Source organism: Rhamphochromis sp. 'chilingali', assembly GCF_963969265.1.
Source record: "Rhamphochromis sp. 'chilingali' genome assembly, chromosome: 19".
Lineage (NCBI taxonomy): Eukaryota > Metazoa > Chordata > Actinopteri > Cichliformes > Cichlidae > Rhamphochromis > Rhamphochromis sp. 'chilingali'.
Genome location: NC_137946.1, coordinates 23,464,653 through 23,608,831, shown reverse-complemented (window position 1 = coordinate 23,608,831; position 144,179 = coordinate 23,464,653). Strand labels below are relative to the sequence as shown.

Genomic DNA, 144,179 nt, shown 5'->3' with positions numbered 1-144,179 from the left:
AGGATGGAAGACAATCTGAAAAATATTTCCTAATTAATGCCAGAATCTGTGCTGTACCACTCACTCACACACCGAGGCTCAGAAAGCTTGTGGTGTATTTGAGTAAAATGAGACCAGGAAATAAATGATCTTATTCTGCTTAAAAGACTTTTATGATGGTCAAGATGGTTTGACCACAAGTCGAGTGCAAACATTGTAGGTTATGCAGGTTATTGACATTTTCCTAGTACTTTTCCCTGTGGGTGTGGGTGAACTCAGTAATATCCTCCCAACCAAATTCATAACTTGGAGGCACATATACGTTTTTTCACCACCGCTCATAACATAAAGCTGCAAACTGGAGCAGATAAATGAAGCCAATGTAGACTTAGTCAAAATCACAGCTGCTCAGATGGTCATTTGAAGCTCGCTCTAAAAATAACCCACCCTTATGTTAAAACTTAATAGGAGCAGAATAGAACTTTTAATAAATATTTACACCGGCCATAGAGACTAAAACATTTTTTTATGTTTAATCACTATAGCCCTACAGGTGGTGAATGCTTATATAAATTACATAAATTGTAGTGGTGTTTTAAATTATGGATACAGAGCAAATATAAAACCTGCAGATTTTTGATGTGGCCCTTGAGGCCTGGCGTTCCCCATCCCTGGCGTAACTACTGGGGGTGCACTAGACTCCTTGTTTAAGTATCATGCCAGATACCATGAATCAAAGCGTGAATTATTGATGCTTGTAATGTTGGTGCCTTTAAGAGCATTTCTACTTCTTATTTTTTAAAAATAAATGGCTTGAGGTGAGATTTTTTTGTGCTGAATGAACTACCATTCTTTAAAGACATGCTAAAACGTATTTGTTCCATTCAACAGTTTGGGTGAACATCCGTTAGGTGATGACTGTCTACACAGCTGATGGTAAATACATTATAATGATAAGGAACCCCCATAATGTCACTAACTGAATTATATTTTCTGGATTACATTTGCATGACCTCACAGAAAAATTACTAAAAGAAATTTAAAACTCATTCTTATCAACAGATCAACCAGTGCTGCTGAATGTGCCACTGAACCAACTGTTGTGGCTGCTTAGACAGCTAAAAGTCTACACTGTTACAGAGAGAAATAACATTATAGAAGCATGTTCACCAGCTTTGTCCATGGCCACTCTCAGAGCTGTGATTACATCAAACCATACAGATGCACCTAACAGCTCTGACTGTTTTGATTGTGGGTGTGACCCAGCAGCTAAACAGTGTAACACTGACTGCATGTAGCAGTTGTGTGGGTGCACTGCTGGCTGAGTGTAATACAATATGTTGTTTACACTGATAAAACGGCATGTGAAATTTATTGCAAAGGATGCAGAAATAATCCAGAATAAACCTCCAAACTATGGCCTTTTGTGGGCTCTGTAGAATTATACTACACAAAAACAGCATTAGCATTACTAATACTACAGTTTAAGCCATCTTGTGTTGGTTTCCTTTGATTGCACAATACAGCCTTTTCCATAATTCTCGTATTCTGGTTCCAAATTTATCAAAAGATAAATAAAATAATTCCTAATAAAAAAAAACAAACAAAGAGCAAATCATAAGTAAATAGGGCTTGACTGTATCAACAGGAGGTAAAGTGCTGCAGTGTTTGCAGCTTTTTATACTCCACCTATTAAGTCACTCTTTGCCCTGTGTTTGTTACTTTCTAACAGGAAACTGCGTCATTCAACAGTCAGTCAGCTTTCTTCCCTCACCGTCTAGGTTGAATGTCTTAGTTTTCATTTTTTGTTTTTTTTTTCCAATTCTCATTACACCGTGCCTCTGAAAATCTGCTGTTGGAGCTATTCAGACATGTAATGATGAGCTCCATGCATATTTTGCTTAATTAACTGCCCCAGTTCTGTTATCTTTTCTTTCAAATCATCAGCCGTGATTCATATGAAAGACATAGTGATTTGACTCACAGACATAATACGGAGTTTCTGTAAAGGACGAATGTTTTGAACATTCTTTGCGTCAAACAACCCACACCGTACACAAAAGAATTTGCAGAGTTGCCTCAGGGAAAAGTCATGTGTTTTTTCTCATAATCTGGATCAAGTTGTTACGTAAAAAATTGTCAAGTTTTGAATTCACATAATCACGCCGCAATAGAGCTTCTTTTCATTGTGAGAATTAGGTTACTGTAGCCGTTGAGGAAGTCCAACATTAGCATCTGCGGTTGCTGCACAGTTGTTATTTGATCCCCCTCTCAGCAGTGTAGATTCTCACCAGAAAACATAATGTTTGGTCTCATAAACACTACTGTAACTGCTGTAAAATCACCAGCATGCTTTGCATGCCTTTGCAGAAAATAGAGGTTGCATGTTGCAGATAGATGAATTCTACTTCTGTATTGCTTTGATTTAAAATGACAGTGATTTTGTACAAATAGCTACATACATGTACACTCAATAGTGATTAGCCTACTAATGAAATCATTCACTTGCGTTTTACTCCACCCTGTACTGTGCATGTTCTGCATTATAAAAAAAGGCGCCAGATTAGAATGAGTTATAAGTTTATTTATTTAAACCAGGAAGTGAAACTCCTGAGAGCAAGAATCTATCTTGCACGTGTTCCACTATGGGAAGAACAGGCAAAAAGCACGAAAGTTTTAAAATCATGACCCTTTTGCTGTTATGCAACAGTGTTGATCATGACCCACCTTACTGCCAGTGTGCACAGAATTTGCCCTTGTTAATCACATTTTTAGAAATATTAGAAATAATAAATGAACTTTTAACTAAACAGGGGTGTGGTACTCCTGGATTAATTAAATCTTTAGTACCTGAAGCCTGAAGACAAAAGGAGAAAAGCCAAACATCTGTAACACGGAACGAACCAGAGCGGGTGGATTTTCAGGTTTGACGATGTCAGCTTGTGCGGTTTAAAGTCAGGATTAAGCTCTCTGGTGGAACGAATGCGTAACATGCATACCAGCCCGAAGAGAAAACACAAATGGATGATGGTAGAACCGTCATAAAAGCTGAAATGATTGACATGGCATTTGCAATTAAAGGTGTTCTTGCATGAGTTCAGTTACTTTGGCAGAAATTGAATTCCCCAACAACGACAAAGTGTTTCTTGGGAACAAACTGCTCTTATTAATGTGCAAATGTAAAAATGTAGGTCACTGATGCTTTAAACTAGAACACACTCGTTACACAAGTGGCTTTGTTTCTTTAACAAAAAAGATGCAAATTAAAAGAAATAGTCATCGCTGATCAGACATCTTGAGCTACAGGCTGGACTGTGTGCCAGTGTAGTGTCTGATTTTTAAAAGGCCGTCACCTCTCGCTCCCAGTCGGTGTCTTTTCAATTTGGGTTTCAACTCTTAGTAAGACTTTGAAGCCAACAAAAGAAACAAGTTTTCAGCAGTTAAGCATTAGTTTCACAGTGAGTCAAACTGGAAGGCTCTGCTGTCTCATTACATGATACTGAAAAGTCACACACATTCCAAAACAATCACCACTCATACTTGGAGTATCCTCTGGAAACATTTGCTCCACCTAATTTTTGTATGAAACCAGTGAAACAAGATGCAGGACTAAAATAATTTTAAGGTGCTCGATTTCAGCTCTATGTAGGCTTTGGAGTGTTTGTTACATTAACCCAAACAAACCATATTCTCTGCAGCAGAACTGCTTACAATACATAATCTAGAAGACAATTTGGAGGAACTATATTGACATAACTTCTGTATCCCAGCACTCGTTTGGCAGAAGTTGTTACTTTCATTCTGAGCAGCTGAAAACAATAGCAGGAAGCAGAAGGAGTAGATGGCCAACTGGTGGGCTTATCGTTGTGATCCATGCTCCATGTTTTAACATCCGCTCCTAGAAAATAGCTTGGTAGAATAGATTTTGTTTTCATCATGCACTGGATTAAGATTATTTTTTAGATGATTTAATGTTCTGGTGTTGGATTAGAGAAATCAGAGCTAAAAGGTATTTCCTGACACTTTCGGGACACAGAGCTAATAAAAACTGAGCGTGTGTAGTTATGGAAGTATAATCCCCATTTGGCGTCACTGGGTTAAGAATGGACTTGAGTTGATCCTAACCGTTTATGTATATAGACTACTTTGGCTGCTCATTACCATAAACATCTAATCAGCTAATCACATAGCAACAGCTGTTTGCCCATTGCAATGCGCATGTAGACATTGTAAAGATTGGGATCTAGTGGGTTTTTCTCACACAACCGTCTCTCCAGTTGAATGGTCCAAAAAAGAGAACATACTCAGTGAATGTCAGAGGTCAAAGGTGAGAGGATAATGACCAGACTGCTTCACATTGAAAGGAAGGCAACAGTCACTCAATTAAACACTCATCACAACCAACCTATGCATTGGAGCACAGGTGTCCTGCAGGTTTTAGATGCGTCCTTAATCCAACACAGCTGATGAACTCCTCAACATGTCTTGAAGTTCTTCAGATGCCTGGCAGTGAACTAATCATATGATTCAGGTGTGTCGACCCAGGGTGAGATCTAAAACCTGGAGTTCGACACCCCTGCAATAGAGCAACACCAAACCTTTATACAGATTTGTTACAGCAGCAGAAGACCACACTGTGTGGATCTCCTGTCAGTTAAGAGCAGAAATCTGAGGCTACAATTCATGCAGGGTCGCCAAAATTTCAAAACAATTCATGAAAATGTGTCTGATGAATCCAGATTTGTTCTGCAACATTGGGCTGGTAGGGTCAGAACTTAAACTACGAAAGCATGGATTGTCCTGTCTTGTATCAGTGGTTTGCGCTGCTTTGTGATGGCACAAAGCTCATAATCATCTCAAACAGTTTTTTTGAACATGATGTTCCCTGGCATTCAAATAGCCTCATCAGATCTCAGTCCAATAAAACACCTTTGGGAGTGGTGGACCAGGAAATTTGCATGTGCTGCTGACAGATTTGCAGCAACTGTGTGATCTTGTAACCAGTACCAGTATCTGTTGAATCTATGTGATGACGATTTAAGGCACCTTTGAAGACAACATGGGGTCCAACCTGGTACAGGCAAGGTCCCAAATACACATTGGATAAAGAGGCTCATATATGTCAAACTACATTTAGTAATATGAGCTAAATGTAATTAGCTCATATTACTAATTATCTGATTCCAAGACAATTTTGAAGTAATTTAATTTGCCAACCAAATTGTAGGCTCAAAGAGAAATAAAAAAATAAAATTAAAACACAGCCGCTTCATCTACTGTTGTCTAACATAACTAGAGACCATATGTTGTGAATAACATTTGGCAACAACAAGCAACAAAGGAAAAAGTAACTGCTGGTGATGTAAAGCGGACACATTGAAGTTAATTATAAATATTTAGTGGGCTACTTAGACGTCTGGACTGCAGAATTTGTCCCGGTAGCGATGCCTGTTTAAAGATTACCAAAGTGCCTGACCTGACCTACTTGAACAGTTGTGAACTCTAGTATCTTGCGTTTCACACCTTTTAACAGCACAGATGGTGACTGATGTATTTGTCTTAAAAGGTTCATTCAAGCCTGTATGCTGAAGTACAGACTACTGTGTAACTTTGGCCTCAAAGCAGACTCAAAGTACCTAATGCTGGTTGCTCTTTAGACTGTTTAGATTGTAGCAACTACCCCAGATTCTTACTGTCTGTGAGCTACAGAGACAAGTGGTGCTGCATTTTGCTCAGATAAATATTTGGTTTTTGTTATTAACTGTTTTCCCTTTGATGCAATTTCTTTCCTTCCACCATTTTCAGTTAACATGTTTTCATCCTGTCACATGAATCCTCAGTTTTTAATGATTTAATATGTTGTAAACTTGTCTCATTGACTTGACGGATAGTTTTATTCTCTGTTCTTCTATGTATGCATGTATGTGCATATGTGGGTGACCTCCAATGTTTTGAAATGCACCTAAAATAAACAATATTTCTAATTATTACTATTGTTACTATTATTACTATGCAAAATAGAGTTTTGTTAACCAACTGCAAAAATGCACAATTAACATAGTAAACTTTTTAAAAGTTTCTCAAAGTACACTTGCTAAGATCATGAAGCACGTTTTGGGATCAGATCATGATAATGTGATGCCAAAACATGTAGGTTTCTCCCTAACCTAATTCAAAACCTCCAAAGCGGTTCAATACATCAATATGTACATGAAGATAAACTGATGAATGAACGTTCACCTATAAAATGTTTATTATTACTTTGTTTATTGTCTCCTTTGTCTTTTTTTATTGCCTTTCTTCTCTCTCTCCATTTCCTTTACCTTAACTGCTAGTTGACTTTCCCGAGCTTGGCTCTGCTGCAGGTTTCATCCTATTAAAACATAATGTTTTAATGCCTCGATACATGCAGTCATTTGATTTCAATCTTTATTATTCTAAGATGTTTACCGTAAAATAAAGATAATAATAACAAAGTGCCCCGAGATAACTGCTGCAAATTGGTGACGTATGAAAAAAAACTGAACTTTGGTAGTTGGTCACATATGCAGAGGAAGAAAGACTGCTCTGAGACTGATTTATGCACGCTGTGGGTATGCCGGTGTCTGTGAGTGAGTGGATGTGGGTGTGTGTCTGATAGAGATAAGGAGAGGGAATGAAAGAGCGACTGTGTGTTACAGAGAGTGAAATATTGGTCGGCTGATTTACTGGAAACACCAGAACTGCCTGTGGTTTCATTCAAACAAAAGATGATTGCAGTAAACCTTCAGGATACAACACCCTATAAAACGAAATACGAGCCATATCATCTCCCAGAGTTTAATCTAAATCAGACAAGGCTTTACATTTTTATAATATCCAGTTTAACCTTTAACCAATCAAGTGGGTCAAGTGGGATCACAACAGACTGGAAAAAGAAGTGCATGTATACTTCACTTATATCAGCTACGGCTAGTAAAAAGTTGCTAAAAACTGCTGCTTTAAATAAGGATATTATTAAACGATTACAGCTACTGAGCAGAAAAACTTATCGCTAACTTCTGCAATTCTGTTTTAAAAACATATATATTATTAGTGTATATTTTTTGAGGTAAATCAAAGACTAGGTGGTGCACAGCCATGGTGGTGAGCAGGTGGCCTCTGTCATGTCACAGGAAGAAGGCTGTGGGTTTACACTTGCTAGCCGGTTGGTCCCATTTTGTGTGATGGTTGTAGGTGTAATGTAAGCAATGTAAGGTGCAAAGCTGTACTCTACCTCTTGCCAAGTGTTAAATGGGATAAAGCTCGGTGTGACAGAGTTTACAGACAAATATGAGTGCTCTACACATTTATGAGGTGCCAAATAGCAAAAAAACAAACAAAAACCCCTTAAACTCTGAATCTGTCTTCTGTGCATCCTTGGCCTCAACACCATGCACGGATAAAAAAAGGTGCAGGTGTTTAAAAGAAATTTGCATTTACCTGGACGTTGAACCAAATGATCCACACACAGATACGATTGCATACATAAAGACTACTGGTGCATCTCAGAAAAATTAGAATATCATGAAAAATGTTTGATCAAGAAAGGGAACCTTCCTTGTATTTAGTAAGTATTATATCTAAAGTGAAAGATTTCAGGTAGGGTTTTTTTTGGCTTCTGTTTTAATTTTAATGATTAAGTTGTATAACTAATAAAAGTCACAAAGTCATAAAAGTCACAAATATGGTACCCATGAATATTAGAATATTGTGTGTACAAGTAAATTACTGTTCAAACAGTATAAATACTGTGTATCACTCAGTCTAGTCCAGTTGAGGCAACCACAATCACGGGGAAAACTGCTGACTTGACAGTTCTCCAGAAGATGATCATCTACACCATCCATAAAGATTATAAGTTCCAGAAGTAAGTCTATTTATATAGCACTTATAAAAAACAAGTGTTACACAGTATAAACTATAACAATTAAAACCATATAATTGGATAAAACAATGTAAAAAACAATCCTGCACAGGTAGGTCCTCTTTTTTAAAGCTATCAACAGTGTCCACATATCTTAATTCCAATGGAGGCGAGTTCCACAATTTGGGAGCCACATCCTCAAAAACACAGCCCCTACCTGGGCCGAGTTACCGGCAACAAGCGCTGATCAGCTGTCCTAGCACTTAAGAATGGATGTAGTAGATGTGGGGAGGCATCTGACCATGAAGAGCGCTGAAAGTAATCACTGAAATGCTAAACTTACCCTAATTTAAAGGGGAGCCAGTGTAAAGAAGACAGAATTGGAGTTACATGGGACCTTTTGGAGGACCTCGTGAGCAGCTTTCAGTAGCATTCTGGACTTTTTGCAGTCGATCTCGGGACGATCTTGGCACGGATAACAGCCGACAACAAACGGCAATAATGAAGGAGTCATAATACAAACCAGTGTACAATCACTTCCATTTCACACTGAGGCACAATACATTTATGCCTGCCATGTTTCTCAAATGACAAACAAGTTTGTACAAGACGGTCAATGTATTTAGCAAAAAAAAAAAACACCAAGTTGTCAGAGGCACAGATAAGAACTTCATTTCTTTCAGGCATGTAAAGACAAGACACTTATCTCCCATCCAGTTCTTTATAACATTAACGTACTCCTAGGGGGCAGGTAGTTTGGCACTATTCTGGGTTTTGAATGACACATACAACTGAATATCATTTGCGTAACAAAAGCAGCAACAAAAGGGTCGTTGCTGAAAAAAGTCTGCTAAGGTGCATCGTTGATTTGCAAAATAGAAATGTGTTCATTTAACATGAAAATCTGTTGGTTGAATTCAATTTAATCAATTTCATCATGGCAATGTGTGGCGTGATTAAATAGTGACTAAGGTTGATGTCAGCGCATGAAGAGCCACCATCATTTCTAATAAAAAGGAAATCCTGAGCCAGAGACAATGCCAAAAGCATCTAACCTAAACAGAAGAGGAACTGGACTGTTGGTCAGCGGTTCTAAGTCCTCTTTTCAGGTGAGAGTATGTTTTGTATGTAATTTGAAAATCAAGTTCCTAGAGTGAGGAGAAAGGGCGGAGAAGCATGTCGCAAGTCAGGTGTGAAGCTTCCCCACTCTGTGATAATTTGGGGTGCTATATCATCTGCTGGTGTTGGTGGTGGTTCGTCCACTGTTTTATCAATCCACAAGTCAAAGCATCCATCTACCAGGAGACTCTAGAGCACTTTATTCTTCCATCTGATTCCCTATCCAGCAGTACTTAGCACCTCCCTACAGAGTCAAAACCATGACCAAGGGTAGCTGTTCAAGTTATTACTGCACTTGACTGGCTAGCCAACTCACCTGACTAACCCACAGAGAATCTGTGAAGTGTTGTCAAGAGTAAGCCGGAAACACCCAGCTCAAAAACATGCAAAAGCTAAAGGCTGGTATGAAAACAACCCGGACTTCAAAAACATCTTAACCTAGCCTCCATGCCACATCACATTGAAGCTGATGCCATTTCTAAGGTTGAATGAAGGTTCAATTGGATGGCATTCAAAATTAAATAAAAAAGCTTCCATCATGGTCTTCATTCATGTCAATGCTTGTTTACATATTTAATAATATTTCTCAGTGCCGCAGTCTTTCGAACAAAGCGGTAAAAAAGGAAAGTCTTTCTTCATCTCTATTTCCATCTTTGCATTAAAATTCAAACACGTTCATGCGTTAATATGAAATATTCCTGTTTTTAATTCTTGATGACCAACTTTAACTTTTTTGTTTTTTGCAGATTTACACTCCTTATGCTTACTAGTCATAGCTATAGTTATTTAACACAATTAATTACACATAATTGCACTTATAATAACCCAACAATATGATACATAACACGATAATAAAGGTGAGTTAGTTGCATTTCAATAATTTTAGCATGGTTAATTTCAGTATTAAAGGTACTAATACTCTCCAAATTCTCACAGGTTACATTTTCAAAGATGCAAAGTTTGCACTGGAGTACTTTTTATATGCCAATATTTCTAATTTCTAATAATTCATATTGTTTCTTAGTTTTTTTCTTTTCTTTCTTCACTTTTATCTAATCCCAAACAGTCAGGGTAGAAGGACTGTCTTCACGAGTCTGGTTTGAATAAACGTTTCTTTCCCTTACTGTTGCCGGGGACTTGCACAAAATGGATTTTTGGATTATTTGAGTCTTTCTCCACGCAGCTAGGTCTTACTTACAAAGTGCCTTAAATAAAATAAAATAAAATTAAATTTAATTATACATAACACAGAGAGAGAAGTCACGCAAGCATTCATATTCAGTAGAATCACATCCTGTTTGACTGTCATACCTTTGTAAACAGGAGTTACCTGTATGCCAAAAAAGTTGACGATGTGCAAAAGCAATCAAGTGTGCATGTGGGTGTAAAGGAGTGGGTGCATTGTAGGCATGGGTGACAGAGATAAAGAGATTTGGATGGAGTGAGGAAGGGTAAGACAGTGTGATAAGCCAAGGCTGTTTTTGGCTGTCTTCTGGCCACATATTGGTTCGATGCTTTATAAGCTTCTGTGTGTGTATGTGTGTATGTGTGTGTATGCACATGCATGTTGTTTTTTGGTTGGGAGGGTAGCTAAATGAGTGAAAGAAATGAGACAAAGGAGAAGGCAATTTACTAGAGTTAGCTCATTTACTGGAAAGACCAAAATCCTTTCTGTTGCTTTTCTCTGTCTCTTGCTCTCTCACACAGACACACAAAGGAAGTGGATGTCATTTAGTGGCAGGATGATATAGCGCCCATATTTTACCACATTATGTTGCAAAATAAATGCTGCTCTGCCCAGTCAACAGGTGGATGTTAATCAATAGTCACATGTGGTTACCATAAGTGAAAAACATCCTGATGACTTCTTTTCTTAGGAGTGCAACTCACAATCAACAGTGCACTAAAAATAGTCATGTTAAATCACAACTCAAACAAGTCATCTATCATGAATGACTTATCTCTTTGAGACTACCATCATCTAAAGGCTTACTATGCCATGTGGGTCTTCTCAATGAAGTTATATATATGCCTTCTACAAGAAAATGCATGTTTTTCTGCAATCGTTTCTGATAAAGTCACACAGATAAACAGAAACAGTGCTGTGCTAAACAAAACAAGAGCAAAATGTGGTTTATTTTGTTAGTTAACTTAAAATGTTAAAGGCCTAGGAGCAGTGACAGCTGGTGATCTCCAGAGGAGCAATACCTTCTTCCTGTAATTTGTCTGTTTAAATTAATGATACCAGCCCAACCTGCATCATCACAGATTTTGTGTGTGTAATGCCAACAACTCTCCATTAAGGTGGCATGCAAACAGAGAAAAAAATATCTTTTGTTTTATGAGCCAGGGAATGCTGTTATTATCCAGCCTGCCGAGCTGCTTTAACAAACACGTATGTGCATTATAGTGATTGGCACGGTAAAGCTGAAAAACAATCTATGCGGATGTAACAGGGTGTAAACCGTCTTGGACAATTTTGGCATTCCTGAGCATCAGGACACGACAGCTCCCAAGGAATGTGTTGCTTAAGAAGTTCCTCTATATTCCTCGAGAACATAATATCTTCCGCACACTTCAGGATCCATTAGACACATTTACCACCGCCCCAGTGACTGAATGAACTTTTTCCCTATTTTTGCAATCCACTTTCCAATGTCTCCAGAACCTTTTCGTGATATCAAATCTACTGCTGATAAAACATAATAGTAGTAAAAAAATTTTTTTAAAAATGTGTCAGCATGAGAATGAGATCAAGAATACTTTGATGTGATGTGCCAACTTTGAGGTCTTGGTGTAAGCAATATACACTCTTTATTTGTGTTCGAGCCTGTGTGTACAATAAATATCCCATTTACCCGAAATCACCCATCATTCTAAATGTCTTTGTGCTGCCGTGCCATCTGCTGTGGGTGTGGCCACAGGTGAACAAAGTTGTTGCTATGAAGCCAAAACAGCAACAACAAAGACAGCAAACAGGGTTAAAGATAAACATGAAGGTTTAAAAAACAAACCTCATAGTTTTGTTTGTTTGGACATAGCAGACATATGTGTTATTCTTTGTCCTGGATGCTGTTAATGTTAGCCTCAGGCTGGATGCCTGAGGCTAACATTAACAACTGTGAGTTAATCCCTCCAAATATATTTTTTAAAATATGTATTTCCTTAATGTCAGCCAACAGTAGCGTGACATTAAAGAAATACACTCTGAAAGCATAGCAAATTAATGGCAAGTACAACTTTTTATTTCTGGGTGTGCTGCAAGAGAACCTCTACACATGCAGTTACACATATGTGATTAAACAAACCCCAATAACTGAACCCAAAACTGCCATCTGTGACAGATGTCAAGTAATTCCAGAGCTAAAAGTTGAAAATATGCACTGGATAATTCATATAAATGGTCAGATAAGCGAAATAAAAGTGGACGAACACCCAATGCAATAAAAAAAAAAAAGCACCTGCTGAGTCAAGCCCTTTTCATGGTCTGTGTCAGCCTCAATGTGACCTGCTCTAAACTGGAGGCTCGATTTCTCTTAAATCACGTGACTTGAGAGAAGCAGATGCTTTGCATTTTTGTCCTCTGGCCAGTAGATGGTGCTGCTCAGAGAGAAGGCGAGGCATTTCTAATAAATCCGCCTGGAGTTGGGAAGTCAGGCTTCACCTTTCATGCTTTCATTTGAACTGTGGTTTAGCCGCAGTGGAATGTTTTTTGTTTTTTGTTTGCTTTTTTTTTGCTTTTTTTGCACCAGGCTTTAAAGTTTCAGCTTTGTAAGAAGAAGCCACAGAAACCACAGCATCAAAACAAAAACTCATCTCAAAGCATTTTTTGCAGGAGAGTTGCTTTTTGGGGGGAACTGAATGCTATTTTTCCTCTTTCTTTCTTTCTTTCTTTCTTTCTTTCTTTCTTTCTTTCTTTCTTTCTTTCTTTCTTTCTTTCTTTCTTTCTTTCTTTCTTTCTTTCTTTCTTTCTTCTTCTTCTTTTAAATAAACCACTTCTTTTATGAATTATCATCTTTAGTGATGATGAGAGGAGCTCACGGACTCAAGTTTACTCTCTGCTCATCAGATATGGGTAACATTATACTTGCAAACGACCCTCTGCATTTGAGTGCCCGACATCCTTGCATCACTACACACTAGCTTAGTGGTCTATAAGATATCACAGAAAAATGACACAAAACAGAAGGAGGGTATGATTTTTCTATCATTCCATTACAGCAAACTAAAAAAAGCAATTAAAAAACCCACATAAGAAACAGTGCAAAACAAACTCTACCCGAGTGAGTTACTGGCCTATTTGAGATTGCGGTCCTTATCTCATAGGAGGAGATGTATCACCAAATGTTGAGACCTGAGAGTTGGTACACATGTATTTTTTACTGTAAGAATCATAGTATTTATGACTCTTTGCACACGCAATGCCAGTTAGCAAGATCATAAATGATTAGATAACATGTTGTTTGTGGTTTAGTACTTCTAGGTGAATGCCACCCACTCACTGCCAGCTGTTTGTAAGTCGTGCAGTCATGGTTTTACTAAACGAGTAATGATCAGTGTAAACCCTTGAATTTGTGACCATACTGGGATTTAAAATCATGGCATGCAACACACTCACTCATTTGTGGTGTGTCTCTGAGTTAAGGTGTCATACCACTTAGCAGTGCACATGAACATCAAAGAGAACTTAAAACTTCTAGGGTTCAAAAAGTCACTCAATACTGGCATTTTCTTGGGTTAAGCATGCTGCACGTTCACAGTTAAATAATGGCTAAACTTTTGGATTGTTACCACAATGACTTATTCAGTCCTCCTAGGTGTCACAAACTTAAAATGGAACCCCCCCCCCCCCCCCCCCCCCCCCCCCGATGGCTGCATGTTATCTACATGAATTATCTGATGACAAGTGTTGAAGGAAGCATTCCACTTCAAATCAGATTATATGGAAACCAGACAAAAGCATACCTAAAGCTTAAGTATTCTTATGCCGTGACGCTGATACACATAGTCTGCTTAAGTTAAAGTGTTGTATTTTGCCGCGTTAAATATATTTTGCCTACTTTGAATGCTTTTGGAAGGCTTTCAGAGCAGAGGGTTTGCCTGGTGATAGCATGGAGAAGTTTTTTTCATCTTATGTTTTTGCTACAAGAGTTCCTGTAACTCTGTTATGTAAAGGTCGCTGCTGGCAGGCTGGGTTCAAAGTAGCACATCTATCGCTGCTGTAGTTCAGTCGATTCATTTCCTGTTTTTAATGTAGGACACTCATCATGCTGCTCTGCAGACTGATTGTAATAAAACAAAGAAAACTGTATGCTCTAAGACTGCTTTTATGTGGCGAATTGTTGCCTTGTACATATGTTAGCAGACATGCAAAATATAAACGTCAGATGATTAGCAAACAAGGGCAAGTACTCAGCTCATCATTAACACTCAAACCACAAAACTTCCTTTTCTCATGCCATAAGCAGAACACAGTCACCAAAGCCATTTTAACTAGGTCTCCAGTGCCACCTACTGGTTATTAGTGATGTTGTGGTTCTTTAAGTCTTGACCAATGGTGACATCTGGTGTTCATTTATTAAACTGCATGTTTGGCCTGTGAGGTTGATGAGTGGCACAAACAAACAAACATTTTGAGACTTTTTAGTCAAATTGATAAAATTTATTCTAAATGTACTAAGAATTTAAAATAAATGTATCAGCATGTTTTGGTATGCTTTAGTGCTAATAAGTGTTGGAATACAAATATAAATGGAATGTTATGTTTATAGAAAACATAACCTATCAAAATAATTAAAGGAAAATAATTGGAATTCCGATGTTTTGTGCATTTATGTGTCAGCAGTTACTTTGTGGCAAACCTCATGGGGGGGGGGGGGGGGGGGGGGGGGGGGGGGGAGAGATATACACTTTTTTTGGCTTGTAGCTTTTCTTCCAAGAAATTATTAAAAGTATAAAAAAAATGTTTTCTGTTTTAATTCTTTTCATTTGTCTGCATCACAGTCATTAAAGGTCCAAGTTATAAAATCGATGTAATGGATTAAAAAGTAGAGTGGTACAGTGCGACAGTTATTTGCACTTTTATGCCACAGCAAGGTGTTCAAATCTACTGGCCTTGGTCAACCCAAGCATGTTAAGTTGACTGGTGATTCTAAACTGGGTGCTGGTGTTAATGGTGCTCTGTCTCTCTCTGTGTTAGCGAGTTATACAGCCAACCTGTCAAGGCTATACCCCATTTCTTCCCTTTTTACTGCTGGCATAAACTTCAGCTGCACCCGGACGCTGAACTGGATAAGTGGGAAAAAATGGATGGACGGTGTAGAAAGTGCCAAAAGTGTCAAATACTCAAGTGAAAATACTTCAGAGTAAAATACTTCTATACCTGGAAGTAAGACGGTAGTACTATTTTGAAGCTTTCAAAACTTTTGTAAGTGATAGAATTAATCTAAGTAAGTAAATACAATGTCATGAAAGTTCCTGTGTAAGTCCAGAAGGGAAAAGCACTCAAATGGTATGCCACCTAACTAAAAAAAAAAAATCATCCATCAACTCTGGGGCTGAAGCCTATCCCAGCTGTCTCAGCACGAGAGACAGGGTACACTGTGGACAGGTTGGCAGTCTGTCGCAGGGCTAAACAATCCAGGAAAAAAAAATCAGCCAATAACAATCTATTTTCCACTTTTAGACTGCAAGAGCTCTTCAGCTAGCAATCTATGAATTTTAAACCAAAAAACAAACAAAAGATTATATCTCTATTTTCCACATTTCCTGGCCAAGCTACATAGCCCTGTAGTGGAGCGAGCAGCCAAAATATTCAACTCACTCTGTTATGTACAAGTTACAAAAAGACTCAGTTATAACTGTGTTATAATTCAGTGCAGCATCCTAGTTTGTTTTGACAGCAGTCTGTAAGTGTCTGGGAACTGTAGAGACCAGCTGCTGGACTTCTGCGAGAGGAATTCTTGCCTGTTTTGGGACTCTAGTTGCTCAACTGTCCAGGGTCTTTGTAATACTTTTCATTTCATAATGGTCCAAATGTTTTCAGTTGGTGAAAGGCCAGGGCTGCAGGCAGGTCAGTTCAGTAAACAGATTTTTCCACAAAGTCATACTATTGTGATAAAAAAATACTTCATCTGGAAGGGAGTATATGTTGCTCTAAAAGCTCTAAAATATACCTTTCAGCACAGCTGGGGCCTTACAAGGCATACAAGCTGCCAATTTCATGTATCCACATACCATCAGTTATGCATTCAATGTTACATTTTGTATTAAACGTGGGACATTGTCTAGCTTTAGACATATGATATATTTTCTGTGTTCTATTGTGGATAAAATATAGGTTAATGAGATTTGCAAATCATTACAATCTGTTTTTATGTTTTACAGCATCCTATTTTGTTGATTTTCTGTATATGTATATGTGAGTTTTTCACATGGTGCCAAAAACGGTGTACTTTAGTAAACAATATATGCAAAAGCTTTGTTTCATAGCCTTAAATCCTCGACCACTTCGTCTACGCAAAATATTTTATCTAATATAAGATGAAATACACAGTTGTGTATATCAAGGGTGTAGATTTGGTTTTGGCATTGGTGGGGACGGATGATTCAACCACCGAACACTGCCCCGTTTCTTTTCTTCTTTTTCCTTATCGTCTTTGCGTCTTGATAAAAAAAGGAGAAATATACTTGCCTACATATGCTATTTTACATGCTTTTAAACCATTTAAAATTTCAATTCATAGTTTTATATGTGAATTAGTTCAGTTCATTTTTATTTTAAACATGTACATTCACAATCATTACAAAATATCATTCCATTTTTTTGTTTGAAAAGGAGTAGACAGAAGTATACACTTATTTGTCCCGACCCCTCTCATTAATTTAATTTAATTTTAGTCTTAAATTAAACAAAAATATGAATATGAATTATATAATGTAAAATTACTATTAAACAAACGACTAAGTATTTTAGACTTTAGTTTACTTCAGCCATATTCCATATAAATCAGGTATCATACAAAAATAAAATTAGCTTCAAATACAGTAATGACCCACCAAGTCATCATCCAATTTCACCTGTGATCTTGTGTCACCATTGCTCTCTGAGCTTTGTGTTGGTTCTTCTGTCACCTGACAAATAGGACATACATGACAATAAGAATAAAATGTGTAGCTGCTTCAGTGTTTCTGTCAATTTGTGCAAAAATACTTTCTTATATCTATGTTGTTCCTTTTCCTGCCATCCTCCTCTCCTCCTTGCAGGTCCTTGCAGCGCAGGCTTGCCGCTGCTAAAACTAAACAGAGCTCCCTGAAAGGCACAGCCAATCACATTGGCCATATTTGTCACATGAGGTAGGACTCCAGGAGAGAACGTAATTTAACTCTTTCTGCACCGCTAGGTGACTGAGACGTTGACAGATCGTTTTTTTTTTCTTTCTGCCGGTTTTGTTTTTCTTTACTTGAAGCGATTAAATTATTGGTGGGGACAATTCAATAATCGCTGGATACTGGTGATGACATGTCCCTTCCGTCCATGCCAAATCTACGCCCTTGGTATAAATTATTGTTATATTGTTATTGTATATATTGTTCTTAATTATTTGTAACTTTTTTTTATTACAAAACAGTAGAAATTCGCATAAATCTAAACACTATGCTTAAATTAATAAGCGTAAGTTAAACACATTGAATATTTTTGACATATTACAAAACGAATAAAAAAATGAAATAGTTGACTATGGCGACAACTAGCGGTTAAATATATATAGTACAGCTGTACAAAAAGTATTATCTAAATAGGGGATTGCCTGAGAGCAGCCATTTAAACAGTCCCAGCTATAGAAGATTTACAATACAAACCCAGAGGCTTTTTCCTTGGAAACTGAAAGAAACCTATGAGATATTCTTAATATATTGCTAAAAAAAACCCTTTAAGATTAGCAGTGTAATGAAGGAATAGTTTGATTCAGCGGTTTTGCTACTTAAGGGCCTAGGAAGCAATTTTCCGTCTTTCCGAGAATCTAAAGAGTCATACTGAAAACAGATGTATGTGTCAGTCAAGATGTACATAAAAGGCACAAATGTTTTCGTTTAGGCCTTTGTGGATTAAAATATTAAAGTGGAATTAAATACTGAGCACAGTCAATAGTAACGAATAAATACTCTTTAAGATTCATCACCGAGGGGAAAAGATGGGGCTGGAAAAAATAGTTCACCTTCTGTCTGTGAAGCATGACGATCCCTACCTTTTGGTGTTCCTTTATTCATGTTTTGTTTTCTGTGCATATCGTGCATATCGCGTTTCTTTATAATTTTCTAATGAATAGCACGCCAAGAATTGACAGAGAAAGTTGCATTGATTTCCGATTTCATATCTGTTAAGTGATGTAAGCTCCAGCTATTCCAGTTACATCAAGGCTGTAATGAAAAAACAGAACTGCCGCCATCTGGGGCGAAATGATGCGAGTATGCAGATTAAAAGAAAAAACTCACCTCAACATGTGCCTCCATCAATATATTCCGCATAAAAGATGAAAAAAAAATCCATCCATATATGAATTAAAGCTCGAGTGGATTTGAGCAAAGAATGAAGCAGTTAGCTTGTGTGTTCGGTTTCACTTTTACTTTGCTCGGCCCTTCAGGCACAATTCCTACGCAAGACTTACCAGTAACTCCGATTTGCGTTCATCGCTGTGGTCAGTTTTGTTCTTGCAGCTTCCCGAATCCAGCTTCTTATATACAAACAGTCCAGTCGATATTAATTATTTTTACGTTTTGTAATAAAATGTAAAACAATTACACTGGTTTACATTTAAATCGTGCCGTCGCATCTGAATTGAAAGCGAAATGCTGGCGGACTTTCCCCGGAAACTGATGACGCTTCATTTAAAAAAAACCCAAAACGGTTATTTAAAAAACGCATAAAACTCTAGCCAACACCGCGGCCTTTTAAAAGACGCGCACAAAATAATTAATTAGCAGTTAACTAATGTCAACGATGAAATGTGTCAACAAAAATATGTACAAGCATCTTACATCACACACTGTGTCCTCACACAGCCCCACGTAGCCTAGGCGTCTCATTGTCGCAGTAATAATAGCCTACTGCTGCGACACCAAGGTTTCCTGGATCTTTTGTTTTTGTTCGTTGCCTCCAAGCGCTGGTGAAAGCGCGCACATTTTTTATGTCTTATTCAGAGATACCTATGTATTATCTGATTATAGTGAGGGTGAATTAAAATGATACTTTATTAAATATCCATGTCCCTGTTCACACTGCTCTTACCCGTGGAACCTAAATTATTAAAAATAGTAAAATAGACTCATCTTAGTCTAGGTGGCTTTGTCTTTAAGTAGCAAAAAAAAAAAAAAAAAAAAAAAAAAAATCAATCAGTTATCCCACCCATTTACCACAATTAAATAGTTCGTACAGGGTCCAGAGAGACAGAATATTAGCACTATTTTTCTGTCATCACAAAAACGGAATTGAAAGAAAGGTCATGGGGAAACTATTTATTACATCACAGAAAGCTCAGCTTTTTTGTGCAGATGTAAAACGCAGTGAATAATAATAATAATAATAATAATAATAATAATAATAATAATTATTAATATTATTATTATTATTTTTAAAAAAGGATACACCAGTGATGCTTTGTGTTCATTTCATCTCCTCCTGCATTACCAGGTCTACCCAGCAGAAGTCCTCCAAGTCACCTCTCCTCTCTGCCTAGCTCAGGTTCAGCTGTCTAAATACAGCTTTTGGCACCACAACAGCACCTTAAGTAATGTTTTACCCACCAGAGCAGTCAGTTGTACAGTAGGAGGATTTAAGCCATGGCAAAAGACATTTTAGAGTGATTAAAATCAGGCAACTCAAAGGATAGAAGCAGCTGGAAGAATTTCAGTAGGTGAATAGTGTTACCTGTCAGCAATACTACATTGCATTTAAGCATTGCTTTAAATAAGGTTTGTGCACATTCATTTATGCAGAGCTGTCCCTGAGATCCAGAAACACCATTTTAATCAGGTCGAGGTCTGGACATTGACCCGGTAATTGCAACACCTTCATTCTTTTGATGTGTTACTAAATAGAAGAAGCTTTCTCCTGGGCCTCCACATGAGGGAGTAATGCAGTGATGATTCTAAGGGCTTTATATATGTATACTAAATCATTTTTTCTGTATCAGTTGACTTGTTTCCAGGACAAATAAAGAGATTGAACCTTTGGCTCAGGCTTGGCTGTCCCCATACTGACACTCCTAACACGCAACCCCACTGATATCTGAAGAAGGTGGGGAGTTCTTTTATGTCAAAAATGTGTGTAACTGTAGAAACCACACCGCCAGGAAATGTATTTTAATTCTAAACTATTTATTTTGTAATAACACGTTACCATTATTTGCCACATAGACAGAGGATTTTGGAGAAGTGTGCATTGTGCTGCATATTCTGCACGCTGCCTGTTGCAGGTGGTGAGAGATGTATTTGAAGTCCATTGGGACTCAGGATGGAGACATATCTGAATGCTCCACACCAGCAAATTTCCTAAATTTCTAGAGGTGGCTACATCTGCTGATGACAAGAAACATCACAATAACACAAGTAAGCTAAACAAACAAATACAGTACCGTTACAAAATAGTTCAAAATAAAAGACATAAAACACAAAAATACTGAAAAGAAGGTTTAAAATGTATAACATGCTGTTTAACTGCAGAACGTCATGCTGCTTCATGATGTTCTGCAGCAACTGAATATCTGAAAAACAAAAAACAACAAACAAACCAAAAAATAAAAACATAGAGAAGCCAAACTATAATTTAGATTCTTTGAGCTGGCAAACAGATGGAGTCGCTTCATTTTCAGCCTCCTTTTCCTTTTCTCCTTTTCTCCTGCTAGAACAACAAGGTGTCATTTAGCAACAGTGGGACATAAAATTTTTAACTGTGACAAAATAGGTATTAAACATAAAGATTGTAGATATATTAATGCCTAAACGTACCTGCATATCTGTGGCATTTGTGATATAGTCTCTGGCAAGATTTTTCCATTTGTTTCAGGCAACAACAAACATAAGACAGCACCACATATTGCTAGAACTCCCATTAGTATGTAGGGGAGTGCCTTGAATTCTTGTCCTGCAAATAGAAAATGCAAAATAAAATGATAAGGACATCAAAACAAAAACAGACTATCTGTTGCTAGTAAAATAAAAAGAAGAAGAAATAAGCAAAAGTTAATTTTTTTCTTGTTAAAGAACATAAACCTTGACCTTTTAATACAACTTCAAGTCTGAAAAACAAAAACATCAATAAATACATAAATAAATAGAATGTAAACAAAATTATGAACTGAAAAATGTGCTTAATTTTCCAGAGTTCCAGCTGAACTGGTAGCATTGTTAAGCAGACAAATTGGAGAGAATAAGGGCAAAACTTTGGGATTTTGTACTATAAGTTGTTAAGACTTTTTCTCTGTATTATTGTGGAGTCTTTGCCTTACAATTGAGACAACTGTTGTTGTGAAATGAATTGAATGGAATTGGAAAGACAGAATAGTATTGACAGTAGCATTACTATGTAATAAAAGGTACTAAGCCATAATAATAATAAGCCAGCTAACTTTAAATACTTTGTTAAAAATAATCCTGGTAAAAGCCAAATGCCTGAAGAAGTAAAACAAACAAAAAATCCTACCTAAGTAAATAATAAATGGGGAGATGATGGTCCCAATCCGTGCAGCCATGGAGCAAATCCCCATTGCTGTGTTTCTGATAACTGTGGGGAACAGCTCTGATGTGACAGCATACACCACACAGAATGCTGATGTGATGCCAAACTTTCCCAACATCTCAAGAAAAACAGCCACACCTGGTAAACCTATGGAAGTAAAAAACATTTAACATTACAGCACAACCTAAAAAGTCAAAAGAGATGCACATAACTAAGTGTTGTTTCTAACTTCCTCATGTAGCTAAATACACCTTACTTAATCATTCGAGCTGTGCTAGTGCTAAATATTCATGAGCAGTCGATTAATATGCACTTTTAAACAATGCAGCCATGCTAAAGAGACTGCACTTAAGGCCTTTACACACAATGCATTAGATCGGTCCAAATATTTTGCACGTTAAAATATCTGTTCTAATTCTCACCGACTGCAGAACTTCACTTGATGATTTGCCAGGATTTAGTTTAATGAACAAAAAACTTTTTGTCAGTTCCAAATAAATAGCTCTGACCAGTCAGGCCACTGCATCTGGCAACAGGTGCAATTGTAACTTAAAACGGACACTGTTACCGAGTATACAAATACTAAAAAATACCATTTTACATCAGACGAACAGCTACAGTAGACACTGCTCCGGGTCAATGGCCCTCTGAAATTATTTCTCTGCCTCCTCAGATGTGGTTCCAACTCTGTCAACAAGTGCTAAAACTGCTCAACTGCCCTATTTTGTCTCAGTGCATTTTCTGGTGAAAATGCATTTGGAAAATTTAGAACTTTGTGTTTCTTTTTGCACGCGCTCAGTCTGTAATGCCCTTTAGACCCATGTCCGATTTGGTCACAGCGGAAGCTAAAAGTATTCAACTTGGTCAAATAACACGTCACATGCATTCTGAATACATTTTTATTTTATCAAGGTAAGTAAATGGGGTTTTGTTCCTGTTACATTTTCTGAGGACGAAGTGCAAACATTTGTTCATCCACAGTGTGAACTCATTAACAAGTGACTTGCTTGTAACACTTTAATCATTACCTATTGGAATGAGGTGGACACAGAGGATCATGACACCCCCGAGAAAGAGCGTGGAAGACTGGCAGAAGCGCCTGGAGCAGTACTTAAGCAGTACCAAGGCAATTATGTAAGCTGGAACTTCTACGACAGCAGACAAGAAGCTGTTTATGTAAGGGTCACCGTTCAGGTTGGAAGTGTTGAGGACTAAAGCATAGTAGCTGATGGTGATGATGATCCTGCACAGAAATTCAAAGCAAAACTTAATTTGACATAACAAGCAATTATTTTGGTTTAAATCTTTTAATCTCCTAAATCATATGAGCAAATTCTAGATGTACCACAGAAGTGAACATATCAGTGTAATAGAGAATATATTGCAGCTTTTCACAATGACCAAAATGTTTTGCTTCTCCTCCTTCATTGTGAGCGCATCTTCAATCTGTGGCAAAAAACAGACAAAGTGGTTAAACTTTGGATCCTGGACCTGCAGACTTCTGCATATGTGCTATAAAGCCATATAATTAATTTTTATAAAGAAAAATAGGCTAACTTGAAATGCAAACCTAAGCCAAGAGACAAGCATAATCATGGTGCAAATGTCAAAGGTTTTAGTTTTATTCTAACCTAATGCACATTTCTCAAAACACACTCTGATTTAAAATCACCAACTTGCTGATGCACTTACCTCAGCTTGTGTAAAAATTGCCTGTGGCGGCTCTACTTTGTTCAGCTTTGCAGCGTGCTTCAGGATTGCTTCAGCCTCGTTTACTCTTCCTTGAGAGATCAGCCAGCGAGGAGACTCTGGGACTATCCTGAGCAGACAAACACAGTGGCAACATAATATTTTCAGAGAAACACAAACTTGATCATTAATCTGATAGTAAAGCAAGACATTGACGACATCCCTGCCAAAACATCTTGTTGAGTTAGCTGTTTGTTGGTTGAGGTTGAATAGTCGTTTTTGTTTAGGAACGATCCTAAAGTAGTGAAATGACCCAGTATCTGAATGGCAGCCATGACAAGAGCTGATTGATCTGTATAAATGTTCAGGAAAAGTGCTTCAGTGATTTCACTATTTGCCCATCTAGTGTAGAATATGCTGGACTATCCTTCACAAAAAGAAAGGAGATGATCATGTCCCACAGTTCAAGGCAGCACACCATTCATAAAAAACAAAACAAGTGATCAACATGACTGACAAGGAATTCAGATCACGTTGCAAATTTTGGGTCTGTTTACCATATAAGGCTGTAAATTTCTAATATGCTGACATATTTTGGAGTCAGAGTTTAACAAACTAACCGGAGAAACATCCAGCTGGCCTGGGCTACAGCTTGGAGGATGTTTTCAGTTGAGTTGATATTTTACTTATTGGCCTTTCAAGATGAAAATTAGCTATTAGCTAAATCTGGTAAAATGAACCTTTTCTCTTAGGGGATTAATGTTTTTGACAAGTTAAGTGGAAAAATGAAACAAAGAGTATGCAACATTTTTTCTATAAATTAGACAGTTTTAATACTGGCAATGAAAATATACACTGTTCCAAACATATGGTTTATAACAGTGAAAATGACAGTGTTACCCCCTACTGTATTTAACCTTAAACAAACAAACTATGAAGTAAAAGCTGGTGTTTTGCTATCTTGAACTATAAATTAATGTATTACCCTTCAATAAGAAATTATATCTTTTTCTTGAGTTGAAAACAACTTTCAGGACACAAGCCATAATGCAACAAATGAAAAAGTCTCACCACCACAGAGGGACGTAGATCAATCCACAGGCAGCCATTGGAATCAGCAGCAACTGCCATTCCCGGAGGAAGTAGGCTGCTCCAGGCATTGCCATGTACCCCAGTGCTGAGCCCATAAAAACTCCAAGAGAACAAAACGCCACTCTGGTTTTTGGGCTTAGAATTTCTGAACCTGTAAATGTCAAAAACAACATTTTGGAAAATTTGTAATATTGTTACAAGGAAAGTTCTGAAACTGAGCATTAGTGCAGTCTGTCTTACTGTCTTACTTATCAAATCAGATAAACCATTACGGTCTGGCATGAAGCACAATTCATATGTAGTTTTTGAGGTTGTAACAAGAGTTGTGCATAAGTGATACATAGTATGTCTATATAACAGTTGGGAATTATGTTTGCTTATTTCTTGATTTCTTTATTCTTTCATTTAGGGCTTCCTAAATTTTATTGTACATCCAAGCAATTGACTTGTACTTCATGCACAGACAAAATTACTTAATGTCTGTGCAGCATAAAAAATCTCATTCCTTATTAGGAAAACATACCTAGCACAAATGCAGTGATGTAGTTGGAGAATCCCCCAGCACCCACCAAAAAGAAAATGAAGGTGAAAATCTCCCAGCTCGGGGAGAATATCTGTGCTGTGATTGATACAGTTTGAAGCAGCATCATGATAAAGAGTATTGGTCTCCTTCCGTATCTGTAAGGAAACACAGTCTAGTAGACTAGATCAACACAAATACTGTTCAAACATTGTTGTGTGGAGTACAGACCTGTCGGACACCAGACCTGAGATCAACCCTCCCAGTAGCACACCAACATAATAAATGGAGCTGGTGAGTGGAAGTTTGTATGCATTCTCACAAACCAAGTCCCACTGCAAAATCAGTACATCGTTTTCACTCACTTACAATTTGTGGTATACATCTGCAAATCTGTCAACCAATAAAGAAATGACAGGTGACTCAGATCACAATTTAAATTAGTGGTAGGTTATAAATCTAAGGTAATATGGTGATAAGTTCTGAAATCCCACTGTAGGCAACGGGGTCCTGCATGGGCTACATCTTGGAGGATGTTTTCATGATATGCTGATATTTTACTGACTGGAATTCTCAGTAACTAGTTGAAGACAAGAATAGAATAAGAACTCACAGTATCTATGACTTCTGAATATGTAAAGTAAGAGTAACTCTCCCACAGGTAGAACAACTTTTATTTTTTAATAGTTCCAGGTAATTGTTTGTGCAACAACACCAATAACTTCATTAATTTTTCATAATAACTATCAGTTAGTCTCCCCAGTACGGGGAGAATTTAATCACACGTACAATTTGTAAAACACCTACTTTTAACTCATATACACATATACTGATAGAAAGTGAGAAAAAATCAGTTTATGTTAGGATAGTTATTGTTTTAGTCTTTTTATTTGCATGATGTAGAGGAAACATTGTGGTTTGATGTTGTTTTGATGCTTGAATGCTTTGCAATCACTGGGGAAAACAAGGAACTGTCAAACTTTATAAAAAATGTAAGTCAAAATCCTCACCTGTGGCATGAGAGAGATGTTTGAATAAGATGAAAAGGACTAATAAACTAAAGAGCATTAATCTTAAATCCATTGTAACTGTAATGCAACTTTAATTGACAGTAACATTAAAAACATGATGCAGGATGCTGCTGGTTGCTGAGTAAATTCAAGTGTTTGTGTGACTTCTTTCAGTCTGCATAATTCTTGAAACAGTCATCTTTAAGCAAGATTATATCTTAACAAGCATTTGTGTTTGTTTTTTTACGGCACTAATGTACAAATAATTACTTGCTCGACTTCTAGTTGCTGCTTAATTTCCCATTAATAATAATATCACACACCATGAACCCTGTGTATAAGAGTAGAAAATTAAAGTTTGGCATTTTGACCTGTTGTTGTTGTACCTGGTGGGCTGCCATAGTTCAGCAGTTTACATGAATTAGTTTTACTTTGCATAATAGCTTAATCATGTCATGGAAAAGTCTATGTAAAACTATCTTGTCTGAAATTCTTCACATCCAGCTCCATGCCAGGCACTTCACTTAAAAGCACATCTGGTAACACTGATAAGACTTTCTAGTTACCAGATTGGCAGATCAATGCTATACCTTGTGCATGCATGTTCTAGATAAATCTATGATGCTAAATAAAATCATGACAAATTTCTCACCTCGGTAACAATAGTTGACTGGTAGATGCTTTTGCTGTGTAACCACCCATCTATACAACTCTCCCAAGGTATTTCACTAACGTTCACATCGACATTTGGGATAATATTGTTCTGAGAGTAGTTCCTGACCACATCCAAGTTAAGCCTTGAACAGGAACTCCGCTTTGCATTGCCACTAACAGTTTCCAATGGGATTGTCACGTTTTTCCACATCTCGCTGATGTTGTAGTTTTCAGGAATATAGCATTCGTGAGATGGAATAGCACCTATGAATACTATATAGCCGCCAATAAATCCATTTGGGAGAATGCTTATGGCCAGTGCTAAAAAAATCCTGAGCTGAAAGGGTCCCCAAGATCCAAGAAAAGCTGTGATGGTGTCATAGTCTCTGATTTTTACCGTATTCGTTACTTCACCAAAATCCTTCATACTTAAAAGAGTCAGTGCTGAATAGCCAGAAGATCGGATGAGCACTATTGGTCTAAGAGATTTCAGAGGTTGTGAACTGTAAAGCTGAGCTCAGGTTTTATATGCCTCACCTGATATGGGAGGTTACACAGTTACATAAAGTTTTTTTTACAACACTATTTGAGCTTTAGCACATGTTTTGTTGTGCTAAACAAGTGAATATCCTGTAGCTGAGGAGACTAGCGCATTATGACCACAGTTACACAAGATTTTGAAAAGTATTTTATTTAGATTTTAATATTTTCAATGACTTTGATGTTTTCTTCACAGTAGGTTAGGTAAATTAGACATACCAAATACTGTGCACAGAATAAAATTTCAAAACAAAAACAAGTAAAATAGAACTTTTGAAATAGAACAGATACCATGACTTAATAAATTGGATTATTTCAGAATATTTCAGAATTATTTATTTTCATTACAAAGAGAATATTGCAAAGGATTGAGGTGGGACCTTATCTTTGAATGCCCAAAAACCTGTGAACCATGTAACCAGGTTTATTGTCCACTACCTGGGCGGGTACATGCTGATGGGCCAGCATGCAAAAAGGGCTGGAAGAAAAGGTTTCATTTGGGAAACATAAAAAGTAGGCTGGATCTTAAAAGATGTTGGAAGCTTGAGATAGACAGCTGATGTGTTAATGATGCTGGGGATGTTGTAAAGAGAGCACCACAGTCTCCCCCTCCTGGACTGGAAGCAAAGACGGTTGACATCCCAATGAAGCTTCAAATGGTGAGGCGGTTAGTGAGCATACTTAACCTAAGGACCATGGGGCCTTCAGAAGGAGGGATTGAGGTAGTGATACAGCACAGGGCCGCTTTAAGCTCCCGATTAGCCCTTTCTTTTTGATTGTTGAACTAGAATCCTGAGAACAAGCTAACTTTTGTGCCTAGTACTTCACGCAAAAACAATATATAAATTGGGAATGTCTGTCTGTCTGAGAAAATGTGTGAGGGAATGCAGTTGGAATACAGAGGTGGCTGACAGGAGTGGTTGCAAAAGAGCTGAAGGCAGGAACGAGCCTTGCTTTTGAAGCAAATTGAACAGGTTGCACATACTCTCTCTGTAGAGTGGGCTACCAAAGGTTAGCTAAGAGATGGTGCCACTTTAACCGGGGCACCAAGCAAATCTGATAATGTGCACCCAAGGCATCACTTGCATGCGAACGAAGGAAGGCGTAGATACATGGGTCGGGAACAGTAAGTAAAATCACAATGCAAGCCAAGAGTGAGTATGCTGTTTATTAAGTTAAGAAAATAGGGTCTTTGGAACACGATGATCTAGCAATGCATTTTTCTGAAGCATTACCTCTTGGGATGGCGTGGACACAGAGGATCAGGATGGAGGAGGAGAGCTGAAGACTCGGAGAAGGTTCTGGAGCATTACTGAAGCAGTACCAAGACACTTCTGTAAGCTGGAACCTCCCTCAGCAGATGAGAAGCAGCTTAAGTAATGGTTGACATGCTGGTTTGATGTGTTAGGGGTTGAAGTGTAGTAGTTAATGATGATGACAGCGATCCTGCTAAGACAGATACTCATAACGAATGAGTTACCCTAATTTAGTTATTTCAATTACAAAGCTTAGTTTTTTTTTTTTGAGGCAATGAGTTTTACATTATTTTTTGAAGTTCTTGGAAATAATTAGATTTTACAGTGTAGAGACTTCAGAGTAAAATTGTAAGACTGGAAATGCAAAATACACAACCAAATATCAAACGAATTAGGTGCAGTTTCGAGACTTAAATAACCAAACGTTTGTACTGTATCTAGCTCATGCATATGACTAAAGTTTACATTTTCATCTCTTGGTTTTAATACTTTTCACATTAAATGTGGAAACTGTACACATACCACAGGAATGTAATGTTTTTTTCTTCATAGACAACAAATCTTCAAGGTGTGGGGAGGAAAACAACAAGATGAAACTGTAGTTAAACTTTGGATCCTAGATCTGTAAATGAAACACGACTTCTGCACACATGGTACAAAGTGATATAATGAGTGACCTAACACAAACAGGCTAACCTGAAATGCAAACCTGAGCCAACAGACAACAGGAACTCGAGTCTCTTGGTGTAAGCAAGTCTTAACCAAATACTTTTCATATTCACCGGGAACAAAAATATTTATATTTAATATTTGTTTATAGAAATATTTGTTTAACCAAAAAAAAAAAAAAAAAAAAAAAAAAAAAAAGTCACAAAGCCCTCCTACAGCCTTTTCTAGCCTCTTCTGCTATATTACTTCCAGATGATAAAAAGGCCAAGCCAATGAAACTACATCATAATTAAATTATCTTTCATCTAGTTTTTAGAACCTTTGACCTTTTTAGCACCTTTGCAGATTGTGAAGATCACATATTCAAACAAACAACATATTTCCAAGACTCTTATTTCAGCTTGGGTCGAAATAGCCTCTGAGGGGCCTCTTACTTTATTCTTCTTAACAGCTTCTTCCAGAATGGCCTTTACGCTTCCCTGAGAGAGCAGCCAATGGGAAGACAACAATACTAACAATATAACTACAATATCTGACAATATCAATGTAACCAAACGATGACCTGGACACATCAAAGAAAAACTTAAATTGGATGTTAAAGTTTACTTTAAAATCACTTTAAAACAGTCACAAATTAAGCCATCACCATCGCTTATTAATTTCATATGATGGTGTTACCTTTATTTAGTAAATGGAAAAGGGACTGGATCTTATACAGTATTTCTGTTCTACTGGAGCATCAACGTGTTTTATACAACATGTCTCATTCATGCGTTGACACCCATTCAAACAAGCACTTTTTATTTTTTACAACCAAATGCTTTCTATTGAACATTAACATTTCAGATGCCAACTTGGGGTTCATTAACTTTCCCAAAGATGCTTTGACATCAAAACTTTGTGCTCAAACTACCAGCCTTCCAGTTACCGGATGACCAGTTCAACCTCCTGAGTTACAGCCACGACCATACACGTTGATTTTTAAATATTATTCAACCATCTTGTTGCTGATTGACTTCAGTGTAACTGATTTGTTGCATCATCTAACCTTCTTAAGCATCAAGTCACAACCAGTTTCCCTGGAAAATATCTTGATGCTGCCTTGACAATTATAGTTTCTCTAAAGATAAGATAAGATAAGATAAGATAAGATAAGATAAGATAAGATAAGATAAGATAAGATAACCTTTATTAGTCCCACACGTGGGAAATTTGTTTTGTCACAGCAGGAAGTGGACAGTGCAAAAGTTATATAGCAAAATTAGAATACAATAAGAATAAAATACTGTACACAACTGTACAGAATAGAATAAAATACTATATACAGTAGAATAAATAGAATAAAATATACAATAGGATAAAATAGAATACAAATGCTGTATACAACTGAGTAAAGGAGTGGGCCCTCTACTCCAAACGACCTGAGTCTCCGCAGCAGGTACAGCCTGCTCTGCCCTTTCCTGGGCGTCTGAGTTATGAGTCCAGTCCAGTTTGTTGTTCGGATGAACACCAAGGTACCTGTAGCTGTCCACAGCCTCAATGTCCATACCTTGGATGTTCAGTGGTTGCAGTGGAGGATGTTTGTGCCTGCGGAGGTCTACCACCAGCTTCTTGGTTTTACTGGCGTTGATCTGGAGGTAGTTCAGCTGGCACCAGTCCACAAAGTCTTGGGTCAGTCCTCTGTACTCCTTGTCGTCCCCATCAGTGATGAGGCCGACTATTGCAGAGTCATCAGAGAACTTCTGCAGGAAGCACTGGGTGGAGTTGTGGGAGAAGTCTGCAGTGTAGATGGTGAAGCGGAACAGAGCCAGAACCGTTCCCTGTGGGGCCCCCGTACTGCAGACGACCCTGTCCGACACACAGCCCTGAGTTCTCCCATACTGTGGTCTGTCGGTGAGGTAGTCCAGAATTCAGGTAGTGAGGTGATGGTCCACTCCTGAGTTCTCCAGCTTGTCCTTCAGGACCGAGGGAAGAATAGTGTTGAAGGCACTGGAGAAATCAAAGAACCTGATTCTCACAGTGCTTCCAGCGGTCTCCAGGTGAGCGAGGGAACGATGTAAAATGGTAAATGGCCTGTATTTGTACAGCGCTTTACTAGTCCCTAAGGACCCCAAAGCGCTTTACACATCCAGTCATCCACCCATTCACACACACATTCACACACTGGTGATGGCAAGCTACACTGTAGCCACAGCCACCCTGGGGCGCATTGACAGAGGCGAGGCTGCCGGACACTGGAGCCACCGGGCCCTCTGTAGGAGGTGAATGACGGCATCATCCGCTCCAATGCCAGGCTGGTAGGCAAACTGAAGTGGGTCCAGTGATGAGCTCACCAGGTGCTGAAGCTGAGCCAGGACCAGCCGCTCCACGGTCTTCATCAGGTGGGATGTCAGAGCCACCGGCCCATAGCTGTTGAGGTCCTTGACGCGTGAAGTCTTTGGCACTGGTACAACACAGGAGGTTTTCCTATCACATGTCCGGCATGACCTGCCCGAAACCGGAAGTGACGTTATTTTGCGGAAATGTAGTATATTACCATCGTGGCCTTATGAGCCTATACTTGTGTTTTTAAAAGTTATGTTTGACTTTATGACTTTCTGTGTCGTTTCTGGGATGCTTAGGACTCATATTGCACTGCTGGAAATATTTTATTTTGATGCATATGCTGTTATTTTGCAAATTTTCACTATAATATATTTTTTTGTTTTTCCTGCAGTATATGAAAATTGGTGTATCTCAAAAATAAAACTATGAAGACACTTAAAATAAATTTCCTTTGGTGGGAAACTAGTTTGTGCAACTTTTTTGTATTTACAGTTTTGAGGGATAAGCCTCTTACATTTCTCTAACTAGAAATATATGTTAAAAAATCAAAAACGATTTAAAACTTTTTTTTGCAAAACTTTTTTTGCAATTTACGTAATTACTATGCACTTAATGCAGACATATTATTAAAATGTGGGCTATAATGGTTGTATTGATGTATAGCAACTTGAAGTGCTCCAAAAAATGGCTCCACAGCATGTAAAAATATACTATAAGCTCTGGCGGACTTGGTTCTATGGTAGGTCTTAAAGGGTTAAGTTAGAATTTCTAGTTATTAGATCAGTAATGTACTTTGTGCAATCATTCAATTACATAAAATAAAAGGTGCCAAAAAAATCTGTTCAGGAGGATACTGATGGCCAGTTGCGAAGGTGTCATGATTTTTATGCTGTCCATTTTGTGACTAAATTTCTTAACATTTAAAGCAAAACGTTTTCTTAGTACTTAGAGCTCAGAATTTATATATAGCTCATTTAATCTAGGAGGTCAGATAGTTATGTAAAGTGTCATTTTTTAGGTCTCTTCTATTTGTGTTTCATACAGGTTTTTAATACATTTTACATAATGACAGCTGAGACATTTCCAAAGCTAAAGCTAAAGCTAGAGCTTCAAAAGCTTAATGTGGGACAGCAACTCAAGAGGAATTTATCTTGATACAGTTATGACAGAATTCACTAAATAGGCTTGGAGCATATGACAGCTTAGAGAGACACCATTGTTAACAGCACTGCTTGGTTCCATCTCCCGTTAACCTCTGATTTCTTCGCTGCATTTTATAGCAATTCATAATCACAGTATTGTAGAACAAGTGGTATGTATCAATATGTGGTTTATATTTCTCATTTCAAAACAGCTTGAAGTGGCCCAACAAATTAATAGAGAGCATATATTTAAAAAAGACATAAAAATAAACAAACAACATTTAACAACAAATATTCAATGACAATTTATTTGAAAAAACAGTAAAACAAACATGTAATCTATTAACATCTTGTGCATTGATTCAGTCAAAGATTTGTAACACTTAAATGGTTTCAAGTCTCCCCATTTCAATATTGGGGGTTGGGATATCCCAGAACTCCTTGCTTTGTCTTCTCTTAAACAAACAAGATATTACAAGTTAATTAGTAAGCTTCAGATATGCTGGCAGGTGAAGTTTGCTACCTTTGGACATAATCAAGCAAACTGCTAGCCATTTCCAGATTTTATGTTAACTAAGCTTAAGACCTGCTGACTGTACCCTTTTCTTTATTAGTATGGTAGCATGATGCTTTTTATTACAATAAATCAAACTTTTCACTGGCAGTAAAAACAATAAAATAGACAATGATGTTAAATGTGGTATTAGCTGTTAAAACACAAAACCAGAACTGTGCGCTAATAGGGTTCAAATGTTAATTTTTTACTTGAATTTTGTGACCATTCAATTCCGTAAAAAATGAATAATGTTTTTATTTTCAATATGTCTAAATACTTATAGGAATTCTTGAATTCACAATCTTAGCATGCTTGTGGGATTTTATTTTGGGATTTCAGATGGTCACTTTCACGCAAAAGACGCTTAACATCAAATAAACTAAAGAGAAAGAGCTTGCCCATCAGAATGGGCCTCACATGGTATGGGTGGGTTAACTATTGCTGCATTTGTTATGCATTTCTTCTTCTTTTGGTCCACTGCAAAGCCTGAAATTACAAAAAAAGTGAAAAAAAGAGAAAAATGTTATTTTCTATTTCTTCACATTTGAAGGTATGTAGCATAAAAAAATATATTGCCCTTTTACAACATGCACATCACCTTATCAGGAAGTCAATCAATCTAAGTGTTCTCAGAAATTATGCATTGACAAATACTAAAATCAAGTTCTGATGTGTTCTACAGCCCACATGTGAGACATTTAGCACTTTGATCATATCTACATGTGATGCGTGAACTGCCCTCACCCCTGACATTTTTGCATCTGCTCCACGGTTTCCGGAAGATCTTTATGAAGGGTCTCCGGAAGGAAGAGGTTAACCACAGAGGAAGCAATTGTGAGACTTCCCATTAAAATATAAGGCAGAACTTTATTATACGTACCTAGAAATAATAAAGGAACAAAAGTCAACTTTAGAAAATGGCATACTTTTAGATACCTAAATGTATAACCTCATGAAATGTTAAGCATCTACAAATCTATGTTTACTTCAAGTTTACATGAGATGCTGCAAGACATACTTTTACCTGACTATTTAATATTTTTACATACCACTGCTGTTTTTCTGTGCTGGTTTTTTAGGTACCTACGCTATATCATTGTATGACTAAGCCAATGCAGTGTCTGTGTGAGATATCTAACATCTGTGTACCTAAAAAAATGACATAAGGTGCTGTGATACTGCCAACACGTGCAGCTGAGGAGCACATCCCCATGCCAATATTCCTGAGTACTGTGGGGTAAATCTCAGCAGTGTAGATGTACACGATGCTGAAGGCCATAGTGAAGCCAAACTTTCCAGTCATTTCTAATGCCAGAGCAACATTGTGAAGGGCTGAGGAGAGAAGAAATAGAGAGAGACTTAATTGTTTTTTGGTTTCATGATATTAGAGCTTTACTTTGTAAGAAGGGAAACCTTACTGTCAGGGATGAACTGGATGAGCAGAAGAACTCCTCCTCCAATGATAAGGAACAATGAAAGGAGCACTCTTCTGGGACATGTTTTTAGCAGCCACGTAGAGACTATGTAAGCGGGGACTTCGGTTGTAGCAGACAAAAAACAGTTCACAAATGGGTTGCCACTGAGGTTGGAGGTGTTCAGCGATAAACCAAAATACCCAATGTTTATTGCCATCCTGAAAATACAAAAAGAAAAGTACAGTGTCATTATTTACCAATATTTGTGTTATTATATAAAGGTCAAGTCAGCCATCTGTTCACACTGACTATTTTTGCTGAATTACAAAAACCTAAAATGTCAGAAAAAGGTGAAAGCAACCATAAAACGTACCATAAAAGGAGACACATCAGTGTGATACATCTCAGATTCTTGGATTTCAGAATATCAAGCATGGTATATGTCTTGAAAAGAGGCAATTCCTGGGTGTTAAATGGAGACAGAATATAATTTATGTGATTTGAACTTCTACTTTTGTACATAGACTATTGTCAGTATATCATAAGCAGATTATATGTGGGCTTTGTCCAAGGAAAAAGCATTATGTGGATATGAATGGGTGAGATTGTACTGTATTTTAATCTTATAGTAATCTGAGGAATGATTCTTAATTCCAAACACTAGCACTAGATTTCTATTCAAGAAAGCAACTTATAATAAAACATTATGGGGCAAAAAAATGTAAATGACTAAAATATTCAATGTGGCCTCTAGAGTCACATTTTTACATTTAGTCTGTGAATATTAAAACTACCAGCGTACACCTGTCAGCCACAACATTGAAACCACCTATGTAGCATTGTGCAGGTGCCCCTCATGCCAATAAAACAGCTCTGACCCTTGAAGGCCTGAATGTGATGTCTGGCACTGGGACATTAGCGGTGGATCCTTTGGGTTCCAGGGTTGGACATCTGTAGATCTGGCTTGTTCCGCTGCATCCCACATATCTGATCGGACTCAGATCTGGGTCAACACTTTGGGCTCTTTGTGGTACCCCCCTAAGCAGGTTTGGCAGTGTGGCATGGTGCACTGTCCTGCAGAGGGAGGCCGGTGCCGTCAGAGAGTGTTGCTACGATGTGGGGAGTGGGTCTGCAACAGCATTTAGGTGGGTGATACATGTTAAAGTAACATGCACAAGAATGCCAAGACCCAAGGTTTTTCCGGCAAAATAATGCATTGGAATGAGAAGACAAATGCTATTTGTTTCATCTGTCAGTGGTTTTAATGTTGTGGCTCATTCTGTGTGTCAAATTTCCAGAAATGTAACCCTAAATTTGTTTTTCCATTTTTAGAAAATACTAGATATGGACCTGAATGTTAGACAAATGCATATATTAATACTAATATTAATAACAATGAATGAACCTCACCTCAGATTCTTTAAAGATTACAGGTGGTGCCTGAACTTTATTTTTACTTGCAGCTTCTCTGACAATGGCCTCGGCCTCTTTGACTCTCCCCTGAGTCATCAGCCATCGAGGAGACTCTGGGATAAACCTGCCCAACCAACATAGTTTTAGAGTCTATTTTCTTCACAGTTATTGACAGTGTAATTGACTTTGCATTTATGCATGAATATTGGAATAAAAATCACTGGATATCATAAAAAACATACCACCACAGAGGAAAGTTTATCAGAGAGGTTGTTGACAGAACTGCAACCAGAGTCCTCCATTCTCTGATGCCGTATGCAATCCAAGGAAGTGTCATGTACCCAATGCAGTAGAAAAGGAAGGCTCCGAGAGTTGTGAACAGCACACGCATAGTTTTACTCAAAACCTCAGTTCCTATCCAAGATGAAATCATAAATCGTTAGTGACAAGCTTGTTACTGAAGGCAGACAGAGGAATCATACCAAACACATGTTTAAATTATATTTCAAACCTAGAACAAATGCAGAAATGTAGAGGGATATCTGAGAGGCTCCAACCCAGAGGTACATGATGCAGAACATCCTCCACGAATGAGAAAAGGACTGAAGCAGGACGGAGAGACACTGGACCCCAAGAGACATAAAAACAACCTTCTTCCTTCCAAACCTGATTAGAAAGGAATCGTATATATCGCAGATATTTATTCACAGATACAGAGCATTTATAAATGCATGTGGTTTGTTTTCTTTTGGTGAGGAAATGCAATCAAATAGCTACAGTTAAGGTTTAAAAAAACAAACAAACATCACAGCTAAATGAACAAACCCTCTTTGGAAATGAACCGAAATTGGAAACATTAGAAACTGAATAAGGAAATAAAAATTTATGTTAAATACAAAACTATATTAGCCCGTGTGTTAGCACCATCCCTCTTATAACAGCAGATGGGGCTGCTGTCATTAATTCCACTATATAGTGTGGCTATAGGTTTTTTTTTAACTATTCCGAAATCAGTGTCATTTGCCAGCTATTTATTTTTCAGACACTACTGTAATCAGCACTGTATGAACAGACTTGATTTAGAGAAACTAACAGACTTGTAGTATATAGTAAATGACAGAAAATGTCTTATAATTAAGTCAATGTAGGTATAATTATACAGGGTGGATTCAGGGTAAGTAGAAAAAGGATAATTAGGAGTAAAGTACCTGTCTGAAAGCTGTCCTGAGACTAGGGACCCAATGAGATATCCCACAAATAGACTCGAGGATGCAAATGGAACTTTCCATTGGTTGTCACAAACAAGGTCCCACTGTAAAAGATGCGAATTACATAATAAAAAGACAGCTTAAAGCTTTCAAAACTGGAATTTCATGTTAGTAATCATAATAATATAATACTGACCTCAGTGACTATAGTGGATTGGTAGATTTCTTTGCTGTAATTCCATCCATCTAAACATCCCTCCTGCTCCAGGGTTGTCAGGTTAACTTCTCTTCCAGGAATATATCCTTGTGCAGAAAGATTTCTAACCACGTCTATCTTATATCTGCTGCACTGGCTCTGAACTTCCTCACCATCCACTATCGTAAAGGGAATGATGGCATCTCTCCACTCCTCGGTCAGGTTGACGTCTGGAATCAAACAGTGGTGTTTCGGAGCTGCTCCAACAAAGACAATGTAAAGCCCGTTGAATCCGGTTGACACAAAAACAACATTTAGGAGAAAGAATGTGGTCCAGAAGTAAGGACCGCTCTGTCCAAGAAATGCTGTATCGTCATCATAATCTGCCATTCTTTATATATAAGTATATTACAAAAAATACCTCCCTGCTCTGAAGGGAAAAAGGCAAAGTCTTGTAAAATTCTTCAGAGCTGGCTTTCTTCTTAAACTCTTCAGCTTAGTGTCAGAGTGTTAGAGCTGAGCTCTTTGTCAGGCAGAGTGAGCCGGTCTCTTGGTGGGACGGAGTTAAACTTTAAATTTAAGTGCTGAGTTTTAAACCTCCTTTCTAAAGGATAAATTTTCATCGCAATGTGAAACTTCTTGTTGATCCTCTATTCTTATAAGCAGTCAAGGCAGAAAATGAATCGAATATTAAAGAATGACAGACAGCTCATGCGGTAATTTGATTGGATTTGATTTACTGTAAGTAAGAATAACCAGAAGCTTCATAGTTACCCAGCCCCCTCACCCAGCCCCCTCACTACTGTGGAAATTTCCTCTAAACAACATTCCACTCTATTAAATACTCCCAAGAAGTCCACGTGCCTGTACTCTAAATGTTGCTAAGAAGAATTAGGTCTCTCACTGGACTATTTTAAGAAACTCTGTTAAGGCAGACATGACTTCATGTAGATTAAAGATTTTTTGTGTGCACCTATTGATCATGCTTTTGTAAATTTACTACAGATTTTTATATTTAGCCACTTTTACATCATGTACATGGTTTGGAGACTGATTGGGGTCCTGTATTGCAGCTTAAGTTCAATTGCATTTTTAATAAGACATAAAATATATAAATAAATAAATAAATAAATAAATAAATAAATAAATAAATAAATTCCTCTTTATAAATAAATAAAGAGGAATGATTAAAGTAAAAAAATTACAAAACCTACAGGCAAAATCTTTATACTCTAAGAACAAAAACCCAGATCGTGCAGAGAGTGCTTTTTCTTTTTAAACAATTTTTAGTGATTAATTTTGTATGTTTTTAGCTCATCTAAGAATTGCACCACCTGCATTATCGTAATTAATTTTAGAGCTAAAGCTGCTGATATCCATCTAATGTACACTCACTACTGACAAACCGCTGATGATCAAACTCTAAGTGTTTTCTTTTACTGTGAACATGGCATGGTTGGTGGTGCCAAAGAGGCTGATCTGAGTATTTCAGAAACCGTTGATCTATTGGGATTTTCCCATGCAAACATCTCCAGGGTTTACAGAGAATTGCTGTCTTTATGACGATAATGTATCCATCATCTGGTGGCTGCTTCCAGCAGGATAACATGCTCAAAGCTCAAATCATTTCAAACTGGCTTCACCGTACTCAAGTGGCCTCCAGTGTCACCAGATCACAATCCAATAGAGCACCTTTGAGATGTTGTTGAATAGGACGTGTATTATGGTTGTGCAGCCAACGATTCTGCAGCCAAGGCATGACAGCATTTTAATATGCAACAAAAACTCTGAGAAATGTTTTCAGCATGTTGTTGAGTCAATGCATTCAGAAATTAGGTCAGTAAACCTATCTTTGTTCATAGGCCACACACAACCCAGTTTGATCCTTAACGGGTCAGACTGTTAAAACTGCTGTATAACCTGTATGAATACAAGTCGGCACCTCGTCTCAAACTTGCGAATACCCTATGTCACGAAAAATTCAAGTTACGAAGGCGCTGAACGGCAATATCCTTGCCGTGGCACAGAACCAACATCCTTATTATTTTTCAGCAGCGAGTCTGAATATTAACAATGATATAGACTTTGAGTTTGGATGAAAATATAGCCAATATAATATGTGCATCCATCAGACAGCTTGCCAGTCTTAATAGGACTGCACGATCCTATTGGACAAATCATTACTGACTGTGAAGTTCTTTGAAAAACACTTTGTTTAGTCCCCCAGTGGGTTGAACTGGATCTTTTGATTGGCTGTCTCTGAACCAAATGCTGTATATTTGACATGCATAGAAACCAAACTAAGATGTGAAACAATATATTGTGAAGACAGTAAATAAAGTACAAGAAAATAATAATGAATATTCCAGCTGGGCCAGTCTTCAATTTCTTAACCACTTACTCAATTCAGGCCACATAAGAAAGGTTGTTTGGTCTTTATTCATTATACAGTGGAACCCCGACTTAAAAAATTAATTCGTTCCCGAGGGTCTTTCGTAAGTCGAAAATTTTCGTAAGTCGAAGCACCCATCGCGCCTTTTGAGTAAGGCGATGCTGAACGATAGGCTATAGGCTAATTGCTAACTAGAACAACAATACGTCGTTCAAGTGGAACAGCGAAGCGCAATTACGAAAGGCAAGGGGTTGTCACATGATTCGGAAGGCATTGTGGGGATTGTAGGCTTAGCCAATCAGAGCCAGCAGATTTTATTACACGGGCAGAAATATTGCCGTTCAGCGCCTTCCTAACTTGAATTTTTCGTGACATGGGGTATTCGTAAGTCGGGGTTCCACTGGATACATAAAAAAAGATCAAAAGTATACAGATAAATCGTTTCCCAAAGTGAAAATACTCATCTATAGATGAAAATTTAAAGCTGAAATTATTTACTGTCTACAGACAAGTTTCCTTCTAAGTGCATAACAACATTTAAAAACATATCAAGTTGTAACAATCACGTGAGAGTCCAGCAGCAGGTGGAATAAAGAGTCTTGCTTAACAGCTCTAACAAAGGGACTTACAGCTCCTCAGGTCACACATGTTGAAAAGACCACATAGATTAAACAGCAACATGCATTTGAAACATTGCAATGAACAGTTATGTTTCTACTTAATAAAGCCTGGAAAACACAAACACTTATGCAACATCAAATAAGGCTTTTAAAACATGTATCATGTATAATAGTAAATATACTGCTGGCTTTTTCTAATCTAATTCATAAACAATTAATGTCACCGATGTTAATGAAGAGCATGTGTCTCCAGTGTCAGCCTGCATGATTTCCTTGTTAATGCTTGGGTGAAAAACAGCATATTCCTTGTCTTTTTTTTTTTTTTTTTTTTTTTTTTTTTTTACAACAAATGCGTAAAGCAGTGTACACAATCATTAACCCAAGCTTTACCGGCAAGCAGGTTTTCATTGAGGAGATCATGTTTTACACAATCAGTAAATGCAGAGGCTGGGATTACATGCATGTGACAGTTCTTTCATGATAATGGTTTGTATAAAGATTAGATATGGCGGTAAGACTATCCTACTCTTTGAGCAGAGGGAAAATTACAAGAGCAATGCGCTCCCCCCCCCCCCCCCCCCCCTCTCATTTACCCTCTATCTAGCTGTAATTTTTTTTCATTTAATTTTAATAATTGACAGACATTCTGATACACGGTGTTCATTCTTCATTGGTTTTTGGTACTAATGTAGAACAATGTGTACAATTTAAGCTGGAATGTAAGTGAGTGGTGGCTGGAACCGTATTTGCTGATCTAGTGGTATCCACCTTCTATAAGTCTGTTACCTAAAATGTTGAACAAGGGTCATAATGCTTACGTAATCAATCATGTTTAGGAAATTATGAGTGTTCGACTTCATGGTCTTTTTGTGGCAGTTCGATTCAGGAGAAAGACACAGTACAACAAAAAAGGTGTCTGATCTTTGGGGAGGGAAGACTTTAGGGAACTATAACCAAAGAGAATACCGCGCATCGTTATCTGGCCTTGGACTAAAGATAATTTCTCATACGTGTCATTACGATAATTAAAGAGTCCAGAGTGCATTCTGTATGGCAAGACTAAAGTAAGGAATTTGGAAACACAACTTCCAGTGCAGGGGTAAGACGTTGTCCTTTCTGGACTGTCCCTAATGATGGACTTTTCCGTCACAGTGATTTGCTTGCTCTTTGAAACAGCTGTCTTAGCAGATAAATCCAATGCACATTTTATTGTTGTACCTCAGGAAAAAAGCTTTGGCTGATGTAAATCAGCATAGATCATGGCAGCTAATTAAAGCATATACAAAAGGACACTTGTGTAAATCGAATCAAGTATTTTGCTGTCATTATTACTTTGAAATTATTTTAAAATCAGTAATGTTTTATTTGTGCTTTTGAGTATTAGGAAATAGAAATGAGAGATGCTGTAGCTGTCATAATGCACGTGGACTAAAATGCAATAAAAATCGATATGGCTACAGTTTCTATACATATATTAGGAATAACAACGTATGCCTCTTTTAGTTCAGTACAGATAAAAGCAGACCTTTGGGGGCTTAACAATGTATTATTGCGTCATGCAGTTTAAATCACGGATTGCCCCTTTAAAGACAAGTTAATTTGGGGAACTTGGACAACAATTAAAACGGCGCGAGGTGGGAGGGATGGTTTAGTAGTTGAAACAAAAGCTCTGCTTAAGAAATGCCCACTCCAGTCACCATTTCATTTTTCTTAACTCTGGCCCACTGTGTGAACCCTGAGCCGACAGAAACCAGTAAGATGACGGACTATGAAACTTCAACGGCTTTCCTCGGAGAGTGGGGATGTTTCCAGCAGCAGGTGTTTTTTCTCCTTTCTTTGACCGTCATCCCTAACGGTTTGACTGGCCTTTCCACGGTGTTCCTAGCCGACACGCCGTCCCACCACTGCCTCATACCCGCGCAACTCAACCTCACCCCCGCGTGGAGGAACAGCAGCATCCCGCTGGAGCAAGAGAGCAGCCAAGGTGGCGCGTTGGTGCGCAGCAGGTGTTCCAGATACAAACTTGTTGATATCCTCAGTTTCTCTGAAAAAGGCTTGCTGCCCGACGTTGATGTGAATCTGTCTACTGTGCCGAAAGAAAGTTGCTTGGACGGATGGGAGTATGACCAGAGCATCTACATTTCTACAATCATATCGGAGGTATATATACACACCTTTTTTCTAAATGCGGAAAAGGCTGCTTCTGCTTTTATGCTGAGGTAGAGCTAGGCGACTGTGTATAGCCGTATAGGTTAAATGTTGTGATATACAGGAAGTGTGTTAGCTAAACTCGTGTTATTATGGGAATTCATCACAAAGTCAAACAAGATGTGGCAACATTTTCTCAAATAACACAAAATCTCTAATTCGTGGAAAACTGGCCCTAGGTTGTGTGGTTTACAGGAACAATGCTGTTTTATGCTTTTAGATTGTTGTTTAACATCTGAAACACACTGGGCTGTTTGTTTTTTCTTGAAGAGAAAACAACAACAACAACAACAACAACAACAACAACAACAACAACAACAGTGTGTTGTTGTTGTCTGCACTGTATATAGAGTGTGATCTGCACTGTATATATCTTCTATGTGTTTTTTCAGTGGGACCTGGTTTGTGATGAAAGCTGGAAGAAACCACTGACTTCTTCTTTCTTCTTCTGTGGAGTTCTCACCGGTTCTTTCATTTCAGGACAGCTCTCTGACAGGTTATGGACAAGATAGCTTAATTCAGTTAAATTCTACTTATTATTATCAATTTTTAAATTCTAGTCCTATGCTTCAAAGTTGAGCTAGAGTACTATTGATCTACTGAATGAACACATGTGGAGTAATGTGACCTAGCACATCTAATCTAGTATTTACTGAGGAATAGTTTTTTAAAAAAACTTTTATGCCCAGCTGTATATTAATATAGCTAATCCTACCACAATATGTGTTAGATATGATATAGAAATAAATGCCCTTAAGCTCATATCTATTGCTACAGAACTAAGCTGTTGAACAAAAGTCACTGCATACAGTAGGCTAATCAGGATGCTCAAGTTAATTATACACTTTTCATTCCACAACTCCGTGTCACAGCATCAGTGAATCACAAAATGATAAAATTTTGAGCCGCATGTTAATCATCCAGATTAGTTTTTTAAAAACACATAAATTTATATTTATTAGCAAAACAGTGTCAAACCACATGCTACAAATGTTTTACCACGTGTCCTGATACTAAACTGGTCAGCTTCCAGTCGAGACCAGCTATCTATAGCTCTGCTGTACTATGAAACAAAAAAAATAAAACAAGAAAGGACCCTATGCAAGGCAAGATATCTCTCTTTTCAAACTATTGCAAGTATTGCAAAAAAAAAGAAAAAAGAAAAACAGGCCTTAGAACAAATTTAGATGATTCATAACTCATTGCATTTTGTTTTTATTGAAAGCAGCTCTTGCATAATCCCTCACAAAGTCTAAACACATTTCCAGCACAACTCAGAAGCCAAGTTGGGTTAAAGGGGAAATCCATTGTTACTCATTAGAGTAAGATTTTTTTTTTGGGGGGGGGCAAACTTAAATAATTAATTGTTTGCTTATGTCTCAGAAAACCACACAATTTCAGACTATTTCATTTGTACTGGACGGAAGCTAATGGCTGGGGCGAGGATGAACTATCCAGTAAAGTTGCTGTAAAACAAAATTGTAATTAAAAAGAAGCAAAGAGATGCAGTGTCAGGGGATTGGTCAGTCTATATGGTATTGGTAGTCATTAAGTGCACATGTCATCTCATTGAAGTACACGTAGAAAAAAAGAATATATGAGACCTTATTGTTGTTGTGAATTTGACTGACTCTCCCACTTTATAAAACATGCTGATTTGTTCAGTCTTGCTGTATTTCAATTTCAGGTATGGGAGAAAAATAGTTCTGTTTGCTACTCAGGCAATTCAGACGGTATTCACATTGATCCAGGTCTTCTCTCCATCTTGGACGGCGTTCTGCGCCCTGTTCTTTGTCGTTGGTGTGGGCCACATTTCCAACTATGTGGCTGCGTTTGTGTTAGGTACTCTATTCAAAAGTTTTCAGATATGTTTTTTATAATACAAAACTTTTATGTAATGTAACTTGTAATTTGAATGTTTTTTATTTATTTATAATTTTCCAAGGAGCGGAGATATTAAGCCCATATGTGCGGACTGTTTATACCACGGCGGGTGTGAATCTGTTCTTTGCTGGGGGCTACATGCTTTTGCCGTTCTTTGGTTTCTTCATCAGGGACTGGAGGATGCTCCTCTTAGGCATTTCACTGCCTGGCTTCTTCTTTGTGCCTCTCTGGTGGTAGGTAGGTGTGTGTGTGACTGTACATGTTACGGTAACTGATAATGCACAGCTGTACATCTGGGGAGTGTTAGGATTTTTTTTTAGGGTAATCAAATTATTTTCCCTTGGATCCTTTTTAATGAAGCCAGTACAAAATATTGACAAAACATTTACATGATGTCCTGACTGCGCTTTCTTTGGTTTGAAAAGACTGAGCCTCTGTTTCTGCCCCCTCTTTTGTTTAATGAAAAAGGTTTATCCCAGAGTCTCCTCGGTGGCTACTCTCTCAGGGAAGGATAGAAGAAGCTGAGGCCATAATCAGAGACGCTGCTAAGAAGAACAAGGTGGAGCCTCCATCAGTCATCTTTAGTCTCTTGCAGGTGAGACCTTTTTTTGGGTGCAGTGCTAGAGAAGCGGCAGTTCTTTTAAAATATTTAGGGAAGACAAAAATGCCTTATCTGTCAGTGTTTTCTCTGTAACTGAAAATCTGTTACTGTCACTACACAAATAATTTAGAAAGAAGGCTGTTTTACTGGAGACAGGATTGCTGTTTTTCATTTGTTTTCAGAAATCACTTAGACACTATAATATTAATGACTGAACAAGATAGTAAGACGGTAAATATTTCTTCTTTTCCAGGAAAATTACAATGCATACACCTACAATTAAACCATGTCACTATGTTTTTTAATGTTCCAACTGAATTTTCAGTATTTCTAGGTGAAAGGGCAAGAAGCATGAACCTTTTCAGGTTCACTGCTCAGTGTGCATTGAGAGGTAATCATTTACTGTTTTCCTGTTTTCTGCATGAATGAACGTTAATCTGGCGGCTAACAGACAGACATGTTGTCAAGGTTCATTTAACACCTTTCCTTCTTGCACTCTTGCACTGGATAATGTGCCTTTTAACTATTGAAGGAAGTCGACTTTAATCGACAAGGAGTTTTCAACGTGCTGAAAAGAACACCAAGCACTGTTATATTGTGCTTGAGTACAGCTATACATGTGTTATGAGCCTAAATGTGCATAGGTTAGATACGTTAGCTGGTAAATGGTTGAGTATATGGTTAAACCTGTAAGGCCTAAACTTTAACAGCAGTTGAACAAAAGTGTCTATTGTGTAAGAACTGATTAAACCTGTAACTGCAAATAAAGGTAAGTTTATGAAAGAAGCTGTGAAGACAACATGTTTCTTAATATTACCTTGGTTTTTGTCTACCTGAATTCACTTCATAGACAACTGTCTATTAAAAATGAAAGACACCATTACCAAGAAACTGAAAAGAACCCTTAAATCCAAAAAAATGGTAGATTTCCGAGATTGAAACATGAAATAAATCAAACTGTTAATTGCAGTAATAGTGTTCATTGTTAAAAAAAAAAAAAGATCACATGCTTAATAATGGAAAATTACCAGTTGAACTCTACAAAAGAACTTTAAAAAGTGGGTCTGTTTTTTTCCACAATGCATTCCTCCATTCAGATGACCTCTGTGTTATTTTTTTCAACTTTGGTTTCTTGAACTCTATTCAAGAAACCAAATTGCCACATTCATGAACTTTATCCTGCGCAGCAATCTCTCCCCCTTAGAGATAATGTACCCTTTGCATGGGTTACAAAATGTTGCTTTTTTTTCTCTATCTGTTTATTGTAACTAGGTCTAGAACAATATAGACGTCCAATGTCTTTATGGATGCACATTTTTTTTAATTTTTGTGAACAGATCTGCTAAAAAATGTGTAGAGTTAGCATTTATTTGGTGTCATTTCTGGAAACTGGGAGTGGATTATGGTGGTTTTTGAGGGATTGTTTTTTTGGGGGGAATAAAAAGCTGAATACTTGACTGCTGTCTGTTTCAAATTATAAACATCTGTCTCAAGCAATCCATGGGGATATGATTAGCTTACAAATGTGGTATTACTGCAAATGGCAGTATAATATGCGGTTTAGGGGATATAAATGCATTCCCTCCCCCAACTTTATTATTATACACATAAATATTGGCTCATTTAAATTAAAATCCTCACAGTTGAATATACTGTACACACACACACACACACACACACACACACACACACACACACACACACACACACACACACACACACACACACATATATATATACATATATATGGAAAATCTGACCCTGAACCCACAAGCTTCTCTCTCGTTACATTACTTCCAGACTGATGGCTCTGCTTGTTAAGTGTTTGTTATTCCACATGCATCGATGCCCTGCAGGAACAACTTAAGCCTGAGAAGAGAAGGGCCCACAACATCTGTGACCTGCTTCGTTCTCGAAACATCCGCTGGATCTCTGTCACGCTGTGGCTGATCTGGTGAGTCCCTGCTGTCCCACCTGACCCTCACATTTGGTACCGTGACCCTACACACACAGCTACACACATTCAAGCACTCACATGTAGGCATAAACACACACAACTGCTCACATTCACATAAAAAGTTTTAACCTGTTCATGCATCACTTTAACCACATGTCAGCCTGTTTCACTAACAACAAATAATGACCTGTCGGGTGCTGTGAAGCCTGCAACTAAGATCAAAATCAGGTTTTGCGTAACTGCACAGTATGCCTGTATTCGCCCTGTGCACGCTTCCTTGCTGAGTCCGAAAACAGATGCAGCTGCATTTCTGTTTGATCAGGAAACAATTCAATCTAGCTTTACACAGTTAAGTCTTTGCTAGTGGATAAGATTATATTTTTCTTAACCTCTGAAGTTAAAAATATTAATATGAAAATATTTTTAGGATGCATATCCTGAAAATATCAATTGGAATAAATATGTATTCACACATTGCATATTACAAATAACTGACTTATAAAACTCAAATTTTTCATTTCTCTTTCTATTAAAAACTTGTTTTGAGTGCTTTAGGGTTCCTGTAGGGGAAACCCAAGATAAGGTTGAGTTGTGGTTCTTGTTTGGCTTGCTGTTATAATATTTAGCTAGTCACCTTGTATATAAACGGGCGGCTGTGGCTACAGTGTAGCTTGCCATCACCAGTGTGTGAATGTGTGTGTGAATGGGTGGATGACTGAATGTGTAAAGCGCTTTGGGGTCCTTAGGGACTGGTGAAGCGCTATACAAATACAGGCCATTTACCATTTACCATAAACTAAAAAATGGACAAAGACTGCAATGGTTTCTATCTGCTTTGAAGTTGTGGTTTTATGTGTTGCAGTCTTATTATTTTAGCCAAAATTGTCAATTTTTGGACGTTGATGTGCTAAACAAGCTAGCAATGCTAGCTAGCTTGGTTAGCAAGGCATATCCATACACATTATAGATGCATTGCACACACAAAGATACCTGTTAGTTAGTGTTAACATACTAAAAAAAAAAAGAATTTCAGTTCAGTGACTTTAATTAGCTTAAATGAAATGTGGCACAGAACTGGGAACCTAGAGCTGGGAACCGAGTTTAAAACATAGATGTAGCTTGAAAAAATGTTGCCAATACAAAAGTGACTGAAGCCTACATTCTTCAGAAATCAATGGATGAAGTTGCAGTAGCTGCAGCCATCTTAAAACTGTCTATGCCGCTCACTCAGTGTAACCATGTTCCTTATCTGCCATAACTTTGAGGCTTAAGGCAACTTTTGAAAAAAGACAAAAATAAAACTAAGTCCCCTATCAATATAAAAGGAAAAAAATAGCTCTAGGTTTATTTTGTTTCTTTCTAGGCATAAAAACTGTAAAGTACGGAAGCGTAGAGCAGCCACCCAGGCAAAAGAAAAACAGAGCTATATCATGTTATAACGTGAGAAGTTTATTGTTCTAACAATATACTTTTCATGTTTGTACAATATACTATCACGTTAGTACAAAATACTTTTCACGTTTGAACAACATAATATCACGTTATTACAACATACATAATTATCATGTTTGTACAATATAATATTTATATTGTACGAACGTGAAAGGTTTTTGTTATAACGTGATAATTATGTATATTGTAATACTTTATAGGATATTGTACAAACATGAAAAGTATATAGTTAGAAAAATAAACTTTTCACGTTATAACGTGATATAGCTCTATTTATTTTATTTTATTTTTTGCCTGGCTGGCAGCTCTATGCTTCAGTAGTAAAGTACTTCAGGGCTTTTGATGCCATTATCAACTGACCCTAGAAAATTTCATCTTGGCTTTGTTTTTCAGCACTTGAAGGAACCACTTGGACACTCACTAACTGTGTTTATCTGCACTTTTAAAAGTCAAACAAAATTCTAAAATGGATGTTCTTAAAACATTATGAAGCTCTACAAAGCTATGACAAACTTATGTTACACCACCTAAAATACTAGATTTAGCCTTTCATCTATACCACTTCTCACTTTTAGTGGAGGTTTTGTAGATGTTGCCATCACAACATCTACAGCAGGGGTGCCCAATCCCGGTCCTCGAGAGCTGCCGTCCTGCAGCTTTTATATGCATCCTTGTTCCCACACACCCGAATCAAATGAATGGCTTGTTATCAGGCCTTTGCCAAACACGATGGCATGCTGAAGAGGTAATCAAACCATTTGATTCAGCTGTGTTGGAGTAGGGATGCATCTAAAAGCTGCAGGATAGTAGCTCTCGAGGACTGGGATTGGGCAGCCCTGATCTACAGTGTCAAACCACCAAAAAACTAAAGTCTGTTGTTGATACAATGTTTCGTTATGTTTCTGACTACTTTGTAGTGCCATACTATTGAGATGTACAGAATAAGGATACAAAATGGACACTTTATATCCTCACAGGAACACCTTGACCATTGCCTACTTTGCTGTTTCCCTGAACACGGCAAACCTTCATGGGAATGTGCACTTCAACTGTTTCCTGTCAGCTCTGGTGGAGATACCAGCCTACATTTTGTCATGGACTATGTTTCGCTGGTGTTCCAGACGGCTGACTTTGTCCTCATCATTGTCCATGGGAGGGTTGTTTCTGCTACTCATTCAGCTTATTCCAACACGTATGGCACTTAAATGTTTTGTTCAAAACTGATTTATTATAGCTGTAATTTCTGGCAATCTTTAACTAGTTTTTTTTATATCATTATATATTATGTTCACATGTTCTATTTTGAGTGTTGTTCTCATATTTATTGATTAAGTACAGTCATTTTCAATCTTTTGCAAAACTATACCGCTGTTTGAACAAATAACTTACATCAAACCTCAAACAATTTAATGTGTTTTTCCCTGTAGATCTGTTCTCTTTGGCGATAGCACTGGAGATGATAGGGAAGTTTGCAGTGACGACAGCGTATTCTTTGGTCTACGCCTTCACAGCTGAGATCTACCCAACTGTGCTGAGAAATACAGCTCTCGGTGCCTGTTCTATGGCCTCCAGAATAGGAAGCATTACTGCTCCGTTCTTCATTTACTTAAGTAAGGATCTTCTGTCCTCTCTTTAAAGTTGTGTTAATCACTGGTCATAAGGATGAAAAAGAAACACATTTAAAGTGAGGAGAACATATGCTAAGCATCCTGCCATTACATCTAGCTTATTCTTAGTTTCTCGTTAAATGAAGATGTGTTTATGCATTTCTTTTCATCTATTTTAGTAAATACTCTGTCACAGGGCTTGATCATTTAGACGTTCAGAGTCAGATAACTTGGCATTTTGAAGTTTGGAGTTAAACTAACTCCTCAAGGAAACCAGACCACACACGTCCAAGGAGAACATAGCAACTTAGAAATGTCCCAACTAGAACTAAACAACAAGAAATACCACCAGCTGAAGTATAATAGAAGACTTGATTAGCAATCAGAAAGGAAACAACAGCCTTCAGTTAAAATTTACAAGTTTCTTAGCATTTAAGGGATTTTTTTTTTGTAACCATTGTAGGCAAGGTTGCTTTTGACTTTCTTAACTTCCTTTGATATGTTGCCACAGGAAGCTATTCCGTTTCACTGCCTTACATCCTTATGGGAAGCCTTACAGCCTTAGCAGGGTTGCTGAGTCTCCTGCTGCCTGAGAGCTTTGGAATGCCTTTGCCTGAGACCATTGATCACATGCAGCACTTTCCCGGGTAAAGAAAGAGTTTCATTATAGAGTGAGATTAGGTAAAAATATTATTTTGCTATTTTTTTCAGTGTAGTTTAAATTCACAATTGTTGTAGTTTGGTAGTTTTACTTTCCCGTGTTATAAAGAGGGGCCAATCTTTCGATTTTTAATAGTTTTAAACATAAAGTTTAAATTTCTTTTTTCTTGTATCACAATTTTATGCCATTATATTTTTTTTTTCAAAAAATGTGTTTGCTTAAATTTGAAAGATTACTCTTTTACCCAACTCTGTTAATTTTTGGTGTGTTATTTAGTTCACAAGCTCAAATACATTTGCCCTTTGATTATTTTTCACAACAGCTAAACTGAATGTGCAAAGATTAGATTCTTGCTTGTTTAATAAGTAATGTCTATTTGCATATATTGAAAACACCCTCATCTGCCCTGCATCTTGCCTACATGCAGTTAGTATCAGGGATTATCGTCATGTAATATATATTTCTCAATATATTTGTCATAGCTACAAATGTGTTTAATCAGAAAAGGTAAAAAAAAAAACTATGATAAAAAGCTCACTGCATAAAAGACTGACTGTGCTTTGCTGTCATCTTGACCATGTCTATATGTCTAAATGCATTGAGTTGCTTAGATATATGTGTTCATGAGCAGTTGAACCTATTGAAGTGGACAGTGAGTGTATGCAATATACTGAAATGATAACCAAAACAATTGCACCATAGTTTACAATATTTTATTGGTGTCACTATCATTTAGTAACTCGCAAATTTACCCAGATTCGCCCAGTCTGGTCAGCCAATCCCATATAACAGATATTAAAACATTTAGTGGGAATCAGATAATTGTTTGACAAGTGTTTCCACTTCCTCTTTAGTCCAGGACAGAAAATCAACAGAAAATGCTTGATTATGACTTTATTTTTTCTTCCTTCTCTGTAGATGCTGTCAGAGAAAGCCTTATACTCTCACACACATGAGAGAAGAGGAAAATGCTCCTGAAAGAAAAGACTACATAAACAAGGAGAAAAGTGAAAATCTGACTTGATTCGAATCACTGGATGAGCAGAGATTGTGTACTCGTTTCCACTAAGTGACCTCTTTAAGGACGTAGGTAAAATTATTGCTGTGTTGTCACTGGATGTATAAAATTATATCAGTTCAAGGGGACCAGAGAGGTAATTTCCTTACAAAACTGGAAAATATTTTTTTACATTATAGCAAAAAAAATATTATAAAAGGAAGCTTATACTCACCACCAATTTGACAACATTAGGATGTACAGTAGGAAACTTGAAAGAGTAACTTGCAGAAAGCTTGTAGAAATTCAGTAATTTGCTTAGAATATAGTGGGAATACATAATGCATTTAATGCATTTTTAATGGAAGGTTTATTCATTAATTGCTTACCATGAACCATGATCTGTCCATGATCTGCCACTCTGAATGACATCATACATGAGTATGCCATAAAATACCCAGATACCACAAAGTAATTCTGATTGTGATGATAAGACACCAGGAAGTAGACCGGCTAGTAGTAGATTGATAGTAGAAAATAGTAGATCAGCTCAAGGCCACAACTTAAGGGGGACTTGTAAAAACAAACACACAAACAAGTAACCATTATAATCTAATGTAATAAAAATAATGTTTTCTTTGGATTCAGCTGTTAATCAGATGCAACCAATTACATGGTGCTGCAGGTCAGAAGAAGTTCTATAGCAGGGGTGTCAAACTCCAGGCCTCGAGGGCCGGTGTCCTGGAGGTTTTAGATCTCACCCAGGGTCAACACACCTGAATCAAATGATTAGTTCATTAACAGGCTTCTGGAGAACTTCAAGACATGTTGAGGAGGTAATTTAGCCATTTAAATCAGCTGTCTTGGATCAAGGACACATCTAAAACCTGCAGGACACCGGCCCTCGAGGCCTGGAGTTCGACATCTGTGTTCTATAGGCTAACTAATTACTCAGTCACACTAGAGCTGGGGTGTCGAACTTCAGGCCTCAAGGGCTGGTGTCCTGCGGGTTTTAGATATCACCCTGGGTCAACGAACCTGAATCAAAAGATTAGTTCATTACCAGGCCTCTGGAGAACTGCAAGACATGTTGAGGAGTTAATTTAGCCATTTAAATCAGCTGTGTTGGATCAAGGACACATCTAAAACCTGCAGGACACTGGCCCTTGAGGCCTGGAGTTTGACACCTGTGCACTAGAGTAAAAATAGGGCAGCAATTTGATTGTGACTAGGAAACATGTTTGGTTTTCTGGTGATTGCACTGATTTCTTTTCTTTTTTTTTTTATATTTGGGAACTGACTACAAGTAACTGTGTCAGCCAGCCTTTAGCCTTTGGGGGCCACTTTCAAGAGTAAGGTGAATGCACAGCTGGCCTACAAGCCAACCTGTCATGAACAATCACCATCTGACTCAGACTGACTGCAGTCCTTCTCAGGTGAACTAAATGGCCTGTATTTGTATAGCGCTTTTCTAGTCCCTAAGGACCCCAAAGTGCTTCACACTACATTCAGTCATTCACCCATTCACACACACATTCACACACTGGCGATGGCAAGCTACACTGTAGCCACAGCTGCCCTGGGGCGCACTGACAGAGGCAAACTGGTGAAGGTTTGAAAATAATTGCTGTCTAATTTAGGAACCCCATTCATTCACCAAATAATAACAAAGTAATAGACTGGCTCTGTTTTATTTTTGTTATTTCACCATCCTGATGCACCAAGGTCGCTTTGAAGGCAATTGAATGTGAATGGTTCCTGGTCTTTAACCCTTTCATGCATAGTTGTCACTACAGTGGACAGCTATTCAAAGGCTGTTTTCTTGTATTTGTGTCAGTGTTGATGGTATACTTGCACATAAACCACTACATTGGACACTGATGTGTCACTCCATACCCTGGCACCCACTGAACGTTTAATGTTACTATAGATGTATGACGTGTTTCATTATTCATTCATTCATGATGATGAATATAAATATTTAAGAAAAAAACCTGATTGAGGTTGTTATAATTCATGCATGAAAGGGTTAAATCAACCATTTAAATGAAGTGAAATGAAGTTTATTGCACATGGTTGCAGTAACTTTGTTCATGCTGCAGTTTCCAATCACAGTTGTGCTTTCTGTGGCTGTAGCATAATAAATGAAGAAAGGGTAGGTAGAAGAGATAGATTTTCTGTCATTACTAAATCATTATTTCAGTACTCACTCTTTACACACAACAACAAATTCACTAATTCTTCACAAATTATGACTTCAGTTACAGAAAATTGTTCATAAAGTAATAAAGTAATTATGAGTTTGTCAAACGTGCCCTATTGAAAATATTGCATATTAAACAAATGCAAACATGTAATAAAATAATGCTTTATGTTTCAAGATTAACCAAATTACATAGCAAAATTGCTGACAGCCTGTTCTGCTAACCAACAAGGACATTCAAGCTGCTGCTCCAAAAATATTGGTTACATTAAGTTTACCTTCAGTCATACACACTGTTAAAACAACATCGTCTGGATTCAAATTGTGTAATTACTTCGTTTTCTTCAACTTTATTACCATGTTATTACTGACTCCAATGCAAAGAACAGCAAAAACATAGCAGTGAGACACAGGAAGTAAAAACAATATATTCGTGAGTCATCGGTGTTGGAAACAATCATAGTCGACTTTCAAAAATCTTCACGTGTTTTGATTGTCCTTTTCTAGTAATGAAGGGACATTTCATTCTGTGCGGGACAAAAGACAAAGAAAACACAGTTTAGTTTTTGCAGAAAGGACGTCTGTAAAAGTGTCACCATCTTTGTGTTTACTGCCAAATTAGTTATTGCTATTTTGGTGCTTTTAAGACACACTAAGAGTCAATTTTTGTAGTTGCAGAGTTACTACGTTATCACAAGTCTGAGATCTACGTCTGAGGTCAAGTTTTTATGACAAGTTTCACATTCAATAAATATTACATATGTTCTTCCAACTGATCTCACCTTTCTCTTTTATGCATCTGTTCAATAGTTTGAGGCAAAGGCCGTCCGAAACTCTCTGGTAGGAACACAGTAGCGAAGGCAGACACAACAGCAAGAGTCCCCAGTGTAATATAAGGCAGATATTTAAAGTACTGACCTGCACAAAGACAGGGAGCAATTAGGATTGGAGAAAGGCCTTGGCCTTGTGTTTATGCAACGTAATGTAGTGTGGGAATTTGTAGTCTACACAGACCACTAGATATACTTGATAAAATGCTTATTTATGAAGATTTGAGAAACATTCCTTCACTCACTCAGCTTTAACAAAAATGGTGCAATACAGCTTCCCACTCTGGATACAGTAGTACACATTCCTGTTGCAGTATTCCTGAGTACTGTTGGGAACAGTTCTGCTGTATATACAAACATCAGGGCAGTACCGGTGGTAATACCAAATTTTCCCACCATCTCTAGAGTAATAGACAGATATGATAGACCTGAAGGGAAAAAAAAATTAAAGATTTGTATAAGGCTATATACTAATTTGCTTCAGTACCTACTTCTAATGTCGGTATTTGAGATAAGATTTGCCTGAAAAAAACCTCAGACATATAAATAAATAAATAAAACCTCTGACACTCCTATGGACACAATATGGTGCATTTTTTCTGCTTACCATGAGGCACAAGTTGAATGAAATACAGTGATACTCCTCCAAGGAGCAAGATGCTTACGACAGCGAGTCGTCGTGGAAGGTATTGCAAAGCCAGCCAGCTGGTAATGTATGCTGGAACCTCCACGGCTGCTGAGATGAAACAGCTGATAAATGGATCGGCATGGAGTCGAGATGTATTTAGGGATAAGCCAAAGTAGCCAGTACTTAGAGTGAACCTGTAAACATATGTCAAATAAAACATGGTAGCAATCTGAAAAGGAATCTGCTTGGAATTAGCAGTAGTGGGTTTATATTATCTATTCATGCAATTGAACGATGAGGTTTTTGTTATTAATCATATTACTACTGCACTTCTCACTACCAAAATCAATAATCACATCTCTGTAATGTGTTACGTTACAATGCATTACACTCCAACTCTTCCCAGTGACTTACCAGTAAGGAGCTTTTCTGGGAGACTATTGGGATTGCATTGAAAAAGACCTTCAAACGCTTGTCACCAGTGAATACTGCTAGTTGTGTTCAATGAGTGCCAAACCAGCAGGAATTATGTGTCTGCAAGGCCAGTGCAGCCAGCTCTCTGGTGATTATGGGCCTGCAGTGGGTGATGGTGCTGCAAGTGCTTGTAAAAATATAATGTGAATAAATATGGCTTAGAGCAAAAAACTGCTCTTCTAAACAAAACTGTCTTTTTTTCTGTTCTCTCATCATTTATGGGAATTCAGCGATACACATAGGATATTCTATTCATCCCCAAAATATAAGTGCTTTGAATTACTACTCACCACACAAGGCAGAGAATGATCGATGTGTTTCTGATGTTTGCAGTCCTTAGCAGGCTGAAGATACTGTGACGTTCATTAGCCTGAGTCTTATCTGCCTAAAAGACACAAAATCCCAGTCTCAGCATCTGTACATATGGCAATATCTGTTGCTCCAGGGTTCTATCCCTTTTTTGGTAACAGTAATATTTCTGATCATTTGGGTATTGTCGTGCGTAGTGCGAGAGATATTTATGTGTCTTCCTCAGATTCTCTTTACGTGCCTGAATGATTTAATTCAAAGCCAACTTACTGGTGAATCGTAATCATCAAAGATGACCTGTGGAGCCTCTACTTTGTTCTTCTTGGCAGCATATTTCACTATGTTCTCTGCTTCCTCCACTCTTCCCTGTGAAAGCAGCCACCGAGGAGACTCTGGGATTAACCTGCATCAGTATTCAACACAAAGAAACAAAAAGATTTAGCCTGGATCCGGTGGAACAGAAGTTATAGTATTGCTTATTACTCTCTTTGATGCTTGGCCAGAAGTTATATACTGTACAGGGTGGGCCATTTATATGGATACACCACAATAACATGGGAATGGTTGGTGATATTAAAGTCGTGTTTGTGGCACATTAGTATATGTGAGGGGGCAAACTCCTCAAGATGGGTGGTGACCACGGTGGCCATTTAGAAGTCGGCCATCTTGGATACAAATTTTGTTTTTTCAATATGAAGAGGGCCATGTGACACATCAAACTTATTGGTAATGTCACAAGAAAAACAATGGTGTGCTTGGTTTCAACGTAACTTTATTCTTTCATGAGTTATTTACAAGTTTCTGACCACTTATAAAATGTGTTTAATGTGCTGCCCATTGTGTTGTATTGTCAATGCAACCCTCTTCTCCCACTCTTCACACACTGATAGCAACACCGCAGGAGAAATGCCAGCACAGGCATCCAGTATCTGTAGTTTCAGGTGCTGCACATCTCGTATCTTCCCACCATAGACAATTGCCTTCAGATGACCCCAAAGACAAAAGTCTAAGGAGGTCAGATCAGGAGACCTTGGGTGCCATTCAACTGGCCCACGGCGACCAATCCACTTTCCAGGAAACTGTTCATCCAGGAATGCTCGGACCTGGCACCCATAATGTGGTGGTGCACCATCCTGCTGGAAAAACTCAGGGAACGTGCCAGCTTCAGTGCATAAAGAGGGAAACACATAATCATGTAGCAATTTCAAATATCCAGTGGCCTTGAGGTTTCCATTGATGAAGAATGGACCCACAGCATGTCAATGGCTGTGAACAAAGAGAAACTTGTAAATAACTCATGAAAGAATAAAGTTACGTTGAAACTAAGCACACCATTGTTTTTCTTGTGACATTACCAATAAGTCTGATGTGTCACATGACCCTCTTTCTATTGAAAAAACAAAAGTTGTATTCAAGATGGCCGACTTCTAAATGGCCACCACCCATCTTGAGGAGTTTGCCCCCTCACATATACTAATGTGCCACAAACAGGACTTTAATATCAATGAAGTCATGAGAAGATAAACTTAACACAAACGCAGCTTTATTTCTTTCAAGAACAACCTACCACCAAAGAGGAAGGTAGAGAAGGCCAGGGAGAGATATACCTAACAGGAGATATGTCCAGTCCCTTAAAAAGTAGGCGAAGAGAGGAAGCATCATAAAGCCAAAGGCAAAGGCAAGACATACACCCATGGATGAGAAAAGGACCCGCACATTGCCAGTGAAGATTTCAGTGCCTGCACACACAGAGAAAGCCAACAGAAGTTTTGAGGTAATGGAGGTTATTGGACACATTGTTGCAGTAACCAAAGAACCAAAAATATGCCTTTACCGAGCACAAAAGCAGAAACATAGTTAGAGATTTGTCCCAAACCACTGATGAACAGGAGGATGCAGAACACTGTCCAAGATGATGAGAAGATTTGAACAAAAGTGAAAAGAGTCTGAAGTGCCATGGTCAGAAACAGAACTGGCTTTCTTCCAAATCTACAACGAAAAGTCAAAAGATGAAATAAGTGTAAAAAAACAAATAAGACATACTGCGTATCATAAAATATTTATTATAAAGTATTTATTAAAAAGTATACTTGTGTGTTTATTGGTAATAGCAATATAATACTCTGCAATAAAGTAAAAATGTAATGAGGACTTTTATTACATGCTAAACAGAGCAATTGTAGAAATTAAAAACACTTTATAATACGGCCTGAAACTATTAACTATATAAGAGTCTAATTCGCCTGTAATTAAATTGAATTTAAACACATTTTATTTGAAATTATAATAATTAAAATATTTAAAAAATATATATATTTTTAAGAATTACATTGACTTACAGTCTTAAATGTATGTACACTAGAATAAGGCGATAACAAGTTGTGGTTTTGCAGGGAAAAAAAGAAAAAGAAATAAACAATGAATAAATATTGTTTGTTTTTCCACAAAATTAAATTGTATTTTGTAAAATTACAGTACTTATTACTGTTTGTAAGAATTGTACGTATTCTAGTGTACCTAACTTTAAGTATTTGTAGGTAAATATAAGTACATTTTAATTTCAAATAAACTAAATTGAAATTAAGTCTAATTACAGGAAGCCATATTATAAAGTATTAATATGTAATGATAGCTAGAAAGAATTTAAAAGATCAATATACAGTTTGTGCTGCTTAAAAGGGGGAAACAAGTATTATTTTTTAACTTTACCTGTCTGACAGCTGTCCTGAAAAAAAGGATCCAACTAAAACTCCCATGAAGTAAACTGTGGAAGTAAACGGCTGCTTCCACTCTTCACTGCACACCAGGTCAAACTGAAACGTCCAGGCATAAAAAATTGAATAAAACAATACAAAGACTTCAGGTGCTGTTTATGCCTCGTCAGATCTTAATTTTCAATTGTCAATCATTGTTCAAATATCGTCTGTATTACACACTTACCTCAGAGACTATAGTGGATTTATAGATGTCTTTGCTATAGCTCCACCCATCAACACACCCCTCTTGCTCCAGGTTAGTAAGATTAACATCCTGGCCTGGAATATATCCCTGAGCTGAAAGATTTTTGACCACATCCAGCCTGTATCTCCGACATCTGCTCAGCTCCAGCTTCCCATTCACCATCTTGCAGGTAAATAAATGCATTAATTTATTTACTTTTCTGTGAAATTGTGTTGAATACCATACTATAAAGGAAATAGCATGCTCTAGAAAGATAAAGAAAAACAAATCTAAAGTAACTGCAACAACAACAAAACAAACAAAAAAGCAAGCAAACAGAAACAAACAAACAAATACTGAAATGTAGAACTGGATAACAGGAGAATTAGGTTATTGACAAAAGAGGAAAAAAAACGAAACTAAACAAGAAACAAAATACTTTCAAAATAAAACAGGAAGTAACCTAGAGGGGAATTACCTAAAAGAGACAGGGGTACACTGGAAGGGCCAGATCAAAGTAAAACACAAGCGATCACAATACAATTCAAAAAACCAACAGAAACAAGATCACAAAGTTTCAACAACTAAAGATTAGACACAGAGGCATTACTCTTGTAAAGATAATCTTAAAACCTGTAAGAACTCTAAAAAACACAACTCAAAACTAAAGCTAAAATAAAGAATGGTTAAAAATAAACAAGAATGCAAAGTCCAAAACCATAAAACCCCAAACCATGACAGTATTTTGACCACTTAGTGCTCATAATAACCCTTCACACATATAAATATATACCCTATCACAAAATATGGCCATTCTACTTTATTGAGCTTAAAGCTAAAGCTGGCTTTGCAGAATGCAAAGAAAATACATCTACAAAGCTGCAAATATGATCATTAAAGTAAATATCAGACACACACATTTAAAAAATTTGCACATCCTCCAACATTAACATTTAATTCAAACATACAACATGTTGTCTTAGAAAAAAAGTAGGTAATTACAAGTAATTGTGAATTCGCTTTAACTGTCCTGCCCATTAAATGGGTCTGAGTGTGATTATAAATAATATATAATTGTGTGTTACTGTATATGCCTTTTAAAGTGTTGGTATTGGGCTGGTATTGCATTTGACTAACTCTGTTTCTAAAGAAGGAAGCTATTTCAAATGTAGCTTTCGTTTATGCTGTGCTGGCTGAATGACTGAGTGACATTCACAGACTTTTAGTGGGAACTATCATTCCTTCCAGCCATGCAGCATTTCCTTTGCCACTGACTGTCATACAAATCCAAAGCAGATTTCGCCCCACCTTAAATGATTCAAATTTTGTTATCATGACTCATCTGTCATAACGACTTAGTTACAGAACGCATTGTCGAGAAGTTATCTTGCACAAGCCAGACTTTTATAATGATGTTCCAGTTTGTGTATCAAAGCTGCAGAGTGAAAATACTATTTCTTTTTCACCTAAATTTTTGCTTTATGTGAAGTTTTTCTTGGTCTTGTGGTTATGTAATTCACGACTCAAATTTCATACTGACATTTCAGACTAAATACATTAAATACCTTTGAAGAAAATATTAGATTTAGACGATTTGATTGCAACACTGACACAACTTATCTGTACTGGTGTTGTAAAGATTACATGCAGCTCTTCTTGTTTCTTTTAATTAATATACTTCTTTACCTCCATTGGAATGATAGCTTGATGCCAGTCTTCTGTCAAGTTAATATCAGGAACCAGGCAGTGGTGTCTGGGAATGTCAGTCAGGAAGATGAGGGAAAAAGAACCAAATCCATTTGGCAACACGCTGGCACAAAGTAGGAAGAAAACACTTTGCTGGAAATGTCCCCAGTGACCAAGAAATGCTGTGACTTCATCATAATCCTGCATACTCTTGGAATTCTGTCTTTTAAATCACTTCTTCATCTATTGTGAAAGTAAAAAATACTCTTTAAAGAAAAAGTTGCATAAATAAACAAGTGCTACTCTGAAAGTGAGGACTCCAGAAACTCTGCAGAGCTTTTATGTAGTGTGCATTCTTAAAGGTATCAACTCCAAATTTGACTTTTTATAGTCACCACTGGGTTATAGATTACAAAGGCAATAACAAAATGCTCAGATGTTGAAAGATAATCTTTGACCATCACTTGCATAATAGGTTTCCAAGAAATATGGGAAAACTTCCAACTTGTGCAAGACAGCATTTATTATTAACCATCTATTGAGGATTTATTGGTTAAATAAGACAAAAAAAAGAAAATTATAGGTTTATCTTTGTTATGAGACTATTTATATATAATACAGCTTTCAGTCATTTAACAGACAACAAAGCCAAACAAAATGTAAATATAAAAGACTGTAAACAACAACAACATCTGTCTAGACCAGGACAAACAAATAGTCATAGTGAACTGTCCATTGGTACCACAGGTACAGGCGTCATATTTCTTGTAAGACATGGGCACTTCACCCTGTTTTAAAGAGGAAAGACAAACACGAGTTTTATTTTCAGCGATAAACTTCATTATCATTATTACTTATAAGATGTGAACACTTATTTTTTGTACTATTGGCTAAGGGCTTTCATTCAATCTGCAAAAAACCCCCCAAAACAAAACATTTGGCCACTTGGTGGCAGTAAAGTTCACTTGGAAATAAATAGCAATCTCACTTCTTAACCTTCCTGTCGTGTTCAGGTCAATGATAGTCAGTGATAGTCAATGATTTTTTAAATTTACATACCCAACATTTAAAGTTAAATTGAACATGATGATACATTTAGAGTCACCCTGAAACTTCTACTTCACTTCTACTCAGTCACTTTCACTAACTCCCTAAATGACAGATACTCGCCTGACAACATACTTTTCTGCATACTGTGTACCATGTTTAAAGAACTTGCTGTATAAGAATGTAAAATTACAATTGCCTTTATTACTTCATAGAAAGTAAAATAAACTGTGAATGAAAGTAGCTTACCTTTCTCGTCTTTGCATTTGTTCAATAGTTTCAGGAAGAGGTTTCTTAAAACTATCTGGAAGGAAAAGAGCTGCAAGAGCTGTCTGGAAGACACATAAAATTAGTTTGACTGTGTGAGCAGGGCTTTTTCAAAAAATATTAAAACACAAAAATGTTTAAGATTTCTTTTTTTTCATGCATTTTTATACTAATAATATCAGTCAAATGTCAAATATATTAAAAAAAAAATATATATTAATATATTTATTTATTTGTAAAACTTGAACTTGTTTTCAAATGATAACAACTGTGTTCTGCATCTTGGGTTAATCCAGTAATGTTTAAGTGAAAGTTCACTTACACCACAGTCTTCAAAGATGATCCTCGGAGCTTGAACTTTGTTCCACTTAGCAGCAGTTCTTATAATGGCCTCGGCTTCCTCAACTCTGCCTCGAGAAAGCAACCACCGGGGAGACTCTGGCATAAGCCTGGCTTAATATTTAACACAAACAGAAGGATGCAGACTTAATCAGAGGGATTTTGGAGACAAAGCAAAAAAGACAGTGAAATAAGGTCAATAAACTTGTTAGTGGGAACAGTTTGTTCTTTTTGTTTCAGCTGCTCCCTTTAGGGGTTGTGACAGAGGATCATCTTCATCTGTCACACCTTATCCTTAAGATCCTCTTCTATCACACTGACCCATGCATTTCCTCGTTCACTACATCCATAAACCTTATCTGTGATTTTCTTCTTATCCTGTCTGCCATCTCCATGTTTAACATCCTTTTCCCAGTGTATCAGCTATCTCTCCTCTGTCCATCTTCAAACCATATCAACCTGAACCTTGCCTCTTTTTCTCTCCAAATATTGAGCTGTCCCTAGGAAATATTTATATCTAATCTTGTCTGCTTCTAGTAACTGAAAAATCTGCCATCTTCATTTTGGCCTCATGTCTTTCTGTAAACACTACTGTGTCAAAACCTTACATTACAGCAGGCCTCACTACCCTCTCTTTGCATCTTCACCATTCCAACTGCATCCCTCTCGTTCACATACATATTCTTCTACTGGCTATCATTCCTGCAGTCCATATTTCCACCTGGCTTGGCTCTCTTGCACCTACACCGTACTCTTTCTTTAGATAACAATATCATCTGTGTATGTCACAGTCTATGGAAACTCCCCCCTGACTAATGTCCACCACAGTTTCAAGCAAGTCAATACATTTGATTCAGTTCCTACAGGGAATGCTATATAAAGATATGTAGAGAGATAGATATGCTAGAGCTAGTGCCAGCTACCACCAAAAGGGGACGTAGGCCACACAAGGCAAAGATAAAGCCAATGACAGTGATTTCCAGTCCCTTAAAAAGTATGCTAAGAGTGGAAGTATCATGTATCCAATAGCAAAGCCTAGACATGTGCCCAAAGATGAGTAAAGGACACGCACTTTGCCAGTTAAGACCTCAGAACCTGCAAAAAAAGAGGGGGTAATGATGAATAAAAACTTATGTGTTACAAAAAACAAAACAAAAAAGGAAACAAACTGAAGATTGCACAAAAAACTCTGTTTGTATGTTATCATCACCATGCAGAGTGCCACCCCACAATAAATAAGCTTTCATGTATATTTTTTTAACATCTGAATTTGTTTATGGCAGTGAGGTGTGGTTTGTGGCTCAGCTGCAAAGGGACACGTGAGACAGAGTGCTTCTAGAAGCACTGTCCACTGAGAGGGTTCACGCATCTGCAGCAAATTTGCCAATCACTGCCTGTTATTTTATGTAAAAGTGTGCTGAGACCCCTGGAAAGACTGAAAGTGCTGGAGGCAGCGGGGGCTTGCCAGTAAAGACTTGTCAAAATGTGTTTCAGAGTGATTTTTGTGAGGATTAAATGCACCTTGCCATTGGGTATATATGGCACACAGACTAAACGCACACAGTGTGCATTAAGAAACTGAATAAAAGCATAGAGGCTGCAGAAACTACTCAGAAATATGTGAGTGATGTGACACCTGACAGGTTAGCTGTGAGAGTTACAGCAGAATGATCTGCAATAAAGCAGCTGTCTTCTGAATGACTCCTTCACTCCATTTGAGCTGTCACCTGACTTCAGTTTCTGACTAATTTTGCACTTATATCAAAACATCTGCTGCTCTTTTTGCTGTACAAAGCACACGTGTAAAACCTGCACTTAGACATTCCTCTGGTGTTTTCTATTCTTGGCTCCCTAGTTTATGCTCCTTGTGTTAGATTGCATCAAAATGCATCTTTCAAACTGCATCATTTATTAATTGGCATGATGTTAGTAGATCAGCAGTAGAACCTAACGCTCCCATTGGCACTTTTTAGGATTGTGGTGTCATTACAATTTGTCCCACTGTCACGGCTGCGGCAGCAGTCATGTGGTGTGTGAGAGTAAGGACCCAAGATGCAGGTACAGGCTGAGATGCGAGTGAGCTTTATTTACAGTAGTGGCAAAAAACAGGAAATGCAGAATGGGGAGCTACCAAAACTAACCTGAAACCATAACTACACGGGATGATGAGCAGGGATGACACAGAGAATGTAGAGCAGAGAGCCACAGAGATACACCGAGTAACACAGACGGTCCGACAGTGAGCAAAGACAACCCCACACTATAAATACACACACAAAAGGAAAAAGGGACAGCAAACAGGAGGGAGGCACAGCTGATCCTAATTAACATGACGAGACAAGAGACACAGACCTTAAAAGTAAAACAGGAAACGCAGAACACAGGGAAGCCACATAACAAAACCTGAAATGAGAACTCAAGAAATACTAAAGGGCTGAGGAGCTAAAGTGAGCAAGAAATCAAAAACTAAAAGCACAAAACTCAAAAACACTGGGTCACTGACACAGGACCATGACACCCTCTTATAAATCTGGCCCTTAGTTTTGCATCATAGCTAAATAAATGTTCCATCCTACCCAACACAAGAGCAGCCACAAAGTTGGACATCTGTCCCAAACCGTTGATGAAGAGGATGATGAGGAACATAATCCATGAACCAGAAAAGACTTGAGCAAAGGTGAAAACTGTCTGTAGTGCCAAAGCTGCAAAAAGAACGGGTTTTCTGCCATATCTAGACAGAGAAGATAAATATATTAGTAAACATATACATGCATAAAAAGTGTTGTACTTCCTATACAGTTGTGTGAATTGCATCTAAAAATCTGGATGGAAGGAGCACAAATTGAAAATAAATAAGTACATATCTCAAAATAATAACTGTGTTCTACCACTCTATTTCTTATTATACTGGTAAAAATACAACTCCATCATCAATTAAAATCACAGAAAAGTTCGTCTGGATGTAGCATTTTCAGCGGCATAATACATGTCTTTTATATTACTGACTATTATAAGTGTATACTGTAACATGATCTTTTTAAATGATTTTCATTTTTATTTCTTTTTACAATAAAGACAATCTTAATATCGAAACACGGAAGCCTTTCCTGAACCTTTAAAGAATGGTGTGGTGTTTGGTCTCTTTCACATGAATCTCATGTCAGTACCTGTCTGACAGCTGGCCTGACAAGAACGATCCAAGGAGTCCTCCCACGAAGAAAACAGTAGATGTGAACGGCTGCTTCCATTGGTTACTGCACACCAAGTCAAACTGGAAAATGAGATATTAACAGTTGAATGACTGAATATGTGCATGCAGGAAATAACAATGTTAAAGTCAGTGTGATTTGTGCTGACTGTTGCTGGGTGTATTCAAATGTCTTTTCACTCTAAGTAGAAAGAAAAAGGGTGCGTCTTTCCTGGTGTGCAGAAACGAATCCCCAAAGAGCACCTTGAACTTTAAGCACTGACAAAATAATGACAAGCTGAAGACTCAAAGGTCAACAAGATTACAACAAGATAATGAGAAATAAGCCATGTTGATAACAGTAGAGAAAGAGTTTTCTAGAGGAATTTATATCATGTTCCTATGTTGACTGACTGCACCTACTGTATGTTCACAGGTGTGTTCTGTCCTAACTGTTGAATAAATGGATGGGCTGAAATCCCCTGTCTTGGATAAGGTAGGAGGAAAGGAGCCACATAGACTAAGGACTTAATGATATATCTGCAACATCAAGAAAAAACAGCTTATGCTGCCAAAAAATACTACATGAAAAATAAGTAGATGTAGAAGAAGGATTGACCATACCTCAGAAACTATAGTGGATTCATAGATGTCTTTGCTATAGCTCCACCCATCTACACAGCCCTCCTCCTCCAGGTCTGTAAGGTTGACATCCCTGCCAGGAATGTATCCCTGAGCAGAGAGATTTCTGACCACATCCAACCTGTATCTGCTGCATCTGCTCAGCTCCTGTTTCCCATCCACCTCCTCATAGTCACAAGGATACAAACAGTTTTAGGGTTATTAGTATTGAGACATTTAAGAAAAACTCAGTAGGATGTCATAGTGTTTACAAAAATATGTAATATTGAGGCAACAATGGGCCTATACGGTGGCCCTGAGAGGCCAAATGGACTGCAACTTAAAAAAACACCAGCAATAACAAAAATGCTGCGAAAACACACAAAATACAACGGAAATAGTACAAACGAAAACAGAAATAGGAATAACTAAAACAGGAATAGGAAAAAACAGATTTCCAAAAGCACAAGGGAAGTGTTTCTGGGGAGACAATAACCTGACGGACCAGTTGCAGGAACCAAAATAGCCCAAGAAGTGGAGGATCTATGGTTTTGTAAGGAAAGAAAAGATGAGAGGAAAGTGTGTTAGCCTAACTATTAGCCTAAAAATCCATCATCACTATTATATGAATCATGACAAAACACACCTATTATTTTTTGGGTTCCTGCAACTGGTACATCGGGTTATTGTCTCCCCAGAAACACTTCCCTTGTGCTTTTTCCAACCAAAATATTTGTATAAAATTGCACAAAAAGAATAGATGGTCCAAATCCTCCTCTTCTGTTTCACAAAATACACAATTACCGGTTTCTATTTCTTGGAAATGTGGATCTTCTGACAACCAGGAAACTTGAACTTTGTGCTTTTTCCTATTTCTGTTTTGCAATATTTTATTGCATTTCATAAAGATTTAATGGTTTTTAGTTTAAATGTATTGTTTACACTGCTTTTTTTAAACTTTCAACTACCAGCAACATAAAAACTCATTTAGTTCCCAAAAGTAGTTTTCTACTTCTCCCAAGCATGTTTTTTTTGTTTTGAAATAAGCATAAATGTGTTCGAATAAATACAAATGTTTTGAGTTACATTATTGGAAAAATATTTGAAGCAAACTCAATTATCACTGAAAAACTGCATCAGTAGTTTAAATGTTTTCTTTGATGTGCTGTATCACAGAGTTGGGGCTCTCGCAGTCACTTACTTTGATTGGGATGACACTTTTACGCCAGTCTTCAGTGAGGTTGATACCAGATACCAGGCAGTGATGACTCGGTGTATCAGTCAGAAAAACGAGAGTGAAAGCACCAAATCCATTTGGCATAATGGTGGCAACGAGCGAGAAGAAGACAATTTGCTGGAAACGTCCCCACTGCCCCAGAAAACCAATGGTTTCAGCATAATCTCTCATAGTCAAATAATTATAACCCTTTTTCTAAGCTGCTGACTCTTCTGTCTTCCTGAAACAGCATTGTGCTTACATGTACTCCACCCAAACACACACAGATCCTGGCTCCTATTACCTCTTTTGTACTGTTCAAAATAACCTTCTAAACTTTTATTTATATATTTTTAAACTGTGACTTTCACAAGCTGCTGTGTTTCCAGGAGTGACTAATGTTATCATAATGACACATCTGTGTATTTTTTTTTCCAGTTAACTTTTCACTGTATACGTGAACATACACATTTAATAACATACTTGTATATAATATAACTGAGATTTGGACAAGGAGTATACATAAGTAACTGTATCATTGTGGCTAGGGTATAGTTTTGCCTTAGCTGCAGTAGGAGGAGTGGGTGCAGTGCAGAAATCAGCGCCTAGTGGAGTTATTGCCACACAGGGTGTGGATTGCCTAACAAACCGGTCTTTATTCTATAGGATAATAAGGAGAACCTTGTGTGCGTTTCATAGGACAAACACACACATATAGGCGTGGCCGTGTCAGCTGCACAGCTCTGGGCAAGAAACCCGAGCTGTTGCTGCGAGAGTGCACCCTGGAGCCAGGCACATCAAGCAGGGTTGAGTTTCCAGTATGCAGAGCAATATAAGGGAGGCTAAATTTAGGAAGCAAAACAAGATGGCTGTTACTAAAAGTTAATCTAGATCTAGATGTGCAATCAGCCATTCCTATCATTATGGGCTCTAATATTGGAACACCAGTGACTAATAGCATTGTTGCTCGAATGTAGGCTGGGTAGTGAAAACACTTTGAAAGGTAGTTATATCCTATGTGCCATATGTTTATATGCATGTTTATCTAAAATATAATGTCATAAATGCTACAATGGTTTTCTCGAGCATTTGATAGAGCTATAGTTCATGACTTTTTTAACCTGTTGTCTGTCTTGACACTTCTCTCACTCAAAGCTGCAATTGGATTGGTGAGATAAGGCTAATCAGTCAGCCTCAAGCGCTGTGGTTGACACACTACAGCTCAGCAGTGCTGAAGAAGCCCTGGAATGTCTTAAAATTGTGACTGAGCCACTGACTTAAATATAATTCAGGCAGGCATCCCTGAGAGATCCTAAATATGTCCAAATCTTTTCTTTTACTAATCTAAAATTCACTGAGGTGTAAAATATAAATGTTCTCTCTGCTATTTGTAAATCATAATGTTGTAGCTCCATTACAGTTAATATAAACTAATGCTGCATTATTATTCCACAGCAGGTTGGAAAGAATGAAAATGCTGTCATGCCAATGAGACTGAGAAGACCAAAAATAAAAGAAAACAAAAACAGAATTTGCTCTAACGTAGTGAAGTCAATTTGAAAACTGCCCCCTCTAGCTTTTCACAGTGTGCATTACACTGCATGTTCATAATTAAGTGACGCAAATACTCTGAAATACAGTAGGGACATAATGCCCTAGCTTAAACTAAGAAAATAAGATTAATAATAATCATTAACATTATTAAACAAATTTAACGTTATGACATGATTTAACAATGTCAGTTATAACTTTATAATATGCTAAGTGTGAGAAGCAAGAGTCTGGTGAAGCACTGGTGTCATGTCAGTCATGAAGGTGCAGCTACAATATCAATTATAATACTGAACCTGTCCTGCCTGTTTAATCTTAGTTACTCAGTATAGGGACTAAGGCCCTTTATATTTTAAAATTGTGCAATGTTACGTAAGGCCCAAAATGGCCTCCGTACAAGAAAGTAGTAGCTCTAATATTGACCAGTAACGAACCACCACACGCACACTGTAATGGGTTACACAAGATTTATTTGTTCTTTCTCCGGGTAAAACTACTGGCTGAAGACACAACTCTGGCCAGGAATCCAAGGCCCAAAGCCACCGCGGTCAGGGTTGTTAGCCTGGTTACAAACAGGGGAAAGGTGGTCACTTGGAAGAACAAGCAGCCAAAACGTATCAATCCTGCATCTTCCTCAAAAAGGCTTGCCACCCACCTTTTCAGGCCCGACTTCATTCGAGGCTGGGTCTCCACATCACATCCTGGGAGCTGGAACTTCCCCAACACTGGTCCAGTTTCCTTGTCAGGGGCACAGAGAGTCTCCAGTCCAGTGTTTGTTTTCCTGCCTTCCAGCACATCCACTCACATCCCAATAAGAATGAGTCCTCCCTCCAACATCCTCAGTTTATTTTAAAAGCAAAACCAGGCCAGGTTAAAAATCTTTTCCGTTAAAACGTGCACACTTCATCCTGGAGCTTCGAGGCTTCCCTGCTACACCAGTGTCCTACTAAAAAAAACCAACAACAACACCTACTTCCTGTTTCCTCTCCCCTTTATAGAGAAGGGCTCCAATCCTCCCCAATCAGCTGCTCCCTGTATTCAACTCCAAATAGCTGGCAGCTGGACTAGAGTAGAATCTCCACTCCCACATGGGTGTGGCCCACACCTCACATCAAACACAAAGAAACACCAAAGCATGCAATTAATACAAAACACAATCTAAAGTAATGCCAACCCAAAAGCTTAGTGGGGGATTCTCTCCATCCTTTTCCACCATGCTATACTCTGTAACACTGACTATAGAAAAATACTAATTATAGTTCAGTCTGACAGTTAAAATTAAATGTCTGATCCTTACATTTGAAAAATTTAAAGAATTAAGTGTAAACCCTCAGGCAGCTTGTGTGAAGACATGTCTGAAAGAAAACTGCTCGTGTTACATTTCCCTGAGAAAATACCTTATGTTGTTTCAGTTGCACAGGTTTTACTTGTTTGCTAATATTTGTTAGCAATGCTCTAATTTGTCTCCTTGTGCACATTCTCTCAGTGGTCTCTCTTATTGTTACGCATATATTTGTTTTTGTTTAACCTCACTGGTATCCTGCTGTGGTATTCCATACAGTCACTAAGACAAAAACAAATAACACGCTCCTACTCAGGTATCGCTGGTTTGCTGTCTTGTACCTCCTCTTCTGCTTTCTGCTACTGCACTCCCTCTTGTTTGCTCTCTCTATTGCTAACTGGAAGGCGATTACAGGGATTGAGGAACCAGTCATTACAATGATTATATTCGTTGCAAAATTTAACAGTTTTTGGTTACGCAGACCTGACAGTTTGCCAGTTAAAATACCAAACATGACTGGATGACCTCATCACCAATTCAATTCAATTTAATTTCAATTCAATTCAGTGTAATTTATACATTGCCAAATCACAACAACAGTTGCCTCAAGGCTCTATATTGTAAGGTAGACCCTACAATAATAACACCGGAATGACTTTGTGGTGCAGGCAATGGATATCTGCAACTACTATCATCTTACTATCATCTTAACTCTATTACTCCCAGTTTCAGCCAGTCCTTCATTGTTTATGTGAACATTGTTTTCTGTTCTTATTTTTGCTTCTAGGCTGCATTTTAAAAAGAAATGATAGTCCAGTTACATCGCTGGAGAGAATTATGGAAAACCCTGAGAGACGAGAAACTGAAGCAGAACTGCAAGAACCCAGAGACTGATGAAAGCTGTACAAAACAAAGAGTACTGAGCAATTTTGAGTGTTCTGACTTAGAATGTAATGAGGAAAATGATAGAAACTAAATAATAAGCAACATGTCAATCTCTGAATAATGTGGATAAGTTGGTTGCAAAGTGGCCCATAAACAAAAACACAAATTTAAGCAACCAGAGCATTTTCACCTGTTTGACACATGTAAAACAAGTTAGCTTTTGTTTAATCAAGCTGAAATAGAAAGGACTCTGATTGCTATATGTGGTAATCAGTACGTTATATGCAGTGAGGTGTAAGGAATGTCAACATTAGATTGAGACAAAAGATTGAGAATAAATGGCGGAAATTATTGACAGTTGTGGGATTGCATTAACAACTTGTTTTTTTTCTTTGATAAAGAGTTCTGGAGGACGTCCATTTTTTCAGCTGCTTATCCAATGAAGTGTTGCAGGAGGTGTAACCTATATCTGACTTTGGGAAAGAGGCAGCATACACGTATCCGTCACAGCAGAATAACAGATAGACAGAGACACACACAGCCTGTGGGTTGGACTCGGCCTGGGTTCGAGTCCAACCCACGGCCCTATGCCGTATGGTTTCCCCACTCAGAAGTTTCCCCTGAGAGTTTCACATTAAAAGCTACAGATGAGACAGTGACGGAAACAGAAAAAGAGCTGTGGTTTTTAACTGTCAGTCTCACGCTTGGCTTAATTTGTTATTGCCTTTGTTGTCGGTGAGAAACTTGAACAATTATATGAGTGATGTTTTTTTTGTCTTTTGCTGGCAAGCCCCAAACACTCACACTGCCTTTTGGAGAAGAAGAGGAAAACTGTAATGCCCACACTCCACAATTTTTATCAAACATTTTGAATCCAGAGGGGATTTTAATAAAATAAAGGTCACAATAATAGCATCAATAAGCAAGCTGTTCTTTAGAAACAAATATGGTCATCAGAAATGCCAGCCCTTGTGAAAATTAAAAGGTAAAACAAAAATACACCAGTGTCACCAAAGAAAATACATAACATTGTATAACTTCACTAATCTAGTATCACAATTTGTGAAAATAAATAAATAAATGAAAGAAATATCTATAAAATAAAATAAAACTGTAGCTTTCTGGATCCTTTTAGATTGTGTGAAAGCTAAAAATAATTTCATGCATAAAAATACAGCATTCACAAAAAGTCAAATAATTTATATGTTTGTGTTGTTCTTAGATCAAGATTGTCACAATAACCGTCTATATCTTGTTTCTCCTAAGGACCTGAATTGTTGAACTACTAGTTAAAGCTACCTGGCTTAGAACAATATCGGTCCCCCTGAGCGCACACAAAAAAAAAAAAATAGATAAAAAAACCCTCCAACAACAAGAACAGAACAAATAAACAAAACAAAAGGAGCATAAAACTTTTGAAAACCCTGTTAGTATAATTAACCAAATGTGAAGCCATACTTTTGGTCTGATAATGGCAGAAAACACCAGCACCACAAACATGATTGAGTGAGGTTCGGCTTTGCAGCTTTCCTAAATAGACACATAGCAAATATAGCCACCTTTTGTGGTCTGACAAAAGGGGCTAAAAACTAAAGCATGTATGACCAATTTGTACTGTACAGTTGTGGGAACCAGTGCAAAAGCTCCTTCCTTAATTCTTATCAGAGAAGAAGAAAAGAGGATAACTTTAAATTTTGGTATCGATCAGATACCAACTAAATGTGGGGCCAGTATTCCCCACACAATGCCAAAAACAACACTTTTAACTTAGAAAAAAAGTTAATGTAGAGGAGAGCAGTGTGTTATGACCTATGAGTTGATTCATGATCGATTAGCAAATTCTGAACACATTTTAATGATCACTAAATCACAGTGACTTTTACTATTCACAATAATTGGTTATACTTTTGAAACTGGGTTTTGTGGAAACCTAAAATATAAATGTGCCTATTTCTAAACAACTCTTCTATAAATCAAATTGAGATCACATTCAGTACAACGAGGTTTACACATACAATATTTCTTTGTATTTCCCCATAAATAATTTACGCAGTTAGGTTGGCAACATACTGAACTTAGAGGATAGAAACAAAGTATTGATTCTATCATGCTACTATCAATCCAATACCAATACCAGCATTGGTATCAATACTATTGATATTTAGATTGATCCGCCCATCTGTAATGATCAGCCTTCTGCTTGTAAAACATTCACAGTGCAGTCTTACACTGCCATATAGAAAACATCCCCTTTTGAATGCGGTAAGTGAAAGCTTATAATTTTAATCCATGCAGTCTGATATTGATTAAAACTAACTAAAAATCTGTAAAAATTTATTTAATTAAATTATAAATAATAATCCATGTATACTATTTCATAGAGACTGTATAACTTTTAATTTGTGAAATCAACCTTTTATGCAGTGTGGCAAATGTTTAAATAATACAAAGAACAATTAGGGCATTTGTTAAGAATAAACTAATATTATTGATCATTTTGAGAATAAAGTTGAATTTCAAGATCAAAGTTGAAATTCTATTTTGAGAAAAAAAGTCAAATTTGGTGATTACAGGTGTTTCAGGACAAAATGCCATGACTGCTATATACATTCTACAAAATGCCTTGTGCAGATGAATTAGTGAAACAAATTGATCAGCCGTCTTATAGTGTATTGTGATACAACGTACATCCTCTTCATTGCATGAGGTTGCAGTCATTGATATTCCTGCATCTGTCCATTGGGAGGCATTTAATTTGTTATAAATTCATTCAACTCTTCCACGTTTGTGTGTTTTTTCCTCTTTCTGTCATACTTATCACCACACTTTGGTTATGTGCTAAAAGAGAAATAATTTTATGACCAAAAACAGATTATGAAGTAGGATTTTACTAACTCATCTACACAAGGCATTTTATAGAGGATATAGCAGGCGTAGCAGTTTGTCTTAGTCTCCACATTTTATCTTTTTTCTCAAAATAGAATTTTGACTTTAATCTAGAAATTTTCACTTTATTCTCAAAGTGATCAATAGAATAAGTTGAAGTAGAATCTGTAGAATAAACTAGGGCAGGCATACCTTCCAAAAAAATGTGACATGATTCTAAAAGTTGACCTCTGTGTTACAGAAACAATGATTTTCATTTACATCAACATCGCAATTCTGGCAACAACAGCCCTGGCAAAAGGTATATTGTACTCTGTTTTCAATACAGAAATACTGATTGAATTTGTAAATTTGTACCAGGTTTTTTTTTATAGAATCAGTTTCGTTTTAATCCATACAATCCTTACATAGAAAATTTTTTGTGTTTTTGTTTCTTTTAGGATCAGTTGAATGCATTTTCTCGGAATCTCCTGGAACCCATTGTTGTTTTGGAGCCGTAGGACAGTCGCTAATTTTTCATGTGTCATATAAAACTGATACTTCAATTGTAATCGTGAAGGATAACAAACACAGGGTTTTAAAAACTGACAATCATGAGACTGTGTTTTTAGATCATGAATATGTAAATCAACCAAATAGGATCAATAATGGAACACTGAAACTGGGCAAAGCCATGAAGAAACACTCTGGATATTACCAGTTGGAAGAACATGACTCTAATGGAAAGTTACTGAAAAAAGCGAATGTATGTCTAAAAATACATGGTAGGTTTTTATTTTATTCTTTTGTTTGCTTCAAACTCAAGTTAATCATTATTATTAATTTACATGAATGGCTTTGTTTTATTAAAAGATAAAAAAGCAGATATTGTAAACCTAGTACATTAATTGTATAGTCATTTTTAATTTTTTAATTGAATATATATATATATATATATATATATATATATATTCAAGCTCCCAGGCCTCTGGTAGAGGACCCGAGCTTGAAGGATAAACCGCCCGCAGGGGCGTGCTGGGTGTTATATATATATATATATATATATATATATATGTGTGCGTGTGTGTGTGTGTGAATATATATATAGATTAAATCTTAATTCGATTAAAATTCGTTATTGCTTTAATCTTCAAATCTGCAAAAGCAAAAATACTTTACTGCTTTACACTTCACTGCACAGATTTAAAAAGTAACCTAAATATATATGCAGGATACAGTAAAACAATATTTGAGAGAAAACCTGAATACTAAATCAAAATTTGAGAATGGTCTGTTATACTGAATATGGGGGGAGCAAAGGCTGCAGGTTCATATTTGAGTTCTGTCTTTTAGAGAGTATTAGTTCATGTTATTGACAAGAAATGTAAATCTTAATTAATTCTTGATGCAAAAAAGTGTCAATGCCAGAGGCAAGAGAGAATACTACTGGTATTCTTTTGGCATTTGATCCCTGTCAAGGAATAAAAAAGGGGGTATTTTATGTGATTAAATCAAACTGTCGAAATCCTTTGTCTTTTTACTGTCAACAAATTCAATAAACTTGAACTTTAAAGATTAATGAAGTTTAGGTAAAAAATCTATGCATGCTTCCAACCGAAACAAACAATAGCAAATAATGCATTTTATTTTGTGAATTGGTGAACAAGAAACCCTTGAAACTTTTTAAAGGTTTTAAGACTTTAAACTTGTCATGATCTGCGGAAACACAGATTGTGAGTAGTGAAATAAACGACCCAAAATGCAGACTCACGAACCAAATTTATTAAGGCTGATGTCCAGAACGAAACTTAGGCAATCAAACAAAAGCAAAGGGAGCTAGAAAACCACTAAGAAAAATAAACTGGAAAACTATAACTAGAGCTGCTAGAAAACAGGAAGACAGATGCTAGAAGACAGGGAGAAAGTGACTTAATGATCCGACAAGACACAAGGGAGACTGAGCCATTATAATACAGAGAAGGGTGATACAGAGAAGTGAAGACACATGGGAACACAATTGGAGCAAACTAGACATAACAAGAAATAACAAGACAGAGGAAGCAAAATTAAACATAACACACACCGGACAAGAGACTGTCATAGCCACACCGAACGTGACATTCATAAACAGACATGATAGACAACACACTGGGAACTCACAGGGAGGACACAACGTGAGTTCCCAGGAAAGCCTAAGAGAACTAAATTAAACAAGAACTAAAAACTAGAACTTAAGTAACAAAATACAGAGTCCCTCTCAACTGAACATCAGAATCTCGATATTCTGCAAAAATGAAGTCAAGACAAAACCCTTATGGCACTAATTGTAACATATCTTTGCATTATTATATTATTGTCTTTACCTTACAATATAAAGCACCTTGAGGCAACTGCTATTGTGATTTGATGCTGTATACATATAACTAAATTAAATCTGGAAATTCAAATTTTCAACCCTAGAATGTTATTCATATTTGCTTATTATTATTATTATTATTATTATTATTATTATTATTATTATTATTATTATTATTATTATTATTATTATTATTATTATTATAACTTACATTGCTGTTTTAAAAAAAGATTTCCCCAAATGTGAGATAAATTAAATGTATATTTTTCTTAATACTTGATATTTTCCTATAAACCTTTTTTGTGACTTAAAAAATACAGTGCACATTAACTTATACGATATGCGTTATGTTTGTGTTGTACACTGCTTACAAAATATGATTACATGTCTTCCAGCTCCAGTGTCAAAGCCAACATTGTCTCAGACATGTTTGTCACCAGAACAGATGAAGATCAGCTGCTTCTCTGAGGGAGATGGAGTACAATTAATTTTGAGTTTGGATGGTCAGATACTTATACAAAGCAATGACCACAACCAGTCCCTAACCATTTGGACAGCCGAGTTTCCAAATGTTACCATCATCTTAGATGGAAAGCTGACTGGAAACTTTATGTGCGAAGTTTGGAATAATGTCAGCAGAGATGAAACCGTTATTCCCCTGGCAGCCTGCAGTGGTAGAGTATTTAAACGTAAGATTTTCTGGGACAACACTACATATTTTCTTTCAAAGGGAAATTGGATTTGAATTTATATGGAGTAAAATAAATAATTTACCATATGGTTTTGGTTGTCGCCTGTGAATTCTTGTGGGAAAAATTAGTACACATCTCCTGTGACTTCAGATGTTACTGTATGTTGAAGAAATGGATGGCAAATGGAACTATTTGGAAGCATTTTAGTATTTTGGAATTTGTCATGATATTCAATATTGTTTGACATTTGCTTTTGCATTCTAGGTTCTGTTACAACCTTGACAGTACCTTTGGTAACCAATGTCATCATGCTGTTTGTGGTTCTGATTCTGGTTATAGAACATTTTTGTAAGAAAGCAAGACCGACAACTGTTAATGAAGGTAAGTGAAGTATCTAAAACCTTGCTTTGAAAAATGTGGTTTTTTTTAAACAACATAGCTTCATCCAAAGCACAATACACTTTTTGTTTATTTTCCTCCGCAGGTAACTTTGGCACTGATGTTATCTAGAGTGATTGCAAATAACAAATGAAATAAAACCAACTGAGGAAAATCAGCTGGGAAATGACCCAGCTCTGACCCTGAAGTGGTTAAGTAGTTGTATGGATGGGTTTGTTTTTTTTTCGAAATTTTGTTTTGTTATTGGTAATTACTCTAAAATTTAGCAATTTAAACAACTAAAACGGGTAACAAGGATGAATAATGTTTATTGTTGTGGACATGTATTACAATATTACCATCAATTTACAATATTCATTTGCAACAAACACAAATGTTAGCACGATAGGAAATATCAAATGAAATAAACCCAACTCAGGAAAATCAGCTGGGAGAGGATCCAGCCCTGACCTTGAAGTGGTTATGTAGTTAAGATGTATGGGTGGGTTTTTTCAAATTTTGTTTTGTTATTGGTAATTACTCACAAAATTTGCTGTGGACATGGTCTGAAAGTGTTGTCATACTGTGACATTAGAGTTTTCAAGAAAATCAGTGCTCGTGTATTAATCAATACTATCAATGTACAATATTCATTTGCAACAAACAGTGTAATCTTTTGCCACCTCCACCGTTTGTCACCGTTGTAGAGAGACACACAGCTCCTCTCCTCACTAACAGCTGAAATAGTTAATGTTCATAACAGTTAATGTTCCTGTAAAGCTTCTGTTTCAACAACACTGAAGTATTAAACAGTTATCATGAATGTCAACCTGGCGGCAACATTAACATTAGCTATTAGCAGTTATCAGATAGCCACATGGGCCAAATGTTATGGACTGGAGGTCATGGAAAGAATATTGAGCAATGGCAGTGCAGATTATGCTATGTCCAGAGCAGATTATGCTCTGCCACAGCATGCTCAGCTGGTTCTAATACATGGAAAACTGGCTAGCTGCTGGTTGCTGGCTGTGCAGAGTAGCACTGTAGCCGATCTGAGCAGACAGTCCAGACTGTGCCGAACTATTCCAAGCAAATAAATGGTAAGCTCTGGAGCAGTGCAGTGGCATTTCTTATCTTGTTTTGGACAGCTGTGTGGTCCATTTCAAAATAGCGCTTTTCAAGGCACCCAAAGCGCTTTACAATACCACTATTCATTCACTCTCACATTCACACACTGGTGGAGGCAAGCTACAGTTGTAGCCACAGCTGCCCTGGGGCAGACTGACAGAAGCGAGGCTGCCATATCGCGCCATCGGCTCCTCTGGCCAACACCAGTAGGCAAGTAGGGTAAAGTGTCTTGCCCAGGGACACAACAACCAGGACAGAGAGCCCAGGGATCGAACCGGCGACCTTCCGGTTACAGTGACAGAATGAGTGCTTATTTTTTTCAAACATATGTTGTTTTTAAATTTTAATTCATTTTAACAAGTAACACCACACTTTATCCAAATTTTATTTAAAAATTTTCCATAATGTTCTCCTTCATTAATAAATGATTAAGATATTAGATATTGTGTTATTTGTTACACCCTTTGTTTATTAGTAGGCTCTAAAGTATATTTTCTTTCACTAGCTCTAATAAAATAATCTAAATAATTTGTAAAAAGAACTAAAAAAAACCTCTTAAACTTTATCCCAAATACTTATTTGGTTGAATCTAACTTGTAAACTGAAAATTAATAACTTTTAAGAAATTAGTTTTTTGTTATAAGTTTTATTTTTGCAGAATGGGATACAGATCTTCAGTATCACTATTCTACTATTGTCTCTACAGATGTATCTACAAATGCATGCTTTTCTTCCCCATATATACACATATACATGTATGTATCTTCTATAATATTACTAAACCTTTATTTTTTATCTTTGAAACAAAAAGATGAAAGAGTTTTTATACATGAAAAACAGGGGATCCTACATGTTGCTAGATGACAGGCTGATCTTGTATTACTAAAAGGCATTTTTGTGAATTTACAGCATTTTGCCTCATTTTACTGTGGTGTTATTTTGTTTGCGTCTCTAGTCTGTCCGTAACATGAGGAGCTTTAATGTTCAAAAGTAAACTCTGCATATGCTTTTTAATTTTTTTAATCATTCAGTCAATCTTAGTGTAAACAGCAAAATCTCCAGTGTTAAATTAACACTAGAGAGTGTCTATATGGGTCCACACCTCTGAGTGTAAAATACAACACTGTTGAGTGTTAAATTAACACTTTTGACAGTGTTATATGTTTAAAAGTAACCTAGTCAGTTTTGAAGATTAACAATGGCTAACACTGAGCAGTGCTGATTTTCTAACACTGGAATATTTCTAACATTTTGAGTTATTTTCCAGTGTTAGAAAACCAGCACTGCTCAGTGTTAGCCATTGTTAATCTTCAAAACTGACTAGGTTACTTTTAAACATATAACACTGTCAAAAGTGTTAATTTAACACTCAACAGTGTTGTATTTAACACTCAGAGGTGTGGACCCATATAGACACTCTCTAGTGTTAATTTAACACTGGAGATTTTGCTGTAACCACATCTCTTTCTCTTACATTCTATCAGTAGATCTGTGTTGTATTGTTTCATCGTAGATCAAAATAAACACCTGAAGCAGAGATAGTGTGAATGGAACAAGTTGTGGTTTAAGCACACATCGCACACAAACACGTCTTTGGTTTTCATGTCTAATGTGAAACTTCCTGTTAGCATCTTCTACCAAACTTTGGTACACTAGCTGGTACAGCATGCCACATAGCTTTGTTATGTTTTCAGGATTTTGCAATTTTTTGATTCACAAGTAATGACATTACTGTAAAGGTCTGTAAAGAAACAATTTTAGGGTCAAATCTGACTGACAAATTAACAAAACTCATAATTATAGTGTTTTATATCCGATTGCCTCAAAGCCTTACGACATCCTCCAAACTGTGCACTTGAACATATAAAAGTGATGAGCACCTCTTTCGTTGAATTTTGAGTGTTTCACTCAACTTTGTTACATCTGTGGTGTTTCCGGTTCAACATGACCGCCATAAGAAATGAATGGGCCCACTTTTACAACCTGCTGAACAACCCACTGAATGACCCATAGGAACCCTGGCCACTGAATAGAGGGAGTCACATAATTAGGAAGGGAGAGATTCAAGGATTCAGGTAAAATGGATGGCTACTTGGTCCATGAGCCACGTCAAACAGCTAAAGTGTAGCTTTAAAAAAAACAAACACCTTTTTCATTGGATTTTGTATTCATATACATTCCATGGCACATATGGCAGGATAAAAGCAATAAAAACACAAGACACTCAAAAAACAAACAAACAAAAAAACCAAAAACAGTACAGGTTACTGCGTACATTCCCAAATTTATTTACATAGTTTTCATTACCTCACTCTATCTCCACTTCGTCAACTTCCCCATTTTTTAATAGTTCCAAAAAACATCTTCCAAATGTCAAAAAATTCTGAAGGTCTTTTCCTAATCACCTGTGCCCAGACTGAACTGTTGCTGAAGAACTCATTCTTCTCCCTTAAGAGAGGCATCAAAGTGGTAACACACAAATCACAAAACCAAGGAAAAAAAAGAACTGGACTAATAAGGAATCCTGACCTGAATAATGACCAAAAAAGGACAACTGAAATATTGAGCTCAATAGGACTGTTTTTGGGGTTATTTTTGTTATGTTATGACGCTGGATGCAGTGGATTGCGAGTCTGGCAGCTCAGATCCGGTCCTGGCCGACACCGCCACCACTCTCACTGGCGTGCGGAAACAAAGAAGTGGAGAGCACAAAACACGGACTTTTGGCAGAAGACACAACACAGGAGTTGAGGGAACGCACTGGGATTTATTGTATTAACATTCTCCACATTGCCATGGCCTGCCACGGAGACCATGACAGGGTGGAAGTGCCTGGTGCCCAGCAGGAGCCCACACCCATTCCGGCTCCCTGGGGGAGGGCCGTGGAGCAACCACCGTGTCCTTGACTTGCACAGCTGGCTGGAGAAGGAGGTCGAGATGAGAAAATTTGCTGTCCATACAGACAATATTGATTTGTAAATGATTAACTAACAACCTTTCAACACAAAGCTCTTTATTTGTAGCAAAGTTCTACAAGAAAGATAACTTTAAATGTGCTTGTGCTTAAAGTGCTTCACTGAGCTGAAATTTAAACTTAAAACATCGCAAGATATATTCAATTGAAAAAAAAAATCAAAAGTCCCTCAAAGGGTCAAAGGCTTCACACTGAACATTTCAATATCTGAACAGCTTGATATCTTATGGACTGTCTTCCATTGCAGCCACATGCCCCTCAGATGGCCAACTCCTGTAATTTGGCCTTCTTGATCTTTCGCCTTGGGTGAACCAGCTTGCCACACTCTCTCTAGCTTCAAAATCTTTCAGACTTGGCCCCTCCACACTTATTCTTATCAGGTCATCCACTGTCTCTGAATGAAGGGATGTTCTTGTGTCTGATTTAATTCTTCTGTGCAGAGAACCCTCTTTCACATACCGAAGCTGAGACAGGTAGGGCCAGCATAATGTTTACAAGATGCAGGATCAGAGAGAAAAATAAATTCAAGAGATTTATTTAAGCAGTGTGTTACACAGCAAAACTCACACAATCTTAGGAAAGAACACCAACAAAAACTGACCTTGTACTCTGAGCAGTACGGCTCTCTGCTCAACATGAGCTCCCAAAACATCCTGGCAATTAACAGCTTCAAACTTATAAACTCTTCTTTTGCAAGCTCTGTGTTTACACCATTTCTGAAAATGATGTGGATTACACAGCTAATCAGTGTTCACATGAACAAAATATCTACAACCAGCACACATGATATTGTAGTAATCCACCAGCTACCTTTTCTTGACTGTGGAGAAGTGATCCAGGAGAAATGCAAGGTCATCAGCACCATGGTCCACTAAATCTCTTGGTTCTCTGGGCAGCTATCATGATTGAAAATGTTGAAGCAAGTGACAGCTTTGGTTGTGGCTGACTCAGAAGCACTCTCTGTTGTCAGAACGAATACATTTTAGTAAATGAAAATAACAACATAACAATCCTGTTAACAATAATAACAACATTTCTTATCTACATGTATTTAATACACTTGCCTAGGAGACTACTGAATCTTGCTTTGAGATTTTTCACAGTGGATTAGATTGTTGCATCCATTACTTTTTTAAGTTTAGTGGAAGTAACACCATCTTTTGCCACCTTTGAGTGTTATTGTCTGTGCAATGCATAAACCATGAATAGGGATTGTGAGTTTGATATTAGAAATATTTGTACAAATAGACAAAAATAATAATAAAGTAATAAATAGTGTTCTCTGTTTATATAAAAGACACAGCCACATGTAGGCCTACCTGGAATTTGTAGATTGCCATTTCACCCTCTTCATGCTGCTGCCTCCTCTATAAAAAAAATCAACAACGTAAGAACAAATTAATCAAAAGCTTTTCTATATAAAAATGTCTTCAGCTGTTTTTAAAAGAACCAATGGAGTTTGTACAGCGTAGAGACAGTGGAAGAGAATTCCACAACCGTAGTACCACTGTCTATAAGCACTTTGAATCACCTTGTTGTTGAATTGTGCTATACAAATAAACTTGCCTTGTCTTGCCTTGTCTGAAAGGCCCAATCACCACGAGTTTTAAAACGAGTGCGCGACCATAAAGCTCGGGAAAATGAATGCGATTTCAGTAGGTCAGATAAATATTGGGGAGCTTGACCATGTACGGCCCTAAAGGTTAGAACTAAAATTTTAAAATTAAACCTAAAACTTACAGGCAACCAGTGAAATGAGGCTAAAACTGGAGTAATATGAGACCTTCTCTTGGTGCTTGATTAAGAGACGTGCTGCAGCATTCTGCACAGTCTGAAGACGATTTAAGGATGATTTGTTAAAACAAGTAAAAAGACTATTACAGTAGTCTAAACGGGAAGAAATAAAAGCATGAATAAGTTCAGACTTTGACACCATTAGTCTGAGTTTTGAAATATTAAATGATAAAAACAGTTCCCGACAGACAGTCTTGTTCTTGCAACCATCTCCTCTGTGGTCACCAGCAGTTGTTCCAGGTTGCAAACAGCCAGTTTAGGTATAACAGTGCAGTATTATTAAAACAGTTGAAGATGACCACAAACACAATTCTAATTTACACATCCTACTTCATCTCCCTTACCTGTGGTAGGATAATATCATTCCTCTGAAGTAGGAGGCTAAACTTACTAATGCCACTGAACACATTTACAATAAAATAGCAAAAGGCCACAGAAGTGGCATCTTCCATTGATTTCTTAACCTGTATGATACAACAATAAAATTTAGTCACCTAGAACATTGATGATCAAGATTCTTAAAAAATATAAAGTCAATAAAAATTGCGTAAGTGGCTGTAATGAAAAGAATATTCTGAAATAATGCACTGAACGTTGTAGCTCGGCCTGCAATGTCTGCATTGGCAGAGGAACCTGCCAAATAGTCCATGTGGTGGTACACAGCAAGATGATGTCATCATTTTAAAAGGAAACAATTCTTTGTTCTTTTGTTCTGGATTGACTCGCTGCAATCCTTTTAGACTCAGGACTTCTCATGTGATCAGTGTCCCATATAAGTGAATTTCTCCCAAGCCCATTATAATCATGGAGAAACACACTTTGCAACTGTTTTCCGTAAGAATATTTCATAGCGCTTTAAATTTCAATCTTCCAGGCCTGGTTTAAAGAGCTGATTGTTAAATCATGGACTCACAAAATATCAACATTTATCACCGGTGGATCACACCTCTCAGATTTTCTTATCTCAGTGCACTGTAACAAAAACGAAAACAGACGTAACCAACAAAATACTACTAAAATAACACATACTAGGGCCATGCTTGGACATGTCCCGTCTCTTAGAGAACGGGACATGTCTCTCTCTTAGAGAAAGAACACAACCCAAAGCTCACTGATAAAATCAAGCTAGCGCCAAGCAAAAACCCAAAAATCAACCAGAAATTCACAGAAAATTTTTTGCTTCTCCTGGGACAATATTGTGTGGGAACAAGAACCTCAGGTGCCGTAACACCTTTCGTTCCTCCTTGAATTAAATCTCAATCACAGAAAATGCGGTACTCCGACCTAAACCGGCCGGTGTACCACAAGGCTGTGTGATGAGCCCTTTCCTCTACTCCCTCTTCACCCACGACTGCAGACCTGCTGATGGTTCCAACACCATCATTAAGTTTGCAGATGACACCACGGTGATTGGCCTCATCAGTGACAACGATGAGGCCGCCTACAGGGAGGAGGTGGATCGTCTGGCTGAGTGGTGCGACAGAAACAACCTGCTGCTTAACACCGAGAAGACCAAGGAGCTCATCGTGGACTACAGGAGGAATGCTGACCCACATCCACCCATCCACATTAAGGGGACGGCTGTGGAGCGTGTGAGCAGCTTCAAGTTCCTGGGAGTCCACATCTCCGAGGATCTCACCTGGACGACCAACTGCTCCAAGCTGGTCAAGAAGGCTCACCAGCGCCTCTTCTTCTTGAGGACTCTGAGGAAGAACCACCTGTCCTCAGACATCCTGGTGAACTTCTATCGCTGCACCATCGAGAGCATCCTGACCAACTGTATAACAGTCTGGTACGGGAACTGCTCTGCCTCGGACCGGAAGGCGTTGCAGAGGGTCGTGAAAACTGCCCAGCGCATCGCCGGAGCACCACTTCCTGCCATAAAAGACATCTACAGGAAGCGGTGTCTGAAAAGGGCTGGGAAAATCATCAAAGACCCCAGTCACCCATCACATGGACTCTTCACCCTCCTGCCCTCTGGGAGGCGCCACAGGAGCCTCCGGACTAAGACCACCAGGTACCGGAACAGCTTCTTCCCCACAGCTGTCAGACTCCTGAACTCTGCCTCCTGACATCTGACCCACGTTAAACTCATGGACTGAACATACACACACCCACAATGGACAACTGTACCCTCAAACACAATAATAACATGGACTGAACCACCACTCACAACCACTAGCACTTTATATAGCCTCTGTAGAAACTATCTACACCCTCACTTATCTTAACTGCACTACTGTATAGCTCTGTGTAAATAATCATTCTGTACATTCGATAATCTTTAATCCTACAACTGTTTACAACTTGCATAGTTCCCATTTCTGTATAGCTGTATATCTCAGATTCTGTAAAGTTATTTATTTCATATTCTGTATAGTTTTTCATATTTATATCCTGTTCATAGCCTGTACATAGCTTGTACTCACTACAGCCTGTACATACTTATAGTTATAGAATATTCACAACATACTTCATACCGTGTACATTATAACATACCATAATAGACCCATTTCTGTAATATACTCACATATCTATATTATTGCTAATATATATTGTAATATATCTATATCACTAAAGCACTTCTGGATGGATGCAAACTGCATTTCGTTGCCCTGTACCTGTGCATGTGCAATGACAATAAAGTTGAATTCTATTCTATTCTATTCTAAAACTTACTCTATTAATTCATCATTTTCACTCTGTGCCACTGTTCCTCCCCAGGGCTATGTGAAGCACAATAAACAATTCAATCAAGGCCTTGAGCCATAAACAGACACCACGCACAGACACTGTTTTCATAACCAAACTGTTTTAGACCTTATTCCTTAAATCTACATAAATGTCCTCTGGGTGTCATAAAACACATTCTAAGTAATCAATGGCTCCTCATAAAAATTATGTATTGGGATGTTTGTGTGCAGCATTTTGCATATCAGCATAAGCATTTGTTAGCAAAGCATTCTTCATTGCATCAGCATGTGTGTGTGTGTGTGTGTGTGTGTGTGTGTGTGTGTGTGTGTGTGTGTGTGTGTGTGTGTGTGCATCACTCTTCATTGCACAAGCGTGTGCATGTATATGTGTGTGCATCACTTCTCAGTGACTCAGCATTTCAATTTAGGTGTGTGTGTGTGTGTGTCATTTCTCACTCAATCAACGAGTGCACATGTGTTCATGTGTGTATTTCACTTCATTCTGAATCGGTGTGTGTGTAGACGTGTGTGTGTGTGTTCATCACTTCCCTGTTCTGGTGTCTTAGGTAAAACAAGACACCAGAAGCGTGCCCTGGGGTGCCCTGGGGTCCTGCCCTCCTCCTTTTCAGTCTGTTTGCGACCATTGCTGCTGCTGCTGCTCAAAGTTCTGTCCATCCTGGTTCTGACCCCAATTGGGGCAGTCCTTTCTCCAGTGTCCATGCTCACCGCAGGTGAAACCTGCATCTTCTTCTTGTTCATTCTGAGGTGCCTTCTGACCTCAGTTGCTCCTCCTGTCTCGGTCACGCCCTTTTTGCTGCCCGATCATCCGTGTTGGTCCATCACTGTCCTGCACCATGTTAAGGTAGAGTTGTTAAGGTCAGCATTCCTTTGCTCGGCCTTACTTTTCATTCGGGCTTGGCGGGCGTCTCGTCACAGCTCTGTCAGCTGAAGCTGTCTGAGAATTTTCCCCCGTGTAGTGAAATGGGCCTTGGTTTTAACGCTCTCCGTCTCTGCTGCATGAGATTGCTTTCCTGCAGCATTGTTGACATTTTCAGGTTGTTGTGGTGTGTCTAGCTGCTGCGGCATTTGGTCAGGGTCACGTCGAAGATGGTAGAGGGGAGAGCAGGAGTCCAGGTAAGCCTCGGCTTCCAGGGCTGGCAAAGCAGCCTGTAATTAAACATAAAGAGAAAGAACAAAAAACAAAACAAAAACAAACGAACAGGAAAATGATGTTGTGTTGGCTGTGTTACAAAGAGAGGGGAGAAACACCGGGACAGGCCCTGTGTCAGCCTTCTCTCCCCCCCCCACCACCCCCCCCCCCCCCCCCCACACCTTTTTTTTTTCTTCAAACAAGGCATTACCTTACAAGGAGCCTTTCTCTTACATTTCTCTGCTTGTGTGTGTTTTTGTTTCACCTTTTGTTGTGATGCTCCGGACGCCTTCCCAACCTCCACAAGTCTGTTGGCCCCAATTTTATGTGTTAAAACTTCTCTTAATTTCTCCTCTAATTCTCTCCTCGCTGCTGTCTTTTCCACAGCTGCTGATTCTTGCTGGGTGTGGTTACCACTACTATACTTTTGCTTCAGCCGCTGTGCTTGTGGGGGCAGTTGGTCCAGGCCCGTAGCCACCTGTATTAACACACTAAGAGATTTATTTAATATCATTTTCATCACTGTTAAATAGACCAGCAGGCAACACGCCCAGCTTTTCAGTGCAGACTGCATGCCAGTCTCCCAACACACTCCTCTCTCTGCTTCTCAATAATTCTCCACTCTCCCTCCATTTCACCTTTCTCTACGTCAGATTTAAAACCCAACATATTTCACACCACTACTCACCTCTTACTGCTTTGACTCCTCTTTTTCTTTTTTTTTTAAAATTACACCACAGAGTAATACACCCAATTCTGCCCGTCTATCTCTATGTGGCTCCAAATTCCCTCTTTATTTAATTTCACACTCGTCAGGGGACAGGCAAACAGCAATTTCAACCACTGAAGCGAGGAATTCAACCTTTTTATATTTCACCTATGATAGAACTCAACCTTAGATGTGAAAGCATTTTCTTGTTCTATTCCAGAATAAATGTGAACCTGTGATTACACGGCCGTTCCAGTGTTATTCTGTAGCTATGCGGGGGTTCTCACATCCCCAAGTCACCACCTCGGCACCCAGGGGGGTTGCCACACCATGAACAAACTTAATTTCCACAGGTACACTAGGCGTCAACCTTTGATCTTAAAGCATTTTCTTCGCACTAATGTCCCCCTATTCACACATCAACCGTCACTGTGACTGTGTTCACGCTTCACACACAGAAACACACCCAAAGCACGCCTCCCACACACAGCGCGTTTCACCAACAGTGAGACCCACAGAGAGCGCTTTTCATCGGCGGAAAGTTACACAGAAACCTCTAAGCTCAACTGTTAGAACTCTTCCGAAGCACAACCATACACCAGGTACCCTTTTCACTGCGCTTATGACCGCCACAACGGGGCAAAGTCGCATCGTAAAAGTGATGCACGTCCCCGATGCTCAAAACCGACACCATAAGCCAGCGTCTGCTTTACTTTTATTTCATACCAAGTAAAAAATTTTACTTATTAATTTCATGACCGCAGCCCTCGATGCACAAACCGACACCATAAATCACCGTCAAACCTCTATTCAATGTGCTGAACTCAGCAACCCCTCACTGCTGCACTTACGGCCGCATCACCAGAACACGGCCGTATCATAAACCAAAACCTACGGACGTGTTTTGCTTTACGCGTTGCCAGCGCTTAACCGCACCGTAAGCCAGCATCTGCTTTTCCTTAATTCTATACTTATTTTATGACCGCATCAACGAAGACTCAACCGACGCCATAAACCAACTTCAAAACCTCTATTCAATGTACTGGACTTATGACCGCATCTCCAAAAGAGATTCTAATGTATTATTGCTACAGAAGCCAGTCTTAGACAAAGTTAAATGTGGAAGGTAAAGTGGGCTGCAACTAGATCAACGTAGTGTATTATTAGTATTCTTGGTAGAAGCAGTTTATCTTAACACACTGGAATTCAGCCTCAACTTATGTTGTTAGTATCTTGCGCCAAAAACCAGACACCGACAAATTTAATGTGAAAATACGTGTAACTCAGCGAACAGATTAATTTGGAAAGCCCAATATGCACATTTGGTATTTATAATACAACAGGCTGTGCTTACCTTTTTATATTTGGACCGGTCCTCTGTTCGCCTCGCCTCACGATCTCACCGCAGGCCAAATCTGCCCCTCCTCAGCACAGCAAAGATCCGGGTCACCAGGCACCAAGTTGTTGAAATCTCCCAATTCTTTTAATCTTTGGGCTGAAGGAAGGACAATACTCGGTGTATAAATGCTCAATCAACAATCATTTATTTCCATACAATTCAACACAAAGAGCATTAAAACGTCCGGACGGGAGAGATGCTGACAGAGGGTTAGCCGCATTTCTCAACATGGTGGCAGATTTCACAGCTTCTTATACCCTCTAGTGGCCCCCACCTAGTCGTAAAAGCCTAAACATTCACATTCTTTCTCTGTTACGGCGCCTAAGTTATGACCTCGGCTCCCTGTCTTTCTGCTCTCTGTAAAGGTGGGGGTATGGAATGTGGTCTGTCTCTTCTATTATCGGCACAAGGTCCTCTGCACACAACATTCTCTTCATGATTCAGCAGTATGAAATGTCAAGAAACAGTGTAACACATTCAACAGTGTCAAATAATACAGGTCAATCCAATAGATATAATGATTTTCACACTCTTTTAAGTCAGAACATAATTCAACTACTTTAACTACAGATATAAGATAGCATATGATAACAGAATAATCTCACACTACCCTGGTTTCAGAACAGTCTCCACGGCCCTTGAAACATGTGGGAGCCACCTCATCCCCTTCACCCCACTGGGCATCAGCACATTTACTCCCAAGTCAACCCCAATGACCCTGAGCTCTCTCGTATCGTTTTAGCCCAAAATCAGTGTCTTTCAAATCAAATGGAGAAGGTCATACAACTGCCTGATCATTGAAATGTCCCTCTGAATTGACAACATATTATAACCCCTCAGCAAATATGTCATTGGCTCATAATCCCCATGATAACCAATTCTAGCGGATACTGACGGACATTCAAGAAGTCATCAGTTCACCTTGTGATACCGCTACACTCTTTAATCCTTGGACAAACTTCTCAGCCTCTGCTGTGGTTTCAAACTCACGTATTTGTCCATCAGACAGCACTCTGAGTTTAGCTGGATAAGTTATTCTGTAGCGTATGTTCATCGAACTCAGCTGTTGTTTTACCCTGTCGAAAAACCTCCTTCTGTGGTGTAGCTCTGCCGATAGATCACAGAAAAACAAAATCTCCCGCCTGTCATGCGTAACTTTGCCTATGGGCCTGGCTGCTCGCATCATTCGGACTTTATCCCAGTGTTGGGTCGATTAGAATGTGTCCAGTCGGGCAACCTATGTGCTCTTTCAATGTAGAGTGGTGTCGGAAATGTTTCAGGTCCCAGAACCTCAGGGAGCCACTTCTCCAGGAAAGCCACCGCATCATGTCCTTGCATTTTGGCCGGCACTTTGGATCAGCGAGAGCGGTTTTCGAGCTTGTCAAGTTTATTTGTGTGTTTAACTAGCGCATCAGACTTGTTTTTCTCTGAGTTAATTGTGTCTACTGCGTTGCTAATTTGCACTTCAGCTTCATCCATGCGTGCCGAGAAGTCCTGCACATCCCTCTTAACATCTTGAATTGCTTTCAAGACCACATCAATTGGAAAAGTCATTTCTGATCTAGTCGAGTGGCAGAGTAACATTGGGACTAGCATCATCTGCTGAGTTAGCTTGGCTGCTAGCATACAAGACGCCGTCTTCCTCATTTGGAGAAAAGTTAGTTTAACTTTGTTATGTGCCTTCTTCGCCAGCATATTCTCGCAGGTTACAATAATAAATCTCCACAGGTGTTAAATTTCTACTCTTTCTGGAGTTAGAGTAGAGATTTTCAGGAGCTCACAAAAAGTGAATATACGGAACACATATGGAACATATGGATGTTCAGTTCAGCGCCATAACCATGCCTTCAAAGTGTAGCTTTTAATCATTGTCACATGCTGCAGTGCAACGTGTTTTTTGTATAGCAATCATTGCGACATTCCATGTCCCTATAAAAATATTTGCGATTTGGACCACATGGACCCTGACAGATCTACAAAGCACTGAAGACCTACATTCTCTTCTGTGACTGAAGCTTACAGGAGGGCTTGCAATTTTCATGTTGGGCCCAGCCTGGCCCAAAGACCTAAGGCCAGGCCACAGGCACCCTCAGCGGAGTAGAAGGAATTTTCTCATTTTACTCATTGTTGCTAAACACTACATAAAACCTATTATTTGTCCTGACAATTGCCCTAGTACTAGTGAATGGACTGATTTCTTAATACTCTTAACACAAAACAAAAGAGACCAGAAACACCCACATCTAAATGCTAAATTCAAAAGCCAGCCAGTAACCTTGTTAAACGTGGTAAATGACTTTTACATTTTTACATGAGGAGGAAATTGTGTTTATTTATTTATTTATTTTCTAAAAATAACCTTTATAAATTCCTATTCCCAATTCTATGTGTCTCCTCCCTTTGTCTCCCCAGTCTGTCTTGTTCCACCAAGCATGTCTTTCTCCCGGATTGTTAATGGATTATCCATTAACTATCAAACCAATTTATATCAACTACATGCATAACATGTACAGTAGTTGATATAATTTCCTTTTAGCATAGTACCTAAATGTTGCTTTACCCATGTTGGCTGAGTAAGACTAGACTTCATATTAATCAGTGTACTTAGCTAACACCTCTACTAATAGCCAAAATGCAGTTTATTGTTGTTGTCGCTGATGCTGTTAATGAGTAATGAGCGATTTTTAGTGTCTGCATCGATTTTATCATTAATCATAGTGCTAATGTACTAAAACAAAGCTTTGAAGGAAACTTGCTGTGGCTAATAAAAAAAATGGAGATGAAAGTGAAAAACGAGAAGGATAATTTTTAATGAAAGGGTTAAAAATCATGTTTATTTCTCATATATAGCCACTTGGAGCGGTGGCTCAAGAGTTGGGAGTTCGCCTTGTAATCGCAAGGTTGCCGGTTCGAGCCCCGGCTTGGACAGTCTCGGTCGTTGTGTCCTTGGGCAAGACACTTCACCCGTTGCCTACTGGTGGTGGTCAGAGGGCCTGGTGGCGCCAGTGACCGGCAGCCTCGCCTCTATCAGTGCGCCCCAGGGTGGCTGTGGCTACAATGTAGCTTGCCATCACCAGTGTGTGAATGTGTGTGTGAATGGGTGGATGACTGGATATGTAAAGCGCTTTGGGGTCCTTAGGGACGAGTAAAGCGCTATATAAATACAGGCCATATATTACTACCTATCATAAAGCCTGATCTTGTAATAATAAAACAAAGGCAGTTTTGTGAATTTACAGCCTGTTTCCCCTTTTATAATGGTGTTTTTTTCCTTTAGATACTAGACTTGTACATAGCACTGCTTCAAATCTAAAAGTCAGTATCGCTAATGCCTACCTTGACAGTCTAAATGAGTACATCTGAAAATGATGTCCAGCACATAAGGAACATACATGCTAAAAAGTATTCTATATAAGGGACTGTAACCACATCTCTTTCTCTTTCATCCTGTGTAGCGGTTCTGTTGTTTTTGTATCTATGTAGATAAAAATAAACACCGTCGTTTGTTACCGTTGTAGGACAGTAAGAATGGAACAAGTTGTGGCTTAAATAGATCCTATCATGCATTGTTTTTTCTACTGTCTACTTCCTGTTTGTTTGTTTTAGCAAACTTTGTTAATGTTGCTGAGTTCACATGCAGGACATGAACCCCCTCTTATACACCTAGAGCATAAGACAACTCTTACTGCACAACACACAGTTGATGCTTTGTTGTTATATTTAATATACTAATATGCAATCAAGCACAGACTCAGGGTAGCATGGTTTTGATCATCTTTTCTCTCCATACATTTTTCTTCTTCTAAGTTAATATTGGTTTCTGTCCCAATAATTTGTGTTAGTAAAACTATGTCCAGTTGGTTAGTGATCACCAATTTTTCTGTCTGTATCTGGAAGTCCCCAATCCCACAGGATCTTAGATGGGTATTCTCAACCACCCTAAGGGCGCATCCCATTTTGACCTTTGGTCTTCTAGGCCATACTCGCCATGGTATTTTTCCTGTATACCATGCCCGCCAGTTAGTTATGATGTTCCATGTATGCCATGCCTGCTACAATCTTGTATCCTGCTGTTATGTGCTGGATTGTTTCAGGGGCACCTTTGCATAGCCTGCACCTGGGGTCTTGTCTGTGTGGTAGACCCCAGACTGTATGGATCTTGTGCTTAGAAATGTTCCTGTACTACATTAGCCATGATCTTCTCTTTCAGGTCAGCTGATACTTTGATCAAGTAACACTCTCTTGTGAAGACAGGTAAAACTTTAAGTCTTGAGGTCCTATTTAGTTTTCAATTTTATTGAGGCATGGAAGATCCTGACTTTAAATGTGGTCACAAAATATTTAACCAAGAATTACAAATACTTATTACAAATAAGTAGTTATAACAGCTTACTTAACACACTTTCAACACAATCTCAATTAAACAAACAACTAGCTCATTTCATAATCTATATGTTTCTAAATGTATATCTAATTATGTTGCCATAATATCATTTACTTGATAGTGTGGACCAAGTATTACATCAACTACAAACAAGTCTTAAATTTTTTTTTTATTTTATTGTTAAATCATATTTTACAAACTAAACAAAGTTTTGTTAAAAATGCTTGTTCATCCAGTCATTCCCTTGTCTCTGTTTTGTAAATACATGCTAGCAACATTATGTCAAGTTGAATTCCCAGTAAAAACAAGAATGGACATGATCTTGTTTCAAAAATATCTTTGATAACCATATCAGGAATATCTTACTATCTGATTTGGATATCTGTGTTTTTCTCATTTGCTCATGGCTCAGAGTCCTTCGGCTATTTTTCTTTGCAGAAAGAATAAAAGAAAACATAAAGATGCTGTTGGAAAATAACTTTAATAATAATTTTGCAAAACTGATAATAAAGAGAGAGAACCATTTCACAAGGCTTTTGTAAAGTTGTGATACTATAAAATGATTACCCACTGTTTCTGAATACTACATGAATATTACAACAGCCCACTGTCACCATAATGACAGTAACACATTCAGGACTTTAGTAGAACTGCACGAAAATAGCTGCTTCCTCAATTATCTCTACACAAGACAGTGAGAAGACATATATACCACCCAGCTGTCAGTGGGAAATTCACTGTCCGTTCTAGCAACAAAAAGGACCTCGTACTTTAAATATGGTGAGTACCTTTTACAGTTTTGACTGTTCCAATTACAACATCAATTAACAAACAAACAAAATTCTAGTATTTCAAAAATGCTAATTATGGAGATAATCCACAAATTATGAATAACATTATCCATATTTCTATATTATTATTGCAAATATGAAAGTGGTTTTTTAGACAAAAGTAAACCTGAATCTGGTTGACTGAGTATTAGGGCCACATTAAGAAAAAAAAATGTATTGATCATTTTAAGAATAAAGTCGAAATGTCAAGAAAAAAGTCCAAGTAGTATATTGAGAAAAAAAAAGTTGAATTACTAAGGGGGAAAAGGGAAAACATATACAAATGTGGAAGAGTTGGCTGGAAAATGACCAAGGATGTATGTTATATCACAAGACACAATATATCGGCTGATCAATTTGTTACAAACTCAAACTCATCTACACAAGATGTTTTGTAGAGGTATGGCAGCTGTAGCAATTTGTCTTGAAAAACAACTGTTTTCTCCACATTTTGATTTTTTTCTTGCAATAGTATTTCGACTCTTTAATCAAAATAGAATTGCAACTTATTCTCAAAATTATCAGTAATATATATTTTTTAATGTGGTCCTAACGCTCATAGTTTGTCCGATATACATGTCACTATTGATAAGAGTTTGATTCTGCCATGACAGAAAATGATATTGACCAGCATGATCATTGCAGCTCTGACAACTGCTCCTCTGGCACAAGGTATGCTTCAACAATTACAAACTACTATGTCATTCATCTAAATTACTATAAACATTAAAAAAAGATACCAATATTTAATACAGTGCTGTATTATGTAACGCCAGATAACTATGTCTTTAATACTGATACTCACGCAGCATTGCCTCAGGCATTTAAAATATAACGAACGAATGAATGCAAAAATTAATACATACATAAATAAATAACTTTCATTTGCAGTTGCTGTTATTCATTTTTTAAAAGTTATCCAAAGTATCTGGTTTTCAATTTAGTGAATAGTTGCTGGTATTCATAAAGTATATCACAAGTAACTAAAAACAACAGTTTTCCCTTTTTGTATTTTTAGGTTTTTACTTTTCTTTAATATTTTTCTTTTTTCTCTCTATAGGGTTTTCAGAGTGTAATCTAACTCAGCCTAGATCCCATAAGTGTTTTGGAATATTGGGACAACCACTCAGTTTTTACTTACCTACTAGTCTAAACACAATGACCGGATTGAAGAAGAATACGGATATTATTTTAAGCTTAAAAAATTACTCCTTACTAAATATAAATGAAGAATACAAGAGTCGTTCTACATTCTTCACAAATGGAACATTTATGCTCAGCAGTGCAACAAAAAATGATTCTGGAGAGTACACGATGGAAAAACACTCATCTAATGGTTTGTCATTGCACAAAATAATTGTAGAATTGGACATACTAGGTAAGACAACAATTCCCATTTTCTTCATATAATATATGTGTAACAGCAATAATGCATATGATATAGATTTACTGTAAAGGAGAAAATAAACAAATTTCATTACAAATGTCTTGATGCATGCTCACCGTTTTCAGTGGGAGAAACATTTGAAAACGTTCCGTCCAGATGAACAGAATCAACCCTTTGGGGTACATTACAAATCCCCATTCGTTTTAAATGTTTCCTGCCTAGATTAAAAATGTTTGTTTTCAAGCAGTTTGTCTAAAAGTTAAAATTTGCCACCTGCATTTTCTTTAGTGAGTTTTCAAAGTCCCTGGAAGCAGAGTTTCTATAGTATTTTTATATCAATTATTTTGATGTAATACTACTCTTTATTTTTTTATACACTTAATAACTAGTTGCATAGATGACATATACAACTGCTGTGTTGCATCTTTTACTGTAGACAGCTCTTAAACATACTTTGTAAACTACAGTTATGCAGTACATTTATCAACTAATGTCTCTAAAGAAGTAATTTGTTTAATAGTTTCTAGTTCTTCTAGGCAACAGTTTCCAGTTGGCATCACATTTTTAAGTGACTATATATATTTTTTTCAGCCCCTGTGTCAGAACCAGCTATATCACAGACATGTTTGTCACCAGAACAGAAGACAGTGAGCTGCTTCTCTGAAGGAGATGAAGTAGAGTTCACCTTGTCGTTGCATGATAACTCATTGATACAGACCAGACCCAAGAAAACAGACAAACACAACGTTTTAAACATTACCATCAGCTTACATGGTCAGCTGATGGGAAACTTGACATGTATTGTTCAAAACAATGTCAGCAGAGAACAAAGAGTCATCCGCCTTAGAAGCTGTACAGGTAGAGTCATGACATTTTATTTTATCTGAATATCTTTTAAAATATATATTTTTTTGGTTTGTGTATTTTGTTGTAGCTATTTGGTATAAGTGTGTGCTTTGATTCATTTTACAGAAAAAAAGAAAGAAAATGATCTAGCTTGCATTTTTAGTTTATAGATGTTTACAGTATTATGCACCAAATTCTTTTTTTTTTTTTTTTTTTTGTTTATTTTAGTTTATTTTATTTTCACTTACTATGCACCAAATTCAAGTATGCATCTTGGGCTTGAGGTCGTGTAGCCCTCTAAATGAGAGTGCATTATCTCAGTTCCGTATTAATGTTGTTTTTTATATCTTCTAGATACAGTTTCTCACCTCTCTGTTGTGAATGTGGTTGTGGTGACAAGCATTTCCATTCTACTTCTGGTTTTGGCCCTATTTCTTGGTATGAAATGTTTCAATAAGACAACTAACCCCATCACCGTTAATGAAGGTAAAATATACATGTTCACTTAATGTTCTTGTCTTTATAAACTAGTATAAAAACCTGGACAGTTTTCTTGACATTTCTGAAAACAATAATAATTAATACAAATATTTGAAAAAAAAAAATAGAAATTGGAAAGTGTGCATTTATGTATTGGGAATATGTACCTTATTTTACCATTCTGTATAATGTAAAAAACAACAAAACAATATTATTATTCTTTAACTATGCATAGTTAAAATGTCTTTTTTTTTTTTTTTACTTCTTTCAGTTGATGCAGAAGAGGAGGTAGTCTACTCAGATGTCAGAGTTAAGCAACAAACAAAGAAAACAACAACCACTTCACATCAAAATGCAAATTAATTTTCTAATGAAACATGAGAAAATTAAATTACATATATTTTCTCTGTACATAGCAAATGCTTAAGGTTAAACCCTGGCTTCTCTCCTTTCCATGCAAAATATCACTGGGTGAAATGCTAACCCCAAGGTGCTCTGTGATGCATCGTAGTATGAATCTTGTGAATGGAAAGTGCTGTGTGTGAATGAGGCAACTTGTATAAAGTGATGTGATAGAGTAGAAAAGTGCTATATAAGAACCAGCACATTTACCTTGTTTTTGTTTGTTTGTTTTTGTTGTTGTTGTTTTTGTTTTTTTACTATTTTTCCCTATTTACAATAGAAATGTCTTTAACCCCCCCCCCCCCCCCCCCAAAAAAAAAAAAAACAAAAAAAAAACAATGTGTACACAGTAAAGTGAATAAATAAATAAATAACACAGGACATTTTTTCTGTTTTTGGTAACAAAAACTTTCTGCTTTATATTTATATATATACACAGGGGACGCAGTGTTAATGGAAGTTCATTCATTTACACCTTTCTACACATATATCCATGCATGTTTTTGCATTAACCAGGGTTTCTATAAATATAACAACAGAGGTTGTGCACACTGCACAAGCAAGATATGGCAGGAAACAAGTGACACTTGAATTCTGTGGTTACTGCAGAACGTGTTTCTGAACATGAAAGGATGGCACTGCAATGTGTTTTTTTAATTCAAAATTGAAATTTAAACACAAAATGATTATCGGTTGTTCCTGTCAGAGAACAGTGTATTTAAAACGAGATACAAAAGGCCAAGTCAGACAGAGAGCACCATGACTGCAACCCCCATATATGTCCTGTCTGCTCAAATCCAGATAAATGCAATCAAATCGATTCGCCAGCGTTTCATAATACAGATGAACAATGACTCAAAACATATAGTCAATGCAACCCAGGCCCTTATTAAAGCAACGAAGTAGAATATTCTTGTATAGCCAAGTCAGTCACCTGACCTTAACCCAGTTGAGCATACATGTCACTTGTTGATGATGAAACTTCAGAAAGAAAGGCCCACAAACAAACAGCAACTGAAAGCAGCTGCAGGAAAGACCAGGCAGAGCGTTAAAAACGAGGGAACCGAGCATCTGGTGACGTCCACGAGTTCAAGACTTCAGGCAGTCATTGCCAGCAAAGGGTTTTCAGCAAGTATTAGAAATTAACTTTTTTTTCAGTTACTTAATTTTTGCAGTTGCTTTTGAGGCCCTTTAGTTCCTCACATGTTTATACAATATTTTTATTGCATCTGTAATGAGAGCTTGAACTTTGTAAAAAAAAAAAAAAAAAAAAAAAAAAAGGAAGAAGAAAAAGTTAAAAGGTAAAATCTCTCTCTGATTGTGTAATAAAAGTATGAACATGTATCACACATTTGATTTCCATGTGTGACAACTGCAAGTGTCCAGAGTGAGGACAGACTGAGGGACCCACTGCTGCACATCATCTGTGAGGCTTTGCACCCCTGATGATCCACCAGGACAAACTCAGCAGTGTGTGAGGAAGAGGAGGAGGAAGAGCCAGCAGCAGCTGACAGATGGAGAGAATAGACAGACTGTTCCCTGTCTGTGAAGGACTGCTAGGAAAGTTTAACTGTCTGTGCTGAATCAGTCTTATTAGGTAATGTTCAAATAATTTTGTCGTCCCAGTGTTTTCAGTGTGGGACAAAGTACTCAGGGCCTTCAAGTTACACACTATGAAAGGCAGCAACAAGTTTAATATTCAGAAACCTAAAGTATGTACCAGCAGCAGAATGGAGCTAAAAATAAATGTTTGTTTCAGTTCTATGAAGCTTTGAGTATTTTGGATCAGTAGCACTGCTGTGTTTGTTGCATCATATTGCTGTAATTGTTTATATGCTTTATATATTCTGAGGTAAATTGATCTATAGTGTTACATCATATTCTATAAGGATGTTATGTGTTTGTATACTTTCTGCCCAGTTTGACCCATTTAGCAGAAGTCAGCCTGTTTAAGGCTCTGATATCTATTCTGTATGACTTAAAGCAGTTATGACATGGTCTGATTTTCTCACCCAATAAAGGAATATTTCATATATCAGTCTACTCTTCATTCTATCAGACAGTTATCACAGCTCGTACATTTGCTTTTTACACATATATGTAAGCATTGAGCCAAATTTAGTAATGCCAACATATTGAAGGAACATTTGTCTCATATATAATACATCTATATTATATATAGATACTTGAGTGTCTTTGAGTGAAGATTTAAGGTGATAGGACATATGAATAGTTGCAACTTGAATCTTTACTGAAGCTCAGTATTTGACACAGAGTTCACTCACATGAATTTCACTCACATGTGCTGTACCAGTGTACCTGCACATTTGATTTGAGAGTTCAAACTCACTGCTGTAATAACTAATAATGATTAATATAATAACTATAATATTGGTCATATCATATTTACACTGACTTTAGTCTCATGAACAACATTAACTATTTGTTATTTACTAGTACAGAAATGAAGCCCAACAATCATGTTTTACAGTCCTGTGGTCTCAGCCTCAGATACTTATTGAATCACACAAAGCCCATGTAGAAACAAACGAACAAAATATGTTCTCCTTCATTTCTGTCAACCACACGTTTCCCGCTATCATGGTTGCTAGGCAACCTGGGCAGCGAGACGGAGGCTAGACCGTCCCATTTCACAAGCCTCACACTTCCGGCCTTAGCGGTCTTTGAGTACGCGGCCCTTGAGGACCGTTGAGGCTGCGTACTTTAAGGCTGCAGACCCTGAATTGGGATACAGCCAATGAGACAATATTGATGGAGAAGTATAGAGATGGCCAGAAGGAGGTGCACTGCACCTTGGTGGATCAAGAGAAAACAGGGCACTGTATGAGGAAGAAGAGTGCCCAAGAACTACATGAGGGTGGTGCAGGACATGTACGAAGACAGTGAGACAGTAGTGCAGTGTGAGGAAGGAGGTCAAAGTGGGGGTGGGATTACATGAGGGATCTCTCTGAGCCTCTGAGGTGGAGGTATGCATCACTTATACTGTCATCAGGGTCTTTGGGATGCCATCTAACATCAGGGTTAAATAGATCCAACTCATAAAAAAGTTGATGCAACACTTTTGTTAAATCCCTTGAGTTTAAATCTAGACTTCAGTCATATTTTGATTGTTTTGTTAGAATCCATTGTGGTGGTGCACACAGCACAAACTGTTTGTCCAAAAGATTTTGAATCTGACAGTATCTTAACATTATTGTTACAAGTCTTTCATATATAATTGTAAAATCTTTTGACTACCTAAAAAAATCAATTTCTGTTTCTATGTCTTTCAGATGATGCTGAAGATGACATCATCTACTCAGATGTTAAAGTGAAACAGCGTACAAGAAAAGCAACACCACGTTCAAATCAAGATGCAAGTTAGCTTGTCCCTAATGCATTCTGACCTAGCACCAGTCTTAAACCTGTTCATGCCAAGTTAGCAGTTTCAGTTAGAAGCTCTCACCAACATCTTACATATAACACTGGAGATTTAAAAAGCTGTGGTCATTAGTGTTTGTGCTTTTCTTGTGCTGTGCTTTGTATATATAGCAGATAACAGCAAAGGTGAGCTGTGCCTCTCTAAGACAACAGCTGAGTCAAGCATCAACCATCATCTCATAGCTTGAGCATTTAAGCTAATATTCACTGTGTCTGTCATGACCGTAAAACAATGAAACCATGTGATACTAACTTAGTTGCACACGGTGAGAAAGTGCATACTATACATGTGTCTTGCATAACACTGGCTTGTTTTTTTTACTATTAAGAATCACAGCAGATGACAAAATGTCCACTTATTATATCTAACAATACAAAAAACATGAAAGATTTAAATAGTTGTAGTTGTGCTTCTATTACAGTTTGTTATTTAAGTCATGTATTTTCAGTGCATACAGCTTTTTGCTTGCAGCTTAGAGTCTCAGTATTGTATGTATCAGCCTGCAACTTGTGAATAAGAATGATTGTTTTCCTTTACTTATATTAGCTTCTGATTAGTGGTTCTGTCATATTCTGGAACAATCTGTAAACTTTAGTAGTAAATGTAAAAACAGTTTGAGAAGTTTGAGCTGCAAGAAATGCAGGGATCAGCACTCAACTCATGAATCCAGTGTTATGTACAAATAACTGGAAGCAATAAAATAAAATGGAAATTAATAATTTACTAGCTGACATGACATCAAAGCACTGAAAACACATGAAAACTCCTCAGTTACAGCTTCTTTCAACAGACTGTCTGTTAATATTAACCCTGGGATGAAGCATTACAGGCTCACCACCAGGTGGCGCCAGTACCAGTGACTTTAGCCACCAGCTGCCTAGTATGCACCAAGTGCTAGTTGCATACATACAAAGCAGACTTACATGGAGAGACTACACATGTATGCTGTAAGTACATGTTTATGTCATTTTTTAGTCTAAGTATAGTGTAGCTTTGTAAAAACTGGACTCTTATTGTTAATGCAACAACTGCTAGCTCAGTTTATGCTTCAGCTATCAAACACATATACAAAGTGACAGAAATGAGCTAACTGGTAGGTTCAGCACCTATCTAGCAGCCAGCGTGATGCACCTGAAACTGATAGTAAAACATTAAAGCAGTGTGTTGCAGATAATTTGATTCTATCCGTGTAAGACAGACAGAAAAAAATAGACTTTTTAACTAGTTTTTTTTTTTTTTTTAACTCAATCTTGTAGAGTGAGAGGATGGCTGAGGAATGGAGAATTGCACTGGTACCGTCTTTTAATAAATCTAGTAACGTACAGAAGGATGAAGTGGATGAGCCATACCATGATGATAAAGGAAAGTTTTGAAGCTAGGTTAATAAGAGAGAAAATGATGAGTGAGCAACAGTTAAGCGCAATGCCAAGAAAGAGCACTACAGATACAGTTTGCATTCAGGGAGTTGATGTAAAAGTATAGAGACGATCGGAAGGAGCTTCACTGTGTCTTTGTGAAGTAATTTCCCAAAAAGTATAAACAACTCTAACTACACTAATATTATTCTATTACTTTTATACCCGCTCATTTAACTAACCTTAATATATTATAATCAGATCTCTCTCCTTGTAGTTTATATGATATTGTACCCCTCTCTTTCTCACTCTGTGTGGGTGTGCTAGTAGATTTTCTTTGTATCTTTAAATATAAACTTCAATCAGTCAGTGCATCTGCAACAAATATAAAATAGAAAGAGCTGTGGTTTTAACCTAACATAGTTTTAGCATCCCACATTAGGGTGTCAACCGATACTTGCTGTAGACCATGTTGATGAGTTCAAATTGCAGGACGTGAGAATAAAATCCCTTTAAAGGCATATAGTGCTTCATTGGTATGTTTACAGAGATTCAGAGAAGCATGCGGTATCACAGTCTGTCTAATGAGAATATAATATGGGATTATCTGGGACATATTCCATGATTTTCCATGATTTAAATGAACCCTCAATGCTGTCTTTTTGCATATATTTTAAAGCACACCTTAAAGCATTCTCTTCTGTTACCAACAGTTTAACCTTGAGATGATTTTCTGGGCTACAGTTAAAGTTACTCTTTTTAAATTCCATCCATATAGCAGCTCAAAAATGCTTGATATTAAGAACATGAGAAATAAAATGTCTGAATATCATCAAAAGTAATACTCTAATTTGTCTAATTACTATATTGACATGTTTGCATAATTAAAGACAAGTATGATGAGACACTAAATGCTTGACTAACATGACTTTAAATACATGCTTACTCATTTCTGTCCAAACCACAAGACAAGCACAGCAGCCCAAAGCCCGTCATGCCTGCCGCCACAGAGAAGAACTCCAGGTGCTGGTAAGTAATGCTAAACTTAATTCTCATCGGTGAAATTACTGTACTATAAAAACAATTTTAAAAAGATTTCAAAGATCCATTGATTATGATTGTAAAAAATACTAGATAATAGAAGAAGAAATGTTACGAAACCCTTTTGATTGGTCACCATAGCTTTGGTGTCCACAGTTCAAACAATATGTCATAAATCTGTTGACCAGAACTACAAAATTTAAGCTTAAAGTAGCGATTTGAAAACAGACTAAGATTTTAAAAGTAGTAATATTTTGTTTGATAGGATAGCCCTAATATGGTGTTCAAAAAAAGAAATGTGGCCTCAACCAGCGAGCACAGAAAAAAACCAAAGTAAAGAATAAAAATGTTTTTCTAAGCTAGATATTTATAATTATCAGCCATATAACAATTAATATAACAATTATATTTGTTGACTTATTAAAATAATAGGAAGTTTTATACTGTGGGTGTCTGACATACAGGTACAACCCACACATATGCACACAGAACTTTAACTAAACGTTGTACTGTTGTACCGCTGGGTATTTACAGTTAGCACTTGATTCTAAACATGTCATGTTGTTCTTATCCTTCTGTTTTGTAACTACATATTTGCTAAATTACTTTATGTTGTGGAAATGTTTCAGGAAGATCTTTGATGAACATGTCAACTATATCTTATAATCTAATTTGGATATTTGCATTTTTAATCATCCAGTTCTCATCATCATGTTCATGTGCATTCTTGTCTTGGTACATGCAAATAAAAAGTGCACAAACAAAAGCAAGAAGCAGCATTGTTGATTAATGTCAGAGAGTGACTCCTGTTAATTCATTGTGGGCTAACATGAACACCCATTGAATCTGACATAAAGCTTGGTAACTGCTCTCACGGGATTAGCTGTAGCACAGGTCATCTCCTAATTGGAACATTGGTGAATGCTCCAGTCTGCAGAGTATCCTTGGACAAGATACCGAACCCCAAGTTTCTCCCAGTGTGTTTGTCAGAGTTGGAATGTGTGTGCAACTGTAAGATAGTAAGATCAAAAAATTGTGTGTGTATGAAACATGTTGTAAAGTTCTTTGAGTGCTCAAGTGGAAAAGTGCTATATAAAAACAAGTTTATTTAATATTTACGTTGAGTCTAATGCTCTGGTTGTGCTGAAGGCAAATAATGTCTTCCTCGATTTTCTTCATGAAAGGGAAAAAAGACCAGAAATATACCATCCAGGTGCCAGTGGTGAATTCACATGCCAAAGAGTAAGAAGTGATCTTCTTTTAAATGTGGTGAGTGACTGTTGTTATGGCGACATTAGTTAAAAAGCATGCAAATGTCTAGTATGTCAATAGTTGTTACATTATTTTCCAAAGTAAGAATAGTTTCTATTTATCCATTATGTAGATAATTCACACATTTGATAGTACACTACACATGCAAAATAATCTGATTCTGTCCAAACAGAAGATGATTTTGATCTACATCATCATCGCAACTCCAGCAATGACCGCTGTGGCACAAGGTACACTTCAACTATTAAACAGTACATAGAAGAACAAAACAAATCTACAATGTTAAGTCATTATTAACCTCCTAAGAACTCTTTCATGGCATGCATTTTTAATTTCTCTTTGCTATTTGGGCTGATTGGGACCCGATGAATGTAAAAACAAAGAATTACCAGATTTTTATTTTTTACCTGATTTTTTTTTTTTTGAGAAAAATGAGATCCACAGATGAGGACATTCGTTTTAAATTTTAATAGTTCAGTGGCAGTCTAATGTCCTCGTAAGTGGATATCAGGCCTTGTAGAGTAAAATTCAGCATTTTGGTCTAGACAACCCAAATGTTGAATGATGTCCACATATGTCCTACGAGGTTAAAGCATTTAAATGTTTTGTCTGATGAGAGAACATTTCTCTTTGATATAGTGCTGTACAACAGTACATCAGACAACAGTGTCATTAATACTATTGCTCAAATTCCATACACATGGATTTTGTCAGTAACTATTAATCGGTTACATAGATACAAAGTTTATGGATTTCTGTTTAGTACAATTACATGATAGTTATTAATTTCCCTCTTTGTATACATTTGTTTATTCATTTTCTTACCAGGGTCTTCAGAATGCAATCTAACTGAACCTGGACCCCAGACGTGTTTTGGAGTTTTAGGAGAACCACTCGTTTTTTACATACCTACTAAACCACATATGAAGACAAGCTTGAAAAAGAGTACAGAAAAAATTTTAACCTTAATAAATGATACATTAATTAGTCTCAATGAAAAATACAAGAATCGTACTACAGTCTCCACAAATGGAACATTGAAGCTCAACAAAGCAACAAAACATGACTCTGGAGAGTACAGCATGGAAACACACAGTTCTACTGACGGTGTGTTATTGCACACAGTTAACATCCATCTACATATACTCGGTAAGACCAACAACTTATTGACTTATTGAATAACATCTGTGTAATAACAATGTACATGTCAAAATGTGGTTTAGAGCTAAAACCAGAAATTTAAAAAGCAGGTAGTTACATGAACAGTTTATAGATTGCATTTATCGTTGTTCTTATTGCTGGTTATATATTAGTAAGTGAGTTATAAAATTATCATTCATTTTATGCACACATTTTATATAAGTAAGCTATGAGTAAGCACTTACATAAAGCCTGTATTGATATGTATTTACACTCCTTAGAGTAGCAGTGAATGTCATATTGCAGTTGATACTGTGTCTATATGTGACTATGCGTTTGTTTTTTTCAGCTCCTGTGTCAGAACCAGCTGTTATGCAGATGTGTTTGTCACCAAACCAGATGACAGTCAGCTGTTTCTCTGAAGGAGAGGAAGTAGAGCTCATTTTGTCTTTGGATGATAAGTTGTTGATACAGACTACAGTCAACGGTACAGAAAACAACAGCGTTTCAAATGTTACCATTAACTTACCTGGTCAACTGATGGAAAACCTGACATGTGTTGCTCAAAACAATGTCAGCAGAAAACAAAATATCACCCACCTTACAAGCTGTACAGGTAATGTAAAATATATGTAATAGAAATGAACATGTTAAATGTGTTGTAAAGCTAAAATATATCTTTGGATAATCAAAGACATAAATAACCTGTAACATTTTTCAAAAGTAGCATAGATCTGTTTTTAAAAGTTATCTATGCTGACAAAGTCTCTCAAAGATAATTATTTTTTTTTGCAAAATTCAGTTTTGTAAAAACTAGAATAACTTACCAGGTACCACTAAAAACAGAGTTTCTGAAGACATATATGATAGTTTGCAGAGCTGGCAGTGGATGTTAAATTGCAATTCGTACTGCATACATATGTGACCACATGTTTGTCTTTCAGCTCCTGTGTCAAAACCAGCTGTATCTCAGGTGTGTTCGTCGCCAGAACAAAGGAAAGTCAGCTGCTCCTCTGAAGGAGATGACGTAGAGTTCATCTTCTTATTAGATGATAACTTGTTGATAAAAACCCAACCCAACATTTCAGAAAACCACAACATTTCAAATGTTACCATCAGCTTACATGGTCAACTGCTGGGAAAGCTAATGTGTATTGTCCAGAACAATATAAGCAGACAACAAACCATCATCCACCTTATAAGATGTACAGGTAATATAAAAAAATGTTCTACTTAGATATTCATTTATTTTATATTTTTAATTATTTTGTTTAGTTTATGTATTCATAGGCATTGTTCTAATTAAGTTATTTATTTGAGTTAAAAAAAACCAATCTTATATGTCTATAGACCAATTACCTTATAGATACTGAAGCATAAATTGCAAGTGACTTGAGGCCATTATATCCCCATTATCTCAGTACATTCTTCTTAATGTATTCAATTTCTAGGTAATATTTCTGACCACTGTGTCGTGACTGTGGCTGTGGTAGGAAGCATTGCCATTCTACTCATTCTGGCTGTGTTTCTTGGTGTCCGGAAATTCCAAAAGACTGGCACTATGACTGTTAATGAAGGTAATATTTTAAATTAACTATATTGCTGCTATCAATTTTATCTCAGTGAGTACCACACATGAATGTATGTCAAATTGTTATAAAACCTTTACAGTAAGCGCCATTATTTGTATTGCTTCTGTACAGGACCACAAGGGATTTTAGTAAAATTTTAGTAAAATAATCAATATGTGATTGAAATGCTGATTTTCACCTTTAATTCAATGAGTTTTACAAAACTTTTTATTAAATGTTTAGTAATTACAGTCATTTTCTCCTCAGCTGTAAAAGGCTGATGGGTTATTGTTGTCATCCTGACAAGCAGTGGGCAGGTGGGTTTATCATTGTGATAACTCGAGAATAAAGCAATTGATATCTTTCGTGTATCTACAAAAAAAATCATAACTTTTGAGAACAAAGTGACGTGTTTGGAAAGTTAGAACATAGGTCTATCTACCTTGACGCTGAGGGTACCACTGGCCAGTGGAGGTTTTTTTTTTTTCCAGTCTCTCGTTTTCAGAGAACCAAAATTTACTAGAAAACTAAAATGATTTAAAGTGTAAGGATCAGTTTTATACTTCAGTCTTGCAGTAAGACTGCCTTCAACCCATGGCCTTTAGCTTAGCTCAGGAAAAGTGCATAGAGAGCTTCATGGAATGGGTTTCCAAGCCCCAGTGCAAAGTGTTGATGCAAAGTGTTGCAAGCAGTTGTGTAAAGCACACCACCATTGAACTCTAGAGCAGGGACGTGTTCTTTGGAGTGACACATCACAGATGGGATCAAGGTGGGGGTCAGAGAATATCTCTTGGATAGAAGAAGAATGGTATATTTGAGATGGCAACTGCAGCTCAACCTTGTACATTTTTAAGAATGTACAAAGTTGTTTGGCCACTCCTAAATGTTTTGCCATCTCTCTGGTTTATTTCTGTGCTTTTTCCACAGAATGATGGCCTCCTTTACTTATACTGACATCTACTTGAGCATTATATTTAAAATTACATCAAAAAGCTATAAAATACAAATTTAGAGCTTTGTTATGACTTTAGATATGATGTCTGCTTCATTTTTCCAGAAATAAAATAGAAACAGAACTTGGTCATGATGCTACTTTTCCATCTATTGTGTAATTCATTGATTAGAGGCTTTGTAATTAATCTTGATTAATCGCATTTAATTGCACAAGAAAATTTGCCCCAAGGCGGCATACTTTTTCATTTAAAGGGGTTTTATTAGGTGACCAAATCAAATAATAGACATGGACATTAACATTGTAAACTCCACCTCTTTTAATTTCTGGAAAGAAAAAATAGGGTTTAAACTGCATTTAAATTCAAAACAGAGAAACAAAAAATAATATCCCTGGCCAAAATTGGGCAGACTTAAAAAGAAAGTGCTATTTTAAGTCCTTTACATACATTTTCAAAGTGGTATTGTCTTTAAATAATAATAATAATAAAAATTTCAAGATAAAGTGCAGTTTTTCTTCTTAAAAAAATAAGGTAGAAACGTGTGACCTGCAAGTGAGAACAGTCTCTCACATGGGACAGAAGTGGCAGGATACTTGTGGGCCAGGACAGACAGCTGTGGGTGGGTCCCTGCTTGACTGACCACCACTGCAGCAGGCAGTCTTTCTGTCGCTGATGGTGGATTCTGCTCTGTACAGACTCAGGGCCCTGTTACTCAGGGCTTCTTCATCTGAATCAGAGTCTAAAGACAATGAAGAGAGGAGGAGGCACTTTGTCTTTGCTGGCTCCTTTGTGGTGGCATCTTTACACTATTCCTGCAGCAGGGCCTCAAGGCTGGTTCAAACCTCTTCTCACTCTCCCCTCGCAACACACTTGAAATCCTTAAAGCGTGGGTCAAAAACAGTAGCTATCTTGAGCCACTGATGGTTGAGTGTAGCTACACGTTGGGATAGGTCCTTTGTGAAGGCAGTCTTAAATTTCACCATGTAGTTTGAGTCATAATTGGAGACCTCCACGGTGTGATGCAGGTGGCAGAAAGCAGGTAAAACCACTGAACATGAGACATATGTCTCACCTCCAAGAAGCTCAGTCACAAATCTGTAGTAGACAGCTCAAGAAAATAATTATTAATCTACACAATAACTGTTAACTATGGATCTTTTTGAAGAAACAGTAACAATAAGTTAAATAGTTTTATTTACCTGCATGGCTCAAGGACTGTGGTTTACCAGCTCTGATGGAGTTAAAATCACTAGCTTGTGCTTTTGTTTGTCCAAAGCAGCAAAAACAGCCTCTTGATTTTTTAGTAGACAAGAAACCATATCCACTGTTGAATTCCACCGTGTGGAAACATCCTGTATAAGTGGCTCTTTCTGTTGCCCCAGTCTTGTTTGCTCCTGGTGTAGTTCTTCCACATTAGCAGGGCTGTCTGTAATGCATCTAATTTTGTTTGATTTTCAGTGTCATGAAGCTGTTGAATTTTACTTGAAATAGTCTTCAAGTAAAAGTAGCTGGAAAGTTAGATCACCTGATGCTAACTGTAGCAAATTTTCTAACCCCCTATCTTCTACCACTGATAGTGGTCTACAGTCCAGAGCAAGCCATTTTGCGAGAGAACTTGTAAGTTTGTCTGATGTTGACTTGCTAATTTTGGTCCTGAAGCCAGTCATTTCATCAAGTTAAGGTTAAATTGTTGATACTCAAACTGACACTGCTGGAGCTAGCAGCTCCCACAGTTTCTGTGCTCGCTGCAACATATTTTGCATTTAGATGGTACCATAAGGTTTTTGCACAGTTTGCACAAAACCACGCTTTTTTCAAGGCTTCTGTCAGGTAGTCTTTTGAAATGAAATTTGCCTCCGATCAGTCCTAGCAACATGCTTTCTTCTGATTCCTCGTAGCTCTGATGTGTGTATCAGTGTAATTGGTATACCAGGAAATCCAACATTAACAAAAGTTCCTCTTTGCTTGAAATGCAAAGTGTGAATAAATACGTTTTCCCCCTTTTTTTTCTAATTAATTAATCACAATTATCGCGTTAAATTGCCACCCCTAATAATTATCCAATTTTGGGCCTAATGCCTTAAATTAAAGGTAATTAAAACTAAATGCTTTATTTCAATCACAGTTTTTTGTTTGATTTAAAATCCACTGTGGTAATGTACAGAGCCAAAGCTACAAATATTGTGTCATGGTGAATGTTTGTGAAAACTTTCTTGCTACAGGTTTTTGATGTACAATATTAATCTCCTTTGATTACACAAGACACAGATTTCTCTTTCTACTTCTTTCAGATGATGCTGAAGAGGATGTTGTCTACTCAGATGTTAGACTGAAGCAGGATGGAAGAGAAACAAGAGAAACACCACCTATTTCAAATCAAGATGAAAGTTAACGTTGACTTTTGGTCAAGTAGCTAATAAAACTATGCCAGTTTAGCAGTTCCAGCTGTGCAGTTAATGTAAAGGGAAACATATTTTACAAGTACTCACTGGATTACTTTAATTTTGAAGAAAACATAAAGGGATAAAAAAGGAATTTAGAAGGCATTTAATATAATGAGATATTAAATTAAATTAAATTAAATACTTAATACTTAATATTCGAACTACATTTTATTTAACATAATTTAAATAAACTACAACAACCCTGTAAAAGTTCCAACCAACATTTTACATTTAGCCTTGGAGATTGAATAAAAGGCTTTGGTCAGTGATGGTGCTTTCCTTGTGTTGTGTTCAGCAGACGTGGGCTGTGCCTTTTGTTTGAGATAAAAACACAGTGAAGCATCATGGTTACTTTTTTCTGTGTTGTCATGACATTAAAACCACAAACTATATCCTGTATTCACTGAGCTGCTAAACCTCTAAACCATGTGACATTACCTAAACTGCACAGACGTCATCGAGAAAGGAAAACTGTATAATGCATAAAACACTGGCTTGTTTGTTCACAGCTGTTAATCAGAGACTTAAGAGATCTAAGATCATGAAAAGAAGCTTTAAATTTTTTTGAAGACGTTTTACCTCTCATCAGGTGGAAAGTCCCAGTTATCTAACCCTTAGGAGGTGATCATTGACCCACTATTAATCATCTGCGACATGACATTAGCCATAGTGTGTAAAAAGGCGTGGGCCATTACCATCAGAGGTTTTGGATGAAACCACTGTAAGACCTTTACCCTATCATGTGACCTATTGAGGGATCTCAGGACTGCATTGTGGGTAGCTGACAGTTGGTGTCATAAGCTGCTCGCTCTGTTCAAAGGTGGTCGTTCACAGTGGACATAGATGGTCTCTTTTGCTCCTCTTTCAAACCAACCATCTGTCTTTTCAGTCCAAAATATGAACATTGGTATCCCTGAAAGAGTGACTTTGTCCTTTAGGTGCAGAGGTACAGCTGAGTCTTGACCTGTCGTGGTGGCTCCTCTATGTTGTGTCACGTATTTGTCGAGTGGCTATGCGGCTTCTCCAATGTAGAGTTCTCTGTACTGCACAGCATATGCTTTGTTGCTCGGCTTGTGTTTTGGATGACTGAGAACCAACAGAGACATCAAGCAATACAAAAACATGAAGGGCACAAACTCCCCTGCAGGCAGTTCTTCTAAGCAGTATTTTAATATAGTTTCAGTATATTGTGTAAGGTGACATAAATCCATCAATAATTTATGTTATATGCTTGACATGTATGAAAAAGTCAGTAAATGGACTTTGTGAGACAAGTATAACAATGTGTGTTTGGTCGGCAACCTGGTGATGCAATTAAAATTCATTGTCTTTTCAAATGCAATGATAATAAATGCTTTGAAGCTTGTTGACCAACATTTAGATTTCCAGTAATATTTGTCAGGTTTTGTGATCCCATGCCAATTTTTAACTACAATAAAATCTGTGCTCTCCTCATGTTTTACATAAATCTGTCTCAAAGTGTTACATTTATTCTCTGTATGTATCTCAATCATACAAACCATTACGTTTAAGTCAAGCATAATGTAGAAAGGGACAACGCTATAATAACCCTTACATTAAACAAGAATCGGTGTTTTCCTTTACATGTATTATTTGGTGATTAGTGATAATTCTTGTGATGATCTAGTAAAAGCTGTAACCTTTAGTAGTAAATGTAAAAACGCATAGTATCAGCACTCATCACATGGTGGAGCCAAAGTTTTTACAGTTAACTAAAAGCAGGAAAATGCAGAGCACGTGATCTGCAAGATCTTGTGAAATTCACTCAGATTTAAAAGTAAATGATTTGTAAATGTGGAGACAAATCTGTAACTATGTGCACAGAAATGGCTGATTTTCTGAAGCTGCTGAGAAAAAAGACAAGCCATCAGTTGCAGCTGTCACATTTTACATGTGATTTTTGTTTCACTCCTGTGGTAGCAAATGTTTATACATAAATGTGTGTGAACAGACTTTTCTCTATCTTTTGACCTAAATCCTGAGATGAAGATCACAGGTTCGTGCTGTCTCCCACGCAGTACATCAGAACATACATGTCAGTGTGTCTTTAGCCGACACACTAAAAAAAGAAAGAGTTGTGACTTTAATCTAATGTGGTTTTCACACCAGGCTGTTAACTGATACTTCCTTTTGCTTCTTTTCACAAACTTTTGTGATGCAGATTATATTGACAAATGTACATTGCAGGACATAAAAAAGCAAAATAAACAGTTGACATTAATCCTGTGATGAAGAGCACAGGTTCAGGCTGTCTGCCACGCTGTTCTTCAGTATATATCACCAGGTCGAGTAACAGTAACTTAAGCCTATTTTAAGACATCCACTACCCAGTGCAGTTGGTGTCAGGCAGACACAGACAGACATGCTACATGGGATAAATCATATGGTATTCAATTTTTAGGTGTGTTCATAAGTATCCAGTGGTATATCTTTGTTTAAAAAACAAACAAACAAATAAAAAGTCCTCAAAATAACATTCTTAACACAACTGGAACAGGAGCGTCTGGATTCAGTATCTAGCAGTCAGCTATAGTGATAGATAGTCTAAGGAGCTTGGAAAGAAAAGCTTCTGGACTTCTGTAAGTTGCTTGAAGACGTTTCACCTGGCATTCGAGAAGCTTCTTCATTTCTAAGGACAAATGGTGGAGAGTCCCAGATAAATGCAATAGTAACAGTATGTGACTACACCACATTTACATTCCTTGTGTTACTTCTTTCAGATGTTGCTGCAGATAACATTTTTAACTCTAAACTTCTATACAAAGAAAACATCACTCAAGTCACAGGAAAACTTTAACTTTTGCGCAAAACATTATATCTGACCTCAACTTAGCTGAAACTCTACAATGATGATTCCTATCAAAGTAAGACATCTGCAATTGATGTTACTTTCTTATTACATGAAGAGGTATTCTTCATGTAATAAGAAAGGTATTGCCTTCTTTTCTCTGGGCTCATCTTCATTCACCTTTTTTAAGCATACTGACATATATCAAGTAAATAACAACAACAATATTGACAATATTGTAAAAGCCCCAATCAAAATTTCGGATTAAACAAAGCCTTTTTTCAATAGTGTTGGTGCTTTGCTTACATTGTGTTTTGTTGAGAAGATGTGAGCTGTGCCTCAAGCATCATAGCTGGTCTTCACTGCGTTGATTGTCACAACCTTAGAAACCACAAGGTCGTGTGGTCACTGAGCTGCTAAACTGCTAAACAACTGCTGCCATTGCACAGAGGTCAGTGTGCAACTACAGTATCGGTACCATGCATAACAATGGCTTGTTTGTTCACTATTACGAATCATAGTAGATGATCCATAATAGTAAATGCTCACATATTCTTATCAAGCAACAATACAAAAAACATGAAGGGCACATGAGGCAGCTTGTAATGACTTTACACATTAGCCTGTTTCATTGTGGAAATAGCTCTAATTGACTAAGTAACATTTTAAAATATTCTATGTGACACAAATGCAGCAGTAATAAGAATATTTGTTGATATGTATAAAAAAGACATTTGAAAAGTGACATTTGTCATTATGTCCCATTTTTGAAGTACAATAAAGATTTTGTTTTCCTCATGCTGTGTTTGTGTGTTTTACCATAAAAAACATTACAACAAAAGCAAGCACAAGAGATAAACAGAATAATGCTGCCTTTTCCTTAATACACAAGTTGATTTTTTTGTCTTCTTCTTCTTTTTTTTAAACATTTTCTTTATTTGTATTACTTTATTATTATCAATTTCTCTGTGTCAATATGTCGACATCTATAATGTTGGATAGTACAGGGAAAGAACAATTTGAGACAAGATGAAGCTTGATTTGCATTTAATGCAGTGATCAGCACTGACCACATGATGGGGCCAAAGGCATTTCTATTAACTAACAGTGTGAAGGTTTCATATTAGATACAAACAGTAATGATAAACTGACAGTGTGTTTTACATTTGCCTGTTTTTTCCATCTTTAGTGCAACATGGCCTTAAGTACATTTTGGTAAAGTGTGCTTTTCCTGTATAAAAATAGATATTCCAGTTGATAACTAATTCTTTAAAGACTTAAATGGCATCAACCATCAGTGACAGCTCTTCATGTCAGTTTTTGTTTATCAGTGGAATAAAAAAATTACCACATTTTTTTTCTTTCAAGTTCATGAAGGAAAACTGTCATCTGTCACTTGTTGGGTTGAAGGAAGTACCTGAGAAAGAAAAGAAATAGAACAGCAGAGTTTAATGGGTGAAGATTTTACTTGCACATAATTTCTTCAAACTCACTCTCACAACATTACTTAGACCACAGAACACTGTAGTTGAAACCACATCCTTTTATTCCCCAGAAGTTATGTAATCTCATCTATATTGAGCCAGCACTCTTTTTTTTAGTTGTTCATTTCTTTGTTTTGTCCAGGTTTTCTTAATATAGTTTTTCATTTTCTTCAATACACGTACATTTTCTCACTTCTCATGAATATCAGAGTATCCCTCAGCACTTTTCTGTTTTTTCATGTGTTTAAATGTAAAATACAATTTACAAAACTATTATATTTCATTCACACTCATCTGTACATTCCATGAAGGGACCTAGTCCGCAAAAAATCAGCATCTCCCTTAAATTCTTTGTACCTGTTGACTGAGAATTCAACCTATCTGCCATGGAAAAGGATTAGAAGATATAATTAAAATAATTTTTATTAAATTTTTCCAAAGACATTTTCTGAGGATAAGCAAAACATTGCAATGCATTGGGGGGTTCTCGTTCTCTCTAACGTCCAGCATGATTTCTACCAGCTTCCACTGGCTGAGACAGAGGTGAAGGATGGGTTTTTTTGTCACTTCTCAAGCTTCCACTGATTCAAGACGGGCTAATTGGACTGTAGCTTATAGGAAAAAACAAAACAAGCCAACAAATAAGCAAAAAAACAGGAGAAGACAGGCCCCCAGAAAAGCTCCTGCTCTGTAGGACGTAACAAAGCACTTTACCATATACAGATGACATGCACATTAATATAACCAAGCATGAGTGAGAGCAAAGTGAAATATGAAAACAGTACTGAAGGAGAAAAAATAATCAAAAATGCAAAAATTAAAATAATAATGTAATTTTTAAAATTACATTATTATTAGAAATTTAAATACACTGCTCAAAAATTATTATGTTTTTAAATGAAAGATTATTTAATTTAAAAAAGAAAAAAAAATCACTTCCTGATCAGAGTATCATTTGTATGAGACACTGTCAGTGTGCTGTTATATAACTCAGGTATTTTTTAAGGCCTGACTTGTTGCATTGATGCCCATTGCTTTACTGTCCTGTTGGATGTGTAATGTCAGATCCCTTGTATCTGACATTTGATTGGGCATCACTGTGTTGCTATGGCATGATCCTGGTAGTTATTGTTGTTAAAACAATAAGAATAACAAATTCAAATTCAAACATTGCTGCATTCTTCTGTAACTGACAATTCCAAACCTGCACTCAGTCTCCTCATTACACTGGTTCTGAACAGACACAACATTGGAGTCTTTGCAAACTTTGTTCAAAAACTACAACTATTTGACACAAAACTGCGACAGCAAGCACAGAAACTTCAAACAAGTCACTGAAGTAAGGATTGAAAGATTTACTGTTAAACATTAATGATTAAGACCTGATCATAAGGTTGTTTTACCTTGATTGCCAGCTGTTCCTGTTTTTATCTTCATTTCTTTCGTATTTAATCACCTAAACAATGCTGTAATGATACAGTTTGATTGGATATACATTGTTGAAACTGACTTGAAAGTGTATGACAACTGTCCTGTAATGTTACACAGAGAAACCAAATCCTGTGTGGATCTTTCTCCTGACAGACGCCTAAAATGGCTCGAGCTGTGGTAAGTTACTCTTCACTGTGTCTGTTTCTAAACATTAAATCATGTGAATTCTTAATGAAAAATACAACAACAATAATAATATGTAACTTTTTAAAGGAAAATCCACATCTTAAGAGGTTTAACTCACAAAGCAGCTCAGATGTCAGCAGTGACAGGTATGTTTGCTTTACAATAAAAAAAAAAAAAAGGACATTAAAACATCTGTTTCCATCATATGTTGCAAAAATAATCAGCTGCTGACTTTTCTTGTTATGTGTGCAGCAAGTACTGCTTCCAGGATGTGGGGATCTTACCGCCTCCTAAACGTATGAGGCTGATGACGTGGGATCTTTCCCTGCCTCCAAGTCCTCCATCATCCCCTGTAAATGATGACAATACTGATCAAAAGTGTATCAGCGGGCTGCCTTATGATGTTCCATTGCCTCCGCGTCCTCCACCTTCTGAAAAGAAGTATGCTTCCCTTCATTTCCTTGAACACGAGAGGTCTTATTTGATGCCTCTCAGTGTCCTGGCTAATATTCCACTGCCTCCAAGTCCTCCACCATCCCCTGTGTGTGCTGAATACATGAATCCAAAGTGTGTCAGCCCTCTGCCTCATGAGGTTCCACTCCCTCCAAGTCCTCCACCTGTTGAAGCATTTGGTCCCTGTGGAAAGAATCCAAGTTCAACAGTGTGGTCTGTAGGTGATGAAGAGGAAGAGTTAATGCTTAAGCTCATCAGGCTGACGCTTCATGATGTTCCACTGCCTCCATGTCCTCCACCGTTTGAAAAGAAATATGCTTCACCTCATTCTCTAAAACACAAGAGGTCTGATTTGATGCCTCTCAGCCTCCTGGCTAATATTCCACTGCTTCCAAGTCCTCCACCGTCCCCTGTGTTTTCTGAATACATTGATTCAAGGTGTATCAGCCCACTGCCTCATGAGGTTCCACTGCCTCCAAGTCCTCCACTGTCCTCTGTGTTTGCTGAATACAGTGATTCAAGGTGTATCAGCCCACTGCCTCATGAGGTTCCACTGCCTCCAAGTCCTCCACCGTCCCCTGTGTTTTCTGAATACAGTGATTCAAGGTGTATCAGCCCACTGCCTCATGAGGTTCCACTGCCTCCAAGTCCTCCACCATCCCCTGTGTTTTCTGAATACACTGATTCAAGGTGTATCAGCCCACTGCCTCATGAGGTTCCACTGCCACCAAGTCCTCCACCTGCTGATGCCTTGCCTCAGTCAAAGGACACTCATAAGGTCCTGCATCCAGATCTAAAATATGACCGTTCTTCCCTGGACGATGAAGTGGCCTTTTTCATGTGTCCCACAGAAAAGCCTCCTGGTGTAACCGCTCTTGATGTTTCACCACGTCCACTTTATGAATTTCCACACCTTTCAGAGAAGAGATGCCTCAACTTATCTACTGTTGCTTTCCTTTGTCTGGATGATTAAAGATGTGTTTGTTGTAATAAAATAATTTTTGAGCAAATACATGTTGAGATGATTTGGTTACTTATGATGGTTATAATTATTCAAACAGCATTATTGCTGATAAACTTTTTCTACTCATTTTCTCCATGAGCTATTTAGATGTCTATTTTGAAGATCCACTCACATTATTATTAAATATGCTTATTCTCAGTAGAGTATATAGCTACATCTGAACAAGGAATAAATTAATTTCCACCAGATACTCATTAACAAGTTACCTCAACATGAACCACTTAAATAAAGCAGGCATTAGTGGAGTGCACAGATGGGAAAAAACGACTACATGCCAGCATTTACTTTCTCTCCTTGCTTCTCTACCCTCTGTGTTTTATGGGGTGACTGCAGGAGAAAAAAGGAGGGCTTTCCCTTCTGCCTTACACCCCTTCTTTGAAAACATGTGGCCTGGGAATAATTGGGTTACAACTGCAGCAGACCAATGAGTTGGCCTTGATTTGGAGAATGACTCCATTTACTTTTGTCTGACTGCCTGCTGCTCCCACAGCTGCACCTTTTATCCTCTATTCAGGATCAAGATTTTACTGAGCATTAATATACAGGACTAACCCACATTCAGGATATGAGGTGACAAAAAGTAACAGTTAAAAGTAATGGTGATTAAGAGTAACAATGTTACTAAAGGCTTTACTTTTTTTTAGTATCGAGTAATCTAACTAATTACTATTTCTATTGTTACAATGCTGTTAACATTACTAACAAGAAAATATGGTGCAGGTGTGTTACTATTTTTCAACACACAGACGGTTGAAGCTGTCTTCCTCTTACCTGTAAGAACTTTGAAGTACTTGGTTAAAGTCTTCAAAGTTCTGTCTAACTGATTTTAAGCCAGAGGTTAGACAAGTTTCTTATGGGCCTGTTAGTTTCACATTAATGCTGCAGATGAGACAGTGGCAGAAAAAGAAAGAAACTGTGGTTTTTAACTGTCAATCTCACTCTTGGCTTAATTCGTTATTATATTTGTTTGTAAGAAAGGCAAGCAACTGTATGATGCCCCAAACATTCCTACTGCCCCTTTATAGTAGAAGGTGAAAAATGTCATGCCTACAAGCCATAAATTTTTATCAACCATTAGGAATTCCATGGGGAGTTTTAATAAAATAATGGTCAGAACAGTGGCATCAAGAGGCAAGCTATTCACCAAGAATAACATGGTTATCATATACAAATACCAAACCTTAAAAAGAAGAAAACATACACCCTAACAATATCCCTTTAGATATCTGTGCCTCTGTGAATCTGCACATTGGGTCCATTTCCTGCCCGCCTGCACACAGACCAGGACAGAACGACATGACCACAACATGGACCCAGCAGACTCACGGTTTGCCTCGGAGGAGGAATAGGTTGCGCAGCTATGGGACTACTGCAGGAGCATAATCCATGCCGCAGACAATTGCAAGCAGCACATACAGGTGGTGCTCTTTGACAGCTTCCTGTCCTGCACTCCCTGTTTAGTGAGTTTTGTGAACATTAAAAAAGTGGCTCAGTCACCGGCCCAGTTTTCTGCACAGTCTGCAGTTCAGTTACCTGCTGTGATGCCTTCGGTTCAGTGTTATTGTTATTGTTGCTGAGTCACCAGCTCCTCTGACTCAGTCATCCATTTTGTTATCTGTTCAGTTATCTGCTCAGCCTGCAGTTTGGTCACCTACCCTGTCAGCAGCTCAGCTCAGCTCGTGGCACAGCCTGCAGCTCAACCGTTAGCCCACTCACTGGCTCAGCCTGTAGCCCACTCACCAGCTGCCATTAGCTCTGCCCGCAGCTCACTTATCTGTTCAGTCAAGGGTCTCCATACCTGCTGACCCTGTGTCTGCCTCTGCTGGAGGGTCCAAGGGGCCCGTCCAGCCTTAGTTTGTTCCCGCTGGGTGTTCTGGAGAACCGCATCAGCCTTCGTCTGTTCCTGCTGGGGGTTCTGGAGAACCGTGCCAGCCTTTGTCTAAATCTGCTGGATGGTCCGAGGGGCCCGTTCAGCCTTCTGCCTCCGCTGGAGGAGTCTTCCACGCAGCTGCCCTCAGGACCTGCTCAGGCCTCGATTGTAGGATTCTTTTTTTATTATATTTATGGCCCTTGGGAACCATCATTAGAAGGCATGGAATATCCTTCCACTGTTATGTCGACAACTGCCAGATTTATCTGCCTCTGAAGCAGAAAGATGCCTTCTGTATTAAATCGCTTCTGTCATGTCTAGAAGATATTGAAACTTGGATGTGCCCAAAACCTTTTAAAATGTAATTCAAGCAAAACAAAGGTGATCGTGTTTAGTCCAAGCAGACCTTGTGATTCTGCCTCTATTGATTTAGGAACCCAGCAGAGTATTTCAAACTTGTTGTTACTAACTTAGGTTTTAATTAACTGATTTTATTGTTTTAATTTAATTTCAATTATTAGTTTATTTTTAAAACGTAATTTAATGTATTGGTTTTATCTCATGTAAAGTGTATAGCACTTTGTTTTCAGCTGGGAGTTGTCTGAAAGTGCTATATAAATAAATTGCTAGCTTGCTAGCTAGACCAATTTGTACATCTGTGGGTGCAGTAGCTGCTTTCTTTAGAAGCAAAGAGGATGACCATAGGCCAACCTTCAGTCTATTAAAAATTCACAGTGCAGTCTCACACTACCACATAGAACACATGCCCTCCTTAAATGGTGAGTGAAAGCTTTTAATTTGAATTTATGCAGGTTGATACTGATTAAAACAAGATAGAGCCTTTAAAGTTTTATTTCACAAAAGTATTAATAATCACACATGTATACTATTCTTTAGATATTATTTAACCTTTTTTTCATTTATATGGAAACAACTTTGTATGTAACCTTGTAAATGTTTGAATAAACTAGGGCGAGCACAACTTTAAATATAGTGTGACATGTTTCAAAATGTTGACGTCTGTGTTACAGAAACAATGATTATCATCTACATTAGCATTGCAGTTCTGGCAACAACAGCCCTGGCAAAAGGTACTCAGTTTAATAGTATGTTGTACTCAGCTTTCAATACAAAAATACTGATTGAATGACCTATAATTAAAAAATTATTTATTATAGTTAAAGATTTATATTTGAGGATTACGCATAGTACTTACAGTGCAGGTAGCAATTATACTGGATTAGCCTAATATTAAAATATATAATTTGTCAGTTTTATTTTATTTATATATTTGGTTTTCTTTCAATCTATATTTTACATAATATGTTTGTTTGTTTTTTCTTTTAGGTTCAGGTGAATGCATTTTCTCTGAATCTTCTGCAACTTGTTTTGGCGCTACAGGACAGCCGGTAATTTTTCATCTGTCATATAAACGTGGTACTTCGATTGTAATAACGAAGGATGACAAACACAGGATTTTGAAAATAAGCAATCAAGGGAAAGTTACATTAGATAAGGAATATGTAAATCAGTCAGACAGCATAGACACTGTAATACTCAAAGTAGGTGAAGCCTCGAAGAAACATTCTGGACATTACCAGTTGGAAGAACATGATCATGATGGAAAGTTACTGAAAAAAATTAATGTATATCTAAAAATACAAGGTAAGTTGTTTTTTTGTTCGTTTGTTTGTTTGTTTTGTTTTAAACTCAAATTTTGTTGTTTTTGTTAAGATATACAAACTTTTACGTTTTATTAAAAGATTAATAAATGCAGACGTTGAAAACCTAATAAATGTTAAAAAGTCAATAAATGTTAGACATGTAATAGACAATATTTCAGACTTAACAATACATCTATCATAAGTTACATGAATTTTTGTTAATATCAGGAACTGCAGCAACGTGCTTGTGTATGCTAGTGGACTGTAAATTGGAAAGTTAACACTGAATAACAATTTAGAACCAGTGATGGAGTAGCTCACAGTCCATCACAATTCATGTTATTATCTGTAAAATGACAAATCTGATCTTGACATAGAGCACAATTTGGTGTCAACTTAGGTGATTTTTTTATTTTATTTTATTTTTTTTGCAAATTTCACTTAAAGGCTGATTAGGTAATCACTATGTGGCGATCGTGGTTCAGGGGGTTGGGAAGCTCATCTTGTAATCGGAAGGTTCCCGGTTCGATCCCCAGCTCTGTCTGTCTGTCCTGGTCCTTGTGTCCTTGGGCAAGACACTTCACCTACCGCCTACTGGTGTTGGCCAGAGGGGCCGATGGCGAAATATGGCAGCCTCGCTTCTGTCAGTCTGCCCCAGGGCAGCTGTGGCTACAACTGTACCAGTGAGTGAATGTGAGAGTGAATGAATAGTGGAATTGTAATGTAAAGCGCTTTGAGGGTCTCGAAAAGCGCTATATAAATGCAATCCATTATGTGCAAGTTTGATTCAATTCTCACCAATATTGTAGAAGGATGATGGGCACCTAGCCGTACCATAAGCTCATTGAGTGTTAGGCTTGATGGGCTAATAATTGATTTTAATTTTTAACCTTCAAATCTGCAAATGCAAGTATACTTTTAGTATGTTTGCTTTCCAGATTTTAAAATTATGCACATATGCAGTGTACAGTTAAACAGATATTTAAGGGAAAAGCTAAAAACTGAATTGAAGTTTGAGAATTGTCAGTTACACTGAATATCATCAACATCATAATGCGGATACCTCCTCGGCGCCAGCTGTGGGCTCAAGGCTGGAGCCGAACGAAAACTCCCTGATAAAGACTGTGTGTTTACGGTTCTTCCCATTCCATGCAAGGCCACCTGGGTTGGCTGGCAGACTGTTTACTTAGCCTGATAGGGCAGAGGACACTGTCTCAGCTGAACTAAGGATACGCACTCACTCATCCCCCCTCCCTCTCCAAACGCCTTCGATGCTTGTCCCCTCCTGGAGACCACGGCGGGTCTGGGCCCACGATGGAATAATAGTGCAGGGCAGGATGACTGCTGTGCTTCCTTCAGATTACTCCTCACCCCCTACCCAACCCTATGGCTTGTCACGTGCTCCATAATGTTGTGTTGTGCTCGCCGTGCAGAGGAGTTTTTTTGTTTCCTGTTCTCATGCTGTCCTGCCATAGGAGCCCAGCATGAGTAGAGATCTCTTTTTCCTCTTCTACTTTCCCATTGTTGTGTACTTTTTCAGTGTTTTTCTGTAACGCTGCCGATCTCCGACCTGTATTCCCATGTGATGTCTATGTTGTGTGTGTAAGTCGGGGGGGGGGGGGGGGGGGGGGGTTCTATTCCACTGCGGGGCAACCTGCATGTGGCCAATAAAGCCTTGATTCATTCATTCATATGGGAAAAAACTAAATGCAAACACGGAAGGTTCATGTTTGAAATCTTATTTTTCTTTCAGTAATTTAATTGACACGAACTTTGAATTACTTCCTGATAAGGAAAACATGTACAAGCATAAACACTAATGGTATTTTATCTCAGTCAAGAAAATTAAAACAGGTTTATTTTTTAGTCAAGCTAACAAAATGTGTTTTCTCATTGCTCTGAAATTTGTCACGTCTATGTTTCTTTTCTTTTTTTTTTTCTTTGTCCTTTTCATTGTCTCTTCTAGCTCGAGTGTCAAAGCCAGGACTGTCTCAGAAATGCTTGTCATCAGAACAGATGGAGGTCAGCTGCTTCTCTGAAGGAGATGGAGTACAATTTATTTTGACTTTGGATGGTCAGATACTTTCACAAAGCAACAATCACAACCAGTCTCTAAACATCAGTACATCCCAGTTTTCATATCTTACTGTCAACTTACATGGGAAGCTGAATGGAAACCTTAGTTGCCAAGTTTGGAATAATATTAGCAGAAATGAAACAGTTATTCACCTGGCAGCCTGCAAAGGTAGAGTATTTAAAAACTATTGTTTAACAGTTCAATAACATTATCTGATACAGTACTGTAAACCTATTCAAATGGTGGCCCGCGGGCCACATGTTCCCAGAAGTAACCTGCGAGTGGCCCTGCCTGTGGTCATGGCAGAAACGCAGAGAAAACGCAATACATAAATTAATTAATTAATTTAAAAAAAGAAAAAAATGAAATTGTGCAAATATCGTTTTTCGATAGGAAATTGTTCGGCTTATTACCGAAACACAGCTGGCGAAATAATGTTAGAGAAGATTTCAGCTTTTTTGAGGAAAGTGGTCTGCATATGAAGCGTGTCTGTATGCATGTGACGGATGGGGCTCCATCCATGGCGGGTAAAGTGAGTGGTTTGGCAGCGCGGTGGTTGGCTGTTGCACCTCAGTTGAGAACCTTACACTTCATTGTGCATCAGACGGTGTTGTGCGCAAAACTAAGTACAGAGCTCAAAACGACAATGGACAGCGTCATGACTACAATTAATTTTATTCGCTCCACATCAAGCCTCCAGCACCGCTTATTCCGCATGCTGCTCTCAGAAAAGTCTGCTGAGCACCATGACCTGCTATTGCATAGTGTCAGGTGGCTGTCCAAAGGCAGGACACTGGAGCATTTCTGTGATCTCAAAGAGGAGATCACATTTTCCTCTGCAACAGCAGGCAAAAAAACCTCCAGAAACAGCAGATGTGACCATTGTCCTTTAAAATGTGTCTGGGTGAGCAAATTATTTATTTCGTTTTGAAAAGGAATTATGAAAACGTTTATTATTTTAAATGTGCTAAAAAGTTTAGTTATAGCTACCTTTTTTAAAATGGACCATTTGGTGTGCATTTGTGAGAAGTCACCAGATTTACAGGGAAAAAAGAATATATCATGATCTGCTGCTTGCTGGCTGCAAAAACATACCTGGCCCAGATAAATTCCTCAGTTTGAAAATCTGGCCCAACTAACTTTTTAATTGAATAGCTGTGCAGTACTGTATATCATTACATATTTTACTTTAAAGGAATTTAAGTATATATGTGATAAAATTGTCATTGTGCTGGGTCTGTAACCCAGCGTTTATGTTTTTGGGCTTTTTGACTTTGTGTTCTTATGATGGTAGTAATTGTTTCTTAGTCTTTTTCTGTTATTGTTTAATTTCCTCGTTTAATCACTATAATTTCTGGTTCTTAGTCACTTGTTCTTTTAGTAAGTTCCCTTTCACGCCCAGTTGCCTGGTCTTGCCTTTGTATCTCCTGTGTTACTGATTTTTGCTTCTCTGTGTTTTCTATCATGTATAGTTCTGTCTCCATGTTTATTCATCTGTTTCCAAGTCGTGTCCCTCGGTCAGTCTCTTCCCGATATTAAGTCAGTGTACGTGTCAGTGTGTGCTTCCTGTTGGATTCTGACAGTCTCTGTTTGTGTGTAAATCGCATTCAGTTTTCCTTTTCAGTCTCGCTTTTCTGTATTAGTTCCAGCTGTGTTCCCTAGTGTTTCCCATGGCATCATCATCAGGTGTGTATTTAGGCCCACTGTCTTCCTCTGCTCATTGTTGCATTGTCCTGGTTCCTGTGTGTTTCCCTGAGGTACTTCGTTATTCCTGGTTAGCTCCCAGTTCCAAGTTCTTAGTTTCCTGTTTCGGTTTCGTTTTCTTGTATTTAGTGTTCCTGAGTTTTTGGTGTTACAGCAAAAAAGCCGCCCCCTTTAGTTCATCCTTAAGTATTTGATTCCTACAATTGGTGTCCCAACCTCTGCCTGCCACGCAGACGGTTATGACAAAAACAGTTTCAGCCTCAGTGTCTTCAAATTGCGGTATTGGATGTCACTTATGAATTCTTGTGGGTACAAGTTATTATACATGCCCTAGGATCTTACTGTATGTTCAACATCAGGTGGATGGAACCATGGAACAAAATATAAATAAATATCTGAGAAGCATTTTGGTATCTTTCATTTTGTCAAGATATTCAATATCGTCTAACATTTGCTTTTCAATTTCAGATTCTGTTAAAACCTTGACAGTGATAGCAACTGTCATCACGCTCTTTATCGTTGTGGCTTTGAGTTCGGCTGTAAAACAGTTTTGTAAAAAAACAAGACCAACAACTGTTGATGAGGGTAAGTTAAATAGTTAAACATTACTTGGGAAAAAAGATTTTTAAAACAATATACCTTCCTCTAAAACGCAATACACTGTTTTGTTTAATTTCCCCCCTCAGATGATGTCGACAGTGACATAATCTACAGAGATGTTAAAGTGACAAATGATAACAAATTAAACATAATTAACTCAAGAGAATCAGCTGGGATAGGTTACAGCACTAATGCTGTCTATGAAGTGGATCAGCCATGAAGAAGATGGATTGATGAATTTTTTTGCTTGTATTCCAAAAATGTTTGTTATTGATTATTTGTTATTATGTTTTTCACTGTCGAGTTATCCTAATTACTCAATGATTCAGCAATCAAAAGGACTAACATGAATGACAAGCAAAACTATTTTGTTATTGCTGTGAGTAACATGTTAACAGAGGACAAACTGAAAGCCCCTGATCATTTTTAAACACAAGATGGAGACCTATCTGCATCACTATTTTTGTTGAATAGATTTTTTTGTAACTGGGTTCCGGAGGCAGTTTATAATTTTCGCGAGGATAGGGAGATTAATCAATTACGCTGCATTTTTGACGTCTGCAGTCGGGTGCTCTCATGTTCGCTCTGTTTACGTAGCTCTGTTAGCTCTGTAATTTAGACCAGCGGTTCCCAACCCCCGGGGCCATGGACCGGTACTGGTCTGTGAGTTGTTTGGTACCGGGCCGCGAGTGTTGAGGTTCGGGTGTGAAATTTATGGTTTTCAGGGTTTTTATTCGTTTTTATTGTTAATATTTATTGTTTTTATCGTTACCTCAGTTTCCCTGTGTCTTTTCCTGTGTGTTATGAATACATTTTTTTTTTTTTTTGGTACCGGTACTGGTTTTACTTTGTTGTATTTATCCGCGACAGCTTAAAGGCCGGTCTGTAAAAATATTGTCTGACATAAACCGGTCCGTGGCGCAAAAAAGATTGGGGACCGGATTTAGACAATAGGCTGTTGACAGACTAACGTTAAAGTTCGGTTCAAAAGGATAAAACAATGCTTGTGTAGTTGTGTCGAATTGTATGCACTTGTGGGAGTTATACGGTACATATAGGTTGCTCTGTCTTTTGCAGACAGCAAGATATAGGCTATAGGCTAGTTAACCTTAGCAGAGCTTCCCGTTGTCCATTTAATCATTAGCTTAGCTGAAACTCCCCACATGGATTTGGCCAACCAAATGGAAAAGAGTGCTCCTGCTGCAACCTCTTGATCAAGTTCTGTGTGAAAGCATTTTACACTCAGTGCTGCAGATGAAACCAAACTGATATGTAACGTGTGCAAAAGTCAGATCAGCAGAGGCAGAGATATCAAACATCTGTCAACATCTGTTATGCATAATCATATGCACTTAAAGCATTTTATTCCTGGTACTGTCTGCCAACAACCCCCACCAGCACCAATTCATCATCACAGCTATGTTCTGCCCCTGCGAGTCAGTTTCACTGTCTGTTCAGCATCCTCCAACAAGGACAGTCGGTGGTTGGGGTTCATGATGTTCACAATGGTATTTTATTAGTTGTTGGTTTAACCATGGATGAGTCAGTGGCTGGTGTTATTTTCTTTTCAATGACGTTCCTTGTTACATGTTCATTGCTGGATTTATGCAAAAACATCAGCTAATATAGCATATCCATAATTAATATAATGGATATAATTAAAGAATACTTACACTATAACATTAATTAGGAGTGTAATGCAAAAAACTGGATTTTTATGCCTATTTTGAATTTTACTCGATAACAAATACAAATACTTTCCCCCCATCAACAAATACACATACAAATACTGGCTGCTTTGCACATCTCTGATATATATATATGTATGCGTGTATATCTGTGTGTGTGTGTGTGTGTGTGTCTATATACATATATATATATATATATATTAGGGGTGCAACGATACACAAAATTCACGGTTCGGTTCGATACTTTGGTGTCACGGTTCGATATTTTTTCGATACAAAAAAAGTGTTCATGCCTTTTTAATTTGTCATTTATTAAATTTTCACGGCACATTCTGCACCACATCTCTGTGCGTTCATCATTTGTTTGAAGCCAGCTCATCTCCTGCAACTACTTTTCCGAGAATACGTGCTTCTTTTGTGGTTCGGACTCCTGACATTTCTTTGGAGGTGGAGGAACATCACAGTAATTGCTTAAAGGAGCTTGCTTCTTCAACATCTTTAAGAGTTCTAAACAAATGTCTGTCCTCCTCCAGAAAATCTTATGTATGCAAACACGCGTTGCAACTTCTTATCTTGTGCGCTTTTTGTATTTTGACAGCGAATGCGCACCTGCGGACCACTTATGTGCAGCCGTGGTTATTTAGCTTGTCATATTGCAGCCACAGAAATTCTTTTGTCCATGAAACCATAAAGCTGCACTTTCTTTTTGCCTTATAGTCTGATTTGTCATAACTTTTCCGTTTTGTGGTAAGCTTTTCTTTGGCTGTCACTTCTTCACCCTGACCTGTCTTATTTGGCTCAGAAGAACTAAAATATATATCCTGCTGCTTTTACACACATACTCACATAACACTCAGCGATTCTCTGCGCGATCAACCTCTCACATGTTTAAGCTTGCTGCGGGAGATTTCACTTGTCATGTTTGCATAGTAAGCTAACGATTGATAAGACGATGTCAGAGGAATTGGTGCACAAATTATCATCACTCACCAATCAGTGCTGTCGCTCTCTATACACAATTCGTGCGATTGCAAAGTGAAAGCAAAAAACAAGAGCAAATTCAAACGCGATTTCAATATGTCACATATTGACAGTGGCTCACCGATGCCAATGACATAATTACCCAGCTACATTTCCGAAAGAATGCAAAAGCATTGACATATATTTTTCCTTCCTATGATAGCCCGACGGGCAGGGCAGAGATAGATTTTGGTAGCCCGACTGGAAAAATTTTGCGAGCCCTGTATCCGATTGAGGAATCATTCATCTTTGGAAAAGAGAGTTTATTACAGAAAAATGGCTCTTTCCAAAATAAAAGCTATACTATACGCTTCTTCTGGGCTATATTCTCAGCAGCATATTAAACATATCAGGTCCCCATAAGGAGAATCATGTGCTAACGGCTGTCTAAATGACTCGGGTAAAGTTTGTAGCATGCGCGCTTGTTGTTTTTGTCTGCTTCCACTTGTCTTTGCACTAGGATGATGTCACAGTGAATGTGCAGTCATATTCGTTGTGTTCCCACTAGTGCCGGCCAACACGCTAACGAGCAAACTGCGCTAACACACTAGTTCCCACCAATGCAATTGAGCATTGCGTGGCACATCTGACATACTGCTTTACTTTTGTCCATGACGCGCTTACCTTCAGGGTCATACTTCACATGAAAACCAAAATAGTTCCAAACGCCAGATCTGAATGAGGGTGGGGGAGGTTCAATTTGCCATGTTGCAAGGAGAGCTTAACTTCTGCCTCGCTAGCTTGCCCTGCGCTCAGTAAATCTGCGTTCGACTACTCCGCCTAGGCTGCACTGTCGAGTGCAGATCCACTGAGTGCTCAACACAGACAGCATCGTCAGAAGAAAAGTTGATAAAATAAATTTAAAATTTTGTATTATTCGATACATATGCGTACCGAACCGGGCGGTTTGTCCTTCAAGCTCGGGTCCTCTACCAGAGGCCTGGGAGCTTGAGGGTCCTGCGCAGTATCTTAGCTGTTCCCAGGACTGCGCTCTTCTGGACAGAGATCTCCAATGTTATTCCCGGGATCTGCTGGAGCCACTCGCCTAGCACTCGCCTAGCTTGGGAGTCACCGCACCTAGTGCTCCGATTACCACGGGGACCACCCTTACCTTCACCCTCCACATCCTCTCGAGCTCTTCTCTGAGCCCTTGGTATTTCTCCAGCTTCTCGTGTTCCTTCTTCCTGATATTGCTGTCATTCGGAACCGCTACATCGATCACTACGGCCGTCTTCTTCTGTTTGTCTACCACCACTAAATATATATATATATATATATATATATATATATATATATATATATATATATATATATATATATATATATATATATATATGTATGGACAGATATATATATATCTGTCCATATATACAGTGGGGCAAAAAAGTATTTAGTCAGCCACCGATTGTGCAAGTTCCCCCACCTAAAATGATGACAGAGGTCAGTAATTTGCACCAGAGGTACACTTCAACTGTGAGAGACAGAATGTGAAAAAAAAAAATCCATGAATCCACATGGTAGGATTTGTAAAGAATTTATTCGTAAATCAGGGTGGAAAATAAGTATTTGGTCAATAACAAAAATACAACTCAATACTTTGTAACATAACCTTTGTTGGCAATAACAGAGGTCAAACGTTTACTATAGGTCTTTACCAGGTTTGCACACACAGTAGCTGGTATTTTGGCCCATTCCTCCATGCAGATCTTCTCGAGAGCAGTGATGTTTTGGGGCTGTCGCCGAGCAACACGGACTTTCAACTCCCGCCACAGATTTTCTATGGGGTTGAGGTCTGGAGACTGGCTAGGCCACTCCAGGACTTTCAAATGCTTCTTACGGAGCCACTCCTTTGTTGCCCGGGCGGTGTGTTTTGGATCATTGTCATGTTGGAAGACCCAGCCTCGTTTCATCTTCAAAGTTCTCACTGATGGAAGGAGGTTTTGGCTCAAAATCTCACGATACATGGCCCCATTCATTCTGTCCTTAACACGGATCAGTCGTCCTGTCCCCTTGACAGAAAAACAGCCCCATAGCATGATGTTTCCACCCCCATGCTTCACAGTAGGTATGGTGTTCTTGGGATGCAACTCAGTATTCTTCTTCCTCCAAACACGACGAGTTGAGTTTATACCAAAAAGTTCTACTTTGGTTTCATCTGACCACATGACATTCTCCCAATCCTCTGCTGTATCATCCATGTGCTCTCTGGCAAACGTCAGACGGGCCTGGACATGCACTGGCTTCAGCAGCGGAACACGTCTGGCACTGCGGGATTTGATTCCCTGCCGTTGTAGTGTGTTACTGATGGTGACCTTTGTTACTTTGGTCCCAGCTCTCTGCAGGTCATTCACCAGGTCCCCCCGTGTGGTTCTGGGATCTTTGCTCACCGTTCTCATGATCATTTTGACCCCACAGGATGAGATCTTGCGTGGAGCCCCAGATCGAGGGAGATTATCAGTGGTCTTGTATGTCTTCTATTTTCTGATGATTGCTCCCACAGTTGATTTTTTTCACACCAAGCTGCTTGCCTATTGTAGATTCACTCTTCCCAGTCTGGTGCAGGTCTACAATACTTTTCCTGGTGTCCTTCAAAAGCTCTTTGGTCTTGGCCATGGCGGAGTTTGGAGTCTGACTGTTTGAGGCTGTGGACAGGTGTCTTTTGTACAGATGATGAGTTCAAACAGGTGCCATTCATACAGGTAACGAGTGGGGGACAGAAAAGCTTCTTACAGAAGACGTTACAGGTCTGTGAGAGCCAGAGATTTTCCTTGTTTGAGGTGACCAAATACTTATTTTCCACCCTAATTTACGAATAAATTCTTTACAAATCCTACCATGTGGATTCATGGATTTTTTTTTCACATTCTGTCTCTCACAGTTGAAGTGTACCTCTGGTGCAAATTACTGACCTCTGTCATCATTTTAAGTGGGGGAACTTGCACAATCGGTGGCTGACTAAATACTTTTTTGCCCCACTGTATATATGGACAGAAGCAAAAAAAAATGCTTCTGTCCATCACATAAGGAAGTAATATTCAAAAGTAATATTCAAAAGTAAACTCTACATTTTTTTTTAATTAGTCTAATTTCGTGTACTGTAACCACATCTCTTTCTCTTTCATTAGATTACTGTCTCACTGTTTTATTGTATCTTTGTAGATAAAAATAAACACCCTAGTCGTTACTTGTCTGAAGCAGAGACTGTTAGAATGGAAAAAGGTGTGGTCTAAACACACTAGCGCATGTTTGATTCTTATGTCTTATTTGAAACTTCCTGTTAGCGTCTTAACAAAGTTTGGTATACCATACAAGACATGGAAAAAAAAGTGCTTCAATCGTATGTCCACCACAATTCTGAGAAGCACAGTTCAATAACAGGAAATGAGCTCTTACTGCACCCTACATATCTCATGTTCTGTTACTATAATTTCATGATTTTGCTATCACCAATAAATGTATCACAGTGCATTAACGTATGCTTTAAAAATATAATTCACAGTTAATGAGATGACTGTCAGTGTAAAGGTCTGTAAACACCTGATAAGTATATGGCTTCATTTAATTTAGGAATTTCTCACCATGGACATACTGCAGGTGCTACTCGCACACGTTATATAACCAAGGGCCTGAGGGATGAGCCTCACCACCAACATGTGTTTAACTACTGTCAGTGGGATCATAACTGGCAAGAAAATGTCAGGAATGGGAAATAAAGTGGTTATTGGAAGGTCTAAATGTCTTAACCACCTGATCACATGCAATAAGGTGATTCTACATCAGGGATGTCAAACTACAGTCCTCAAGGGCTGGTTTACTGAAACCTTTAAATGTGTCCGTGCTGCAACACACCTGAATAAAATTAGTAGGCCATTAGCTAGACTCAATAGAACTTGACTGCATGTTGAGGTGGCAATTCAGCCAGTTGCTCCATGTTACAGCAGCTCATGAGTGAATGAACATGGTGCAATAAAAGTACTTTTAGAAGTAAATTAAAAAAAATACTTACTTTATTTAAATTTACTTGAGTAGGGTTAGGAACTGCATCTTTTACTTTAATTGGGTGTCACCCATGATGAAATCAAAACTCAATAATAATGATACAAAAATCAAAATGATAGCATTTTTTTCTGTAAAAGATAATTTAATTTTGTTTCAATTCTCATACAAAGCAAAGATCACAACCAATCATCAAGCAACTGGACAGTGGAGAAATCCAGTGTTTCAAATGTTCCCATAAACATAAGCTAACTTCAAATTTTATGTACTAATTTTGGCACCTGGCTGCAGAGGTAACGTTTTTACAAGATTTTGTTTACTAGATTAATAATGTTTTCTGACATATAACTGCATATTTTATTTCAGGGAAGATACATATATAGTAAACTAAATTAGTTTTCAGTTATACATACAGCACTGTTTTCGGTCCTATATGTAAGTGTTCAAAAATATAGTGTAACACTACATATGTATTGAAACTTTTTGGGGGAATAATTCAATCAAACTGAGGGTACTGTAACTACATTTGTTTTTCTTCCATTTTATCAGTGTATCTCTGTGTTGTATTTTATCTTTGTAGATAAAAATAATCAACCTAGTGAGACAGTGAGAATGGAACAACTTGTGGTGTAAATACACTCTATTGTTCATTTGGTTTTCATATCTAATGTGAAACTTCCTGTTAGCTTCATCGAACAAGCTTTGATAATTCACACTATGTTGCTGAGTGTCATATGCAGGGCATGAAAAAAAAATCAATACCATGAAAAGACGTCTGACTGCATGGCAGAGGGCAGATACTTCATTGTAATATTTTGAGATTCTATTATTTATACTGCTACTTTGGTCTGAATAATAAATACATGATTGTACCATTAATGTAGGTTTTAAAAATACAGTCCACACTTGATGACATTAAAAAAACAGATTGCCTTTAATTAATGAAAGTCTTTTTCAAGCTTTTTTTAATTTATAATAAATGTAATTATTATTATTATTATTATTATTATTATTATTATTATTATTATCATCATCATCATCATCATCATCATTATTATTATTATTATTATTATTATTATTATTATTGACTGTCCCATTTGGCACTGTAGAAATCAGACTTATTGTCTGAATTACTGTTGTTTTAAAAGCCTGTAAAATAAAACTTTAAATAGCACTATAACTTTATGTTTATATTTAGTAATCCCTCACCATACAGGTTCTATATGTAAAAAAAAAAGACAAAATTTTTATATGACCGCTGTACACCACTGGTGATCTTAACCCTTGCTTGCTGTGTCAGGTACTATCTTACTCTAGAGCTGAATTGTCCAGCGCTGGGTGTCAGGGCTCCTGGGTCGTTGACCCAATGTTTTCAGTTTGTTCACGTTCTCTGTTTATGTTCCTTCTCTAACCCCAACCGGTCGCAGCAGATGGCCGCCCCTCCCTGAGCCTGGTTCTGCCGGAGGTTTCTTCCTGTTAAAAGGGAGTTTTTCTTTCCCACTGTCCCAAAGTGCTTGCTCACAGGGGGTCATATGATTGTTGGGTTTTTCTCTGTATCTATGAAGCGCCTTGAGGCGACTTTTGTTGTGATTTGGTGCTATATAAATAAAATTGAATTGAATTGAATTGTTCCACATGTTCATGTTTCCAGTTTTATTGTGTTTGTCATCTGTCTCCGTGCCTTATGTTCCGTTCTATTTCCTGTGTCTTTTTTTTTTTTTGTTTGTTTTTTTGCCTGTCCCGTTTGGCTCTTTTGCCATCAGAATTGTTGTCTAAAGGCAAAGAAAGATGCCCAACGGATTTACTTTACCAAATTGACCATCCCAGCCTTGCCGTAATGGTCCATTTGATTCACCTTTTATTGTTTATTTTATTTTCACTTACTGAATATGGGACAGACTTGACTGGGGGAAAGAAGGGGAGAAAGAAAGAGGGAAAGAGAAACAGCTGAGAAGAGGGACGGGGGAGAAGGGCAAAAACCAAAAACCAACAGAATGAGCAGAAAAAAAAGAAGAAAAAAAGAAAAAAAATGCATATATCAATCACCTGGGTCACCTGCTGAGAAAGAAAAAAGAAAACAAGCAGAAGAGAACAAGAGTAATAGAATAAACAACATCACGATGATATATGGGAATGTGACAGTAAATACTAAATATTAAACATTATTGTGCAGCACATAAGATCAACAGAACACAGTGTGCTATGAGGTAGGAGCCAAAAAGGGTGTAGTTTGTGGGTGTGATCACCCGTGTGTACACCTGTGAGCATGGACGCTCTTGTTTTTTTTTTTTTTTTAAAAGGTTCCTTCATGTAATGATCTGCTAGAGGGTGTGGGGGGGCCACAGCCCCGTCCTCCAGGGCATGAAGCAGGTATGGAGGAGATCAAAACTCCAGACATCCAGAGGCCCCCAGAACACAAGAGACCAAGGAAGACCAACAGAGGGGCAGCTGCGCCACTGTCCCAGAGAGAGCTGAGGAGAGTCCCAGATGAGGGCTCACTCAGCAGCCGCGGAGCAGAAGCCAGGGGGAGTTGCAGTGACGCGCCCGTGAGCCGTGCCTGAGTGACCGAGCCCCAGGCCGAGAGGCCGGGGGCACCCCACCTCCGAAGTGGCCCGAGCAAGCCCCAGGCTCCAGGCCCCGATAAGCGGCCGCCAAGGAGTGAGCCGGTGTGTACCTGGACGCCCATCCCCAGACACAAAGAACCACCAACGCACCGATGTCTGAGGGAGTCCGCCACTGGCAGGGGAAGTGGTGGTAGGGGGAGATAGGCCTCCATACCTTGGAGGGCCTAAGATGTCCCCAGAGAGGTGGCACCTGACACCCAACCTGACATATAGACACAGAAATACAGGCACACACATATACAAACATCCATTCCCACCCTCATGCTCTCATATGCACTTACTCTACACTCAACCAACGTGGAGACAAACATAAAGAGACGCTGTACACACGATCACACTCCCCAAGCGTACTCTAAGCCCCGGGTCTAGGTACCCTTGCCCCTGGAGGGGGGGAACTGCACCCAGACCCAGGTGGTGTTACCCTTTTCCCTGCGGTGGGGGGAGGCAGACCGCCCCGACTCCGCAGCAGCAGGGAGGCCCCACACTCCAGACCGCAGTCGGACGGCCAACTCCTCCTCCTAGCCCCCCCGCTCCAGCAGGTCGCAGAGAATGGGGGTGAGAGAAGACTCCAAACCTCCCTCCACCCGCTCATTGTAGCGTTGATGCATGTGTGTTCTAAGGTGCATTTAAAACCCAGGAAGGCATGGAGCTACCTGCCAGAGAGCAGCAGGTAAGCGCATGGTCCCTCCTGCTGGCCCTCAATGTCTACGTGTATTTAACATTGAGAGGTGGGCAACGACGCCAGGGGTGGGGTGTACACCCTGATGGTACTTTGGATTCCGTGTATCGTGCCCACCCCCAAGATCCTATATGTATGTGTAATGAGAGTGTGAGTAATGTGAATGTCTGTTTCCTGTGTGTCTTTAGTTAGATTCAGTTCAGCTGTGTTCTTACCTGTGTCTAATCATCATTGTTATCCATTGTATTTAAGCCCTCAGTTTCCCTCAGTTCCTTGTCTTGTCATCGCCTAATCCGCGTTTGTGTTTTTCAGTTCAGTTAGCCAGCAATTTAGTGTTTCAGTCAGCATTAGTCTATCTTTTAAATTCTGGTCACCCTGCCTGTCCACATCCTACACCAGCCTGCGAGTCCTGCATTTGGGTCCTGTCTTCCTCTTCTCCACATTCACACAGTGATCGCCTGGGACACTCTCCATAAATGAAGGATGAATAGTTTAATATGAATAATCTTTCATATTCTGTGGAGCATACTACTAAATAATTTAAATACTAAACACCTTGCTATTTCCCTCCTGAATAGTTGAACTGTCACATTGCTTCACACTGCCAAACTGCAACTGCACTTTATGTACATTCTGTGGTATTCATATTTGTAATCCTGTATTTTTTCTATATAAGGATTTCGATTGTTTGTTTTTATTGTGGTTTATGTATATTGTTCATTGTCTCACTTATATATTGCGTGTTTTACATCGTTGTGCTTGAGAGACATTATCGTTTACTTGGCCAATAAATGCAATTCTGATTCAACTAAATAATTTAACAAAAACAGCAACAACACTAACAATAATAATACTTATTTATGTAGCACTTTTAAAAGATGGGCTATTGAAGTTAAAAAGTCCTTTCAAGATAAGATAGAAAAAACCCCATAAGAAACATTTTGGAGGAGATAAAGGTGAAACAATGTTAGTTATTGGAGAAGGTGGTGAAACACTTTTTAAAGAGAAATAACTATAATGGAGACAAAGAAAAAGGCTACACACATGCCTTTAAGAGCGATTGAAAGGATAAACGTGAGCTCACCAATCTGATCTCCTCAGGGAAATTATTCAAGAGAATGGGTTCCCCGACAGAAAAAGTCTTTTCCACTTCAGTTTAATCATCTCAGATCATTTTCTTTGTTATAATTTAAGTTGTTAGTGCAACTGAAAAGTTAATAGTAGAATTAAATTAAGGACATTACAGCTCACATAATTTATACTTAGAACTTTAAACTCAAACATCTACACAGTTTGAAAAATTATTCTAACTTACACCAGCAGTCTTTATCCAACTAATATATGACATATTTAGTTGGCAACTTGTATTGTCGTTAAAATGAGAACAAATAAAATAACGCCCCAAGTTTCTGAGTAGTTCAATGATTCTACATACTTCCTACATTCTAAGAAAACCACAAGACAAATAGAGTAGATTGCTCAAACTATCCTGCTGCCACTAAGAGGAAGGTGCATGTGAGTAATCCTACGCTTATGATTTTAAAAAATGCACAACAGCTACGATACTTTTAATTTTAAAATGATCCAAAACAGAAGAGATAATAAGAAATAATGCAAAAGACAGCACAGGTTTACTAAATTATCTTTTTAATCTGAAGTTAAATCTTGCTATTTATGTGCCACTCTGCAAACATTTTATGTTGAATGCCCAGTAGAATACAACCATGTACAAGAGTATGTATCTTTGATATCTTTGATATACATATCAACCATATCTTACTATGCCATCTGGATATTTGTGTTTTCCAGATTCTAATTCTAATCTGCCTGTAGTTTGGAATATTTTAGCTCTTCTTCTTGGTTTGATGGAAAAGAATACAAAAAAAGGAAGAAAAGGCTGTGCTTTTAATAAAAGCATTTGCCAAAGGTACTGGTGGTAGCATAGAATATATACCTGTTGTTTCTGAATACTACATGCAGCCTAGTATTTGACCCGATAATGACTACAGTACTAGTGTAACTGCCTCCTCAATTCTCTCCACACAAGACAAAAAGACCAGAAACAAGCCAATCGATGAACTACAAAAGAAGAGCCTGTATTGTAAATGTGGTGAGTGACATTTTTTTGTTTTTTTACAATTTTGAAAGGTATAACCTTTTTAAATATGTATATTTGTATCTCTAAAACTGTCTTCCAATTATATAGATAATCATCATATATCTATATTATCTGAGTGTAACATTTATGAAATTTATTTTTATTTTTTTCTTCTTCATTTTAAAATAAAACTGAATTTTGTTGTTTACTTCGCAAGGTCAATACTGAGCTGTACATCTGCACCTAAAGGATAAAGTTCCCTCTTTTGAAGATGCCAGTGTTCAGATTTTGACTGAGAAGATATTTGGTTTAAAAGAGGAATAAAAGAGGCCATTTATGTCCACTGTTAACAGTTGGTAATACTTTAATTCTATCACCACAGAAAATGATTTTGGTATACATGATCATCACAGCTCTGGCGTGGACTGCTCTGGCGCAAGGTACATTTTAGCAATTGCTGTATAGAGTTGAACAAAATTGCTATGTTTATAATTTTGATATTAAGATTCACAGCAAGTATTTTACAATAATATTTATTAACTTTATTACAGTGTTGCATTATATAATATGATGTAAATTGTCTTAGACACAGAGAGGCAGGGTTTTGAAGCAACTATTTTCTAGAATTCTTAATTAGTTACTGTATTCATAAGGGTACATCACATGTAAGATTTTTACTTTAAAAAAAACAAAACAAAAAAACCCACTTCTTTTTTCCCTTTTAGGAGCTTTGGAATGCAATTTAACTCAACCTGGACCACAAAAGTGTTTTGGAGTACTTGACGAACCGCTCATGTTTTACCTACCTACTAATACACACACAAAGATAAGTTTGAAAAAGAATGCATGTAACATTTTAACATTGTCAAGTTATTCATTAAATGTAATAAATAAAAAATACAAGAATCATATTACAGTCTTCAAAAATGGGACATTTAAGATCAACAAGTCAACAAAAAATGACTCTGGAGAGTATATGGTGGAAATACACAGCTCTACTAATGGTTCATTATTGCACACCAAAAACATCTATCTGGATATACAAGGTAGGATTGAATAATATTTTTTTTCAAATAACATTTAACAGCAATGTACACTTTAGAAATGTGGTGTAAAGATAAATAGAAATGATCAAAGTCTTTTAATTTTTACCTGACTTGTTACCTGAAATTACAAGTAATCACAGGGTAGTTATGCCTTAGTTGCAGGTTGTATTATAAAGTTTGCTTTAAAAATAAATAACTTAAATTGAATTATTTATAAAAATGTTGTGTTTTTAGTTGCATACTCCCATTTTCACTTTCAAACTGAAAAAAAAAAACTTACACAAGCATAATGATGATAGTTTGCAGGACTGGCACTGGATCTTTTGAATTTCAAACAGCACTGCATCTACATGCATGACTATATTTGCAAATATATCTATGTCTTTCAGCTCCTGTGTTAGAGCCAGCTACATCTCAGTTGTGTTTGTCACCAGAAGAGAAGATAATCAGCTGCTCTTCTGAGGGAGATGAAGTAGAGTTTATGTTGTTTTTGGACGATAACCTATTGTTACAGACCACAACTAAGAGTACAGAAAAACACAGCATTTCAAAGGTTACCGTCACCTTACATGCTCAACTGATGGGAAAACTGGCATGTATTGTTCAAAACAATGTCAGCAGACGCCAAAAGATCATCCTCATTACAAGCTGCACGGGTAATTAATTACATTAAATTATTTAATTCTATTTTATATCACAATTTTAAAAAAAAATCTATTAATTTGATTATTGTAATTATGTCATAGCTATCTTGTGTATGAGTGTGTTTTCATTCCCTTTACTGAAAAAAATGTTCTGGAAATATGCAGTCTGATGTATCAATATTAAATACATATCTAAAGACTATGACTTCAGGTCATGTAACCCTTAAATAACATACAATATATACAAAACTTTTAAATATATACAATATATTTATATATTTATATATTTTCTAGGTACTGTTGTGACTGTGGCTGTGGTAGGAAGCATTGGCACTCTACTTCTTGTTTTGGCTGTTTTTCTTGGTGTAAAGCATTTCAATAAGAAAACTGACCCCATGACTGTCAATAAAGGTAAAAGAAACACCGCACTTAATTTTCACTTAATTTTTTTTCATTCAGTTTACAAAAAAAGAAAAAAAATCAGTTTACTTGATAATCATAAAAATACTTTTGCAAAGCATAAATATGTGCGGTGGGAATATTTACCTTATTTCACCATCTTTTTTCGTTTTTTAAATTTTTCAGATCATAGTGAAGACAATATCATCTACTCAGATGTTAGAGTCAAACAGCATGCAAGAAAAACAGCATCCGATTAACACGCAAATGAATGTTGTCATCAAATATTTTTTCTGACCTTGCCTCAGCATTATGCTCTCTCTGTTTAAATGCAAGACTGCCTTTATTGTGCTCTGTTTTCCGTGATAATCTTTGTCCCATTTCTTTTAACCTACTGACCTGAATCATAAACTTTAATTCTGTTAGAATTTTGACCAGAATCTAAACCTGTCTAATCTTGGAGACTCAATAAAGTTTACTGGTCAGTAATACTTTCATACATGTGCTCAAATTGCTGATTTGCTTGTGATTTGGGGTATGGGTGCTCACAGCAAATGTGAGTTGTGGTTCTTGTTTTAGGTCAGTAATCTTCACTGCGTGGATTGTCGCGACTTTTAGATCCACAAACTATACAGTGATCCCTTTTTTCTCCCCTTTTTTTGTGCAATTTTCCATGTATTTTTTTTTCTTTTTTGAACAGCGCATTGTGTTCTGCGTCCTTATTGGCTGTAGGCCATTGTCAATCAATTTCGTGCCCTGTCTCCTGTCCAGTACAGAATGCGTTCAGGTTGTCAAATTTACATAAATCTTCGATCCCTAGCAGTGTGACTCTGAAGTGCTGTACTGTATGTTTGTAAGTTTTCTCCCCAACAAACACAACAATGTCGACAAAACGCTTTGCACCGTCAAAGGCAAACCAAAACCAAAGTGCCTTTGGCTTAATTCTATAATACTAGACTTATTCTTCTAAGAAGGTTTAAACTTTGAGAGTGTTTAAGCAAGAAAGAAAAGTGTGAAAATGTTCATGCCTGTCTGAGAAAAGTGTATAAAGTGTATGTAGTGAGGGGTTTTACAGCCTAAAACATCTATAACAATTGTAAAAGTTGGCTACTTCGCGGATTTCACCTATTGTGGGTTATTTTTCGAATGTAACGATAAACGAGGGACCATTGTCACTACCTGATCTGTACTGGAAACCCGATCCGTACCACACATGTGCGAAAGGCGTCTACTTCCGCTTGAAGCATTTTATGATAGTTATGGGTCAGAGTATCTGTTAAGATGTTAACAATAATAAATATCTCTTAAAATGTTTGCAATAATGAAACATTTCAATATAATGTAGACATAAATGAAAAATAAAAAGCTAGTTATGGATCAGGACTCCCCGATCCTTACTGCGCATGTGCAGATGTTCTCTTCTTCTGTTTTGTTGAAGTCTGTAATTAGGTGCCATTCTTCTTATTTTACAGCGCTGTTGTTCAATCGGGGGAAGCTCTCCGTTGAGAGAAGGGGGACGGATCGGTACGGTACGGATCGGGTTTCTGGTACGGATCCGGTTGTGACAACCACTGTATCCCGCTTTCAGTGACCTGCTAAACCATATGATACTGCCAAAATGACAAAGAAGTTAATAGAAAGTGGTATACTATACTTTAGATGTTGTTAAAATCATGACATACATATAGCTCAGTAATCATTTGTCAAGGTTTGTGATCATGTGGCATTTTGGAAATATAATAAAAAAGTCTGTTCTAATCTTTGACACATATCTTTTGCACTGTCTTGTATATAGTAATAACTGTTTGGCTATACAAAGCTTTCAAACAAAGAACAAAGATAGTCACAATGTAGAAAGTGCTAAATTTGGACTAATCTTACCATAAAACTTGTAAATGAAAATAAGTGTTTTCCTTTACATTCATCAGTTTGTGATTACTCATTGTTCTGTGATAATCTTGAATATCTGGTAACATTTAGAAACTGTAAAAACAATTGGTATGAGAGACAATTTGAGTTGCAAGTAATGCAGTGATCAGCACTCACCACATGGTGGGGAAAACGTCTTTACAAGTAACCAAAAGCAACAGTGCAAAACTAAAGTGTTTTCTATTAGTCTAGATTATCCTTAATCCTGACATAGGCTTGTGTCTGCTATGCTGTACCTCAAGATATACCACCAGGTGTCATGGTAGTATCCATATAATATTTAGCATGATTTAAGATGATATAGATGCTTTAAGTACTTGTTTACGTTACTTTTAGGAGTAATAAAGATTCAACGATTCTTTTATTGTCAATTTTCTACATGTACAGGACATACAGGAGAATCAAAATGCTCTAGGTGATGTATAAAAATCAAACCTGTGTAGAAGATATGTGCAAGATATGAATAAAATAAATGAATAGAGAAGCTTGTGACATGTACAAGAACATTAGTGCAAATGACCAAAAGCAACAGGTATGACCATGGTGCAAATTGCCTGGTGGATAAAGCTACTCAGCAGTCTATTGGACTGAGCCTAGATGTTGTCCTTCCCCCAGGGAAGCTGAAGAGGGAGGGTGAAAGGTGGGAGTGGTCACCAGCGATGCTTAAGGTGAAGTCTCAGGCCTTTTCCTTATATCTTGTGGGAATTAAAATGTCCATGAGGGAGGGCAGAGTGGCAGAAATGATAAGTACATAGTACATTGAATTTAAAAACTTTAACTAATAAGCTAAACCAATAGGTACAATAGCACTGAGAGAACTCCCCACAACAGGCAGGGGTTATTTTAAAATGTTGATGTTTTATGCTGATGTCAGCCTTGTTAAGATGTTAGTCAAGTACATTATATTCATCATCATTGTGTCATTGTAAAGCCATATAATGTTCTGAAAAAATATTTTTTAAATGCTTGAAGATGATCTAATGGAAACTTTTCCTAATTTGTGTGACTCTGCCCTTTGACCTTAAAGCATTATGAACTAAAATCAAGTATTTTATTATGTTTACTCATAGGATTGCAGCAGAACTGGCTGAAATTTGTGGTCAAAGATGGTCAAAGAAGATATCTGAACATTTTTCATATTATTTATTACGAGGCCGGATGTCAGAAATCTTCTAAATGTGTATATTTAATACAGTGCTGTATAACATTACAACAGATAAATATGTCATTAATACTACTACTCAAGCTAAATTGACAGAATCTTTAAAAATCATTCATGTCAGGTATACGTCAGTAATTTTAAAAATAAACAAGTTCAAATATATACAAAATATATGAATTTTGATTTTGTGCAAAAATACATGACTTTCCCCCTAATTTCCTGCTGCGTAAGGGGAGGGGAGGTCTGGAAACAGGGGCTCTTCACACACAAGGAAATCGTCACACAATTCCAAAAACACAACACACCAGCAACTCAGCTTGCCCAGGGCGCCAAGGGAAAGACAATCCTGCACACAGGAACAAGCAGTTAATCCAGCGAGAAAAAACAAACTTACTACCGAGGTTACTCAATAGTCCCGCGATGACATGTTTCCAGCCACTGCCTTAAGTAGTGGACACTGGTGAAGAGATGAGCCACAGGTGCGTGATGATTCACAGGTGCAAGGGCCAGGGGCGGGAGCCCGCGATGAGCTCCACCCAGGCGACACACGGTGAGCGCGAAGGAGAAGGAGAGGGAAAGGAAAACAAGAAACATATGTAGCCAACCTGGGTCAGCTGGGCAGACACGGGGACCATGACAACTTAGATACTGACTTGGCC

At 37.7% G+C, this 144,179-nt stretch overlaps 2 protein-coding genes, 2 long non-coding RNA genes and 1 pseudogene across 6 annotated transcripts; 2 read left to right on the top strand and 3 right to left on the bottom strand.

The window, feature by feature from the left end:
- Positions 1-20,800: 20,800 nt before the first annotated feature.
- Positions 20,801-37,873, bottom strand: LOC308387503 (annotated as a pseudogene). Its single transcript, XR_013974727.1, has 20 exons — positions 37,405-37,873; positions 37,209-37,312; positions 36,512-36,666; positions 36,243-36,414; positions 35,998-36,124; positions 34,961-35,049; positions 34,591-34,805; positions 34,322-34,504; positions 33,917-34,052; positions 33,590-33,658; positions 26,683-27,128; positions 25,252-25,355; positions 25,024-25,178; positions 24,480-24,651; positions 23,412-23,538; positions 23,065-23,165; positions 22,748-22,962; positions 21,684-21,866; positions 20,990-21,125; positions 20,801-20,882 (listed from the first exon to the last, which is right to left on the bottom strand). The product of XR_013974727.1 is annotated as an uncharacterized misc_RNA (transcript).
- A 4,223-nt stretch (positions 37,874-42,096) lies between these two features.
- LOC308387105 (organic cation/carnitine transporter 2-like) lies at positions 42,097-52,479 on the top strand (the record flags this gene model as incomplete). The annotated part of the gene is made up of 10 exons (XM_080866993.1): positions 42,097-42,576; positions 43,017-43,120; positions 44,312-44,466; positions 44,570-44,741; positions 44,977-45,103; positions 46,966-47,063; positions 49,496-49,710; positions 49,946-50,128; positions 50,637-50,772; positions 51,705-52,479. 10 exons carry the CDS (start codon positions 42,097-42,099, stop codon positions 51,808-51,810), a joined length of 1,776 nt encoding a protein of 591 aa, XP_080723119.1. The 3' UTR covers positions 51,811-52,479.
- Positions 52,480-52,576: 97 nt separating this feature from the next.
- LOC308387502 (organic cation/carnitine transporter 2-like) lies at positions 52,577-74,997 on the bottom strand. Its single transcript, XM_080867609.1, has 20 exons — positions 69,737-74,997; positions 67,516-69,643; positions 66,318-66,500; positions 65,674-65,777; positions 65,083-65,237; positions 63,430-63,601; positions 62,490-62,616; positions 62,150-62,232; positions 61,581-61,641; positions 60,854-61,072; positions 59,168-59,350; positions 58,937-59,040; positions 58,062-58,216; positions 57,795-57,966; positions 56,498-56,630; positions 56,209-56,303; positions 55,424-55,638; positions 55,062-55,244; positions 54,769-54,904; positions 52,577-54,513 (listed from the first exon to the last, which is right to left on the bottom strand). The coding sequence occupies exons 2-20, from the start codon at positions 67,720-67,722 to the stop codon at positions 54,444-54,446; spliced, it is 2,757 nt and encodes a 918-aa protein (XP_080723735.1). The 5' UTR covers positions 67,723-69,643; positions 69,737-74,997; the 3' UTR covers positions 52,577-54,443.
- A 5,818-nt stretch (positions 74,998-80,815) lies between these two features.
- On the bottom strand, positions 80,816-90,030 carry LOC308386665. 2 transcript variants are annotated; one of them, XR_013969836.1, is made up of 6 exons: positions 89,342-90,030; positions 85,075-87,295; positions 82,961-83,008; positions 82,452-82,601; positions 82,243-82,357; positions 80,816-82,105 (listed from the first exon to the last, which is right to left on the bottom strand). It is a non-coding gene; the product is annotated as an uncharacterized lncRNA (long non-coding RNA). The 2 variants fall into 2 exon arrangements; XR_013969837.1 differs by having other exon boundaries at positions 87,544-90,000.
- A 16,564-nt stretch (positions 90,031-106,594) lies between these two features.
- LOC308387407 lies at positions 106,595-112,089 on the top strand. Its single transcript, XR_013969942.1, has 3 exons — positions 106,595-107,176; positions 107,417-107,542; positions 110,781-112,089. It is a non-coding gene; the product is annotated as an uncharacterized lncRNA (long non-coding RNA).
- Positions 112,090-144,179: the final 32,090 nt, after the last annotated feature.

Excerpts from the sequence above, each read along its gene's own strand:
- LOC308387502 (XM_080867609.1), bottom strand. The coding sequence starts at position 67,722 with ATGAGAGATTATGCTGAAACCATTGGTTTTCTGGGGCAGTGGGGACGT. Across the intron at positions 62,617-63,429 it reads GCCTACGTCCCCTTTTGGTG|GCTTATGCCAGAGTCTCCCC; the intron begins GTAGCTGGCACT and ends ATATTAAGCCAG. Across the intron at positions 54,905-55,061 it reads ACCATTTTTGTTAAAGCTGA|GTCAGTACTTTAAATATCTG; the intron begins GTGAGTGAAGGA and ends GTCTTTGTGCAG.